A 142947-nucleotide genomic window follows, 5' to 3' on the forward strand; every position below is an offset into this window, starting at 1 on the left:
ATCACCCCATAGCGTTCAAAGCCACACGTCGGCTGAAGCTCTCGAGCGTGCTTCGATAAAAGGAAATCTGTTGCCGTCCGCCCAGTACACTCTGGAGTGTAGAGGCGGTACGTCTTTGTCGACCCCAGACTTATTAACGACTCTCACCAGCACTGTTGCACCTCATTAACTCGCGCTGATACATGACCCCACCGTGCCCATCATGCCCTGCAAGAGGCGCTACCGGGAATCTCCTGTGGAGTCGCCATGCTTTTGCAGCGCTCCGTGACGCATCACTTCAGTCCCCCGGCGGACATCGACCTCGCACTTTCCGAGAGTGGATCGATCCGCGATCGCATATCGGCCCATCGTACACACTTCGGCTCTGGCAGGCATTTCTTCAGTGCTTTAAGGAAGAAGAAGGACCTGGCCGCTTCTTCGCAGAGCCGGGCTCAAGACCGCCCCACCTCAAAGAAGTGGACACCGGTCCCCGTTTTCCTCCACCTCAACCAACTTTATTTCTGCCGCAGTGGTTTTAACCTGTTATATTCAGCAGAAATAAAAACGTAAAAAAATATTTCGGCTATTCGTCCTTTTATTTTTGGGCCTGAGTAACGTAGTTTTATTTTTATCAGCGGAATTTGTTGAGACATATTGTCCGTATGAAAATATTGTACTATTTGGAAGATTACTTTCAAACTAAAGATATAAAAGAGCGGAATAGCCCTTAAAAACTCAAATAATTTACATACTGCGATTTTTACCAATAATAATCACTGAAAATGGGTACTTTCTCCACATAGTCAAGGCCTACAGCGAGCCGCCCCCCCCCCCCTTCGAAAAAAATTCCTGGCTACGGGCCTGGTCTGGGTTAAGCCTAAATCAGCTCTGTGGATGCTTTACTGGAATAGGGAATGGCTTAGACACTGCAATTATTGCATTCAAAAACACTCCGTGGCTAAAACTTCAGCATTCACTCACAGGCTTCAGAAATAAAAATGACGCCACCCAATTTTTTTTTTTGTATCAGCTCCAATAATTATGCTTTTACAACAAACCTTGTGGCTTGGTGTTGTGCAATGGTGCTTCAACGTGTGGAATGGTAGCTACTACACACTCTTGGGTGACTGAGCAGGGGCAGCAGCAGCGTGACTGCAATTCTGAGAATGCTGCAGAGGTAATGTCATCATCATATTTTATTAAGGGGCATTACATAAGGGATGGATATACAGTGTATGGAGAATATTTGCAACATAAGGGGCGGGTATACAAGGTGTAAAAACATTGCCACATTAGGGGTGAATATAGTGGGTATAAGAACAATGTCATCAGGGCTCACTGACAGAGATTACTGGTTACATTTTCAATGAAGGTTGATGGGCAGGACAACATGGTTAGGGACGTGGTTGCAGCCATTCGCTGCACAGGGAAAGAAGGACGCGGGGAAGGTAGCAGTTCTAGCACGGTAACGGGAAACTTCGAGAAACTTCGAGAAACCTAATCCAACTCGAGTATAATAGCCACCAGTAACACCTCTGAAGACTTGCGCGCAAAGCCCTTGATCTCCACCGGGCATTGCCTGACCGGATACGGTCTACAGAAACATGCGCCTCATCGGCGCGTAGGTGGGCCGATCATCTCACTTCCCTTCGAGCTACCGGTCGGACCTGTTGCATACGGCCAGGCGTCTCCAAGCCGTGCTCCGTCGCCTCCAGCATGCGTGTTACGGTAGCGGGGTAGCCACGATATCTCAGCGGTGGGCCTCAGCCGGTGCCTATGTTGCCAAGCTCCCTCACCGCAGCGAACCCTATGAGAGCAGCCGACCACCCCTGGCCCCGCACGCCCCGACCTCCCGGCGCCACAGTGACGGCGAGCGACCGGTGCAGGTGCGTCCAAGGCCAGGAAAGAGCAACGAAAGAAAGGGCAGTGAAAGGGCAATGAAATAATAGGAACAGGCGATGCACGTACCATTACAGATACATTCAGAGACTACATACAGACTATATACATACACTCGATCGCACACACACGCACACCCACACTCACACATACACGCCCACAATAAAAAAGGTGTTAGGTCCTCGCCAAGTGGGGCGAGGAGGAAGAAAGACTTCAACGTTATACGCCAGATGGTGTCAAAATTTCGAAGCTTTTGAAAATGTCCCTCAAAGTTGACCTGGGGCTCGGACTTGAGCTACCGAATAAAGTTTGCTCTCTCTCTCTGTCTCTTAAAGTTGGCCTCTCGGGCAACACACGTGAACTCCTAATATTGATTATTGAATGATAGGTAGCATTTACTGGATTAAATCAAGATGGTATTTTAATTTTTATACGCTTTACCTTCCCAATTCATATTTTTCTCGTCATTGGAAACAGGAATTCGATTTTTTAATTTATTTCACTCTAATAGGGATCGCAATATTCTGTTCCCTGAAAGTACTCGCGGAAACGTGCGTATAGAGGCCGTACGAACGAATTGCACAAAGGTATATTCCTCTGGCCCTGCAGCAATACAATGTAGTACAGAAAGGCTCTTTACAATGCGTTATAACCGAAATAATAGATATCGCTTTTAGAAGCCTTAGTTGCACACGTGCTGTGAACGAGCATTTATATTTTAAAACTTTTAATTCTGCTGATTGCCGTTTAATTGAAATAACTATCGCAATGCATGCTGGATGAACAACGAAAGACAGAATAACCTTCGCACAGGATTCGTCTGCAGCGAATAGTTTTCGCTGTAGTTTTGGTGTTTTGAAATATGTCACAGAAACCTATAGTTCAGTTTTACTGACTAGGCAAGGCCATCTCTCTTCGAAATAAGCTAGGAAAACATCCGCGAGCTCGCGTCTACCCCTGTTGTTCTTTTGTGAGGCAATGTTTCTCCTAGAATAGTTTTTACCTTTTTAGCTTTTCTACATTTGCGTGCACAATCATTTCGACAGAAAGGCTGCATTGAATTTTCATTGTGTTCCGAAAATGTTAGTGCTTTGCTTTTTATCGTTGTCTTTTCACTCGAGAAATAAAATTACATCTAGAAATTGATATCGGCTAACTTACTTCAACCAACTGAGTCGCGGCACGTAAAATAACCCGCCAGCCGCCTGCGGAAATGTAAATCAGTCCTTGATGGATATTCCTTAATAGTGTTATTCTGGCGACATCATGCGGTTCATAGGTTTGGATGGAGAGACTGTAGTACGCATATATATTTTTATAACATTCATAATGTTCTGCTGCTTTATCGAGTGTTAAAAATAACAACTAAAACCTAGCCTTTTCGCAATTTTGAGGATTTGTTCGACTGTGCACACTCTATTTACAGTTAGCTTATTGACTAACTATTCTAAATTTATCGCAACTTGTTTACGTAAATTTAAAGTGGCGACAAACCATCGATTTAGCACTTACCGTATTAAAAACCAACCACGCTTCAAATATGTTACTGCTAATAGGGACATATCAGTATGTTTTTCATGCCTACTGCATTATTCAGCTGCAGATCGATTATATGAAGTGCTTAGACGTCTGCATCTGATATCTGTGTCTACTTCCGAGTTTGCGTCGGCATCGCATAATTAGAAGCTGTGTCATGGTCTCTTTCAGCCGCACTGCACTCGTGTGAACACCTGGGCCCGCTTGCACGAACACACGTTCTTATTGGCAGTGTAGTCTTATTCACGGACTTCAATAAGACCGCGAATAAGATTCGGACTAGTGCGCTTGCTCGAAAGCACTCGGGCCAGGCTACAGAGCGGTCTTATTGAAGCGTATAGGGACAGCAGGTACCTAGATGAGCACGAGAGAGGTTACTAGGGAAAAGCGGGGAATACGCTGCAAAACTGCTTGTTGCCGTCACCGGCGTTGGGCAAGCGTTTATTTTGAACCATGATTGGATTTATTCAAGCAATCTGACCATCAGACAGCGTATTTGAGCCTTGTCACAAATACGTTACAAGGATCTGCCATCCTTGGTAGGCCAACTCACGCGGCCGGGCCTCGGTCGCCCGGCCGCGTAAATGAAAGCACAAACAAAGATCGTCTGCTCGAAGCGTGGGCCCGAGAAACCCACTTGGGCCCACGAGAAACCTTTTTGTGAACGAGACTTCTGCAGTGACAAAAGTCTCCTCTGGGGATGGGCGGGTGTGACGGTCGGACGTCGCCACTGGCTGCCGCGGACAACACGTGCTCACACAAAAACGTGCTCCCACGTGGCGAGACAACGTGCGCGGACAAACACGTGCTGCCACGAGGAAAGACCACGCGCGCGCGGAACATGCACCCCCCCGCGTATTCACAAATATTGACCTGAAGCGCCCGGAAGGCTTGCAGGGTGGCGCGCCCGCACGCGGGGCGATGACCGGCCGGTTCCCAGTATTCCCCAACAAGCTCGTTCTTGCCCCCCCTGTAGCAACCCAAGAAGGGTATAAGAAGGCGAGTGAACGAGGCCCCCGACACTCTCTCCCAACTGGGCACCATCCGGCCAGGCCGAACGAGGAAGCCGCCCGTCCGGAGTCATCCGATCGCGCGCTCCCTCCCCAACGCGGGCCGAGATTGCGACGAGGGGACCTCCGGCTTCTGAATCTCCCGAACTTCGTTGACCAGCCAGCCAACGGCCTCATCTCGGGACTGCGTCCACGGTCCAGCGGAGTACGGACCACCTGCGCTGCCCGGCACGAGAGTTCCGGTACCCACTCAACGGCCCAGCCGAGCACGTGCACACCGCAACGCCGCATGTGAAAGAGTTCCCGGCTCCACGACCCGGCGCAGGCCGCCCACCTGACCCACCTCTACCGAGTCCCAGCCTCTCAACGAGTGAGCGCACCAGCACCAGCACTAATTATTGTTAATTAAATGGTATATTTGAGCCTGCGTTAGCTCATTTCCCCTCAACTCTGCGTGGACCAACCTAGTTGGTAGCGTGACGCCATCTCCCTTTTCGGGAGCGTCACAGGTGGTGGCAGCGGTGGGATTTTTTTTAAGCAGTTTTTTTAACGCTTGTCGCCTGCCAGGCTCTGCCTGACAAGCCCGTTGCGGCTTAGGTAGGCCTGATTATGTACATGACTTCTGTTTGACTAATAAATATTATTATTATTCACTTAACTAAAATCGCAGAGTATATATGGCTTGCACTGACGTCACGGCGAGGATACCATTCCGCCATGCCGGTGCAGTGGTGCAGCCAGCCGTAGCGATCGTGCGTCCACTGCCAGCGCGTCGCAATGGTGATCTGTGCAATTGTTGGATGCTCGAACCGTACATGTTGGACCAAATCAACAAACAAAAACTTTTTTCGCCTTCCGAAGGTAATCGAGCATCAGGGCGACCGCACGAAAGAGCTATGTGTGAAACGACGCAGTCCATGGCTGGCGAGGATAAACCGCGCCGATCTCAACACCAAGAGGACTGGCATACGTGTTTGTGGCGCACACTTTGTAAAAGGTAAGCCATCGGCGTGTGCGCGATAATTATTTATCTGTGAGACTTGGAAGCACTACGGAGAATCTCGTTTTTAAACATGCCCTTGTGTCCGTAGGTAGACCGTCACAGCTGTGAGAGGAGGCGGACCCCGACTGGGCCCCGACGCTGTTACTCGGCTACAGCGGGAACAGGGAGATTCCGAACGCCACGCTCGCGCAAGAAGACGACGGAACCAGGCCCGTGCAGCTGACGCCGAGCGTAGAGCCGAGGCAATGGCAACAACACAGACGACGCATCCGGACACAGCTGCCGTTTCTTCGTCGTCGCCGGCGCCGGCGCCAGCGGAAGACGGAGTCGGGGCAGAGAACAGTGACGAAACAGGTGAGCGTTTTTTCGTCAACACGTAAATGTGGGCTTGTAGGTTCAAACTGTGAAACATGGTTAAGTAGCGCGATAAAAACGGAACGAAATTAGATAACACAGGACTAGCGCTAGTCCTGTGTTCTCTACTTTCGTCATCGTGGTATGAAACCGAGCGTGTCAAAAGGGGAGAGAAAGTTTTTTTTTTATCCGGCGGAGTACGTCAGATGTTGAATCTCCGCATGCTTATTTGCCAGTCCCGTCGCCAGTAACTCCTCTCCGCATCTCAAGTGAATTTTTCGCGCTGCTTGATCATCCATGCAACAACTTAATTTTGTTCCAGGGATGGCAGCCCAGACAGACCTGACAATGAGTGACACTGAAGCCATGGAGATGGAGTGCTTAACCCTAAACGAGCGCCTCTACGCTGCGCGAAATGAAAACAAGCTGCTGGAGCTGACTGAAGATGCCATGAAATGTAGCGACACCAAAGTTGTGTACTACACCGGCATGGCGAATTTTCAGATCCTTTACGCACTGTTCAACGTTGTAGCGGGGTTTGTGTCACATAACGCTAACAACAGCTTGCTGAAGTTTCAGGAGTTCCTGCTTTTCTTGATGAAGTTAAAGCTACATTTGCGCATCACTAACCTTGCTTTTAGGTTTAACGTGTCAGAGGCCACAGTGTCGCACATATTCGACAAATGGCTGCATGCTGCCTACTGCCGCCTTAAGTCTCAGATATTGTGGCCGCCTAGAAGTGTTTTGCAACGCACAATGCCTCAAGCCTTCTACGATTCTTTTGGGGAAAATGTTGCAGTCATCATTGACTGTTTTGAGATACAGATAGAAAGGCCTCCATCATACTTGCCCCGAAGTGAGACATGGTCTCAATACAAAGGCAGCAATACGGCAAAGTATTTGATTGGCATTGCACCTCAAGGCATTGTTAACTTCATCTCTGAAGGCTGGGGAGGGCGTGCTAGCGATAGACACATAACAGAGCACTGCGGTCTTTTGGACAATTTACTTCCGGGTGACGTAGTTCTTGCAGACCGAGGGTTCAATGTGTCTGAAAGTGCGGGCTTCTACTGTGCGAGACTTGACGTGCCAGCGTTCACCAAGGGCAAGAAGCAACTGTCGGCAGCAGACGTGCTAAGCACCAGGAAACTAGCCAATGTCAGGATTCATGTCGAGAGGGTGATCGGGCTGATCAGAAATAAGTATGTAATCCTGAAGGCCACGCTGCCCATCGACTATGTGGTTTGCCGACCTGGAGATAATTTGACTCCACTTGACAAAATTGTTACTGTTTGCTGTGCCCTTTCTAATCTGTGCCCTTCAATAGTAGCATCACTAAAACAGTCTGCTAATTGAGCAAGTGCTTTCCGTTGACGAATGACATTATATCGCCAGCTGTGATTGGAAACATTCTTTTTAAGCGAAAACGCCCGTGTGTACGAGATTTCGGCGCACGTTAAAGATCCCCAGGTGGTCAAAATTAATCCGGAGATCTCCAGTATGATGTGCCTCATCGTCTGCGTAGCGTCGGCTCGTTAAACCTCATAATCAATGGAAACTTTTTTTACTCCAGTTATTTCACCTATAATTTGAATGCAATGGAACATGTTGTACCGACTGTCACGTGAACGGATGGTGGGGACGTCTTTACCAGCTCGGAGCAATGGACACAGGGAAGCCGTTGACGTGTTTGACCTAACACATTTATTGTACACTTAAAAAAAATCCTAACGCAAAGCACTCAATAATTAAACTACACACAAACGATACACACTCACACCTCTAACTAATAATCCCAACATACAATTCAACTCTAAATCCGAAAGTCTCTACAATTAAGTTCTACACCATTCGTCCGAATCAAATAATTCTATCACCCTCTAGGTGATCTCACTAAGCCACAACTCTCTAGTTGTGTCCTATGACTGCGTCCCTATTGGACTGGCCTACCCCGTCGTCGGCGCTGAAGTGTCGCACTCTTTCGTGGCCGCGACTCGGTGGTAGCCGTCCTCGTCTCGCTTCGTCGGTGCTGGCGTTCGATGCGCGCGGTCACTCGTTGGACGGCGTGGGCTCCGCGCGTCCTGACTTCTTTCCCCTGCGGCTACCCCTTGGTGGCCGCCCTCGCTGGAGCTCCTTGGTGCCGGCGTTCGACGCGCGCGGTCATCCCTTCGGCAGCGTGCTTCCTCGGTGGCTACCCCCTGGTAGCCGCTGCCGCTGGAGGTCTCAGGTTGGCTCGGCACGAACGTCGCCTTTCGGGGCCGTCGAGACGAACGTCGACGGAGCGTGGACGCTGGCCGCTGGTGCCCGACCGATGCCGCTGGGGCCACGAAGACGCAGGTTCGTGGTGCACCTAGGATGACGGTGCCGATGCGAAGTCGGCCCGCTCCCGCCCAGGCTCGGATGGCACGGTCGATGGCCTGGCCGTGTCCCCCTGGCTCGTTCATTGAAGCGCACGTGCTCCTACCGCCTCCTGGTTTCTTCGGTTTCTTGCCTCCTCCTTCTCTTTGTGCGCCCCGCTTTTATACCCTCTGGGCTCTCTCGTGGCGCACTCCCATTGGCTTCTTGCTTCTTCCCTGTCATTATATGGTCATCTCGCCACTTGTCCCATGCGTGGCCTTTCCTGGTTGGCCCACCAGTGCGCTGCCACCTTTGCCCATGATTCCTTGGTGCGTCGGCGCTGGCACTTGCTGATTGGCGCGCTCCTGGCGGGCACTTCAAATGGTCGTTCCTTTGTTCTTTTCTTTCCTGTTTTTGGGGGGTTTGATGCGTCCCCCTCTCAGGGGGTGCTCTGACACTTGACACCGACTATGATTTCAAACAGCAGCAAAGTTATGGTTCAAGTCAAAGAAAGGAAGATATATCCCACGTGATTGTGCGTTTGAAAATTAGTTGGACACTAGTTAGTTTTCAGCTGTAGAAACCTCGTCTGTATATTATTATTGCACTACTTTGTTGTAACACTACAACACAAACTGGAATTTCTACAGTGCCACTGTGGTTACGCTCGAATTTTTTAGTTCTGTTTCTGCTGTTTCTTTTGTTCGAAATCTGTAGAGCAGCATTCTCGGCAGAATGCTCATTTGCCAGCCAACGACTCTAAAGTGGCAAGGTGAACATTTACCTTTTTGTTTGGATCTTATGCGCTGCTGTGCTTCAGGCGTACCATATTCTGTATGTCGTGCAATAAATTTACAAGTCTTTGAATTTACAAATTTGTGCAACTGCCCTTGCCACTGCACGTGATGTGACTTCTTGAGATTCATTACTTCGGTGTTGTTTGTAGGTTGGCAGTAATACAATTATTGTACAATGCAGTTTCAACACATTTTTGTATTCTGATGCTACGTGTGTTCAATGTTGTCTGGCGGTCATGTGCAGAGTGTTCGTTTTGAAAGAAACATGGCACTGAGGGCTTAATAAAGAAGTCAGTGTATGAAGGGGTGTCGGCAACAGCTCGTCGCTCGTATTAGCCCACCGCATCCATTCAGTTACACTGAGCGACAATTGTCGCTGTCGCTCCACGTGGTCCTTTATTTTAAGACTGCAAGCTCGTTCTACATTCCCGTCACAAGAAACATTAGCGTGATCTTTTAGCAAATTTCATCAAGATAGTCTGTTGCTTCACACTAACAGGCACAGCTGTGGTGAAATAAACAGTGGAAGCCTGACATTAGTCCTTGTCTTATTTGCACTCGGGACAAAACCATTTCTTCTCTTTTGGTGCCCGTTTCAGTCCGACACAGGAGAAATGAAACCACTTGTAGCTGCACGACTCGTTGTCGCAAGCTACCATCTTGCCTGTGTCCGGTCCACGACAGAAGCAGTACTCTACTGTGTCTGCTGGCTGTTCTTCACTTCTTTCTTGCCTCGTGTAGTATCGGCTGAGCAACTCGGGCAGAATGACGTTCCGGAAAAAACTGTCTTGCGGAAGAAAAAATGTTTTGCAAAACCGATCATTGCGTCTCACTCTCTCGATGTGCAGCACATTTGGTCCCCACAAAGTCGCAAAAGTCAACATGGCACACTGTCATCTGAAGTTTTCCGCCAGTGTAACTCAGACATGAAATGCTGGTGGTGATATCTTGAGCATTTCTTAGCAAAAATGGGCACTTAAATTCCACAGCACCTCTCCCGCAGCAGCTGCACGAGGTGATGGCACCCGGTGTTGCGCCGATGAACGGGTAAGCAGCACTCAGGCGGAGTCCAGACCTGTGGCACTCAAAGTTCTGGTGCTTTGTAGCTTCTTTGGCTTTCTAAGCCTCGAAAGCATCTTGCTCATGTTCTAAGCCCCACATGACGGCAGGAACTCTGAGGGAATTTTTTTAGTGTAGCAAATCGATTTTACCAGTGATAAGCTAGGACTCTGCACACTCGTGTGGCACACACTTTTCATCACTGACGCAGTCACTCTGCCAGCACGGTAAATGAACCAGTCTGGCGAATTACTTTGTTGCCTTGTTGCAGCCTCAACTGTCTTCACTGTGTCGTCCCTGATGGAAAAAGTGGCAAGAAAGTCGTCAGCCTTCTTCAAAAGCGTGTCGAGGTTGTCTTCCAAGTTCTCTTCGAGAGACAGCTTCCTCAAGTGGGCAGGCTGTGTTTTTACAGGCTCCTGAAAGCTTTCGCAATACTCTGGAAGCACAGAAAATACTGCAGGTGTGACACCTGTGCTCTGAAATGCTCTGTACAGGTTGCCAAGCTCCTCTTGGGTTGCTGGTGGGATGTCCATTCGTTTTTTTGATTCGTTCACTGCTGAACTGCTGCTGTTAATGATGTCGTCCAGTTTTCGCTTCTTCCATCTCGACGAAGTGAAGTCGATGTCCTTTAGCCTCTTGAACTCCACCTTCTCCACGTATGCAGGAAGCCAGATGTTCGTTTTTGAGGTGCAGCTTGTAGCGTTTTTCATCTTCACACCTGTTTCAACTGCATACAGGCAGGCTCCAACATGAGAACAGGCCTCACCTGCTCCTGCCATACAGGTGCAATGAGCAGTGAGCACGACCCCGCTTTTCTGGCACAAAATCCACACATGCAGAGGCTGGTCCCGCACCTTTGCGAATGGTTCACCTGCGACAGAAAAAAATACAATGCACAAGTTTTTCTTGCCCACATCTCTGCGCGAGTGCTCGTCACTGTTGATCGTGTCTCAAAACGTAACCGGCAACAGCGAAGACTTGTTCTAGCGCGACCGTTTCTATTTCGAGCATTCCGTGCAAGATTTCCGAACCGACGAAATAGTAAAAAAGATCCCGGCTGCTTACCTCTCCGAGCAGAAGCACTTTGTTGTCTTGTAGCTGTTTAGCCGACAGGGACTTCACCCACCCGCTCGTGAAGTAATTATGTGCTTCGGTAGACTTGAATGCCTTCATCTCTTCTAGTGTGAGGAAGTTGGCAGAAAGCACGAGGTAGTTGAGGATGTCGCCGTAACTTATCTCCGGAAACAAGTCCACATCGCCGGCCGTGTCCATGCCCGGTCGTAACATGAATGGGTCCTCGTTGTCGCACAGCCGCACCTTTTCCGCATACCGCACGCGTGCAGGCCCCGTAAGGTCCGAGCGGTAGGTCGCGTTTAAAGGTTTTTTGCTCGCTACCAGCGGCATGCCGCAGGAAAAACGCGAAAAGCGACTAGCTCAGCAGCAAACGCGTGCGCTCCCCGAACTGCTCACGCCGCAATGCCGGCACCACTGCACCAATATGGCTACCGCCGCGCGAGCGCTCGAGCGTGACGTCACGTGCAAGCTATGTATAGGCGTGGGACTCCACCCCCACACCTGAGGGGGAACGAGGGCACCATGACCCAAGCGAATGTGTTAGGCGCGAGCGTCATGACGTTGGGGGGAATGGTTCCATCATTTACAGGGGATGGTAACGGGATAACCATCCAGGACTTCCTACGTGTTCTCGAACAGGTGGGAGTCTTGGTGGCTGCACAGAGGCGCAGATGACAGGTATTGCACGCTGCAAAATGGTCGGCGTGGCCTACGACTTTGCGTGGCACGAGGAGGCTGTCGACTTTCGACTTTCGACTTTCGCCGAGTTAAAAGCTCTACCAACGAAAAGGTTCGATACAGAGCCAGAGTACGTGAAGCTCCAAAGGTTTTTGTCCGCCGGACAAAAGGAGGGGGACGACGTCCAGTCGTTCGCGACTAGGCTCTACGACTTTGCGTGGCACGAGGAGGCTGTCGACTTTCGACTTTCGACTTTCGCCGAGTTAAAAGCTCTAGCAACGAAAAGGTTCGATACAGAGCCAGAGTACGTGAAGCTCCACAGGGTTTTTGTCCGCCGGACAAAAGGAGGGGGACGACGTCCAGTCGTTCGCGACTAGGCTCCGCGCGTTGGGCAACGCGGCCGTTGGGACGCAACACGGCACCGAGACTGAGGCAAAGCGTGAGCTTCGCAAAGAGCTCCTGAACGAGCAGCTGCGCACTCAGTTCTTGAATGGACTGCGAGACCCGGTCCGCAGGTTCACACTTTCTCGCGACCCCAAGAATATCCAAGAGGCCGTCGACGCGGCTGTTAGCGAGGAAAGAAACGAGCGAACAGTAAATGGCGGTCGCATGCCGGTCAGAAGCGTGCGGGAAGACGAGAGGGAAGCTGACGAGCTCCGCGCACGCCTCGAAAGGGTCGAACGCTTGTTGGAATCTAGCATCGCGCTACAAAATGAACAAATTCAGCAAAAATACAGGCGTCGCGGCAACAGGACGGGGCGGCCTACTTGCTTTGTGTGTGGCGAGCTTGGACACATTGCTAGGAACTGTAGGCAGCGCGCGCACCCTCAAGGTCAACCGCGAGGGGACGACCAAGCAAGTGCGGATAATCCCTAGGGAAATTCCGCTTCTCGATCGAACCAGGGTAACTAGTCGAGCCCCCTTTGGACGCGCGCGCGCTGGAGGGAAGCAAAGGGGGCATTCAAGAGTTCACAGTTAACATTTGCGGGGAGGCTAGCCCGATAATAGAATGTGAAATAGGGGGAGCAGCTATGAAATGCCTGATTGACAAGGGCTCAAAAGTAAGCCTCCTTAAAGAGAGCACTCTAGACAACGTTTTGCCCGACTGGCGAACGAGATTACGGTCGGTAGAGCAGAGAACACGCGTCGTGGGCATCACGGGCGACCATCTGGAAATCGTAACATGCTGTGAAGTGCCTTTGAAATTAGGAGAACGCATTGTTACGGCAACGTTCTTCGTCTACACGGAGAGAGCCAGGCTGCAGGTAGCTGGTCTAATCGGACAGAACATCCTTTCGGAAGAAAAGGTAGATTTGCTCCTAAGCAGAGGCGCCATCAACATAGGGGGCATCCCCCGCACGGGGCACCTTGAGTAATCTTGGTGACGGTGAGTGGCGACACCGCGTACCCCGAGCCCCCGATACTTAAGCTGTCACCTACCGTGGCTAGAAGTTGAAAGGTGAAGGGTCAGAAGCCGTGAATGGTGGCCGTCGGAGCCTTGGTCAAGCTCCGGCCGATGGGCTCCCTGCCTGTCTACCAGGCAGGGAGCTCCGGGACCTCTTTGACTACCAGGGTAAGGTCAAAGGAGAAAGTACCCCCGTCTCCCTGCTTTCCAATGTATCATATGGCATTTTTCAACCCCCCCCCCCAAACGTGATCGGCCCCCGAAAAGGGGACGCACCGAAGCTTCATTCCCACCCTTGCCAACAATTGCATCCCAAAAGCCAGATAACTATCCGCGCTTCTTGATTGTTGGATCTCTTGACAAGTCAAATCCTATCTCCTCCCAGTCAGTGTTCCTTATCACCAAATTCCTTGAAGGCATCCTTGGCAAGTCTTTCCAAGCCAAGAAACTGAGAACCGGCGAAGTTCTGGTCGAGGTGAACACTCACCAGCAAGCCACAAGCCTCCTTACCCAGAATCGCATGGCAGATCTGGACAGCAGAGTCACACCCCACCGTAGCCTCAATAGCTCTCAGGGTGTGATTTCTTAACCAGATCTGATAAATGATACGGAAGCCGATCTGCTCGAAGGTCTGAAAGGCGAGGGCGTGACGGCAATGAGGCGCATCACCATGCGGCGAGATGATAAGCAAATCATGACAAAGCATATAATCTTGACATTTGACCGTTCCACACTCCCCGAATCCATCAAAGCGGGTTTCATTCATTGTTCTGTCCGGCCTTACATCCCGAACCCGCGGCGCTGTTTCAAGTGCCAACGGTTCGGGCATGGCACAACCTCCTGTCGTGGCAAAACAACGTGTGCAAAATGTTCATCTCAAGATCATGATACAGATAACCGCCAGGCTCAACAATTAATGTGCAGCAACTGTCATGGACCTCATGCTGCGTACTCCCGCACGTGTGAAAGGTTTCAGATGGAAAAGAAAATAATCAACCTCAAAATCACTGAAAACATCACCTTCCCAGAGGCGCGGAAGAGGTTCGCTTCCTTCCCTCTGGGCAGGTACGCCGACGCAGCTCGCCGGGGGGCGGAGCGGCGTCTTATTTCTGCGGGGACCCAGTACCGAGAGTCGGACTTGGCCCCCCCCACCCCCCGCCCCTTTCCTGAGTTGCCTCTTGCAGCCCAACCCGCCTCCGCACCGCTCGCTGGGCCAGCAGCGGCTGTTGTGGCATCCCCGTCCGGTGGGAGTGATGCTGCATCCTCCACTTCCGCTCCACCATCCCAAACCACCAGCGAGGGCATGGAGATGGAGACGGGGGCAGTCACAGCGACCCCCTCCCCCGCCTCACTGCCTGTGCCATCTGTCGTGCTCCCCACGCCTTCGGCACTGGCAGCGCAGGCAAAGAACACCCGAAAGGGTACCACGTCAAGGGGGCCCAGTCCGCTGGGCACCCCCTTGCCTTCAGATGACGACATGGACGTCGAGCCCTTCCGGCTTTCATCGCAGAGGAAGGAACGGGCTGCGACGTCCAGGTCAGTAGAGAAAACCCCTTCCAAGAGTCCAAGCCCCGAAAGACCCTACATAAATAATCACTCTCCAGTAGCTATAACACATCATAATGGGAAGAGAAAACATAGTTCAATGGAACAGCAGAGGCCTTCTGAATAATGTTGACGACGTGCATGATATTCTGCATGCCAACCAGACAAGTTTAATGTGTGTCCAGGAAACACATCTGTATTCCAAACACACAAATTTCTTGAATACTTACCTGGTATATCGGAAAGACAGGGATGGCTGCACACACTCTTCTAGCGGTACGGCCATAATCGCCCGCAAATCCTTAGCATGCCACCCTGTCGCCTTGAACACCGTCCTTGAGGCTGTAGCCGTCCGCACAATAATTTTTAATAGGTTGATAACGGTATGCTCCATCTACATCTCTCCTGATCTTGCACTTCTGAGCTCTGACTTTGAGGCGCTGGTCGACCAGCTTCCTGAACCGTACATCTTAGCAGGCGACTTCAATGCACAAAATTCTCTTTGGGGCTCTTCTCGCACGGATGCCCGAGGTCGCCTGATAGAGACGTTTTTAACATCCTCTGGAGCATGCCTTTTCAACAAGAAACAGCCTACATACCATAACATAGGACACAATACATACTCAAATATTGACTTGGCTATTGGTTCGGCAATTCTCTTTCCATGTCTTGAGTGGGGAGTGGGCACTGACATATATGGCAGTGACCACTTCCCCACTTCACTAACATATATAGGTAAAGGCCCAAGCAGTTCATCTTCCCATAATAGGTTCAATGAAGCACGAGCTAACTGGAACACATTTACAGAGACATCGAAACTACACCACACATCCATAGGACACCTACACGTTGAAGAAGCTACCCAACTCCTCACGGCGCACATCCTCGACGCCGCCGAAAAGTCCATTCCCCACGCCTCTGGTGCCCCGCGCAACCAGAGGAGGCCGTGTTGGAATGAGGACTGTAGGCGGGCGCGAGAGGCCCAGAACAAGGCGTGGGGTATCCTTCGTCGGTACCCCACGTCGGGTAACCTTATTTTGTTCAAACGGGCCAAGGCGTTTGGAAAACGTGTGCGCCGTGAGGCAAAACGAGAGAGTTGGCACACCTTCTTGACATCCATTAATACATACACAGACACACACAAAGTCTGGACACATATACGCAAGCTCAAAGGACAACAGACACACAGCCTGCCCCTGGTTAGCACAACAGGGGACACACTGGAAGACCAGGCTAACACACTTGCACAACACTTCGAACACGTGTCTAGTTCAGCACACTACACAAACACTTTCATGAAATACAAAACATCTGCAGAAAAAAAGTCCTTAAACGACAAAGACAAATCAAAAACTTCTTCCAACTATGAATTCACTCTCTATGAGTTGAGGGCTGCCCTGAGCACGTGCAAAGCTTCAGTTCCAGGCGCAGATAAGATTACATACACCATGATACAGCACCTACACCCAGACACTCTTGAAACACTCTTGCACCTATACAATAAAATATGGCTTTCGGGGCACATTCCACGCTCTTGAAGGGAGGCCATAGTAGTGGCTTTCCTAAAGGAAGGGAAGGACCCTTCCTCTCCCGCCAGTTATCGTCCCATTGCCCTGACAAGCTGCCTGTGTAAGCTCTTTGAGAAGATGATAAACAGGAGACTCGTGTACTTAGAGTACAACGGTCTTCTCGAGAGCTGCCAGGCGGGCTTTAGGGCGGGGCGATCCACGAACGATCAACTCGTTGCGTTAGAGTCATATATTAAAGATGCTTTCCTCCATAAGCAGTACTGTATGACAGTATTCTTTGATCTTGAAAAGGCGTACGACACTGCTTGGCGGTATGGTATCCTCATCGATCTGAAGTCCTTTGGCATAACTGGTAACATGATGAACACGCTTGCCAGTTACATGTCCGAAAGAACGTTTTGCGTGCGAGTTGGAACTTCACTCTCTAGGGTTCATGTGCAGGAAAATGGAGTGCCACAAGGTGGAGTGTTAAGTTTCACCCTTTTTATTGTGAAAATGAATTCCCTTAGGAAGGCATTGCCACCGTCGATTTCCTGCTCAATTCATGTAGACGACGTACTATTATCCTTTAAGTCTTGCAACCTGTCTGTCTGCGAGCGCCAAGTCCAGCTTGGTGTTAACAAGCTAGCTGGTTTGTCAGATAGCAACGGTTTTAAATTTAATCCAGTGAAGTGCACTTGTGTCTTGTTTTCCAAGAGGCGTGGCATATGGCCGGATCCAGACATTCATCTCAATTCCTGTCAAAAAAGAACACAAGTTTTTAGGTATAATATTTGACGAAAAGCTCACATTTATCCCACACATAAAACAACTAAAACATAAATGCTTAAAAACAATGAATATCCTGAAGGTTTTGTCGCACATTTCTTTTGGTGCTGACAAACAACTTCTTTTGCGTGTTTTTACCAGCTTGATAGGTTCACGATTGGACTATGGTAGCGTTGTCTATGGGTCAGCCACTAAAACATCCGTCAGAATGCTGGACCCTGTGCTTCATCTAGGGCTCCGCTTGTCGTGTGGTGCCTTTCGGACTAGTCCAGTTGAAAGCCTGTATGTAGAGTGCAACAAATGGAGCCTAGAACGTCAGCGAGCTTACACAGACCTGCTTTATGCTTTTAAAATCTCATCAATCCCTCACCATCCTTTTACATCAGTTTTTTATGATACATCCATATCTCAACTTCTTACTAATCGTTCATCAGTCTCTGCTCTCTTCGCTTTCAGAGTAAGAGAAGAAGCGTCACAACTTGATGTCATGTTCTCAGAGACCATAAATCCCCCGCTACTGTACTTCTAGTACCGTGGCAGCTTCGCCCGATATCATGTGATGTATCTTTTATAAGTGTCGAGAAAAACAGAGTGCCTAGAAGCGCGATCGTGCAACATTTCTTGTCCCTGCAGCACAAATACAAGTGTGCTGAGTTTTACACGGATGCTTCAAAAACTGCCACAACTGTTTCCTGTGCTGCGCATGGTGGCACCTTTAATGTCTGCAGAACGATGAATAGAAATACAAGTATCTTTACGGCAGAGGCCTATGGCATACTTCTTGTAGTTAAACATATTGTTCTAAGTCGAATTCCGAAATCTGTAATTTATACTCATTCTTTAAGTGTTGTGCGTACATTATCCTCACAGAAGTCTAAAAACCATGTGGTCAATGCTCTCATTAGTACTATTATGTCTTTGTATGCGTTAAACCTTGAAGTGACCGTGTGCTGGGTGCCAGGGCAATCCGGAATTCCAGGTAATGAGACCGCAGACCGAATGGTGGCCGCTGCTTCCCTTACAACTACAGATGACATAACAACAATACCCTACACCGACCTCAAATCACACATCAGACAACACCTTCGCACAGCATGGCAAGCACACTGGAATCAACAGACTGACAACAAACTACACATTATAAAGCCACTCTTGGGAGCATACACCACTGACACACACAACAGACACAACGAAGGTACCCTGGCTCGACTACGGATAGGCCACACGCATGCAACACATTCCCACCTGCTCACGGGATCTCCAAGACCCCTGTGTAGCAGGTGTGGAGAGGGCCTATCCGTAATCCACATACTCATGCAATGCAACGCACTTCCCACAACACGACACAAACACTTTCGAGAACTCTACAGACAACATATCCCCCTACATCCATCGCTGTTTCTAGGTGATGATGCCATGGTTTCTGTGAAACGCGTGTTTAAGTATTTGTCAGATGTTAAGTTTTTAAACCCCATCTCCTATCATGCATAATCAAATCTGGCCCTATACACCAGCCATCAGCATTATCTTTATTGATCTTACTATGTCCAGTTTACACGTTTTATACCTACCTTTTGAGGTAATCACTTCTTTTCATTAAATAACTTCTCTGGCGCTCTTTGCCCTCGTCGGCCTTGCGCCAATAAACACCAACCATCATCATCATCATCATCAGCTTACGCAAAAAACATGGGCGAGTTGCCGGCAATTTGTTTTTTTTCTTTATTACCCGTCTTCAACACACACTTACCACACAAAAATAACCACAGTGCATTTGGTACAACACACACCGACATTAACATACCAGCCGTGCCTCCGGCTAGGCTTTGTCATTTAATGATCACTTTAGAGAAATTAGCGGCTCTAGAAAATCCAACCAATCTGGTACTGGCTGCTGTACTCTCAGCCCCTCAACGAACTGCGTGACACTCTCCCGCAGAAACTGCCATGCCGGTCGGGCTTCCACGTCGCCATGGAGCCACGCTATGCGCGCCCTCCATATGCTGTGAAGGCCCAGGAGCATTATTAAATCGTAGGGGACTCCTTCGTTATTCTCTGTGGGTAAATACCGTATACCATGCGGGGTAAGTGGGAAGTCTTTGTGTAAAGTTCGCTCCATAACATCCCAAAAGTGAACCGCCATCCAGCAGTGTATAAAAACATGGTCTATGTTATCCGGTTGTTTACGAATTGTACAGTCAGTGCCCCACGGTGTATCTAACCCCTTTTCTTTTAACCATGTTTGCACAGTAAGTGTCCCCGAATGAAGTTTGAAAAAAAAAAAAGGACTTCACCCCCGGTTTTACAGCCATACGCTTAACTGTTTTCAGTACATCCTGCCCCGGGCCTTCTTTGTACAGTTCTCTATATAGCGGTATCGGGAAAAGACTGTCGCAAACATCTTTATATAATTTTCTACGTGACACTGTACTCAAATATTCCATAGAAAAACGAGTTGACAGAAACCTGAGTGACATGACAACTTCTTTAAAATATCCTGAAATCCTTCCCTGTATGTGCAAACTGGATACGACAAATTTCGGCAGTGCTTGAGACAGCCGCACCTGGCAAACTGTTCGCAAAAAAGGATCGCTTGTATCGCGAAGAAAAAGGAACCTATTCACCAACTGGCGGACAAACAGGTGCGACAACCTAAGACCGCCCTCCTTGACGTGTCGAAAAAGGTTATCTCTACTGCACCTTTCCCATGTAGATGACCAGATAAACACAGCAAATGCACGATGCATTTTCTGTACATTCAAACGCGAGCAGTGCAACACTTGCATGACGTACCACACTTTGGCAATAAAAAATAAATTACAAACAGTCGCTTTAGCAAACATTGAAAGAAAAACCCATTTCCACTTTTCTGCCTTGTCGCGTATGTCCTGCGTTCGGGCACGCCAATACAGTTCGCTGTCCTGGTAGCACTCCAGTGGCGTCCATAGATACTTAACGGGACTGGTTTCCCAGCTTACGTTAGCAAAAAATTCAGGTGTCAAAGACCAGTCCCCATGCCAGAAACCCAAACATTTCCCCCAGTTTACTCCACTACCTGTGATTGACCCAAAACGTTTAACAATGTCCACCGCTTTCCTAACACTATCCTTGGTCGTACAGAAAAGAGCAATGTCGTCTGCGTAGGCCAGAAGTTTTACCTCGGCCGCGCATAGCTTAAACCCGCGAATGTGTTCACTTTCAATTTTAAGCAGAGCGTTTCGATATACAGGCAGAAAAGAAGTGGGCTCAGAGGGCAGCCCTGGCGCACCGACCGTTCCACGCTAATGGGGGCCCCCAGCGTCTTGTTTACAATTAATCTCGTGGTGCACTTCCGGTACGCCAGAGCCACCCCCTCCTTGATGACTGTTCCAACGTTCACATGATCTAAAATCAGCAACAATAATTCATGGGACACACAATCAAACGCTTTCTCCAAATCAAGCTGGAGAACAGCCACGCGAGCTCGGGCAGCGTCACAGCATTCCAGCACACATCTCGCCTTGTGTGTGTTTGAAAAAATAGTGCGTCCTTTTATGCCACACGTCTGGTGTGGCCCTACAACCTGCTTGATGACTGTTTAAATTCTTTGTGCAAGCACCTTCATAAAAATTTTGTAATTTGTGCAGTCGAGAATAGGGCCCCTTCTCGTGCTTTGGGGTCATTCCTTTAATCAGAAGAGAAATCAATTTCTTTTAAATGCAGAGCATTTCTTTAACTCACGATGTCACCCGGCGTTGTCCGCATTGGCGTGCCTCAGCGTCCGCAACACCCGTTCCAGGTGCGCCCTCTCCCCCACTCCTCCTCTCCCGCATCACGCTACCCTCCTCGCTCTCAACAACAGGTCCGCACCCCTCCCCCTACACTATATAAAAAAATAATACCTACCGGCGCCTGGTTTCGATCCCACGACCCTGCGGGCGGAACGAAAGGTACATGGTGCTCTACCCACTGCGCCAAAGCCGACACAGAATGGAAGGCTACGAACACGCCTTATATCCTTAACTCATTCAAACTACTTGAACAAGCTGCTGATACAACGCATTCACTACCTGTGGGCGGAACGCGAGGTACATGGTGCTCTTCCCACTGCGCCACAAAACCGACACAGAATGAAAGGCTACGAACGCGCCTTATATCCTTGACTCATTCAAACTACGTCAAGAAGCTGCTGATACAACGCATTCACTACCACCAACTCCCCAAACACTAATCGTTAACGCAATACACCCACCCCCTATGCGACGCATTTACTCGAGTCCCCCTCGCGGGGAGATGGGCCCTTTTTAACTTGCGGTTATCGTCTTCCTCGAGACAAATTGCAAGCTATTTCTGTTCGAAAGCGCTCGTTCATTTGCGGCTTGTTTGGTTTTCATCGTGGAGATCGGGTATTTGCGATAGCGTTTTTTAAGTTAAATAAGGGAGCTCTGGCTACGCAGCTTGTAGTATTAGCATGATCGGGCTTGGCTGCAAGATTGGTGTGGGACGACCAAGCCTTATCAACGTCAGAATGCTAGCGGCGCATGCCATTCCATTTGTTGCTACCGTGGCTTGCATAGGGAGGAACGAGGTTTTGCGATAGCTTTTCTTGACTCAATTAAGAGGGCTGTGGTTATATCGCTTGTAGTAATAGCATAACTGCCCTCGGATACAAGATGGGTGCGTAAGAAACAAGCGTTACCACGGCCAAAGTCCTCAGCCACGGCTGAAATTTCTCAAACAGGACCAAAGCAAATCACTCGACAATATTCGTTGGCAGCCTCTGTTAGCGTACCAACTTATTGGGACCATAGTCGCCTCCTGGCGTGGTCGAGCGGTTTCACGCTTGTGTGCTGGCGTTTTGTTTTGAAAGTCCATGGTTCGAATCTTGGTAAAACCTCGCTTTTTTTGCAATGAGGGTTTTACCGGCTCTTTTTTTTTCAAGGCAAACAAAGGGGGCCAGAGTGCTTTGCCGTTTAACCTACAAGTGACGTTCGACGGTAACCTCACAGTATCAAGGCAGCCCCGAAATTTGCTTTGCTCACACTTTGAATTCATGAAGTTGAAGTCGGTACATAACATCAAGGTTAAATCAAGTAGCAGGTTTAAGTTGTGCTAGGTGTGTCTTCGTTCATCATCCTATCTTATTTTGTTCAGATTTGACGTTAATCACACAATTATAAAAACGGATCAACACGCTCGCTGATTTTAACAGCAGATGAGCGACCGACGTACGCGTGTGCTTTATACCGATAGGGAGCAAACGTTCTGCGCTTCGGTAAACAATCCAAAAGTCCACCCAAGATCAAAAAACATTTTCGTCTTCAGTGTAATGATCGAGAATGGTCGCTTTCAGGAACATAAACAATGACCACATGTACGTGAAAAAGCGTCCGCCTGCGCGGGAGAGCACCGCGCCCAGCGCTAGCTTAACTAGGAACTGTTACAATGTTAGCACATGTGCAGCGCCCCCACGCGGCGCTGGTAGTTTTATGTTCAGCCGTGCAAGCCTGGCACAGCGGCGAGTGGCCGTTTTGGGAAAATCAAGACAGTTAGTTCTAGGCAAACGGCTCGGCATGTTCGCATGTCTCTCGCGGGCCTGATGGCCTACTGTTCGTGGTAGTCACTTTCTACCGCTCGGCCATCCATACTTCTACACATCTAACAACTGGCGACGAGGATGAACGAAAGTTTAACGTGCGTTCCCGCGCCGCTCTGCCATCCGTTCACAATGCCAAGTTTCGGCAACCTCGAGCCGTTCGAGGGGGGAGGAGACGACTGGCCCACGTGGACCGGCTCCAAGCATTTTTCTTGGCCAATGATGTCGCCCCGGAAAAGCGTATTCATCAGCTGCTGCGGGCAGAAGACGTATGCTTTGCTCCGAAATTTGGTCAAGCCCGCCAAGCCCAGTGACAAGACGCTGTAGGAGATTCTTTTAGTTCTTGGAAGTCATTACTGTCCGAAGCCATCTGCTGTTGTGCAGCGTTTTCGTTTCAACTCGCGCGTTCGCGCAGAAGGGGGATCCGTCAGCAACTTCATCGCAACACTAAAGAGCCTTTTCGGGCACTGAAACTTTGGTGCTGAACTCGAAAACATGCTCCGCGACCGCATCGTGTGTGGCATCAACAGCGCGGACGTCCAAACAAGACTGCTGGAAAAACCGGACCCCACCTTCGACGATGCCGTGCAGACCGCCCTGGCAATGGAAACAGCAAAAAAGGACGCAGGCGAGATAGCCCAAGCTAACACGAGCAGCGCTTTCTCGACTCGCCGTGTCTCCTCAGGCTCGGGGGGCGTCACCTGCTACCGCTGCGGGGACGGACACCTTGCATCGAAATGCAAGCATGTGAAGACTATCTGCAATTACTGCCACAAACGAGGTCACTTTGCGAAGGTGTGCAATACGAGGCGAAAGGACAGCCAAGCCCAAAGCAACAGCCCTTCCAAAGCACGTTAGTTCTCGGCCCGAAGTTCACCGTCGTCGAGCAACCGTCGTCGTGTGAATACTGTCCGCGATGAGGACGCCACCAGAACTCCATCTTCCGAAGTTTTCGACATGTGGCAAGTTGACTACGCCACGCCGCCTCCGCCTTTCACCGTCACTGTTGACGTTTGCGGCAAGCCGCTCCGCATGGAAGTGGACACGGGGGCAAGTGTCTCCGTCATGGCCAAGTGCGTCTTCTACAGCTTTTGCCTTCGGTTCCTGTGCAGCCGTCACAAGTGCTTCTGCGAAGCTATTCCGGAGAACTGAAAAAGGTTCAAGGCAAAGCTTACGTCAGCGTGAAGTTTCATGGCAAGGAGGCCAACCTACCTATTTTTCTGACCGGGGACGGATCGCCCACTCTTCTAGGACGCAACTGGATGCGTGAGCTGGGCATCGGCGTGTCCGACGTTGAAGTGAGCGTACACGCACTTTCCGACATCAGACACCTAGTCCAAGACTATACCGAAGTGTTTGAAGAAGGCCTGGGTACGTTCAAGGGTGCTAAAGCTTCTCTACATGTTCCTTCAGATGCTCCGCCTCGGTTCTTCAAGCCACGCCCACTGCCGTATGCCTTGACAGATGGAGTCACTCAAGAAATCCAAAGATTAAGAAGAGATTCCATTCTTGTTCCAGTCAATGTAGCAAAGTGGGCTGCACCTATTGTTCCTGTGACCAAAAGGGATGGACGCATTATAATCTGTGGAGATTTTGGTGTCTTGATTGATTGATTGATTGTAGGGTTTAACGCACCGACGCAACGCAGGCGATGAGGCGCGCCGTAGTGGAGGGCTCCGGATTAATTTTGACCACCTGGGGATCTTTAACGTGCGCCGAAATCTCGTACAAACGGGCGTTTTTGCTTTTCGCCTCCATCAGAAAAGCGGCCGCCGCGGCCGGGAATCGAACCCGCGACCTCGTGCTCAGCAGCGCAACGCCTTAGCCACTGAGCCACCGCGGCGGGTGAGACTTTGGTGTCACCATAAACCCAGTGGCAACAGTGGAGCAGTACCCCATTCCAAGGATTGAGGACCTGTGGACTGTGCTTGCTGGAGGTGAGAAATTCACAAAATTGGATTTGCGAGATGCGTACCAGCAAGTTGTCCTTGACGAGGCCTCTAGAGAGTACGTCACCATTTCGACGCATATGGGGTTGTTTCAGTACACCTGGTTGCCTTTTGGCGTCTCATCTGCTCCTGCCATATTTCAGCGTGAGATGGAGAATTTGCACAGGGGACTGCCACACGTAGCAGTCTATTTCGACGACATTCTTGTAACTGGCGCAAACGATGCTGAGCACCTTCGCAACCTCCGTGCTGTGCTTAGCAAGCTTCAGGAATCTGGCCTCAAGCTGAAACTTGAAAAATGCCACTTCTTCGTGCCACAAGTTGAGTATCTCGGGCACATCATCAGCAAGGAAGGCCTTTCCCCGAACGTTGACAAGGTAGCAGCCATTCTGCATGCTCCTGTGCCTCAAGATGTCAAGGAACTTCAGAGTTTCTTGGGACTTGTCAACTTCTACAGGCGCTTCTTACCCAATCTTTCGTCATTCCTTCGTCCACTGCACTTGCTTTTTTGTGAAGGGAAGAAGTGGGAGTGGGGACAAGTACAACAAGATGCATTCACTGCCTGCAAGCACTTGGTGACATCAGCTCCAGTTATTGTGCATTTCAACCCTGCCAGGCCTGTTTGCCTCAGCTGCGACGCATCGCCTTATGGTATAGGTGCAGTTCTGGCGCACAAAGATGCTGATGGCCGGGAACATCCCATTTCTTTTGCCTCAAGGAGCTTGTCAAAAGCAGAACAAAACTACAGTCAACTCGACAAGGAGGCACTGGCTTTAGTGTTTGGTGTGGATCGGTTCCACCAGTACTTGTGGGGCATCTCATTCGAAGCACACACTGACCACAAGCCACTTCTTGGACTGCTGGGCGCCAACAAGCCCGTTCCCGTGCAAGCTTCGCCTCGAGTGGTCAGGTGGGCTCTGAAGCTTTCTGCGTACAAGTACGAACTTGTATACAAGCCTGGCAAAGAGCTCGGCCACGCTGATGCTCTTAGTAGACTGCCTCTGCCAACTGACACCATTGCATTACCACGACCTGCTGACATCTTCTTGTTGGAAGAGGCATATCTGCGACTACTTTCACCTGGTGTTGTGGCCCAAGCCACAAGAAATGATCCAGTTCTGGGTCATGTTGTTCTTGCTGTTCTGAAAGGAGAAAGCCTCCCAGTGGGACCAGAGTAGAACCCTTTCAATACCAGAAGCTCAAAACTCAATCTCCACGAGGGTTGCCTACTCTGGGGATCAAGAGTTGTGATTCCAAGATCATTGCAGGCCCAAGTTCTTGGCGTTCTTCATGCCAGCCACCCGGGTATCGAGAAGAGCAAGATGATTGCCAGGAGCCATGTTTGGTGGCCAGGCATTGACAATGACATTGCCAACAGTGTGAAGAGCTGCGCCGCGTGCCAGACTCAACATCGAGCTCCACAGCCGGTTCAGCAGACGCCATGGCCTTTTCCACAGCGACCCTGGTCAAGGCTTCACATTGACTTTGGAGGACCATTCCTCGGTCACACGTTCTTGGCTATTGTGGATGCGTTCTCAAAGTGGATAGAAGTCTTTCCTGTGTCTTCCACATCTGCAGAAGCTACCATTTCTGCCTTGAGAGTTGCATTCGCTCAGCATGGCCTGCCTGATGTCATAGTTTCAGACAACGGTCCTGCCTTCACCAGTGCCCAGTACCTTGAGTTCTTAACTCGAAATGGAATACGCCGCATGCTCGTACCGCCGTATCACCCTTCCTGAAACGGTGCAGCTGAACGAGTTGTACAAACTGTAAAGAATAAACTCAAGAAGTCTGGCTCTGGGAACTTCCAAGCGCAGATCTCCAGGTTCCTGTTCCACTACAGGACCACACCACATGAAGTTACAGGTCGGCCACCGTGGGAGCTTTTGACGGGAAGAATTTTCAAGAATCCGTTGGATGTCCTGAGGCCAAGCCTGCAGGCATCTTTACTTCTAAAACAACTCAAGCAGAAGTTGTATGCCGACAGAGGGTCCCGGCAGGCCCCATCACTGCAGCCAGGTGATGACGTGTATGCGCGAAACTTCCCCAGGGGTACACCTTGGGTGCCTGCCAGTGTTGTGGACGTCACTCCGTCATCAGCCAGTGTCCGTTTTGAAGATGGCACCGCACCTTGGGAAACCGACACAGCGACCACTTACGCCTTGTGTAGACAGACGCACATCTGACTTCTCCTGAAACTGCTATCGCTGCAGCTCCACCACAGCTGGAGCCGCCGCCTCTCCATGCACCAGCTGTTCCGGAAGTGCCTCATCAGGAACAGCCACCTGGAAATAGCTTCTCTGGGAGTAGCTGTGCCACGGGCAGTGACGGGACTGCGCTCAACAGTGGTGTGCACGTGAACAGTGACTCTGTCGTGCCTACGCCTAGCACACCGAAGTTGCGACGTAGCACGAGGACTAGGAAACCAGTGAATAGGTACTCCCCATAGTCTCGTCTTAAAAGGGGAGGAGTGTTACAATGTTAGCACGTGTGCAGCGCCCCCACGCGGCGCTGGTAGTTTTATGTTCAGCCGTGCAAGCCTGGCACAGCGGCGAGTGGCCGTTTTGGGAAAATAAAGACAGTTCGTTCTAGGCAAACGGCTCGGCATGTTCTCATGTCTCTCGCGGGCCTGATGGCCTACTGTTCGTGGTAGTCACTTCCTACCGCTCGGTCATCCATACTTCTGCACATCTAACAGGAACAGGATGGAAGACGAGCGTATGCAGGCTCGCAAGAGAGTGCGGAGAGTGAGAAGCGAAAACAGGTATGCAAAGGCTTCAGCTTCCCAGCGCGTACGTCATGCTCGCGCACGGAGCGAAACCATCGACCGCCGCGAAGCAGCGCGACCACAAGGAAACAAAACAAATTTTGTCTTTTCTTTAATGAGAGTGCTTTCCGGAACGTATAGGTACGAAAAGGTTAAAGTCCTAACTATATGGACGCGAAATCACGCGTTGCGCGAGCGTCGGCGTCGTTCGGCGGCAACGCGCAGACACGGGCACTTTCCATCGCGATTGAAGTGAATCGCGATCGAGTTTTCGAACGCGCTCGACGCACTGCCGCTGCTACACGGCGCCTTTCAATCGCGATCGATAAGTTGCACCGGTTGCATTCGTGTACGCCAGATGGCGCTAACAATGTACTTGCGGCCGGCGTCTGGTAACTACGCGCGGCCATAGGTATACGTAACTATGTAAATGTTACCGCACCCCCGCACGGGGTACCTTGAGTAATCTTGGTGACGGTACTGGCGATACCGCGGACCCCGAGCCCCCCAACATAAGCTGTGACCTACCGTGGTGATGTGTTTTTAAGGTGAAGGGTAGAAACCTCTAACGGTGGCCGTCGGAGCCTTGGTCAAGCTCCGGCCGATGGGCTCCCTGCCTGTCTACCAGGCAGGGAGCTCCGGGACCTCTTTGACTGCCAGGGTAAGGTCAAAGGAGAAAGTACCCCCGTCTCCCTGCTTTCCAATGTATCATATGGCATTTTCCAACCCCCCCCCCCAAACGTGATCGGCCCCCGAAAAGGGGCCGCAGCGAAGTTTCTTTTCCTCCTTTGCAATCGATCTCTCTCCCAAAGCCTGATAATTTCTCGCGGTTTTTGATCATGGAATCTGTTGACAAGACAAAGCCCATCACTTCCCAGTCTGTGTTTCTAATCTCCAAGTTTCTTGAAAGCCTTATCCAAAAGTCGTACAAGGCTAAGAAACTCACAACGGGAGAAGTTTTGATAGAAGTAGAAAACAAACAACAATCCTCTAACTTCCTCAAGCAAACGCGCATGGTAGATGTTGACATCAAGATCACGCCCCATCGCAGCCTCAATAGCTGCCAGGGCGTAATCTCTGATCGGGATCTAATGAATGAGACTGAAGCAGATCTGCTCGAGGGCCTCCGAGATCAGGGCGTGGCAGCAGTGAGGCGAATCACCATACGTCGAAATGATGAAATAATTCCAACCAAGCACAAATCTTGACACTTGACCGCTCTAACCTTCCTGAGTCGGTCAACGCAGGTTTCTTGAGATGTTCAATTCGACCCTACGTGCCGAACCCACGCCGCTGTTTCAAGTGTCAGCGGTTTGGGCACGGCACAACCTCTTGTAGTGGTAAATTGACGTGCGCAAAATGTGCAGCACATGATCATCTAACAGACAATTGTAAATCCGAGAACTTCACCTGTGCGAACTGTCAGGGCCCACACGCTGCCTATTCTAGGAGCTGTGAAAAGTTCAAACAGGAAAAACAGATAATTGCCTTGAAAGTCAACGAAAACATCACCTTCCCAGAGGCGAGGAAGAGGTTTGCCTCTTTCCCTCTGGGGAGGTACGCCGACGCAGCTCCCCGGGGGGCGGAGAGGCGTCTTGTTTCGGCGGGGACCCAGTACCGCGAGTCGGACTTGGTCCCGCCCCCGCCCCCCTGGGTTGCCCCGGGCAGCCCAACCAGCCTCTACACCGCTCGCTCACCCAGCAGCGGTTGTGGTGGCAACAACGTCTGTTGGGGATGCCGCTGCATCCACTGCTTCCTCTCCACCAGCCCAAAGCACACGCAAGGGCACGAAGGAGGTGGAGGCAGTCGCACCGACCCCCTCCCCCGCCTCACTGCCTGTGCCATCTGTGGTGCTCCCCACGCCTTCGGCACTGGCAGCGCAGGCAAAGAACACCCGAAAGGGTACCACGTCAAGGGGGCCCAGTCCGCTGGGCACCCCCTTGCCTTCAGATGACGACATTTACGTCGAGCCCTTCCGGCTTTCATCGCAACGGAAGGAACAGGCTGCGACGTCCAGGTCAGTAGAGAAGGCAAAAAAGCCCCTCCCAAGAGTGCAAGCCCCGAAAGACCCTACATAAACAGTCACACTCCAGTAGCTCTGAACACATAATAATGGGAAGAGAAAACATTGTTCAATGGAACTTCAGAGGCCTTCGGAATAATCTTGATGACGTGCATGAGATTCTGCATGCCAACCAGCCAAGTTTAATGTGTGTCCAGGAAACACATCTGAATTCCAAACACAAATTTCTTGAATAGTTACCTGGTATACAGGAAAGACAGGGATGGCTGCACACACTCTTCTGGCGGTGTGGCCATAATTGCCCGCAAATCCTTAGCATGCCACCCTGTCACCTTGAACACCGTCCTTGAGGCTGTAGCCGTCCGCACAATATTATTTAATAGGTTGATAACGGTATGCTCCATCTACATCTCTCCTGATCTTGCACTTCTGAGCTCTGACTTTGAGGCGCTGGTCGACCAGCTTCCTGAACCATACATCCTAACAGGCGACTTCAATGCACACAATTTTCTTTGGCGCTCTTCTCGCACGGATTCCCGAGGTCGCTTGATAGAGAAGTTTTTAACATCCTCTGGAGCATGCCTTTTCAACAAGAAACAGCCTACATACCATAACATAGGACACAATACATACTCAAATCTTGACTTGGCTATTGGTTCGGCAATTCTCTTTCCATGTCTTGAGTGGGGTGTGGGCACGGACACATATGGTAGTGACCATTTCCCCACTTCATTAACGTATATAGGTACAGGCCCATGCAGTCCATCTTCCCACAACAGGTTCAACGAAGCAAGAGCTAACTGGAATACATTTACAGAGACATCCAAACTACACCACACATCCATAGGACACCTACACGTTGAAGAAGCTACCCAACTGCTCACGGCGCACACCCTCGACGCCGCCGAAAAGTCCATTCCCCACGCCTCTGGTACCCCGCGCAACCAGAGGAGGCCGTGGTGGAATGAAGACTGTAGGCGGGCGCGACAGGCCCAGAACAAGGCGTGGGGTATCCTCCGTCGGTACCCCAAGTCGGGTAACCTTATTTTGTTCAAACGGGCCAAGGCGTTTGGAAAACGTGTGCGCCGTGAGGCAAAACGAGAGAGTTGGCACATGGCACACCTTCTTGACATCCATTAATTCATACACAGACACACACAAAGTCTGGACACGTATACGCAAGCTCAAAGGACAACAGACACACAGCCTGCCCCTGGTTAGCACTACAGGGGACACACTGGAAGACCAGGCTAACACACTTGCACAACACTTCGAACACGTGTCTAGTTCAGCACACTGCACAAACACTTTCATGAAACACAAAACATCTGCAGAAAAAAAAGCCTTACACGACAAAGACAAATCAAAAACTTCTTCCAACTCTGAATTCACTCGGTATGAGTTGAGGGCTGCCCTGAGCACGTGCAAACCTTCAGCTCCAGGCGCAGATAAGATTACTTACACCATGATACAGCACCTACACCCAGACACTCTTGAAACACTCTTACACCTATACAATAAAATATGGCTTTCGGGGCACATTCCACGCTCTTGGAGGGAGGCCATAGTAGTGGCTTTCCGTGAGGCAAAACGAGAGAGTTGGCACACCTTCTTGACATCCATAAACTCTTACACAGACACACACAAAGTGTGGACACGAATACGAAAACTAAAAGGACAACAGACACACAGCCTGCCCCTGGTTAGTACAACAGCGGACACACTGGAAGATCAGGCTAACACACTTGCACAACACTTCGAACGAACACGTGTCCAGTTCAGCACACTACACCAACACTTTCATGAAACACAAAACATCTGTAGAAAAGAAGACCCTGCGTGATAACAAGTCGCACACTTCTTACAATTTTCCGTTTTCAATTCATGAGCTGAAGGTTGCTCTGAGCACAAGTAAGCCTTCAACTCCACGTGCAGACAAAATCACATACACCATGATACAACACCTACACCCAGGCACTCTTGAAACACTCCTACATCTATACAACAACATATGGCTTTCGAGGCACATTCCTGGCTCTTGGAGGGAGGCCATAGTGGTGGCTTTCCTGAAGGAAAGAAATGACCCTTCCTCTCCCGCTAGCTATCGGCCCATCGCCCTCACAATTCTGTGCAAGCTCCTCGAGAAGATGATAAACAGGAGACTCGTGCACTTTCTTGAGTACAATGGTCTTCTCGAGAGCTGCCAGGCAGGCTTTAGGGCGGGGCGGTCCACCAACGACCAACTCGTCGCGCTCGAGTCCTATATAAAGGATGTTTTCCTCCACAAACAATATTGTATGACGGTATTCTTTGATCTGGAAAAAGCGTACGATACCGCGTGGCGGTATGGCATCCTAAGCGACCTCAAGTCCTTCGGCATAACAGGTAGCATGATGAACACACTTGCCAGCTACTTGTCTCAAAGAACCTTTCGTGTGCAAGTTGGAACTGCACTCTCTAGGGTTCATGTGCAGGAAAACGGAGTGCCGCAAGGTGGTGTTTTAAGTTGCACCCTTTTTATTGTGAAAATGAATTCTCTTCGGAAGGCGCTACCACCATCGATTTCATGTTCAATTTATGTAGACGACGTTCAACTCTCTTTCAAATCGTGTAACTTGTCTATCTGCGAGCGGCAAGTCCAGCTTGGTGTGAACAAGCTTGCGGGCTGGGCAGATAGCAACGGTTTTAAATTTAATCCAGGAAAGTGCACTCGTGTTCTGTTTTCTAAGAGGCGTGGAATTCGGCCGGATCCAGACATTCGACTCCACGGTGCCTCTATTCCTCTCAAAAAGGAACAGAAGTTTTTAGGTATAATCTTTGACGAAAAGCTCACATTCATCCCACACATAAAACAACTAAAACATAAATGCTTAAAAACAATGAATATCCTGAAGGTTCTGTCGCACATCTCTGTTGGTGCTGACAAACAACTTCTTTTACGTGTTTTTACCAGCCTAATAGGTTCACGACTGGACTATGGTAGCGTTGTCTATGGGTCAGCCACTAAAACATCCCTCAGAATGCTGGACCCTGTGCTTCATCTAGGGCTCCGCTTGGCGTGTGGCGCCTTCCGAACTAGTCCGGTCGAAAGCCTGTATGTAGAGTGCAACAAATGGAACCTACAACGTCAGGGAGCATACACAGGCCTCCTTTATGCCTTTAAAATTGCATCCATTCCACACCATCCTTTTAAATCAGTTTTTCATGATACCTTCATGACTAAACTCCTTTTAAATCAACCATCGTTATCTGCGCCCTTCTCTTACAGAGTTAGAGACGAAGCGTCAGAGCTTTCTGTCTCCTTTTTAGATACCATCCAAAGTTCTGTAACAGATTTCATAGCACCATGGCATCTCCGCCCTGTGTCATCTGACACATCATTCACACATGTAGATAAAAACCGAGCTCCCACATGTGCAATTCTGCAGCACTTTTTGTATTTGCAGCAGAAGTACCAGTGTTCTGAATTTTATACGGACGCCTCTAAAACTTCCACCTCGGTGTCCTGCGTGGCGCATGGGCCCGGCCTTACTGTCACTAGAACTCTTAACAGTAATACAAGTATCTTTACGGCAGAGGCTTATGGTGTACTTCTGGTTGTTAATCATATCCTTCAAAGCCACATCCCACAATCCATTATATATACAGATTCTCTCAGTGTTGTGCGGGCGTTGTCGTCAACAAAGTCTTCAAAAAATCACGTTATAAATTTAATAGTCAAGGGTATTATGTCTGTGTATGTCCACAAATTTGAACTAGTCCTTTGCTGGGTCCCTGGCCACTGTGGTATAGCCGGGAACGAAGCAGCGGACCGAATGGCTGCTGCGGCTACACTCTCGAATACAGTAGACATAACCTCATTACCCTACACAGACGTGAAACCACACATCAGACAACAACTTCGCAAAACATGGCAAACACACTGGAGTAAACAAACAGACAACAAGTTACACTTAATAAAACCTCACTTGGGACCACACACCACCGACACACGCAATAGATACTATGAAGTCGCCTTGGCCAGATTACGGATAGGGCACACTCATGCAACGCACTCGCACCTTCTCACTGGATCTCCAAGACCTCTGTGCAGCAGGTGCGGAGAGGCCCTATCTGGTGCACATACTAATCACATGCAAGGCACTTCACACAACACGACACAAACACTTCAGAGAACTCTACAGACAACATATCCCACTACATCCATCGCTGTTTCTAGGTGACGAAGCCATTGTTTCTGTGAAACGTGTGTTTGAGTATTTGTCAGACGTTAAGTTTTTAAACCTCATTTCCTATCACGCATAATAAAATCTGGCCCTATACACCAGCCATCACCATTATCTTTCACTGATTTTACTATGTTCGGTTGACACGTTTACCTACCTTTTTGTGGTAACCACTTCACTTCATTAAATAAACTTTCTTCTGGCGCTCTTTGCCCTTAGTCGGCCTTGCGCCATAAAAACCCAACCATCATCATCAAATGTTACCGCACGCTCATTTGGGTCAAGTTATTTGACACTATTTGTGGCGTTAGTTGAAGTTGTCACCTTCTGTGCCATTACTGAGTGGGGACGAGAATATCGCCGCTTTCGTTCGATCGCGCTTGGAAGCGTCGATCGCGCTTGAGAAACCAGGATTGAGTTCGAGCGGGATCGAGCGCGATCGCGATTGAATCTGCCGTGTCACAGGGGCATCAGACCGGCGAAGTCGCGCTATAGTGTACTAGTATAGTCATGCGCTAGCCGCCGCATCGGTGCGCTGCTGGAAACGTTTGTATTAAACATGCCATTAGTTGAAGTCATTTATGAGCAGTTATTGTCGATTGTTGAACTGCACTTAACAAGACCCTAGCCTTATAAAAAATATTGGCAGCGTCTGGAACCCCGCGCGGGCACGAGATTGAGCCCCCTCGAAACGGCTCCTGCCCCGCGTGACGTCATAAATACGTCATAGTGACGTCATATTAACAGCAATTGTTAATATATCGCGTAGTAGAATACAAAAAGCACACTTTTTTACATTTTAATAAAAAATTAGAAAGCCACTCATTTTCTAGAAGTTTTATAAAAGAATTTTTTGTTCGTTCTTGCGGAAGCCGCTGGTGCTTCCACTGCTGGCGGTATGGCGTATCGGAAAGCCCTGAATTTCTTGGGCCGACAACGTAGATGAAGCAGAGTTGACAGAGTTGCCCTGCACTATCAGAAAGTGCGAGAACGTTGCCGTATGCGGGTACCAAGCCAGCCTTTCCACGCGGTAGCGATATCCGCTCTCGAGTAATGCTGACCTGTGACCGCCTGCTGTAGGCCGATGGTACCTGCGTTAGACGACATCGCGCAGCCGAGTGGCCCCGTTCGAACAACCCACGCCCCACGCAAGAAAAGACACCGTCCAAACGTGATTATGTGAGCCTGCTGTGGCATGTGCTATCAACAGTTTGCACCACGGCAAGTTCAGAATGCTTAAATGAGTGGCCTGAAATCGCGGTGTGTTTTCAAAATGACAGCAGCGCGGAACGTACAGTGCTCAGGACGTAGGACCGGGGACCTCGAGTAGTCCGAGCGACGCCCGGGCACAAAGCCTCGGGGTCTAAGCCCGAAGTCTTAGGACTGAATAGCCTAGACTGATAGACAGGGGGACGAGGCCGAGCCCTGCGTGGCCGGACCGAGTCTCTTGCATGCCGGATGTGATCAATAAAGTCTTTTCTCTCTCTCTCAGGACGTAGGCTAGACGCGGCCACTGATCTTTTACTGGTCGCATGTGCGCATTACAAGTGCAAACCACGGATAGCTGGAAAAGGTAATCATTGGTGTCCCCACACATGTACCGCGTACAACCCAGCACAGTAGTTTCCCTTTAAGGAGATTAGCAAAGAAGACCCGAAAATCAGCAGTTTGTCGCGCTTTTTGTATATATTTTCGAGTGGACTGAGTTGTGGCTTAGAATTGTTTACCCGAAATACGTTTTGTGCGCGGAAAAGTCTGGTGAGCATGCGCTTCTTGTCTCATAAATGCTTGGTATTCAGCGCTTGAAAAGATTTTTCAGGAGAAATTATTGCAGCTGTAGTGGTGAGCCATTTCACTGCAGTAAACTGTGGCAGAAATACATCTGCGATACAAAGGATGTGAGAGAGAGAGAACAAACTTTATTAGTCTCTGGGATTAGGAAGGGCGGATGGCGGAGGACCATAAGGCCTCCGCGACGTCCAGTACCCGCGACGTCATCAATAGTTGATCGGAGATGTCTGGGCTCCCCAGGGCCTGTTCCCAGAGGGTGGGGGAGGGGAGAGTGGGATATGGGGAGGCTGGGCACTCACAAAGGGAGTGGTATTGGGTGTCCAGAGCCCCACATGCTGAGCAATTAGGGGATGTGAAAATGTGGGGGTGTGTGTGGACCAGTTGGTTGCGATGGGGGAAGGTGTGTGTTTGCAGAATGCGCCACATGTGAGCTGCAGCGGGGGTGAGGGAGGGGTGGGGTGGTGGCAGAGTTCGGCGGAGGAGGCGGTGGTGCAGGGTAATGTCCCTGTAAGTTAAAAGTGATTCAGAAGCCACTGGCCTAGGGGCCCCGTGGGTAGCCGTAAAAGAAGCGGGAGACCGGAGAGTCAAAGCTCGAGCATGGTCATGTACTGCCTCATTAGCGCCTATGCCAGTGTGGGCCGGAGTCCATACCAGCGCCACGGGGTCGGAGGGGGGATTGGTGAGTAGTATTTTGAGAGCAGGGGGTGGGGGAGATGCGTCCCTTAATGTAGTTTCGAATTGCCTGCTGGGAGTCAGAGATTACATGAAGAGGGGTGGGGCTCTGGGTGAGAGCAAGGGCTATTGCTGCCTCCTCCGCCGAGGTGGGGGATGCGGTGCGTATCGTGGCAGAGCTTACTGGAGAGTGGCTGATGTCGAAAGAGTGAGAACATTGGCAGTCTCGTATCCCGTGGCCCAGGTTGTGGCTGGGTACTTTCCGTCATGCATTCAGCTCCTCACATTGGCACACACATGATGCTACGACAAATTAGGACCTGGGTCCTCCGAAAGGTACACTAGCTAGACACTTCATGCCATAGCTGCTGCATTGTCATAAGCTCCACGTCTCTCTGTATATCCGGCGGTATATGCTATGTTGGCCAGATTTTACCGAGTCCCCTCATGCAAAGGCACTCAATTCAGGACACCCAGCCGATAGGGTCAGAGAAGAAGCTGTACAGACGGTAACAGGAAGGGTATACACTTGGCCGACCATCGTGTCTAATACACATACATGCACTCCAGCATATGAAAACCCATGGATTTTATGCAGGCTCAATTGTCAACGTCAAAGAGAATCTTAAGATGTGCCTGGAACGTGAAAGCCTCAGTGGATTGTTTGTGTCCATGGGTATAAGCAGCGAGCACACTGCAAATGTAATTGATAGGCAAAGGTCAAGGCTGTAATGGTGCTAGTTTAACCAAAAGAAATGGTGAAAAACATCCAAATTTCAAACTGCATTGATGTAATATGGGCACGAGTGACGTTATATGGACGTGCACTGTAAATGCAGTTATCTGTGTGTTAACTGTACATTAGCACTCAAGTGATACGATCAAACTGAATGGAGGCCCCACTGCAATTGCCCAGTTATGCTTTTTTGCGGTGGGTTGGGAAGGAAGTAAACTTTATTTTCCTGAGCACCCTTAGTCCAGGGCGCCGTCTTGGGAAGCCGTGGCCATGGCTTCCTCCGCTCTGGACGTCAGCAGGACCTGTGTCGCAGCACTGGGGTCAGCCAGACTTGCCTCCCACGATGCTAGACTTCGATTCGGGATGGGGGTCAACTTTGGATGTCGATCACAGGCCCATATTGTGTGGAATATGTTTGGGTAACCTCCGCAGAACGAGCAAGTAGGGGTGCCGGGTAAATTTTGAAAGCGATGTGTGAGATGTTCAGTGGGTAATGTGTTCGTCTGAATCTGTCGGAGGAGGACAGACTGCCGCCTTGTGAGTGTACGATGGGGGGAGGTATGTACCTTGCGCTGTGCGCGAAAAGACTCGAGGTATTCGCGCGGGCTGAAAGACGGCTGTGCATCACTTAAGGACGGCTGTGTACCGCTTAAGGTTGACGAGAGCTGGTCAGGTGCCCGGTAAATAGGTGGGTTAGGTCGGTGGCTGTCAATTGCACAAACAAGATCCTGTGATGTCTGGAAAGTGTGTATGGAACTTCCACTGCTGTACACATTTTCTGTACTATCTTATTTGTTTGAAGTTTACAATAAAATTGATGTCATTTGTTTTTCGGGCAAAGAAGTCTTTTTATTGAACAAACCTTGCATTTTTTCGTCGTAGCCTCTGTAACAGCCTGCCTACTCTGCCCCTAAACAGTGGTCGCTAAACAAATGCCCACTTGCCAGCCAGCTTCAGGGGCTTGTAACGATTTACTAGGATTTCTCATGGCCAACATAAATTCCAAGGAATCCAAGGTGGTACAATCCAGGGCAGTGCAAGTCTCACAAGAAGTTTGACAGCAGGAATGGACACTGTAACACAACTAACAGGCTTCATAGGTGGAAACTAGAAGCCCACCCACACAATGCCATGCAATAAGCCAATGCAGTGATTCTGTAGTATTAAGAGCGTAGGTTTTCATTGATTTTTATGCGAGGCATTCAACGTGTGGATTGACTACTGAGGTCTAGCTGGCCAGTTTGGGCACAAAATACTCACTTTTGTGATTTCAGACAGCTCTCAAAGGCCTGTCTAGATGTCTTTGTTTTTTTCGCAAAAAACAAGTGCAATGCGAGGCATTCAACGCGTGGATTGACTAGTGAGGTCTAGCTGGCCAGTTTGGGCACAAAATACTCACTTTTGTGATTTCAGACAGCTCTCAAAGGCCTATCTAGATGTCTTTGTTTTTTTCGGAAACAAAAAGTGCAAGCTCACAGTTGGGGATCTTGAAAACATTGTTTAGCTTCTCCAGCAATTGTGCGAGCCTGAGGTAACCCTGCCTATAGGTGGTCCCAGGCCCGTAGCCAGGAATTTTTTTTAGGGGGGGGGGGGGGCAACTCGCTGTAGGCCTTGACTATTTGGAGAAAGTACCCATTTTCAGTGATTATTTTTGGTAAAAATCGCAGTATGCATATTATTTGAGTTTTTAAGGGCTATTCCGCTCTTTTATATCTTTAGTTTGAAAGTAATCTTCCAAATAGTACAATATTTTCATACGGACAATATGTCTAAACAAATTCCGCTGATAAAAACAAAACTACGTTACTCAGGCCCAAAAATAAAAGGACGAATAGCCGAAATATTTTTTTTACGTTTTTATTTCTGCTGAATATAACAGGTTAAAACCACTGCGGCAGAAATAAAGTGGGTTGAGGTGGAGGAAAACGGGGACCGGTGTCCACTTCTTTGAGGTGGGGCGGTCTTGAGCCCGGCTCTGCTAAGAAGCGGCCAGGTCCTTCTTCTTCCTTAAGGCACTGAAGAAATGCATGCCAGAGCCGAAGTGTGTACGATGGGCCGATATGCGATCGCGGATCGATCCACTCTCGGAAAGTGCGAGGTCGATGTCCGCCGGGGGACTGAAGTGATGCGTCACGGAGCGCTGCAAAAGCATGACGACTCCACAGGAGATTCCCGGTAGCGCCTCTTGCAGGGCATGATGGGCACGGTGGGGTAATGTATCAGCGCGAGTTAATGAGGTGCAACAGTGCTGCTGAGAGTCGTTAATAAGTCTGGGGTCGACAAAGACGTACCGCCTCTACACTCCGGAGTGTACTGGGCGGGCGGCGACAGATTTCCTTTTATCGAAGCACGCTCGAGAGCTTCAGCCGACGTGTGGCTTTGAACGCTATGGGGTGATCCTCCGCACTGGTGCCTTAAGATCGGGAGCCTAAAACACAAGTCTCCGTGCCTTCATCGTAAACGTTGCAATTACATTGCTCACGTCCACGGACTCCCTGTAGAGCGAAATCAAAGCCAACCCATCCAACCGTTCCTCAACAGAGCTCGAGGGCGACGCTCATGTCGACGAAATTGCCTTGCAGGTACTGGGACAAACGAAGCGTAAGACTCAAAAACCTTTCGCTCACTGCGAGGGAGACGAGAAAGTTGAAGCTGCACAGACGAGTGTGAAGTGCGGAAGCAGTCGCATTTCTCCCTGTTTCACTTTCCATAAGGACTTCCAGCGACTCGACAATGTCAGGCAGCGCTTCACTGAAGAGAATCACGGCTTCGTGCCGCTCAACCCACCTAGTCTCGCAGTACTTATGAAGGCGTGAAAATGTGCGCGAAGAAGACTCGAGGTGCTTCTTGAGAACATCGGTTCTTTTCGAGGAGCTTCTGAAATATGTGCAAACTTCCCCAATCGTTGCGACAGCGTTTCGGATGTCGCTTACCTTAGATGCATCGTTCAAACAAAGGTTTAGCGAATGCGAAGAGCAGTGCGTGTACACTGCTAAAGGATACACTTCGCGAATCAGGGCCGGCACTCCACGAAATGAGCCACTCATGACGGCGGCTCCATCATAGCCTTGACCTCTCATGCTATGAAGGTCTAAGCCGAGACGAACAACCTCTGTTTTCAATGTTTCCGCCAGATCTGATCCACTGAGATCTGAAACTGGTACGAAAGCGAGAAAATCTTCTTTGATCTGCATAGTTTCAAGCTCCACATACCGTACGCACAAGGAGAACTGTTCAGTTTGTCTCCCATCAGTTGTGCCATCGGCGAGAACGGAGAAAAATCCAGACTTGTTCACAGCTTGAACGATTCCATCTTGAATTTGCTTGCCGATTATCGCAATCAGCTCATTTTGAATCGTCGGGCTTGTGTAGAGGGCATTTCCACCAGTCGTTTTTATGTGCTCAGCAAGAACCTCATCGCCCCCCCTCGCCCTGTAGCGTAGCGGTGCTCTAAAGTTCCCATCGTTTTTTGCGGGTTCTTCTAGGGCAAGTCTGCCAGAATCTCTGTCTCCCCTAAGCGCGATTTCTTGTCGGCCACAAAAAAAGTACCGTTTCAATGACTGTATGCAGCATTGCCTTGTTTTTTTCTGATTCGATCTTTGCTTGCTTGTTCAGCTGCAGACGAATGTTGTCCATTTTTCCGTGAGCCACTTCCAAAAATGAGTGTGCAGCGATCGTTGCGTCTCTGTGGTACTCCGTTTTTGCGTGGTTTTCGAATACTTCAAGGGCATTTTTCCACTTCGTGAAGGGTGAAGTCACGAGGCTCCGTGCAGTTTCATGGGAACCTTTTCCTGTTCCGGATTTCTTGGAAAATAGGACGCAGACCTTGCAGAAGGCGCCTTTTTGGACGTCTGAGTAAGCGAGCCACTGGAAACGTTGCAACCAGTTCAACTGGAATTTTCGTCTTTTCCCGTCCTTTGACACGGAAAACTCGAAATCATGTTTATAACAAGGTGTCCACGTGCTCGTGTAGACACGTTCTTTTGTGTCTTCGGGAAGGGTCGAGCAGCCTACGTATATTCCAATATCATTTTCTTTAGGCGGTTCATTCAGCTTCACAGGAAGTCTTTCTAAAGACGACGATCCAGCGACTTTCTCGTCGTGGACTACCGCAGCTGTCGGATTGGCACCCGTCTCGTCCTCTTCGTGCGACCGCCCAGGCACTGCATGCTAAAAAACTATTACCGTTCGTAAGTAACAAGTAAGCTGCTCAAGTCCTCCTCAAATTATACGTCTAAAACCTAAACTTTCTGTTAATTCCGGAAGTATACTCGGCATAAGAAATGCCGATGCATTGTATACGCGTTCTATTACGTTCTCGCACTTAAGGGAAATTGCACAAATCTAGAAAGCTTACCTTCGGAAGCTTGTTGAAGTAGTTGGTCAGTGTTGAACCTTGCCGCTTCTTTTTTGTGCTGATAATGACGAACGCAGAGAACACCACACACAAGAGGGCAAACACGCGATATATTCCGGCCCAAACACGGGCTGAACGGTGGTGCGTCTTGGCCTCCACTGCAAAGGACCTCGCCACTGAATTTGAGCCGGTGGCGCCCTGTGTCGCACCGTGTCGCATATTTCGCTTGGCGGGGGCGCGGAGGGAGGGAGGGAGAGAGAGAGAGAGAGTTAAGCTCAGGGATCAGGGGAAGGGGGAGGGGCGGCCAGATTGCCAGGGCCTGGGTGGTCAATGTTGCGAACCGGGGTAGCATGGACGAAGTGGACCGCGGTTGGTGTCTTGCCGAAGCACTCATGAGGACCAAGTTGAGGGAGAAAGAAAACTTTATGTAAAAGCATTTACATTCTTGACCAGCGTGAACAGGCAGTGCCGTAGTTCCATCCACTTTCCCCCGCTGTTATCAAGAACGCACCCATCACACAAATCTATGGCGCTCATACTCTCGCCCACACTCTCCCACAGACAGGGAACGTTTCCCTCTCGCACACGTGAAGGTTGGGTTGACTCCGGTGAGGCAATCTGCCTATGGTCGAAGCCCCTCGGACCACCGATGTTGAAGCGTCGAGAGGACATCTGGGATCCCTTCTGGTATTCTGGCGTTGGGGGCTCGTTCAACAACGGCCTTTCCAGAGTCATCAGCCACACCGCAAAGTGCAGGAGAACGATGCGCGGCACGTCCCCAAAGAGCAGACAGGAACCTCAAGCCTGCCGCCAAAAGTGAGGCGCCTTTGTCACCACCTCTTCGGAACGTTTCCGGTCATTAAGGCGGCATTCGGGGGATCTTGGGTTGAGGAGAGTGCCGCCGAAAGCGGAATATGTCCAGCAGCAGCGGCACGGGTCGTCGACGCGTCATTGTGTAGACGACGGGATGTTCCTCGTCGATGAGGGGAGTGAGGGGAGGGGGCACTCGGTCGACGGCAGGCTTGGGTGGTCGACCCCAGGACGGCGAAGACGGCTTTCGCGACATCACGATGCCTCCGGTCATCATACCTCCGGGTCGTGCAGCGCCTGTTGCCAGATGGGTGGGAGGAAAGGGGTATGCTGCGCCCTCGCACAGAGAGTGAAGTGCTCGTCGAGGGCGCCGCAGACAGGGCATGTTTGGGGGTGAAATTGGTGGTGTGGGTGGTCCGGGCGGAAGAGCCGCAGTGGCGGCAAAGTCGGTAGCGCAGCCGCCCTACTGTGTTTATCGGGCGCCGACTGTCGCGTGCGGGTTCCTGTGCTCTTTTCTGATGCTCCGGGTTGTTTACGCGGCGTAGGACACGGGAACGGAAATATATGCTCATTTTTGCACACGCTCATCTGCTGTAGACAAATTTCTTGCCGCAGCGGGGTGCCAAAAGCCCTGCTGCTGAAAAACACCCCCCTCTCCTCATAAAAATTTCGGGGGGGGGGGGGGGGGGGGGGGGCCGGGCCCCTAGGGCCCTCCCTCTGGCTACGGGCCTGGGTGGTCCTCATGTTTGCTAGCTCCCTCAGCAAGCACATGAATGCAGTGACTGAGAAAGATGGTGGCCAAAGGGAGAAGAGAGGCTGGTTCCTGAACAAACAGCCCTTGGTCATCAAAACAGCAGAAAAGAGCACTGACGACTCAGAGTCCACGGCTGGGGTGTATTTTTTCTATTTTTTCGTTGTATTTTTCCGTCGTTTCTTGTATTTTTTCGTCGTAGCCTCTATAACAGCCTGCCTACTGTGCCACTAAACAGTGGTCGCTAAACAAACGCCCGCTTGCCAGCCAGCTTCAGGGGCTTGTAACGATTTACTAGGATTTCTCATGGCCAACATAAATTCCAAGGAATCCACGGTGGTACACTCTAGGGCAGTGCAAGTCTCACAAGAAGTTTGACAGCAGGACTGGACACTGTAACACAACCAAAAGGCTTCATAGGTGGAAACCAGAAGCCCACCCACACAATGCCCTAAGCCAATGCAGTGAGTCTGTAGTATTAAGAGCGTAAGTTTTCATTGATTTTTATGCGAGGCATTCAACGTGTGGATATGAGGTCTAGCTGGCCAGTTTTGGCACAAAATACTCACTTTTGTGATTTAAAGGAGTACTGACACCAAATTTTGACGCCTAAAAATGATATAATTGGCTTCATTAGTTTCTACAGGTGCCTCGCAAAAATTTCTGCACCGATCCGAGGCCGGAATCACATCAAAATCGATTTTGATTGTCCCTGGCCGCGAGCTTTCACAAATCGGCAGCACTAGCGAAATTGCTTTCGGCGTGACGAAACATCGGCCGGCGTGTCTGTCCGGTTCAGGGTGACGTCATATAGTCGTTTTCGGAACCGGAAACGATATCCTGCGCTGCTGTTGTCGGTGGTATTCGTTTGGGCAGGCGACGTATGGGTGTAGCTGTGTGAGCAATGCTTGTAAACTTTGCGCACTTTGCGTGTTCGACGTCTTTGCTCTTCAGTTCGTGGCCGGCGCATGGTATTCCCTTGCACTGGTGCCGAAAACTGCGCGGTGCCGGCACCGCGCGGTGCGCGATGTCGACGCGCAGCGCGGCGACGCGGTGGTGCGCGGTGCCGAGCTCGCCCAAGTTGTGCTATGGCGAGCTCGCGGAATGCGAAGTACTGCTTGTGGAAGCCTGTCCGAGAAAAATCGACGACGACGCCAAGATGCATTCTTTTCCAAGCGACGACATGCAGCGCTTAACGTGGACTGAGTTCGTGCGCGGCGGCGGCCGCAAGAACTGTCGCCCAAGCCAGCGGGCTCGGCGTTGCTCTGGTCAGCTTGGGTGTTGGAAACTTCAGGCTTAGTATCGTGACGAATATTTGATCGCCGGTATCTGTACAACTGCGAATGACCATCCCTTACACAACTTTTCACCACACTATCATCCCCTTTTTCGCATACTGAGCTTTATTTTGGCGATAATTGCCGTTTCAGCGATCGGTGACCAAGACATCTGCCGTGGCCTGTTTTGATTCTAGCGCGCAGGTGGCGCCATCTTTAAGCCGCTCGCCGCACCGCGGTGCCGGCAGTGCTGGGTCGGAGCGCCGAACCTCCGCTGCAGCCTGCCGGTCAGCGTAGGCTTACCATCGCGGCAAATATCTGAACGCCGCTTTTAAATTCAGCGCTGATAACAACCCCTAGCACAATTTTTCACTGCACTAACATCTACTTTCTCGCATGTGGAACTTCTTTTAAATGCGGAGCATTTCTTAGGCTCGCCTGGTCCTGCGTCGTTGATGGCGGCGCCGTCCACACGCTCACTGCGCATGCGCAACTCTCCTTACACCCACAGCTCCGCGATACTACACTATAAAAAAAGAAATAGCGGCGCCCGGTTTCGATCCCCCGATTCTCTGGCCGCAACGGGAGGTACGCGGTGCTCTTCCCACTACGCTACAAATCCGGGACAGGAGCAAGTGCTACGAACGCGCCTTATGTCCTTGACTCACTCAAACTACGTCAAGAAGCTACTGATACAACGAAGGCACGCGAAGCTGAACGTCAACGGAAACGATGAACTGAAAACTTTAGAGGGGGATGCTGAATTTCCCGTGGGAAAGCTGTGGCGGGAAGCGCCACGCGCCTTGCAGCTCAACCAGCCCCGTCCGCAGCGCCTCTGATGCTGATTGTGGCAGGATGCCCCTAGGGATTGGCCAACCAAAGAATCCATCACGAGATAGGTTCGCGTTCAACCACCGTCATCATCTTCCCGTAGGGGAAGCGCCGAAGAAGAAGAACGAGAAGACAAAGCGCGGGGGTTAGCAGGGCACAATTTATCTTTGTAGCTGAGCCAGCTGTGTTTCTGGCGGCCCAGTGGCCCAGGTCCTATCGACCGCAAGTTACTCTAGCACAAAGCTTGGTGTCTCCATTAGGCGTTGCGCTCAATAACATACTTCCATCTCTTGATAGGGGTCATACGATAACGGTCAACTTCCGGAACATCTTTCCCCAAAATGCTAAAATGCTACCTGCCAGACTGCTCAATGGTATCCTAGAAGATCATTTGGCCTCAATTCAGCAAGGTACTATCATTTATACAGATGCTTCTCAACGAGATGAAAAATCCGGAATAGGTATAGTTTCCCCTTCCTTAAATTGGTACTTTTCGGTTCGTCTGGTGGATTTTACCCTAATATTCTATGCGGAATTCTTGGCAATTGTGTTGGCACTACGAAAGCTTGACATATCGGTATCGTTTCCACTCATAATCACAGATTCTCTATCCGTAGGCTTAGCCCTTTCTTCTCCGAAAGACTCACCTCTTCTACGGACGTTTCGGTCACTTCTGCCACCTCATATTACTGAAGTTGACCTTCTTTGGGTCCCTGGGCATGCGGGAATCACCTTTAATGAAACCGCAGATTCTCTGGCAAGGGTAGCACTCTCCGGGCCTGTTGTCGATGTCATTGAGACTACGCCTCTATTAGCCGCCGCAAGGTTCCGTAGATTGTTGAAACTGCAAAGGCAGCACGAATCAGTCCTATTGTCGTTGCGAGATTTTTGTCATCTAAAATTCTCCTGGAAACCGAATTGGTGCCCCTCACGCGACCTGGAGGTGATAGTAACGAGCCTTCGATGTCGTGTGCCCCAGTTGAACAGATACCTCCGCAGGTCTCGTCTGGCGCAGTCTGCCATGTGCAGTTACTGTAATGAAGAAGAGTCTGTCGACCATTTCCTTTTGTCCTGTCGACGATTTTCAAGCCTCAGACGTCAGCTCCTTGATGTGCCGCTTCATCGCCTGGGGTTGGCATTATCAGTGCCGGTTCTTTTATCATTTGGGGCTTCAGAAACTGGATATGGCCGCCGGGATGTTTGTTCTGCTCTTCTGCGCTTCATAGAAAATTCCAAAAAATTCCCCGCATTTCCCCGAGGGGAAGAATGTGAAAGTGCGAATGCACGAGTTGAATTTGCGCGGTTCGGTAATGTTCGCGAAAGAGAGATCACACACACACACACAACTACAAAGAAAGAAAGATGCATTTATTCACAGACACCTATTTGTGTTGTCGTTGTACTTGATTGCTAGAGCGGATCTCAGCTTTGAAATTTCGTGTCAGTACTCCTTTAAGCGGGGTGCATTAGCCCTTCTCACGCCCGATTCCTGGCCAATCCCCCACGTGGGTATGTGCCATGTCAGCGGCCAGGCAGCGCGCGCCATCTCCCCCCGTTGCCAAGGAAGACGAGGAGATTCCTGGCCAATCCCCCACGTGGGTATGTGATGCGGACATCGCCGGTGGACGCAGGTTCAGGGTCGCTTAAGAAGTGCATTGCACTTAAAAGATTCACAACCTAATTCGTATCTTATTCTGGAACCTCACCAGAGCCCTCCAAACGTTTCCATTGCCGTTTTTTTATTATTATCATTATTATTCTCCTCCTCCTCCTCCTCCTCCTCCTCTCCTTCTTCTTCTTTATCTTCTTCTTCTTCTTCTTCTTTCTTTCTTTCTTTCTTTATTTACTTTGTTTCAATAATGACTAATTTCCAATCTCGATTCCTCAAAAACAAGAAGAAAAAGCTTCCAAAATTTTCTAACTTTCCTCGAATCATCCACCTAGGCAGCAATTTCATTCGAATTAGCAACTGATGTTTGGCCGATCCCCTGATTGGGTATGCGCCATTTTGTGAAGGAACAACAACAACAACAAAGCTGCGAAGAGGAGGGCGTGTACATTGCTCTCAGCCGGTGCACCAATGTCAACAACCTCCCCGCACGGGGCACCTTGAGCAATCTTGGTGACGGTACTGGCGATACCGCGGACCCCGAGCCCCCAAATATAAGCTGGATCCAACCGTGGCGATGTGTTTATAGGTGGCCGTCGGAGCCCAGGTCAAGCTCCGGCGGATGGGCTCCCTGTCTGTTCACCAGGCAGGGAGCTCCGGGACCTCTTTGACTACCAGGGTAAGGTCAAAGAAGAAAGTACCCATGTCTCCCTGCTTTTATACTATGCTATATGGCATTTTCAAACCCCCCCCCCCCCCCAAACGTGATCGGTCCCTGAAAAGGGGCCACACCGAAGTTTCATTCCCACCCCTTCCAACAACTGTCTTTTCAACAACCGTGAATAACTATGCTCGTTTCCTTGTGATAGAGTCAGCTGACTCAGCAAGACCTGTCGCTTCCCTGTCAGTATTCCTGGTTTTGAAATTTCTGCAAAACACAATAGGTGGAAAGTATCAAGCTAAAAAGCTGAGGACGGGAGAAATCCTTGTAGAACTCCATGCCGAACAACAAGCCCGCACTCTTCTTGAACAAACCCGCATCCATGATCTGGACATCAGGGTCACACCCCACCGGGTTCTCAACAGCTCCCAGGGTGTGATTTCTGAGGCAGATCTTCTTACGGAAACAGATGCCGACTTGCTTGAAGGTTTAAAGGATCAGGGCGTCACAGCTGTGCGCCGCATCACGATGCGCGGATGATAACATAATCCCCACGAAACATATTATCCTGACCTTTAACCGCTCCTCACTTCCTGAACATATCAACGCAGGCTTCATTCGATGCTCCATTCGTCCTTACATTCCGAGCCCGCGCCACTGCTTCAAGTGCCAGCGGTTCGGGCACAGTACAACCTCTTGCCGCGGCAAAACAACGTGTGCGAATAGCGCCGCGCAGGACCACCCCACCGACAACTGTAATTCTGACATCCTCACTTGTGCAAACTGCAGGGGCCCACATGCGGCCTACTCCAGGAAATGCGAAAAGTTCCAAATCGAAAAGAAAATAATCAGTCTCAAGGTAACAGAAAACATCACTTTCCCAGAGGCGCGGAAGAGGTTCGCCTCTTTCCCTCTGGGGAGGTACGCCGACGCAGCTCGCCGGGGGGGCGCAGCGGCGTCTGGTTTCCACAGGGACACAGTTCAGCGAGTCTGACCTGGTCCCTCCCCCCCCCCCCCCCCCTGGGTTGCCTCTGGCAGCCCAACCCGCCACCATGCCGCTTGCTGAGGCAGCAGCGGTTGTGGTGGCAACGTCTTCTGTCGGGACCGGTGCCGCTCCCGCCCCTGTCTCCCTATCCTCCAGTGCGTTGGAGGGTACCGAGGTGATGGACACCACGGGCCCCGCACCGGCCCCCACAACCACCGCACCGCCCGTGCCGCCTCTGGCGCCCTGGACGCCCTCGGCGGTGGCGGCTCAAACGAAGGGCTCCCAAGGGGGGGCCAAGTCCGGGGGGCCCGGTCCGTCGGGCACCCCTCGGACATCCGACGACAAGATGGATGTCGGGCCGTTCCTGCCTGCAACGCAGCGCAAGGAGCGGCCACCGACTTCCAAGCCTACAGACAGGCCCAAAAAGCCCAATCCCAGAGTAACAGCCCCGAAAGACGACACATGAACACACTCACACACACTCCAGTCATTCTTAAATGTAAATAATGGGAACAGACAACATCATTCAATGGAACTGTAGAGGCCTTATAAACAATCTAGATGATGTGTACGAGACACTTCATTCACATTAGCCAAGTCTCATGTGTCTTCAGGAAACACACCTAAAAAGTAAACATACTAACTTCTTGAATAGCTACTTGGTTTTTCGAAAAGACAGGCACACTTGCACTTATTCTTCAGGTGGTGTGGCAATAGTAGCCCGAAAATCCTTAGCGTGTCACACCATCCACCTAAACACCATGCTTGAAGCTGTCGCGATTCGAACAATTATTTATGATAGGTTAATAACGGTATGCTCCTTCTACATCCCTCCGGATTACCAACTATAGAACACTGATTTTGAGGCCCTGATAGATCAACTACCTGAACCGTACTTACTCTTAGGCGACCTCAATGCACATAATTCAATCTGGGGCTGTTCCCGCACAGATGCCCGAGGTCGCCTAATTGAAAAATTTCTAACATCATCGGGTGCATGCCTTTTAACAAAAACCAAGCTACATATTATAACATAGGACAAAACAGTTATTCACATCTTGACTTGGCTCTTGGCTCTGCAGTTCTTTTCCCATTTCTTGAGTGGCATGTGGACACAAACCTATATAGTAGTGACCACTTCCCCACCAAATTGACATACATAGGCACAGGCACAAACACTTCCCCCTCTCATAAAAGGTTCAATGAGGGAAGAGCAAACTGGAGTACATTCACAGAAACATCTAAACTGCACTACACATCCATAAAAAACCTACACGTAGAAGAGGCGACCCAACTGCTCACGGCGCACATCCTCGACGCCGCCGCGAAGTCCATTCCCCAGGCCTCCGGTGCCCCACGCAACCCAAGGAGGCCCTGGTGGAACGACGACTGCAGGCGAGCGCGAGTGGCCCAGAACAAGGCGTGGGGTGTCCTTCGCCGGTACCCCACGTCAGCTATCTTAATTTCCTTTAAAAGAGCAAAGGCCTTGGGAAAGCGCGTGCGCCGTGAGGCAAAACGGTATAGTTGGCGCTCCTTAATAACATCCGTAAATTCACACACAGACACACGCAAGGTATGGACACGAATACGTAAACTTAAAGGACAACATACACATAGCCTGCCCTTGGTCAGCACGACTGGGGACACACTAGAAGATCAGGCTAACACACTTGCACAACACTTTCAACACGTGTCAAGCTCTGCACACTACACAAACACTTTCCTGAAACATAAAGCCTGTTGTGAAAAGAAGTCCCTACGTGACAACAACAAATCACAGACTTCTTACAACTCCCTGTTTTCACTACATGAGCTGAGGGCTGCTCTAAGCACGTGTAAACCCTCAGCTCCAGGCCCAGACAACATTACATATACAATGATACAGCACTTACACACAGACACTCTTGTAACACTACTTCACCTTTATAACAAGATATTTCTTTCGGGGCACATTCCAAAGTCTTGGAGGGAGGCCATAGTTGTAGCATTCTTGAAAGAAGGGAAGGGCCCTTCCTCTCCTGCTAGCTATCGACCCATTGCCCTGACCAGCTGCCTGTGCAAGCTTCTCGAGAAGATGACAAATCGCAGGCTCGTGTACTTCCTTGAGTACAACGGTCTTCTCGAGAGCTGCCAGGCAGGCTTCAGGGCCGGGCGATCCACGAATGATCAACTCGTAGCTCTTGAAACATATATAAAGGATGCCTTTGTGCATAAACAATTTTGTCTACGGTGTTTTTCGACATAGAGAAAGCCTATGACACCGCTTGGCGGTACGGTATCCTCAGTGACCTAAAGTCAATCGGTGTTGCGGGCAACATGTTGAACATCCTTTGTAGTTATATGTCGGAGAGAACCTTTCGCGTCAGAGTTGGTTGTGCACTGTCAAATGTTCACGTGCAAGAAAATGGCGTGCCGCAAGGTGGAGTGTTGAGCTGCACCCTCTTCATAGTAAAAATGAACTCTCTTGGAAAGGCACTGCTACCTACAATCTCTTATTCTATGTATGTAGATGACGTGCAGATATCCTTTAAATCGTGTAACCTGTCCATCTGCGAACGTCAAGTCCAGCTCGGCGTCAAGAAACTTGCCGGCTGGGCTGACAAGAATGGCTTTAATCTTAATCCCGCGAAGAGCTCTTGTGTTCTGTTCTCCAGGAGGCGTGGTGTCCACCCGGACCCAGACATCACTCTTGCGAATGTTCCAATTCCTGTGAACAAGGAGCACAAGTTTTTAGGTATTTTATTCGACGAAAATCTTACATTCATCCCACATATCAGACAGCTCAAATACAAATGCCTAAAAACAATGAATATTCTTAAGGTCCTCTCACATCAATCTTATGGGGCCGACAAACAACTCCTGCTGCGCCTGTACACAGCGTTGGTGGGGTCTCGGCTCGACTACGGCAGTGTCGTGTATGGGTCGGCTACAAAAACAGCACTGAAAATGCTCGACCCAGTGCTGCATCTTGGCCTTCGCCTCTCATGTGGCGCATTCCGCACTAGCCCTGTTGAAAGTCTTTATGTCGAGTGCGACTAATGGTGCCTAGGGCATCAGCGGGAGTATATTGACCTGTTGTATGCATCCAAGATCGTGTCTCTGACCAACCATCTTTTTAATCCCATCATGAACGATACATCAAATTTACAACTCTTTTTAAACAGGCCATCTATTCCCTTACCGTTCTCTCTCAGAGTTAGGGAGGAGGCTTCTGCACTCAATGTCCCCCTTTCAGACACGCACAAGACACCCATTCATAATTTCATCGCACCATGGCATCTTCGTCCTGTAACATGCGACCTGTCATTCACTCTTGTAGAAAAAAATAGGGTACCCAGGAATGCAATTCTGCAGCACTTCCTGTTCCTGCAGGACAAGTACAGGTGCGCAGAATTCTATAGCGACGCGTCCAAAACTGGTTCTACTGTCTCTTGTGCAGCGCACGGACCAAATTTTAGAGTTATCAAAACAATGAATTTTCACAGCAGTATTTACACGGCAGAAGTGTATGGCATTTTACTCGTGTCAAATCACATCCTCGAACATAAGATTCCAAAGTCCATCGTCTACACAGATTCTCTAAGCGTTGTGCAGGCATTGTCATCAGGAAGGTCGTCAAAAAACTATGTAATCAATGTTCTTTTAAAGGTCCTAATGACTGCATACGCTTCAGATTTAGAAATAACCATATGCTAGGTACCAGGACACTGTGGGATCCCTGGCAATGAGACCGCTGATCAAATGGCTGGTGCTGCTGCTCTCATGACCACAGTTGACATAACAACAGTACCTTACACCGACCTAAAGACACACATCAGACGACAGCTCGTAACACATGGCAACTACACTGGAGTCAACAAACAGACACCAAACTACACGTAATAAAACCACAACTGGGACGCTACATAACTGACTCACACAACAGATACACTGAAGTCGCCCTGGCTAGGCTGCGGATAGGCCACACACATGCGACGCACTCCCACTTGCTCACTGGAAGTTCGGGACCCACGTGTAGCAGGTGTGGAAAGGGCCTATCCGTAGTCCACATACTAATCACATGCAGAGCACTTGACACAACACGACACAAACATTTCCCTGAATTATACAGACAACACATTCCTTTGCACCCATCGTATTTTTTAGCCGACGAACCAATGTTTTCTAGTCAGCGTGTTTTTAAGTTTTTAGCTGAGGTGAACTTTCTGCAGCTCTTGTCATATCACGTGTAATCATCCTGGCCCTATACACCAGCCATCTCCATTGTCTTTTGTTTTGCATCACTTTTACTTTTAGTCATATGTTCTAGTATTTACGGTCTCATCACAATTCAGTAACTTCTTTTTGGCGCTCTTTGCCCATAGTCGGCCTTGCGCCAATAAAACCCAACTATCATCATCATCATCAATGTCAACAACCTTTGCCTTACCAAAGCTGACGGAGACTACCGATTCTACCACAGAGACAACATCGACAAGAACATGATGGACGAGTTTCGGCGCCTCGAGAACCACCGCCTACTCACCGGAACACAACAGCACTTGCGTGCCTTTGCCACCGGTGTGGACCCGGACGCGGAATTCCCTCTGGCGCTAGTAAAAACCAGATCACTCAACATAACGGCAACACAATAGAACCACACGGAACCACCACAATGCTTCGCATCCTCATCAGGGTTCCCCACGGGAAGATGGTGTAATTTTTTCGTGATCAGATTGATTATAAGAGTGGCGACAAGCTGTTGCTATCACGGTCTGCGCCGGTTCCAGCCGCAGTGATATTAAAAAACGGAAGATGGCGAAGACATCGCCGGCCTAATCGCCTGGCCAGATAAAGTTGCTCCGTGTGTCGGGTGGCAGCGACTCATCCGAGTCTGACGATTCAGACGACATGTCGACTGCGCGGGCGAGTGCGGACAATGTGCAATCGTAGCAGACGATGCGGCGAACGTCCCTGACGTCACAGGTGAGACCGTGACGTCAGACTGGCCCGCTTGCAGGCTGGCCTTCGAACGGCCATTTTCCCGCGCGGCGACCGAATTTGAAACTGGCTGCAATAAACGTGCTATAATTAATTCTGTGTTGGCGGCTGACGGCTTTCGGTTCGATTTTCGTAATTACTTGGCCAATAGGTATTCTTTACAGCATAAAAACTGAAAGCGAGAAATTTAGTGTCAGTACTCCTTTAAGACAGCTCTCAAAGGCCTATCTAGATGTCTGTTTTTTTAGCAAAAAAAGTGCAAGCTCACAGTTGGGGATCTTGAAAACATTCTTTGGCTTCTCCAGCAATTGTATGAGCCTGAGATGGTCCTCATATTTGCTAGCTCCCTTAGCAAGCACATGAATGCAGTGACTGAGAAAGATGGTGGCCAAAGGGAGAAGAGAGGGTGGTTCCTGAACAAACAGCCCTTGATCATCAAAACAGCAGAAAAGAGCACTGACGACTCAGAGTCCTCGGCTGGGGTGTCAAAATACCTTCTGGCCTACGTTAACAGTGCATTAACAAACTTTTCTTTAAAAAATCTTGTGATTACACACACTCCCTCCATGGAAGGGGTTTGTTTCCGGCAAGGTGGTTGAGTTGAAATTTGTGATTAGTAACAACATCAACTCGCCATTCGTCCCTTTCATTTAGCATGCTTCCGAGCTTCACTTTAAAAACGCCGGGAACCCTGGGGCCGAATTCTCTAAAACGACGGGGCGTCACTTTGAAACGACGGGGTAGCGCCATGCAAATGCATGTGTTCTGGGGTTGGGGCCGTCGCGTTGTGGTTACCTGCAGGTAGAGTGAGCCGCAGAAAAGCGCTGTGGCAAGGGCGCGAAGCGACAAGTGAAACGACGGGGGGGCAGTGGGTGTCGCTTCGCGCCCTTGCCACAGCGCTTTTCTGCGGCTCGCTCTACCTGCAGGTAGCCCGAAAGCGACGGCCCCAACCCCAGAACACATGCATTTGCATGGCGCTACCCCGTCGTTTCAAAGCGACGCCCGTTTTTTAGAGAATTCGGCCCCTGGTAGGCCAAACGAGTTGTGCCGCGCCTCCGCCAGATGGCGCCATGGGTCCCGCGACCGAGAGAAGACGCAGTGAAACATCCCCCTCGCGAGGGGCACGATCAAATGCAGAGCATTTCCGGGGGCGCACGACGTTAAGTAGTTTGCGTTACGTTAATGTTGTTGCACTTGTGGCAACTGCTGACGAGAGAGCACTCGTCAGCAGTAATTTGAATGAGTCAACGATATAAGGCGCGTTCTTAGCGTCCCATTCTGTGTCGGCTTTGTGGCGCAGTGGGTAGAGCACCATGTACATTGCGTTCCGCCCGCAGGGTCGAGGGATCGAAACCGGGCGCCGGATAGTATTTTTTTATATAGTAGGGAAAGGTGCGGTGCGGACTACGGTCGTCAACGCGGGTGACATCGTGAGTTACTGAAATGCTCTGCATTTAAAAAATTTACACCATCTTCCCGCGAGGGGAACCATGGGGTAGATGCGACGCATCGGGGGTTTCCGTTGCGTTTCCGTTATGTTAGCGTGTCCATTGTTGTGTGTCCATATTTTACGCAGCATGTTCACCCCCGATGCGTCGCATCTACCCCATGGTTCCCCTCGCGGGAAGATGGTGTAAATTTTTCACGGTTGCGCCGACCATCGCGATACAAGGCCTGTTAGTCTCCATTCAAATCATCGGTGGTCATCGGAGGATGTCATCGGCGGAGAGGCGGCGGAACGACTGAGCGGAGCGGCGCAGTTACCGCGTTTATATGCAGCGGAATGAGAGAGAGCAGCGCATAGCAGCGCATAGCAGCGCATGCGCATGTGTTAACCGAGCGCAAGCTGCGCGCTAACCCGCACCCACGCACACTGGCACGGCGACGGAGCGAGCGCCGGCGAACGCTAACACGCAGATGGCGCTGCGGTGGGAGCGGCGCTAGCGCGCAGCTGGCGCGGCGAGGAGAATGGGGGAGGGATGCGGAATACGCCGGACGACGCCGGAGGGACAAGGCAAGTGAAAGAGATGCGTCGCATCTAAAACCGTCACCCCCGGAAGTCTGTTCAGGCCTGCGCCCAGCAATCTGACGTCAGTTCCGCCCGGCCGACTCTCGGGGAAGCCGCAGCGGCAGCGAGCGCAGCGCGGGCGGCGCGGGTCAGTTCGGCGGCGCGGTGTTGACGGTGTTTCACGTTTGTTGCATTCCGTTGTTGTTTCGCGACAATTTCGTTTCCGTACGTGATGCTGGAGTGATGCGACAAGGCCGAATAAGTGTTGTGTACCGGGATGCACCGGCAACTACAAAACAAGAAAGAAAATACAAGTGTTTTCCTTCCCGAAAGACGCCGAGGCTCTCAAACAATGGCTACGCGCCATTCCTAGGAAGGACTTCGTGCCGACTTCGTGCACTAAGGTAAGGATTTGTGATGCTCCTGTTCTCAGCTTGTCGTTGCTTGTTCGGGTAGAAATCACCTATGATGAGAAATACTTGAGCGTGTGGCCGCCGGGCCTCGCGAAGCGCTGACGCCAGCAGTCGACGAAAATCGCCCAGAAAGGCACGTTCGCAGCAAGGATGGTCAGCTGCGCTTTGTTCACAAACAGTGCCGCGGAGTCGTCCATTCTTGCAAGCTCTCTGTGGCAGCGCTTCGTGGAGCGCGGTGACGCCACGCTCCCGTGTTTCCTTTCATGTTGCTTGTACCGCTTAGCGCAGCGCTTTTATTTGGATGCTTCCGAAACGTATGTAAACTTTGTTTTAGCTACACGGACTGTAAAAACGGTCATGCAAACGGGAGCGCATTTTTTTCTTTTGAGAAGTGGTGTCTCAGACGTTCATGAGACGTTTGTGCAGGTGTGCGCGGATCATTTCGACGCTTTATTTATCGAGAAGACGACATCGTACACGGATCCAAGGACAGGGAGAGTTATTGAAGTTGCACTCCCAGTACCACGGTTGCGTCCTGGATCTGTCCCAACGGTATTTCCCGGCTGTCCGTCCTACCTATCAGTACGAGACCAGAGCACGAGAGAAACCCCTGACGCCAAGAGGAGCCGACAAGAAGCCTCCCAACTCGCCCGTGCCGTGGAAGAGTCGCTGGCGTCATATGAAGCGGAGCAAGAACGAGACCGGTTTTCGTCCCTCGAAGAACTAAGGGCTCGCCTGCAAGGGTTGTCAGTGTCTCCGAAGTGGACTGTGATTCATAAAGAAAAGTGCTCGATGTTTTTGAACATTATCGACTATCGTGAACGTTGGTTGAATGCGTCGGTGACAGTGTTTGCAAACCTTAAAGTCTTTGCCTGCTATCAAAGCTCACCAATCAAGAACCTTGGTAGTGCTGTTGTACCGGACTCAGTTCAAAAAGTAAGTTTCTTGTTGGAAATTTTGAACAACCTGTGCATGCTGTCTGAGGAGCGCTGCACTTGTCACCACCTGGTGCAAGCAATACATTCCCTTCTGGACAAACTGGAAGGCAGCATTGATGAAGGCAAGAAAGAGACGGTGAACTTTATGAAGGAGCAGCTACTACTGCTTTCTGCAGAGCGCATTCAGTATAGCGCACAGGTGATGGTGTTTGCATGCATCTTGCGTACAATATCACCGCATGCCTACAAGTTTCTGAGAAGCACAGGTACGCTAACTTTGCCCCATCCAAGCACTATAAGAAATGTGTGCTCGTCTATTCAAATGTGCCCACAAGTTGATTCTTCTGACGCCACTTTCCTTCAGTATAAGTCTCAGAGATTCAAACATCTGCAGCCACATGAACACACTGTGACGCTGATGCTTGACGAGATTCATATGAAGCCTTGCTTAGATTGCAAATGTGGGAACATATGTGGTGCAGCAGTTAACTCCAACGAAACGGCCACATCGGTGCACGTATTTATGATACAAAGTTTGCTGAGCGCATTCAAAGAGGTGGCGCACATTCTTCCGGTAAAACCCTTACAGGGTGAAGATCTTAATGACATGCTGAAGAAGGTGATCTTGGGCTTAGAAGAAATTGGATACAGGGTCATAGCCGTTGTCTGTGACAATAACTCGCTGAACAGAAAGGCAATGAAGATGTTTCTGCCAGAACCAAAGCTTAGCCCTGTTTACCCGCACCCGGCAGACCCAGATCGGCCGTTATTTTACGTGGTGGATGCTGTACATCTATTTAAATGCATAAGAAATAACTGGCTGAACCAAAAAAATGCTGGAACTTGCTTTTTCTACCCACGCCTCGAGCTTTCGAACAATGACGTTCATCCCGAATGCAAGATGACTGCCTCATTTAAGCATTTGAGAGATTTGCATAAAGAGGAGTCACCCCTGCTTCTAAAGTCTGGGTATGGCTTGACGTTAAAAGCTCTAAATCCAAGCAGCTTTGAACGACAGGACGTCAAACTCGTACTGCAGGTTTTTAATCCGCACGTAGCCGAAGCCCTGGCCGCTCGCAAGGGTCATACCGATTTTCAACATGCGACAGCAACCGCTGAGTTCATCAAAATAATTCTTCGTTGGTGGAGCATTGTCAATGTAAAGACACCTAGTAAGGGCTTCCATCACCGTAATGTTTACGAAGAGCCCATGTCAAACCACACAGATGACCCAAAGGCAAGCTTTCTAAGTGCTTTTATCACATGGCTCGATGTGTGGGAATTTTATAGGCACGACACCGGAGTACTTACCCAGGAGCAGGGTGTCGAACCGGAATTTTTTCGGGTTCGGTTCGGGTTCGGGTTCAAGCCTTTCGGGTTCGGTTCGGGTTCGGTTCCGGAGCACCATTCCGTTCCGGTTCGAACCGGTTCGAACCGGTTCGAACGGGTTCGAACGGGTTCAGAGAAAAAAAGGCAGGCGTGTTTTTTCCTGTTATTTTTTTGTGTTCGGTTTTCGTTTCCTTGCCAGGTTTCCTTGTCAAAAACGAAGCCATAATGTAGGTTTTTTTGTGCAAATGTTATGTTTTGGCCAAAAATAAGCAACCCTGCAACACTTCTTTCAACTTTGTTCGAAACCTTGAATGCTTGCAGAAAATAGTCAACCAACATATCCAGTACTTAGATCAGGGAGTCGGAAAGTCCCTCAGACAAAAAGTGCTGCTCTGTCCCCATCAGATAACTTACAAACTTGCTTGAAATATTTTTCTCTCTTCCCCCGTCTTGGCGTTCTTCTACCGCTGGAATGACGTCATTACAGCGATGTAGCGGCTATTTGCCGGCTTTCCTTAAGTTGCGACATTAAAATGAAACCACAAAAGCGAAGCAGAAACGGAAGGCGTATCTGCTGGGACGAGCAAATCACGCACTGCTGCTCTGTGCTGGCAATAGCTATAACTTTCGCAGTGCTTCCAGATGCGAAGATAAGAATGAGAGCGTTGATCTAAAGTTTTGAAGAGTTCCTTTAACTGTAAAATGTAGTGCAATATGTTTTCTATAGTAGGTCCACGATTACAACAATAACTGAAGCGAAATGAAAAATTCCCTCGGTCACATAAGACTGCGTATTTGTATGAATTTGAAAGCCCTGCTTTTTATGGCCGCAAGTTTATTTTTATTGATTTAGTTTCTTTCATTTTTATCATTTAATTTAATGTATTCTTGGATCATAACACTGCAGTTTTATACCCCGCAGTTGTTTTGTTGAGGAAGAAAATCACGGACGATTACGACACTCGTTAATGCGAAATTTGAGTGCAGCGCGAATTGTAGTCTTCTCGGCGACGGCGCATAGATGCTGTGTCTCAGGAAGTGATCGCGTCATCAGCTAATGCACGACGGCGCGCGGTATACTGTGTCGTTATCTCATAAGGTGTCGCCACTGTGAAGCACGTGTCGCACGGTCACGGAATTACAGGCTCCCTCTTACACTTTCGTCATACTTGCAACCTCCGTTTTCCTGCTAGCTCTATCTTCGGTGGCGTCTTCGTTCTCTCGGTTACAACGAGTCCGACGCTGAGAGAATACGCGAAACCACAGGAGCGGGTGCTTAAGGGCTGCGCTCTAACGCATGGTTTTACGTAGCCGCTGTGCAGCCATGTGATCCACTACCTTCGCCGACAAGTGACGGGCCGCACATCGTCTCCAAATAATGCATTCTCGCCAGTCTTCTGGAAGGAAAACAGGTAGCCTCCTGACCAGTGGGCAGCACACGGGTTCCTCCGACGCCTCCCCCTCGGTGCATCTCCACCAGAATCTTCTGGTAATGGTCAGCCTCCCTGCAGACTGCCTATTGCCCCGTCCTACTAAGCAGACGACCCGTCCCTCCACAATCGTTTTAATGCGTACCATTCTTTGGCCACAGCAAGGACCGTATAACTACCTTCATTTCCACAAAAATGCAGATTTCGCGGAAGTTCCACCTGTAATCGCTATAATAGCGTAAATGGAGGTAACTGGTTGCACGAAATTTCTGAAAAACTAAAAAATAAAAAAAGTAATTACCGAAACTGGCAAACCGTGTGACACCCTGCATTTCCACAATAATGAGGATTTCGGGAAATTTCCAGCTGTAATCGCTATAATAGGGTAAATGGAGATAATTAGTCGAACAAAATTTATAAATATAAAAAATAAGCAAAATGTAAAATTATTACGGAAACTGGCGCACCGTGCAACACCCTGTATTTCCACAATAAGGCAGATTTCGCGAGTTACAAATGTAATCGTTATAATAGCGCAAATGGAAATAATTGGTCGAACGAAATTTTGAAAAACTATAAAATAAGAAAAATATTAAGCAATTAAGGAAAATGTCAAACCGTATAACTGCCTGCATTTCCAAAATAATGGAGATTTCGCGAATATTCCATTTGTAATTATAGCAGCGTCAATTGAGATAATTGGTCGGACATGGTTTATTGGTCGGACAGGTCAACCTCCGACTGTCAAGCGTGGCTGGTGGCGTTTAAAGCGATTTCCTTCTGCTCATCTTTCATATGCTAACGTACCAGTTAGAAAGAAAGAACGGCTTTAATGACTCATTGGACGGCGTGTACAGGACGGCATTGGATAGGGAACCACCGGAGATAGGAACTTGCTAAATGGAACTTCAGCGACAGGTGAGAGCGGTTGGGCTCAACGAAAGATAATAGCTGAGTGAAGTCACAAGCGGCAGTAATTATCCCTCGTAAAGAGAGGGAAAATTAACTTTAAATAAATCGAGGAAAAGTTTCAGAGAGTCGTCCTCATTCAAGGGGTCGAGTCGACAGTCGTTTTCATCAAGAGAAACTGATCTTCCAGGCCGGAGCTGGCCAAGGCTCCCTCCCAAATCTCTATGGAAACGTGTAGGTTGGGTGGATCTAGGGTGGACTTATCGCAGCCGCCTACTGTGTGTATGAGGTTCCCAGGCTCCCCAAAGAAGCGACGAAATGGAGAGAATTGTGTCCGGTCAAAGGGGTGACAACTGGTGATGTGTGGGAAGGTGTTAATCCGCAGGGCACGGAATAATCTTTCCTGGTTATTCACTAGCGATTTGTGCGGGAAGGAATACGTTCTACGGGAGAGCCTATAGTGCTAATTTCCTGGTATGTATACAGGATGCATGCGCTTGGGCTCGGCTTCATCAGCGCTGGCTAAGCGGGTCAAATGTCCAGCCACGAGGTTGGTGATCTTGTCGGCCAGCGATGCCAGTATGAGCTGGTGCCCATACAATCCTGGCGGGTCTCGTTGGTGGTCTCTGCTTGTTCATTCGAAGTGTTGCAACATGCAATAGACTGTTGGAAAAGTTTCGCCACGCCTGATAAAAGTCTGTTATGAGACTTTTGGCGGCCCTTTGGCTAAGCGCACGTGCTATCGGCACTTCCTCAGCTTGGAAGGGGCTGTGTTCGGGGGTTGAGATGCTACACCTGTGAAAGGTTGCAGAACGGTAGCACGAAGAAAGAGAAGGTATCGGAGAATGCTATCGGGTGTCTTTCGCGTCAAACCAGTTGATCGTTCCTCTTTTTTTTCAGTTTAGTTGCTTCCTAGTATTACCTCACATACATGCATATTTTGAGAACCTTTTGGTGAATATAAGACATGCATTAGGCAATTAGTTTTTAACTTCAGTGTGAGATGTAAATATTACGCGAGAAATAACATAACAGCGTAATACGTGCATAAAAAAAGGCCCTTTATAGCATTCAGGTGGTTGACACATAACTTTACGGCTATTTTGTGCGTAACTAAATTTCCTGAATGGCCGAGAAAGAGAACGCTGCAAAATTTACAAATGCCAAGGACCCCAAATCTATCATGTTTGGTCCGACCCTCTAATCTGCCTTAACTGGCCCGCAAATTCCTCTAATCCATATTAATCAACACCGCAGTCCCACTAATTTACATTTGTTCATTCACTCATCTCACTAAACCACCCCAGTCTACCCGCTAATCCGCGTTAATCGACTTAAATCCATGCATCGAAATGCTATCGCATTTACTTTAAAAGTGAAAATGAGAAGGCCACAATTTTTTTTTCAATTCTCATGTTCTCCTAGTGCAGTAACCAAAGGACACAACGGCACTGTACTAGAAAAAGTGATGGTGACGTAGACAACTGTGAATGTTTGTGTATCAGTGCTGTCTTTATATAAGTGCCCACTCAAGCTAAAATAAATGGAAGATATGGATTTATTGTTGATGGTGTCCCTGAAGGCCTTCACAAGCGGGCACAGATTCATTCGAATTAACAAAATGAAAACTTTACGCGATTTTAAACACAGTGCAGATAGAAACCATGAAGAATACCCCATATTATATGTTGCCACGGAATATGCGTTCTAACTTAAGTTATTGTAAACGTAAAAAGATAATGGGGGGAGATGGGCAATACCTAAAGCAAACTAATAGTGTATACGGATTTTACATTAAATTTAGGGTAATAATAAGATGATAACCTTATGGGCCTTGGGAACTGCAGACTATGCAAAATATTTCGTGGTGCCGTCTGGCGAATGGTAAAAATATCTTCGGATGCAAGGTAGGGTACCGGAATGTAAAACTAGAAATCACAGTTTTGAGGCCCCGGAACCGGTTCGGAACGGTTCCTTCGATTCGTTCCGGTTCGGGTTCAGTTCCAAAATGGCGGAAGAAATACGGTTCCGGTTCAGTTCCGGTTCCGGGCAAAACTTCGGGTTCGGTTCCGGTTTTCGGTTCGGTTCCGGTTCCGGTTCGACACCCTGCCCAGGAGACATTGAGTGCCCTGAGGCTCTCTGCTCAATCCCTGTTACAAAAAGCGATGTTTGAGACGATAAGACGACGAGAAGGAAGAAGGGATAAGCGACTGCCTCACGAGGGGCGAGACTCGTGCTATCTTCTTCCTCGACCGAATCGCCCGCTCGAAGGTCTTAATAAACCGGTGCTAGTTTACCGCGTCTGCCTCCTGGTTTTCAACATTTTGGTGCCGTGACCAGGATGCAAGGTTCACACAGTTGAAGACCCCTAACGATGAGGCAAGACTATTGAAAAGGGCACCCCGGACCTCGAGCGGCGCATCGAATCAACAGAGCGACATCAACGTACCGGGCCTCACCATAGACCGTTTGAAACGGAAACGTGGGACGCACCGCGCATCAACGACAAAGATCATTAACGAGATGAAATCACTGCTGGATGGTAACCCACTACCTATCGGTGAGCTGAATGAACACCTCAACATGCTCAAACAGAAGAAGACTGTATTAGCCGACCTGGACAAAGACATAGAGCAGCATGTACCAGATGAGGAGCTAGACGAGGAATTTGCCACAGCAGAACATTACCAGGACTCAATCGATCGCATGATCTATCGCTCGGAGAGAAAACTTGCGGCCACGTGCCCTTCGGTGATTAGTACAGGTCAGGAGGTCGCTCCATCCCGCGAAAGAGTCCAGGTTCGACTGCCGAAGCTCGACATACAGCCTTTCGATGGAGAATTTATTCGCTGGCCAGAATTTTGGGACCAATTCGAATCTACAATACATAAAAATCCATCGCTAGACAATGTGGACAAATTTAAGTACCTGCGCAGCTACCTAAAGGGAAAAGCGGAAGGCATGATAAGCGGCTTATCAAAAACCAATGAGAGCTACCTTACAGCCATAGAATTGCTGTAGCAGCGTTATGGAGATAAAACACTTATAATAAACGAGCACATGAGCAAATTGATGAACCTGCCTTGAGTGACCTCCTGCGACGACCTGAACGGCCTTCAGACGCTCCATGAACAGATACATACCCACGTGAGATCATTGAAGAATCTCGGTGTGGATGTCGCGGCCTACGGGGTAATGTTGAAGACTTCGCTACTGCAGACGTTGCCCCGTGAGCTCGTACTGAAATTCAATCAACTGACTTTAAAAGAGACGTCAACGCGAGCAACGGGAGGTGAACGGCCTGATGAAGTATCAGCGCTACTGGATCTGTTGCACCTTCAAGTACGGAGTCGTGAGACCACCTTGGTCATGACTGGATCACCAATAGACCCGCCAATTAAGACACAGCCAGTCCGTAGGCAAGTCAAGGACCATTTTCCAGGTTCTGCTTCTATGCTTACTGTACGGTTTTCCCGCAACGGCTGTGTTTTCTGTGATTCTAACGACCACATCACAGAGGACTGTGCAGCTCAACTAACGTTAGAGGAAAAGAAAGCGAAGTTGCAACAACAAGGAGGCTGTTTTCGATGCGCGAGGCCCCTTCACCGTGCCAACGAATGCAAGAATGCGAGGAGACTCTCATGTCGCAATTGCCAGGGGCGCCACATCACTCCCTTGTGCGACCCAAACTGGAGACGCCGACCACCGGAAAGACCGACGACGGTGTCGAGTTCGGCGACTGAGTCCGTGACTCTTCAGAGAACTGTTCTTCTCCAAACGGCACGGGTGTGGACCAAGGGAACAGCTACCAAACATCTGGTGAGACTGCTGCTGGACGGGGGTAGTCAGCGTAGCTTCATAACAGAAACGCTGTCTAAGAAATTGCGGCCAAAGGAACTCGCCGAGGAGCAGATGACGATTTCTGGCTTTGGGAACTCATCGTTTCATCGCAAGCGGTACAAAAGAGTACAGCTTACCCTATACAGTCAGTACGACAACCACGGGTTTGAGATAGATGCCATCGAAGTTCCCGAGATATGTAATGACTTGTCTCGGTTGACAGAACAATCAATTCTACAGGAACTTGATGCCAACGCAATGCCCTTCGCCGACTTGTCCTGCTTTAAAACTCAGACAGAACCAGGCATCAGCCTGCTTATCGGAGCGGACTTTTATTGGAAACTGGTGACAGGGGACATTCAACGCCTCAACGGAAATCTCACTGCGGTGAAAACAGTCTTCGGGTGGACGGTACATGGAGATGCTACAGTTACTTCGCCGATCATCGGTTCACAAGAGGTTATCAGTTTTCACGTGGCAAGTGAAGAGTGTATATCCGAGCAGATGAAGGCGTTTTGGGAACTTCAGCACCTCGGACTAAGTGATAAGGCAGAGCTTTCCGAAGACGACCACGACGTCTTAAAGGCCTTCGCTGAAACAACTTTTAAGCGCAGTGGGCGCTACCATGTCGAATTGCCCTGGCGCCCGAATCGTCATGAGCTCAGAGATAACAGAGATGTGGCGTGTCGAAGGCTTGAGACTTTACAGCGCAAGCTAAGACGAGAACCAGAGTTTCAAAACGAATACGACATGACCATTCGAAGTTACTTTCACAATGACTTTGCTGAGAAAGTTACCTCGGACACCATCCAAGGACCTGTTTAATATATGCCCCACCGTGCTGTGGTAAAACGAGAGAGAGCGAGAGAGAGAGACAACCAAGGTGCGCATTGTCTTTGATGCGTCTTCTCACGCTCCTGGATGTCCGTCTCTAAACGGCGTTTTGTGGGTGGGACCTAACTTGAATCCGAATATTCTTCACTTACTCCTTAAATTCCGCAGCTATCGAACGGGAATTTCTGCAGATATAGAGAAAGCTTTTCTACAGGTTTCCTTGGTGAAGAGAGATCGCGATGCATTCCGCTTCCTCTGGTATGAAGAAAACTCGTCAAACATAGAGCAGTACAGAATGACCAGAGTTCCCTTCGGTGCGTCGAGTAGTCCCTTTCTTCTCGCAGCAACATTACGACACCATTTCCGCCAGGTGGAAAATCAGTACCCGAAGATCGCTCCTCGTTTGAAAGATCACTTTTACGTTGATGACCTCGTAATCGGAGCCAGCAATTACGAGGAGGCAAGGGCACTTGTGAACGATTGCTTCCACATTTTGCAAGACGCGGGAATGCGCCTGACGAAATGGACTACCAACAGCAGACGTTTGCGAGATAGTTACAGCGAGAGTGATCCCCTCAAGTTCGACGCAGGTGAAGAAAAGAAGATCCTTGGTCTGGTCTGCAGAACACCAGGGCGGACACTCTAAAACCACCCCTACAGCACATGCTCAACCAACAGGAAGAACCTAAAAGAACCAAAAGAGAAATCCTAAGCTTCGCCTCCCAGATATATGACCCTTTTGGTCTTCTAGCCCCTTTCGTACTCCCAACTAAGCTACTAATACAGAAGTTATGGATGCAGAAGTACTCCTGGGACGAGCCTCTACTTGAGTGCTTGCTTAAAGATTGGATAGTGTGGACGGAGGGACTAAAAGATATTGCAAAGTTTTCGTTCCCAAGATACTTCGGTTGTTCCCCGGATGACAGGCGTGTCAACACAGCGATTCATGCATTCAGCGATGCAAGTCCGGTAGCTTACGGAGCAGTGCTGTATTTGAAAACTCAAGAAGGAACGAGGCCACCAACTATCCAGGTGCTCCTCGCCAAGTCGAGAGTGGCACCATTGCGGAAGTTGACCTTGCCGCGCTTAGAACTGATGGGAGCCCTTGTAGCAGCTAGACTTGCAAAGTCACTTAAACAGGCTTTGGACATAGAAGGCATAGACACCGTCATGTGGACTGACTCTACGATTGCGCTCCATTGGATAAAAAACTCAACGAAGAAATGGAAACCCTTTGTCGCAAATAGAGTCGCCGAAATACAGTCGCTGACAGACGTCAACGCCTGGAAACATTGTCCTGGGGAGCAAAATCCAGCGGATTTACTCTCCAGGGGAATCACTGCACAACAATTTTTAGAAAGCTCACTTTGGTGGAATGGACCGCACTTTCTTGCGTCAGCGGCACCCGACATCAACGACATCCCGGATTTCGACCACTACGAAGATATCGACAGCACAGGCGAAGAAAGTACGTTGCCTTCAACCAACCTAATTCTCCTGTGTGCGGTTACAGATATCAAATCATACAGCTCATACAACCGTCTCCTACGAGTAACCGCTTGGCTGAAGAGGTTCATTGATAACTGCAAGAATCCTATGAGTAAACGTGCTGGAAACCTCCAAACGAGTGAGACACAAGCAGCTGAATTGTATTGTATCCGGCAGACTCAACAAGACGCGTTTGGATCAACTGTCACTGTATTGACTTCGTCGCTAAAACGCTTCGACCCCTATTTCGACAAGGAAGGAATACTGAGGGTAGGGGGGCGACTTCAGTTCAGTAATCTAAGAGAAAGCTCTAAGCACCCAGTCTTGCTACCTGCTACAGGCCCATTCACAAGACTCTTGGTAATCAAGGAACACCGCAGGCTTTTACACGCGGGTGTCAGCCTTGTGCTTGCCGAACTGCGAGAAGTTTTTTGGATCACCAGGGCCAGGCAAGTAGTGAAGAAGGTCATTCACGAATGTACAGTCTGCCGACGATACTCTGCCAAGCCTTATTGCGAGCCACTTGCGCCCCTGCCAGCCAACAGAACTGTGCCATCTCCCCCTTTTGAGGTAACGGGCATAGACTTTGCCGGACCTCTACTGCACAAGCGGAAGGGAATGATGGAGAAGTCCTATATACTGGTTTTTACCTGCGCAGTCGTCCGAGCTGTTCATCTTGAACTTGTGAGTAACTTATCAGCGCAACAGTTCCTCCTCGCGTTCCGGCGATTTGTTGCTCGGCGAGGCCTCTGCAGGATCATATATTCCGACAATGGGAAGACTTTCAAAAGTGCTTCTAAAGACATTAGGCGGCTATGGGCTCTCATGAAAGGAGATGAAATTCAGGGATATTTTTCGGAAAACTGCATCCACTGGAAATTTATTGTTGAACAAGCCCCCTGGTGGGGAGGGTTTTGGGAACGATTAATTCGGACAATCAAGACAACCCCAAAGAAAACAATCGGAAAGAACAGCCTGAATTTCGAGGAACTTGCAACCATTCTAACTCAAGTAGAAGCAATAGTGAATTCAAGGCCCATCACGTACGTCTATTCAGAACCCTACGAACCTAATCCGCTGACTCCAGGCCACTTCCTCATTGGGCAGAGTCTAACAATGTTGCCCAAAGAAAGTTCGTGCCCCAATTCAGCCCCTGAAACTTCTGCCGAGAAACTTCGTGGGAGATGGAAACACCGAGAGCAACTACTCGAAAGACTCTGGACCAGATGGCGACGCGAATACCTGCATGAACTACGCTCCGCGCACATGAGTCCAAGGACAGTTACGTATTCTATACATCTCGGAGACGTTGTCCTTATTGGAGAGAGGAACGCGCCCCGCCAAATGTGGAAGTTGGGTCGAGTGACTCAGCTTTTCCAAGGTAGAGACGGAAAGGTTCGTTCCTGTGAAGTGCGTACATCGGCCGGGACCACTTTGCGTCGACCAATTCAACTCCTTTATCGTCTGGAGGCTTCAGATCCATACACTCCAAGCATTGAATATTGAAGAAGCTAAACCAACCTGATTTATTTTATTTGGCCGGCCCGGAGCCTGTTACAAAAAGCGATGTTTGAGACGATAAGAAGACGACGAGAAGGAAGAAGGGACAAGTGACTACCTCACGAGGGGCGAGACTCGTGCTATCTTCTTCCTCAACCGAATCGCCCGCTCGAAGGTCTTAATAAACCGGTGCTAGTTTTACCGCGTCTGCCTCCTGGTTTTCAACAATCCCTTTTGGCATTAGTAAAGTACTGCGTTAGTAAGCTTCACTTTAAGTACATCCTGCTAGGGAAAGTCCAGACGGATCCCCTCGAGAGTCGTTTTGAACAGTACAGGCAGATGGCTGGTGGGCAGTATCACATATCTGTTCGACAGCTTTGCGAAACCGAGGGAAGGATTCGCCTTCAAAATGCCCTTCCAAGGGTGAGCAATGATGATCTCAGAGGCATCGAAGAGATGGACAGTGTCAGGGATGCGGGCACCTCTTTTAGTGTTCATGTTAGCGATGCTGACCTTCATAAGCTCAGAGCACAAATGCCGGTAATTGGCTATGTTGGTGGGTATTGTGCACACGCTGCAATGAAAGTTCTCAAGTGTGAAAGCTGCCAGAGGCAGTTGGTCGTTACCGGAAATACGGCCGAAACAGGAGAGGGCACCCATTCTTTAATCGCACAACTGGATCGTGGTGGCCTCAAATTTCCATCTGCTCTTGTAATTGCAGTAGTTATGTACACGGAGGTTGTAGTTAGAAAGCACATGAAGAAAAGTACCTCCACCAAGTTTCTCCATGGGCCGAACCAAAGGAATGTCGTTCGGCAACTTACACTGGACTCTCTGCCAAGGCGTGAGGACGTAGATACGTGTGAAAACGGGCACACCTACGAGCTCCTCATCACATTGGTTGCAAACTGTGCACCAGATATAATGCTAAACAACTTGTGCAAGCAAAGGAACGATCTTCTACGCATTGAAAAAGATCAGAAGGTTAAAAATAGAAAAGCCCGAATTTTTCTTGGAAAGTAATTTTCCAAGCGTCTTTCTCTCCACATTTATTCTTGTGAAATTGAGCTGAGGGTATCTGATTGCACAGTCACGATTTGACTTCCTTGGCGTAATTCTGCCTAATGTAAAATGAGCCTTGTTTCCGGTTTTGTATGTTTCAACAGCAGTACATAGTTTTTTTAATCTCTGTTTACAAGTTGTTGGCTTTTAAAAGTGCTGTACTCTTTTTTTTTTACTCGAACAGCCTCGGTGCCTACTGTAGCAGTTGGACGGTCCGTTTTGGCACCTGAACAGTGTACACTTTCCTTGTGCACTCTTTGTACAGACATGTTGTTGTGCACTGTGATTTATGTTTTCTTGGATTTTTGTTTGTAATTTTTTTCCCTAGGACATGCACCTACCTGTAGCAGTGCAACAATTATTTTTTTTCTGTCATTTATCATGTCGTGGTCCACAATTTAGTCACCACTGTTCTTATGTATTGTACTTTTTTGGCAAGTGTTTGAACCTGCAGTGTGATATCTTGTGTTGCTATGATACTATGATAAACGAATGATATGTTTTCCTCTAACCTACAATTGAAATGAGTGTGCTTTTTATGTTCCAAAGCTCGGGCATGTTTTTAGCGTTACAATTTGTTTTGTTATGTTTTCTGAGTTTTATGTGGCAAGATATTGTGTTCTGTACTTTTGGCATATTTTCAGCATTAAGTGCAACATCTTGTGTTGGCTGTCGTCTATCTGGACCGAGAACAATGCGCACTGTGATATTTATACAGACGGCGTCTGGCTGCGATAAATAAATATGCATTATTCCATTCACGATATTCATTATTTCTTGATACCTTGATAAATCCCCGCCGCTGTGGCTCAGTGGCTAAGGCGTTGCGCTGCTGAGCAGGAGGTCGCGGTTTCGATACCCGGCTGCAGCGGCCGCTTTTCTGATGGAGACGAAAAGCAAAAAATGCCCGTGTGTACGAGGTTTCAGTGCCCGATAAAGATCCCCCGGTAGTCAAAATTAATCCTGAGCCCTCCCCTACGGCGCGCCTCATCGCCTACGTTGCGTCGGCGCGTTAAACCCTACAATCAATCGACACCTTGATAAATAGTGCGGACATGGTGTCGAGGAACCTCGCCTGAGTCAGTAAGCGTGAAGGGCGCTCGCGGCTGGCGCAGCCACCCTGCGAAGGGCGGCCGGCGCGATGTGACGTCGTCGACGTCACGTCACGTGACGCGCAGGCCTGAAAAGATTCCGGGGGTGACGCTAAAACCCTGCTTTTTCTAATTCACGTATAAATGGATTGATTATGCAATATTCTCTTATTTACCTCTGTTCGAATAAAACTGGTTATACCTTAAACGCTGCTGTGTCCATGCAGGCGTAACATTCTTCAATGGTGTTGTGTGGGGTACATTAAGCTCAGTATTAATAAACTTAAAACCAGGGCAAGTGAATATTTATTTATTTATTTATTTCACAATACTGCAGGCCAATGTGCTGGCCCAAGCAGGAGTGGATACATCAAAACATAATTGTAGAAAACAACAGACAACAATACAAAAGAAACAAAAGTTTAAGAAAGAAGGTGACGCTCAAGGTCACCAAGAAACCTATTAGAATGAAAGATGTCACACGGCAAACAATTCCAGTCATCGACAGTTCTAGGGAAAAAACTATATTTAAATGCATTTGTTCGGGCAAAAATTGGGGTTAGAGCATGTTCATGACCATGACGAGTACGTCGTACTGATAGCGGTTTAACACAGTCAGGGAGATCAATTTTAACAATACCACACAAACAATTGTAAAGAAAGGAAAGACGACTATAAATTTTTATATAAGATATAAATAAAAAGATATAAATTTTTGTATGCATTCTAACTGTCTACCAATACTTTGGGGGTAACTCAACTAGGCTCAACCTTTTTGCCCATGCCTTTATTATTGTTGTGCTCTACAAACACATTCCCAGCTGGAACATGCCTGATGAATTTGGGGCCCAAACCATTCTTTTGCTACTTCACACAATTGCAGCTGTATGAAACATTGCTTTTGTTTTGTTTTAGCCAGTAATTTCCAACAGGCCACTTAACTAGTCAAAACCATATTAAAACATTAATTGCTATTTATAACTTACATTTTACATAAAACATTTTGTTGTAATCTCACTTGGAGTTTTTGTTACACAGCCAGCCTGGTTCATATTTATCTAAGTATGAAGGACATTTTCACAACAAATGCCTTACTGCAATACATTCACATGCCTGTCTTACAGCTACTAAGCAGTGACAGAAGCCACACGTTTTGGCTTTCCAGCAGAGCTTTGGTGTCAACAAAAAAGGAATCTTTCTTGGCTTCTCTGCAGAGCTTTGCGCTCAAGCAAAAAGATCAATTGGTGGTTTGGCTTTCCTGCAGGACTGTGGTGTAGTGCTAGAAGGCATCACTTGCTTATTTGGCATTTTTTCTCTGTATTGTGCCAAGAAACCCTTGTGATTTTTTTTTTTTTGCAAAAGGACCTTCACACCACAGACTGTGCAGAGAAAGTAGAGCTACTCACTGACTTTTTTCACAGCCACAAACACCATGTTTGCTTTCTGACTGAAGGTGTGATGGTGGGAGAGTTGGTTTATATTTTAGGGGAAAATACAGCGACAATAACAGTACTCAAGTACAACGAAAGGTGCTGTGATTAACAGTGTCCATGTGTTCACAGCTTTTTTGTCCAGTTTCTTTCCCGTGTTTTTTCATAAAGACTTGCTACAGTGCCTGATCAAGCCTGTTTTTGTATAACATAAATGTCAACAGCGAAGCACTAATCAATGCTCACATGCTGCCCATTGACACGAAAGCAGAAGTACGTTCATTGGAGTCATTTTATTGTTGAAGCCTTCCAGGATACATACAGCTTTCAGCTGTATTGCAATATTCACAAACACCAACAAAGACATTCACGTCCACATAGGTATCCTTGGCTCCAGTTCCTACACAAGGTATTAAAGGCCAACTGCACTCAAATTTTCGACAACGTAAAAATAATGTCACCTAACAGTTCATATAAAAAGGGTGCGAAATGCAAAATACTGCGCTTCAAACATCAACGCGCGCGACGCAAACGGCTCGCGACATTCGCGTTTTCGGAACCGAAACTGAATAGAAAAGGCGGCCATAGCGGCGGCCGGACGTGACGTACGTGAGGGAACGGAAGCGACCGCGCCAGAGCCGGCGGCTGCTCAGAACCGCCTTCAAATGCGCGTGGTAGCGCCGCGTTTCGCTTTTTTATTTGCACAGAAGAACTTCCACTAACGTTTGCCCATGATAATGGAGTTGGGCGCAATTCCGGCATCCCGTTGCTATCAATCGAGATGAAGTAGACCGCCCGACAGTAATTTCTTCCATCATAATAACTGCCGGAATAGCAATTTTTGGCATTGCAAGTAGAAAAGGGACCCTGATTTACAAAGCTATTTGCTCGTATACGATATCGAAAAGCAGCTTTTATTATAGCCGACCCCTCGGCTATCACGTCGCCATCTCTGAACGGAACAAATCGCACGCGGGCGAAGATAAATCACTATTTCTACTATACATTACATGCGAACAGCTTCGTGAATATCGGCCCAGCATTTTTTCCCCCGTGTGCACATCGAGAATCGAATTATAAAAAGTTTTTCCGCTGCCTTTCCTGTAAAAACATCCCCCTCGCGAGGGGCACGATCAAATGCAGAGCATTTCTGCGGGGGGGCGCGCCTGCAAGTCGTATGGATTACGTATTGGTTGTTGTTGTTGTAATTGTTGTCTTCCAGCGTAGACATTGTCGATGAAGTCGATGGTGAAACGTGCCGTGAACCCCCTGCCGCGGCTATGACGCAACGTGGAGCGGCTATGACGCAACGTGGCGCGGCTATGACGCAACACAATCCAACACAATCCACTTTAATCCAATCCAATCCAAATCCAAGCCAATCCAAGCCAATCCAATCGAATCCAATCCAATTCCCCTCGCGAGAGAGTGTTATAGCGCCGAAATCGCCACCACGCGAAAGCGTGATGCTGACGTCACGATCACGCCACAGATGTTAGCGACCGCAGCGCGCGCGAACGACATATGTTTTAAGCGCGAACCGACCGCGGCGAGAGAGCGCGATGCGAGCGCCCCACCTGTTCTTGCGCGCGAACCTAACGCGGCGAGAGAGGGTGTTGTGCACGTCCCCACCTGTTGTGCGCCCGAACCGAACGCGGCGAGAGAGGGCGTTGCGAGCGGAGAGAAGGCGAGGAGGACGCGGGGGAGAGGGCGCACCTCTGGCCGACGGTTGAATGAGTCAAGGATATAAGGCACGTTCGTAACCTTCCGTTCTGTGTCGGCTTTGTGGCTCAGTTGGTAGAGTACCGTGCACCTTGCGTTCCGCCCGCAGAGTCGTAGGATCGAAACCTGGCGCCGGCAAGTATTTATATAGTGTAGGGGGAGCGATGCGGACGCGGACTACGGACGCCAACGCGGGTGACATCGTGAGTTACTGAAATGCTCTGCATTTAAAAGGGATCTGAACCTATAAGCCCGCCACCAGAGCTAAATGACGCACTAAAACACGAAAACACTTCCTATCTACCGCTGTTTTCTACTTTAACCAGAGACAGGTACTGTTGAAAACGTTTTACTTTCAAATAAACTAAATCTAACGCTCAAAGTAAATACTTCACTTGGGAATCGAACAAAAATATAATCTATTGTTTAGGAGAGAGGCAGCTTAGGTTTCGCACTTCCCAAATACGACGGCCAATATTTGTGCGCGTGTATTTGTTACTACGAGAAAGGCTGATTTTGGTTCACTTAGCTAGGGAGACAAAAGTCGCACAAATGTTTATAGCCGCGTGTACAAGAACTCTATTTGGGTCGTAAAACTTTTGGGAATGTCTAAAGAATAGAGGTGGCGTTGGGCCAGCCCAAATGAGGCCAATATTGGACGCGGAAGTGCAAGTGGTCAATAATTTATAATATATCTTTTTTTTTTCTGTGGTAAATGCAATAGGAATGACAAATGTAAGGCAAGTGCTCCTTTCGCGCTATTTTTTTCTTTGAGTAAAAATATTATTTTCAAGTAAAAAGAGCTTTGCTAACTCCAACACATTCGCAAGCGCCTGAATAGGTTTAGGCTTCTAATCATTTTTTTTTTTTTGCATTGAGAAAAATGGGGGATATTACTGCCTATGCGGTTAGTTTAAACATTTGATGGCGACTCCGGTACAGCGCGCTGGTGTAGCAGAGAAACCCCGGGTGAACGCATCCCTGCGCCCGGCGGAGCGCCCTGCAAGTCGCCGGAGAAGCGCGAGCTTCACGGGACAGGTTCCCCAACCTCCGTCACAGGCCGCTCGGAACTTGTTACGGCAACTCTCCGCCAGGTGCAAACGTCGTCTGCTCGGAGGTACTTTGAACGGCGGTACCTAGCGCTCTCTGTGATTACGAAGCTAATGATTTCGCCATGGTGATTTTAAAAGCATAGACTACTTATTTGTTCAAAAAAAAAATTTGAGTGCAGTTGGCCTTTAAGTACTCCCAGGAGAGGGTAATGTAAGCTGTACAAGAACCATTCCCTCATAGATGTGCTTCATAAACGGTTTTTTAAAAAATAGTTTCAGTGCCCTTTTTTTTCAAGCTAATGACCACCACCCGAGAATGTGCTTTCTAGAAGCTGGGCTCTGCTGGGTCTGCATCGTTGCAAACAAATATGGGACACTGCATATTCACTTAAGCAATTAGCCGAAACAGTTTTTTACACAGCACAGAGTTAAAAAGCAATAAAACATGAAATACCTCTTTGCAATTAGAAACTTTTACTGTTCACCCCCACTCCTCCAAACACAGAGCAGACAATTACCAGCTGTGAAGACAAGTATTAACGTCGAGTTGAATTCCACACGGTGTTTTAGATGGGTACATTGATGTCACAGTCAATCAAAATTCGTGAATCCACTGTAAGCCTTCAAGAGAAGCTCTCACCTTTACTGGCCATCCAACTGAGTGGGCATGAAAGCATTGTTGTTGGTTATGTTGACTTCCAAGCCAAACACAAGAGTAAACAAAAAACTAGCGTACCAAAATGCATAATCATGACAGATGCAGGATGAAGTTTTGTTGACTAAGCGGGTTGAAGAAGGCAGAAGGTAGAGGGGAAAAAGTTAGGGAAATAAAATTCATGCGGTAATTGTGAACGAAGTTATGAGACGCTGCCAGACGATCAGCTGGGGAGAAGGGGGGGCTATCCTATCTATCCCTTGCTACCTATTTACTATAATTGAGCAGATAACAAGCTTTCATTAAACTTGCTAGCTGGCAGTTCCACGTACCCTATGTAGAAAATTCCAAGGTAGACAAAACGTTGTTTCCTGTGCATTCAATAATGGCTGCCTACAGATTGCTTAGAATTCGCAGCTCATTTGAGGTCTTGCCTATCATGAAAGCACAATAGTATTATTCGAAGCAACAAATTCAAAAAACATAGATGAACAACAAGTGTCACTTGTTTACCTTGAGCACACCAAACTTGAAAGCACTATTTAAAACAAGTGTCAAGCTTGGCACCAACAAGCAACAAATTCGAAAAACATAGATGAACAACAAGTGTCATTTGTTTACCATGAGCACACCAAACTTGAAAGCACTATTTAACACAAGTGTCAAGCTTGGCACAAACGGCGATCTTATCGGCTTGACTTCTCCCGAACTTGCACATTTGGAGCTTGAGCCTCCTTGCCCAGGAAGCCAGCCAGTGAGCGGCTGGTTTCAGCGATAGCTTGAGTACCTATGCTGCCCATGGATGGGCAGCTGCTGGGCTCTCATTCACCAGGCCACCCACGAAAGTGGAGCTGCGCTCCCTGCATGCGGCATGCACGGATCGTTTCCGCGTGGTAGTAAGGTTTCTGCCACTTCCCCGCGAGAAAAATTGCAGAACAGGCTACATGCGAGGACGGATTGCGTTCGATGGTCCCCGCACGGGGCACCTTGAGTAATCTTGGTGACGGTGAGTGGCGACACCGCGTACCCCGAGCCCCCCATACTTAAGCTGTCACCTACCGTGGCTAGAAGTTGAAAGGTGAAGAGTCAGAAGCCGTGAACGGTGGCCGTCGGAGCCTTGGTCAAGCTCCGGCCGATGGGCTCCCTGCCTGTCTACCAGGCAGGGAGCTCCGGGACCTATTTGACTACCAGGGTAAGGTCAAAGGAGAAAGTACCCCCGTCTCCCTGCTTTCCAATGTATCATATGGCATTTTCCAAACTCCCCCCAGACGTGATCGGCCCCCGAAAAGGGGCCGCACCGAAGTTTCCTTTCCACCACTTCCTGACTTGAGTCCTCCGAAACCGAACAACTACCCCGCTTCATCGTGATGGAATCTGTAGACCAATCAAAACCTCTTGCTTCACAGTCGGTATTTTTCATTTCAAAGTTTCTTGACGGTATTGTTGGAGGGTCGTATAAGGCAAAAAACATCGAACCGGTGAAATTCTTGTCGAGGTCAGTAGCCAGGAACAGGCCAAAAAACTTCTTGCTCAAACCAGCATCGCCGATCTGCCAATCCGAGTCACGCCCCACCACAGCCTAAACAGCTCCCAGGGCGTGATTTCCGAATATGACCTAATCAATGAATCTGAAGCTGACCTGCTGGAGGGCCTTCGTAGTCAGGGCGTAACAGCGGTCAAGCGCATAACCATCCGCAGAGACGATAAGCAAATACCGACAAAGCACTTCATCCTAACCTTCGACAAGGCGACCCTTCCAGAATTCATCAACGCAGGTTACATCCGTTGTTCATTCCGGCCTTACATCCCGAACCCACGGCGCTGCTTCAAGTGCCAACGGTTCGGGCACGGCACAAACACCTGTCGCGGCCGACTTACCTGCGCAAAATGCGCCCAGCACGATCACCCGACCGAAAACTACAACGTGCAACAACTACTTTGTGTAAACTGCCAGGGTCCACATGCGGCCTACTCCAGAAAATGCGAAAAGTTTCAATTAGAAAAGAAAATCATTAACATCAAGGTCACTGAAAACATCACTTTCCCAGAGGCGCGGAAGAGGTTCGCCTCATTCCCTCTGGGGAGGTACGCCAACGCAGCTCGCCGGGGGGCGGAGCGGCGTCTGGTTTCGGCGGGGACCCAGTACCACGAGTCGGACTTGGTCCCGCCCCCGCGCCCCCCCCTGGGTTGCCTCTGGCAGCCCAACCCGCCTTCGCACCGCTCGCTGAGTCGGCAGCGCCTGTGGTGGCAACCACGTCTGGTGGGGAAGCTGCTGCACCCACTGTTTCCTCTTCTCCACCGGCCCGAAGCACACGCGAGGGCCCAGACGAGATGGAGACGGAGGCAGTCGCAGCGACCCCCTCCCCCGCCTCACTGCCTGTGCCATCTGTGGTGCTGCCCACGCTTTCGGCACTGGCACCGCAGGCAAAGAACACCCGAGAGGGTACCACGTCAAGGGGGCCCAGTCCGCTGGGCACCCCCTTGCCTTCAGATGACGACATGGACGTCGAGCCCTTCCGGCTTTCATCGCAACGGAAGGAACGGGCTGCGACGTCCAGGTCAGTAGAGAAGGCCAGAAAACCCCTTCCAAGAGTGCAAGCCCCGAAAGACCCTACATAAATAGTCACACTCCAGTAGCTCTGAACACATAATAATGGGAAGAGAAAATATTGTTCAATGGAACTGCAGAGGCCTTCTGAATAATCTTGACGACGTGTATGAGATTCTGCATGCCAATCAGCCAAGTTTAATGGAAACACAGGAAACACATCTGAATTACAAACACACAAATTTCTTGAATAGTTACCTGGTATACAGGAAAGTCAGGGATGGCTGCACACACTCTTCTGGCGGTGTGGCCATAATCGCCCGCAAATCCTTAGCATGCCACCCTGTGACCTTGAACACCGTCCTTGAGGCTGTAGCCGTTCGCACAATAATATTTAATAGGTTGATAACGATATGCTCCATATACATTCCTCCTGATGTTGCACTTACCAGCTCCGACTTCGAGGCGCTGGTTGACCAGCTGCCCGAACCATACATCCTTACAGGCGACCTTAATGCTCACAACTCTCTTTGGGGCTCTTCCAGAACGGATGCCTGAGGTCGCCTGATAGAGAAATTCCTTACATCTTCTGGAGCATGCCTTTTCAACAATAAACAGCCTACATACCGTAACATAGGTCACAACACATACTCACATCTTGACCTGGCTATTGGTTCTGCAATTCTCTTTCCATGTCTTGAGTGGGGTGTGGGCACGGACCCATATGGTAGTGACCATTTCCCCACTTCAGTAACGTATATAGGTACAGGCCCATGCAGTCCATCTTCCCACAACAGGTTCAACGAAGCAAGAGCTAACTGGAATACATTTACAGACATCCAAACTACACCACACATCCATAGGACACCTACACGTTGAAGAAGCTACCCAACTGCTCACGGCGCACACCCTCGACGCCGCCGAAAAGTCCATTCCCCACGCCTCTGGTGCCCCGTGCAACCAGAGGAGGCCGTGGTGGAATGAGGACTGTAGGCGGGCGCGAGAGGCCCAGAACAAGGCGTGGGGTATCCTTCGTCGGTACTCCACGTCGGGTAACCTTATTTTGTTCAAACGGGCCAAGGCGTTTGGAAAACGCGTGCGCCGTGAGGCAAAACGAGAGAGTTGGCACACCTTCTTGACATCCATTAATTCATACACAGACACACACAAAGTCTGGACACGTATACGCAAGCTCCAAGGACAACAGACACACAGCCTGCCCCTGGTTAGCACAACAGGGGACACACTGGAAGACCAGGCTAACACACTTGCACAACACTTCGAACACGTGTTATAGTTCAGCACACTGCACAAACACTTTCATGAAACACAAAACATCTGCAGAAAAAAAGCCCTTACACGACAAAGACAAATCAAAAACTTCTTACAACTCTGAATTCACTCGGTATGAGTTGAGGGCTGCCCTGAGCACGTGCAAACCTTCAGCTCCAGGCGCAGATAAGATTACATACACCATGATACAGCACCTACACCCAGACACTCTTGAAACACTCTTACACCTATACAATAAAATATGGCTTTCGGGGCACATTCCACGCTCTTGGAGGGAGGCCATAGTAGTGGCTTTCCTAAAGGAAGGGAAGGACCCTTTCTCTCCCGCCAGTTATCGTTCCATTGCCCTGACAAGCTGCCTGTGTAAGCTCTTCGAAAAGATGATCAACAGGAGACTCGTGTACTTCTTAGAGTACAACGGTCTTCTCGAGAGCTGCCAGGCGGGCTTTAGGGCGGGGCGATCTACGAACGATCAACTCGTTGCGTTAGAGTCATATATTAAAGATGCTTTCCTCCATAAGCAGTACTGTATGACAGTATTCTTTGATATTGAAAAGGCGTACGACACTGCTTGGCGGTAGGGCATCCTCAGCGATTTGAAGTCCTTTGGCATGTCGGGTAACATGATGAATACGCTTGTTAGTTGCCTGTCTGAAAGAACGTTTCGCGTGCGAGTTGGAGCTGCACTCTGTAGGGCTCATGTGCAGGAAAACGGCGTGCCACAAGGTGGTGTTTTGAGTTGCACTTTGTTTATATTAAAAATGAATTCTCTTCAGAAGGCACTGCCACCATCGATCTCCTGTTCAATCTATTGAGACGATGTTCAAATCTCCTTCAAATCGTCTAACTTGTCTATCTGCGAGCGCCAAGTGCAGCTTGGTGTGAACAAGCTAGCCGGCTGGGCAGATAGCAACGGTTTTAAATTTAATCCAGGAAAGTGCACTTGTGTTCTGTTTTCTAAGAGGCGTGGCATTCGGCCGGATCCAGACATTCGACTCCACGGTGCCTCTATTCCTGTCAAAAAGGAACACAAGTTTTTAAGTATAATCTTTGACGAAAAGCTCACATTCATCCCACACATAAAACAACTAGGACATAAATGCTTAAAAACAATCTGTCGCACATCTCTTTTGGTGCTGACAAACAACTTCTTTTACGTGTTTTTACCAGCCTAATAGGTTCACGACTGGACTATGGTAGCGTTCTCTATGGGTCAGCCACTAAAACATCCCTCAGATTGCTGGACCCTGTGCTTCATCTAGGGCTCCGCTTGTCGTGTGGTGCCTTCCGAACTAGTCCAGTTGAAAGCCTGTATGTAGAGTGCAACAAATGGAACCTACAACGTCAGCGAGCATACACAGACCTCCTTTATGCTTTCAAAATTTCATCCATGCCTCACCATCCTTTTAAATCAGTTTTTCATGATACCTTCATGACTGAACTCCTTTTAAATCGACCATCGTTCTCTGCGCCCTTGTCTTACAGAGTTAGAGAGGAAGCGTCAGAGCTTGCTGTCTCCTTTTTAGATACCATCCAAAGTTCTGTAACAGATTTTATAGCACCATGGCATCTCCGCCCTGTGTCATGCGACACATCTTTCGCACATGTAGATAAAAACCGAGCTCCCACATGTGCAATTCAGCAGCACTTCTTGTATTTGCAGGAGAAGTATCATTATTCTGAATTTTATACGGATGCCTCTAAGACTTCCACCTCTGTGTCCTGCGCGGCGCATGGGCCCGGCCTTAATGTCACCAGAACTCTGAATAATCATACTAGTATCTTTACGGCAGAGGCTTATGGTGTACTTCTTGTTGTTAATCATATACTCCAAAGCCACACCCCACAATCCATTATCTATACAGATTCCCTCAGTGTTGTGCGGGCATTGTCATCAACAAAGTCTTCAAAAAATCACGTTGTAAATCTTATCATCAAAGGTATTATGTCGGTGTATGTCCACAAATTTGAACTCGTCCTTTGCTGGGTCCCTGGCCACTGTGGTATAGCCGGGAACGAAGCCGCGGATCGAATGGCCGCTGCTGCTACACTCTCGAATGCAGTAGACATAACCACATTACCCTACACCGACGTGAAGCCACACATCAAACAACTTCGCAAAACATGGCAAACACATTAGAGTGAACAAACAGACAACAAGTTACACGTAATAAAACCACACTTGGGACCGTACACCTCCCATACACGCAACAGATACATAGAAGTCGCCTTGGCTAGATTACGGATAGGGCACACGCACGCAACGCACTCGCACCTGCTCACTGGATCTCCAAGACCTCTGTGCAGCAGGTGCGGAGAGGCCCTATGCGTGATCCACATCCTCATACAATGTAAGGCACTCGACATTACACGACGAAAACACTTCCCACAACTACACACACGACATATTCCACCACACCCGTCATACTTCTTAGGAGACGATGCCATGTTTTCTGTTCAGCGCACCTTTGAGTTCCTATCAGAAGTTCACTTTTTACAACTCCTCTCATACATATTGAAAAAATGCGCTAACAGGACGGGACTGAGGGAAGGAAACACAAAACAGCGCAGACTAGCAAACTGAGTTTATTGACCACAGCATATATACTACCACTCAGTTTGCTAGTCTGCGCTGTTTTGTGTTTCCTTCCCTCAGTCCCGTCCTGTTAGCGCATTTTTTCAATATGTCAAGAAACCAACTAGCCCCCCAGATAGCTTTGATCCTCTCATACCACCCATAGTTTTACCCCTGGTCCTATACACCAGCCACATTATTTATTCTTAAACCACTCTTGTTCTTCACCCTGGCCCTTTACACCAGCCGTACTCATAGTTTTTTTAACTGATTTTATTTCGTGTTTTCTCCTCATCAAATAACTTTGTGTTTGGCGCTCTTTGCCCGTGTCGGCCTTGCGCCAATAAAATCAAACCATCATCATCAGCGTTCGATGGTGCCCTACGCTACCTGACGATACTTGATTCGTGCGCACACTGACGCCGCTGACACTGCGTCGCTCGCGTTATCACGTCATCAAAGTCAGCTACCTCGTTAGCCACGGCGCGAAGCGCTGGAAAACTGATGCGCACGTTATACGCCAGAATCAAAATACAAGGCTTGGAGTGCAAGTAGCGATCGGAACAAGTAGACAACGAATGCAGGAGCATAAAGCTGATGGCACGCGAACTGCATGACAATATGAAGCTAGTAACATATTTAACGGCAACAAAAGGAGCACGGGAAAAAGCGGGGCGAAGCAGCTTGTCAAAATAGGATGCGTTAGGCTTACCAAGACTAGCAGCAGCAAGTTCACGAAAAATACCCAATAAATAATTGAAAACAATCCTCCCAAGAAAAAAGCGCCGCGAGGCAGCAGCTGTGCAAGGCGATAAGGACGTAACGTTGCGCAGGCTTGCGGTTGGAGCCACGTCCGGAATCCCACATGGCGCACACACGCCGTAAAACAACGTCCTCGATTGTGCAAAAAAAAAATTCGTGACATCACAGGAAGTCACGTGACTAGTTTAGTTTAAAGTCACTTCTGCGGGAGGAGCCACCGCGCGGGGCACGAGACTTACCCAAAAATATTTTCGGGCAAATGTTGACATCCTGCGAAATGTGTTTCAGGTCATTACCGTCAAATCTGAACAAAATAAGATAGGATGATAAACGAAGACGCACTTAGCACAAATTTACTTGATACTTGATCTAACCTTGATGTTATGTATCGACTGCAGCTTCAGGAATTCAAAGTGTGAGCGAAGCAAACTTCGGGGCTGCCTTGATACTGAGGTTACCGTCGAACGTCACTTGTAGGTAACGGCAAGGCACTCTGGCCCCCTTGGTTTGCCTTGAAAAAAAAAAAGAGCCGGTGAAACCCTCATTGCAAAAAAACGAGGTTTTGCCAAGATTTGATCCATGGTCTTTTAAAACAAAACGCCAGCACACAAGCGTGAAACCACTCGACCACGCCAGGAGGCGACTCTGGTCCCAATAGGTTGGTACCCTAACAGAGGCTGCCAACGAATATTGTCGAGTGACTTGCTTTGGTCGTGTTTGAGAAATTTGAGCCGTGGTAACGCTTGTTTCTTACGCACCCATCTTGGATCCGAGGGAAGTTATGCTATTACTACGAGCGATGTAACCACAGCCCGCTGATATGAGTCACGAAAAGCTATCGTAAAACCTTGGTCTCCCCTACGCAAGCCACGGTAGCAACGAATGGAATGGTATGCGCCGCTAGCATTCTGGCGTTGATAAGGCTTGGTCGTCACACACCAATCTTGCAGCCTAGCCCCATCATCCTAATACTACAAGCGACGTAGCCAGAGCTCCCTTATTTAACTCAAAAAACGCTATCGCGAATACCCGATCTCCCCGATGAAAACCAAACAAGCCACAAATGAATGAGCGCTTTCGAACAGAAATAGCTTACAATTTTCTCAAGGCAGCCGATAACCGCAAGTTAAAAAGATTACGCCCACCTCCCCTCGCGGGAACCCTGGTGTGATGCGACGCTGAGGGGGGTTCAAGCGCAAGCGGAGAGCAACCGTCGACTGAAAGGCCGCCGTAGAGCGGCACACCGGTTATATGCGCAGTGCGCCCGAAGGAGAAGAGACCGCGGAGAGAGAGAGTACTGCACATGCGCAGCACCGCGCGCAGCGCCGCCCACCGACGGAGTGAGAGCGCGCTGGGCCGCACACCCGCAGATGTTGAGAGAGAGTGTTCGCTCTCACCTGGGCACGCGCCATCGCCAGTGCGTCTGCCGCGGCTATGACGCAACACAATCCAACACGATCCACTTTAATCCAATCCAATCCAAAGCCAAGCCAAGCCAAGCCAATCGAACCCAATCCAATGCCCCTCGCGAGAGGGTGTTCGCTATCGGAGAGGAGAGGGGGAGAGTGGAGGATAGACGCAGCCTTGCGGACAAAAACGGACGCACGCAGGAAGGACAGGGCCGCCGACAAGAGATGCTCTCAGGGTCGCATCTGAAAAATTTATTCTCTTCTACTGAAAGGAATGACCCCAAAGCACGAGAAGGACGTGAAACCCGACCGCTGCTGCCCGCTTTCCGCCGCTTTCTCGCGCTGCGTCGACGCCGATATCTGGCGAGCGTAGACATCGGCGTTGCTCGCGCGTCAGCTCGCCTGTATCATCTGTGGGACGCTTATCGCAGCATACAGCGTAGGTGGCGTAAGCAGAAGTAAAATAAGCGCCTTAAAGTTAGGTTAGCCTCTCTCGCTACAAAGTTAGAAACTTATACCTCTGAACTTGCTCGTGCTCAATGGGGCCAGGTATGTGAACAGATGAAAGGTAATCTCAGCATGAGGCGTACTTGGGCCCTCCTTAAACACATGTTTGATCCCAGTCACTCGAGAATAGCTACTAATAATTGGCTCATGAAAATTATTCAACAATTTCCTGGGGAAGATACACAACTCCTAGACCGTCTTCGTACTCTCTACATAGCTGAAATGGATACTATAGAGCTGCCGTCATATACGGGTGATAATAATCCGGACTTGGACAGAGAAATCTCTGAAACGGAGGTCAGAGCGGCACCATGAAGATTAGCCCTGGATCAGCACCTGACCAAGATGGTGTAACCAATTAACTCCTTCGAAATTTAGACGACAACTCCATCTGCATCCCCACACAGTACTACAATCTCTATTGGGCCACAGGCACTTTGCCTCCTTCTTGGAAGCACGCTAAAATAACTCTAATACCTAAACCGGGAAAACCATTGAAATTGGAGTATCTCCGCAGAATATCCCTCAGTTCATGCGTAGGGAAAGTTCTTGAGCACATCATACATGCCCGCTTAGTTCAACATCTTTACAAAACCAATGCACTTCCCCACACCATGCTAGGCTTCAGGCAGGGTCTTTCGACACAGGATCTCCTTTTGCAACTTCAACATGAGATCATTATCCCGGCCTCCAAAGTAGATACAGCTGCTGTTCTAGCACTAGATCTCACCAAAGCCTTCGACAGAGTTTCACACCGAGCTATACTTCAAAATCTGGCAACGACAGACCCCGGGCAACGGGTTTACACTTATATCAAAGAATTCGTTACTAATCGTACGGCCGTCATTCATGTCGCTGACTTAGTATCGGACACCATTCACATGCCCTCCTTTGGTACCCCTCAAGGTGCAGTCCTTTCTCCTCTCCTTTTTAATCTGGCTTTCCTTAACTTCCTAAGGGTTTAGCTAGAATTCCACATCTTAGACATAGTCTCTATGCTGATGACAATACTCTGTGGTGCGCCGGAGGTAGTGATGCACAAATTGAGGAGGCGCTTCAGTCAGGCACAGACATCGTCGTAGCAGAAGCGGCACTGGCCGGTCTTGAATGCACCCCAACTAAGTCGGAGCTCTTGACCCTCCCTGCCCCCCGCTGGTCACGCTACACTCCAGACATAACTATCCTGACTGAACGGCAGTCGTACCTCCGCATTCAAGGCAAGGAGCATGGCCCATATCCTCTGGGTACTCGAGGAACACCACAGGGAGCGGTCCTCTCTCCTCTTTTGTTCAATCTCGCCATCCGATTTTTCAGGGGATCATTCGAGGCCGCAGCGGTGCGCGTATTCATCTACGACCGATGCTGCATGCTGCAGGCTGGCCTCAATGCTGCCAAGGGAAACCTGGGTTGCCCACAGCGTGATATCGTCGGCGTACAGAGCGCGCCGTACGCCGGGGATATCCTTCAACAGTGTGATGAATGTACCTGAAAGCATTATACCCACAGTTCGTTTGGGAAAGATGGGTAAGAATGATTTCGCGGGTAACGTTATCAAAAGCCCCGTTAAGATCTAAGGCGAGGACTACCTTATCGTTACTTGGATGCTCGATCGGCTCAATGACGTCACGATGGAGTTGGCCTCACCCGTCACGATGCGACGGGTGAGGCCCTTCGCCCCAAACCAAAAGATACGACTCAAATCGCACTTTCCTTGCGAACTGGGCCAATCCCGGAACGCGAAGAAATCCGCATCTTGGGACTCTTCATACACAAGAGCAGGAAAGTCGACACAACCCTGCGCAAGTTACGTATGGTCGGGGATCAAGTGGGCCGCATGGTCCGTCGCGTCTCAAACAAGCGGGAGGGTCTCAGAAGCCGCGATGCTTTGCGCCTCGCCAACGAGGGCGAAATTTTGAGTGCAGTTGGCCTTTAACTGTATACCTATACTGTCCGTTTTATGCTGAAACACGGTAGTCTGTAGCATTTATGTACGCGAGGCCATGCCATTAGGCATGTTTTCTTGGTGCACTACGGGCAACAAAATGCTGACTCGTTTCGAGCACTGACCCAAGCCTGAAGGTCATGTGCAACTTCCCCGTACAACTTCCCAGTGCTCCCTGTTTTCTGGTGGACCAAGAAGCTTCCCAACATGATTTTCATTTCCCGAGTCGCCAATGAAAACTAAAAAAATTCTATGCGTCCTATGCATTCCGGCCCAATGATGTTTCATCGTATAGCTTTAAAACTAGCAATGTGTACTCGGCTGAACAATGGAAGTGCACGCGTCCACTAAAAAGTATGTTCTTTCACTAATGTTTGAAACTAGACTGGTAGGATCTCATTATAATTCTTCCCTCAGATCTCACGACAAAATTCAAAACGCAGTAAGATTTTGCTCAACTAGCACAGAAAATGCCTAACCACATAAGTATGATCAGACAACTCCGTCGTTGCGTTATTATTTTTCTTGCTAAATTTAAAGTTACTTTGCAGTGACCTGCTGTATACCTTATCAAAGAGTGGTACCTGCACTTAAAGGAGATAACCGCCTCAGACAAGTTACTGGATAGTACACGCCCTCAGGCAGACTAAGGATATTTATGCACGACGCATTGAAAACTTGACAGAGAATAATGCAACCATTTCAGAACAACAAGGCGGAGCTAATTACAGCAGACTCTACGTTTGGACTGTACCAAAATGTTAACCAGATTGACGTTGTTACAAAGCACGAGCTTCTCATGTACGCCCGGAGGCCTGACAGATGCTATGAGATGGACTGCGTTACAGACACGAAACAGAAGCAGCAATTTCAACTGGCATGGCTTGACAAATACTGATGGCTGAATTATTCTCCTTTGCGTGAGGGCTTATCCTACCGCGTTTGTGCAATTTTCACCGTTAACAGCGCAGTTCTGGTGCGTGGTGTCTGTGTGTTTAGGGTTCGTAGTTGCTGAAATTATTGCTAGTGGTATAACGCTTCTTGTATGCATAATTCATAGCCTGTTGTTTTTTGAAGATGAGACCTGCGCTACACATAACATAAGTGCATAGATTCGATGCAGACTGCACAAAATGAGCTCCACTGGCCTTACACTGGAAGGCTTGCTGCTGTACGGGCGTAGAATGCTTATAAGCAAAATGTTTTATTCTGCATTTTAGACAACAGCAACTAAATAAGAAAAAGTCTCATTCTTATGGCCTGCGTCATTTTATGGCGGATGTCACACTCATCATGCCACACACGTTGGAATAAAGCAAGTAATCACATGAAACTATGGTTATTTAATGCAGTGCCTGCAAAAGGGGCCCGTGCGTGCAATGTACGTCCCGTATCACTTGCGCAGACTTGCACAATGTGGTCCCGCAGATATTTTCCAAGTTTACCACTTCATATGGCAATAAATACGTACCATCATAATCAACACCAATAACAGGAGAGAGACCCTAAAAGGGGCCATATGAAGACAAAATACAACCTTATTGAATTTGAAAGAACTAGCCTTCGGGACTGGAAGCCAAGCCAAGCCAAGGGTGTGACACGTCGTCATTCTTCGCTCCTTCAGTTTTGGTGATTTTACGTGTATCAACCTTAGAACTGCTGCCCAGCTTGCTGTGATCTACTCCAGAGACCCTTGGCTCCTCACCGACCGTTCAGTGAAGACGCCCGAGGCGCTGATGCGGCCCTCAGGCCAGCGTTGTATCATCGTCGCAGAGTAGGCCTAGCGTCCGCCGTGTTGCACACGGGCAGGCGTACCCAAGCCGAGCTCCGTCGCCTCCGTCACGCGTGTGGTGGCGTGGTGAAGCGAGCGGCCAGCCAATGTTGCTGCCTCGAAGAAGACAGAAGCCGAAGGCAACCCTAACTTGTTTTCTTCATGGCGAGAGATGGGCCGAATCTAGACAAGAGCAATGCCCCGACGGGCGAGGTTACAGTACAGGACTCGAGCAGAGTGACAGCATTGATTCACCGCTCAAACAGGACTGAACTACAGCGCTTGGGGTGTCTTATTAACACCCAAAGCGCTAACGGTCGAAACAACCGTTCCCTCTAGATTGTGCACACGACACGAACGGTAGAGACATACACACCACTCTTTTCAGAGTTCGTGAGCGGCTGGTAGTAGCGGCGCACGCTAAGTCCGAAAGAGGGGAGAGAGGTCTCCGCAATGGCTTCCGCGTCCTTCAGAGAGGTCTCTGCGTGTTGCGTCGGCCACCAACGAAGTTTGAATAACGCCGGTAACGAGGCGCCAGCGATTCGACTTTTCCAGACTCGTGGCGTCGTGTTTGGATCCGTCGGCTGCAAGCGTGAGTCACCGACAAGGAGGCCTGCTCGAAACGCGCACGTAGTGGAGGCTTCGCCACACATCCGAGGGGTGCGGCACAAAGCACTGCGGCGGGCTGATTCGTAACAGCATCTCCGCCAGGGGTCCGAGATCCCGATGGATAAGGGTTTTCAACCGTTGTCGGGAGGGATGCTCTCGGAGAGAAGTGCTTGCCAGATGCTCGACTCCAGGCCCAGGCTGTACGATACCGTGCTGGAGCTTCACCGGGCCGGTCACTGGACGAATAGTGGCCATCCAAGAACGTCCCTAGCTTGGTCAGGCAAGCAACAGAACAGCACAAGAAGACACAACCGCATCGCCGGCAAGTGCGAAGACAAATCCACACTGAAGCTCTACCAGGCTTTTAGTTGCGAATAAAATACGCGAATAACTAACTACACTAGTTATATTTTAGCCCTGCAGTACTTTAGACAAGCATACAAACTTGAAAGGTGATATTACGCGTGATTGGAAATGTCCCACACAAAAAGAAATGTAATTGTAAAGGGCGAAACCTGCTCCATGAAAAACATTAGGCCCATCGCCCCGCGAGGGGGACTCGAGTAAATGCGTCGCATAGGGGGTGGGTGTATTGCGTTAACGTTTAGTGTTTGGGGAGTTGGTGGTAGTGAATGCGTTGTATCAGCAGCTTCTTGACGTAGTTTGAATGAGTCAAGGATATAAGGCGCGTTCGTAGCCTCCCATTCTGTGTCGGCTTTGTGGCGCAGTGGGTAGAGCACCATGTACATTGCGTTCCGCCCGCAGGGTCGAGGGATCGAAACCAGGCGCCGGATAGTATTTTTTATATAGTTTGAATGAGTCAAGGATATAAGGCGCGTTCGTAGCCTCCCATTCTGTGTCGGCTTTGTGGCGCAGTGGGTAGAGCACCATGTACATTGCGTTCTGCCCGCAGGGTCTAGGGATCGAAACCAGGCGCCGGATAGTATTTTTTTTATATAGTGTAGGGGGGAGGGGTGCGGACTACGACTACGGACGTCAACGCAGGTGACATCGTGAGTTACTGAAATGCTCTGCATTTAACACAATGAAATTGAGAAAGTCAGGCGTCTACAAGCCACTTCTCACGCTGATAGCTGCGATTTGAGCTCTCGTCATTGCCCTGAGCTTTCCCCTTTTTGAATCGCACCTTAGGTGCGCCCGTTCTCTGAAAGCAGCAGCGACCGATCGAGAGGACATCGGCCTTCTTCCGAGACGTATCTCGAGCGCGCGGAGAAAACTGCTCTAATGTCCACCGCTCGAGCAAGGCGTGCGCTTTCGGTCTCGGCCGCTTCGCGAGGTCCGCTGAGACCCGGCGCAAAGCGTGCGTGCGGCACTGCCACTCGGCAGGCACGCATAGTAGCTCTTGCCACACTTTTTTGCGACACTGTCGGTGAGCCAACATCAGAGGGTGTTTTCGTTCTCGTTTCCGGCTGTCAAGGCCAATCTAGGAACGGGCGGCCTGGTCTCAGAAGACGGCTCGACCCTAGGAAACACCGGAATCGCAACTAGCTCAGCTGGACGTTGCTCGACATCGAGTATCTGAGTTGGAGGTGTAACGCTAACGGCTTGGTCAGTTGTGGTGCCGTCGCTACGGTTAGCTGCACCGTGAAAACCGTTCAGTGTCTCGACTGCCGGCTCTGCCACAGCGTTGCTTGGTTCTGAACTCGCGTTCGGAGAGGCACCATTCGTTTCAACGAACTCGCGTTGCCTCCTTTCGCTAACGTCACGGCTTAAGCGTTCCCGCGGAACGTCGTTAGCTTGCGAACTGCGCGCGTTCGGCCTCGGGTCGGCAACCGTTTTCAAGGCCTCCCGTGAACCTGAGCACTCCGAACACGACGCTGACACATCTCCGCTCACCATAGGGGCAGTAGGGGCCTTACACACAGTTAAGGTCCCTGACTTACGCTGCCCTCTGTCGTGAGCCTCCGGAAATGCACTATCCTCGCTATCTTTCCAAGTCTCGCCGTTGCTCCCAGATGTGATGACATTATCCTTACTTGAGTCCTTCGCAGCGAGCTCAGCGGATTCATGGGCAGTTTCTCGAAATTGTACCCCTTGTCGCGTAACAGCTGATCCGAACTGTTCGAGAATAGGTACCTGTATTCCGGAATAAGTTGTGGGGATACTGCCACCTGCGTGACAAGTTCACCAAACGGACCTCCGATGCTGACTTTAGTAATCGGCAGGCACACGTTTCGTGCTGCTACGGCCTTCTTCACCCAAACACTGTCCCGTCAGCAGATCCGGTTTAACGTACAAAGGGTTGATCATGTCCACCGTCGCCGCGGAGTCGCGAAGAACTCAGTGCTGTTTACCGTTGACGACGCGCTCACGCATGTACGGCTTCATAAACTATACCTGCTGTCCTCACTCTGGTAGCACGTGAAAGACGAGTTCGCCCTTGCAACTTGCAGCGAAATGCCCCGTCTCGCCGCAGTTGTAACACCCAGCCTGTTTGCGCGCTTCAAAAGCTTTTATTCGGCACTGCTCCTCGAAGTCTGCGCTTTTTTCGTTTTCCTGGTCGGTTTCACTACCCGAGAAAACGACTTTGATAGCTTCACCGTCTTCCTGCGGAGCTCTGCCTTTCGGCCCTGACTTATCAGGACTCGGCCTGAACTCTTTTTGACCATCTTTCGGCCCCTGCGCACCTCGACGTGCGACGAACTCGTCGGCTAGCTGAGCTGCATTATTCATAGCATTTACCCCTGGCCTGTCTTCCACCCAAAGTCTCAGGTTTTCTGGTAGATGGTGGTAAAGCTGCTCGAGACCGAAGCGCTCAACTACCATGTCGTGCTCTCCGAAAGCCTTTGCCTCTTTTAGCCACTCTTCCATGTTAGTCCTCAGCTTATAGGCGAACTCCGAGTACGGCTCGCCCTTAGCTTTCTCGGCTTCACAGAATTTCTGGCGAAACGCCTCTGCCAACAACCTGTACTTACGAAGGAGGCTCGACTTGACTTTCTCGTTACCCTCCGCCTCCTCCTTTGGCACGCGAGCCATCACGTCGGATGCCTCACCTGGCAAAAGCGTAAGCAGCTTTTGCGGCCATGTATCTCGGCTAAACTGGGCCCTCTCGCACGTACGCTCGAAATTGACCAAAAAAAGACCAATGTCTTCTCCTACCTTGTAGGGTCGCATTAGGTCACTCATTCGGAACGTAGGTCACTCAGTCGCCGCAGACAGCGCGCTGCTGCCACTTTGACGCCTAGGTCGAGTCGCCTCGATCTCGAGACGCTTCATCTCCAGCTCGTGCTGTCGCTTTTCTCGAACGAGCTCATGCTCTCGTTCCTCTCGCTGGCGCTCAGCCTCTGCAGCCTGACGTTTAGCGGTCTCCCTATCATTAATCAGCTCAATGCACTCATACAGCTCGTCATTGTCAACCCCAACAGCGAGTATAGCCTGTATCAGCTCTGGCTTTCTCAGCGCGTCCGAAACATCCAAGCGCAACTCTTTTGCAAGCTCCAACAGCGTTTTTTTTAACGTCTTCAAATTCGTGGCCAGTCTAGAGTACTGCTTTCCAACTGCTTCAAAATTGTTTTGCACGAATAACCCACGCGACAAAAACACACGCCCTACCAGCTATCCTCAGAAGCCTGGTAAAACTCAGTGAAGAAAACTCCCGCACTCACCAATGACCGACGTGAATGCTGTGAAGTCCGAAGCCGCCTTGACGTCCATGGTGTTGGATCTCCCACCGCTGGCTACAGGTGTTACGAAGGTGCCGTCCGACCGCTGCCAACCGTTGTTGCGACGTTGTCATCCAACCGCTGACAACCAGTTGTTGCATACGGGCAGGCGTACCCGAGCCGATCTCCGTTGCCTCCGACATGCGTGTGGTAGCGTGGTGAAGTGAGCGGCCAGCCAATGTTGCTGCCTCGAAAAAGACCAGAAGCCGAAAGAAAACATAACTTGTTTACTTCATGGCGAGAGATGGGCCGAATCCAGACAAGAGCAATGCACCGACGGGCGAGGTTACAGTACAGGACTCGAACAGAGTGACAGCATTGATTCACTGCTCCAACAGTAATGAACTACAGCGCTTGGGGGAGGGGGGTATTGACACCAAAAGCGCTAACGGTTAAACAAGCGTTCTCTCTAGATTGTGCACACGACACGAACGGTACAGACACACACAACGCTCTTTCCAGAGTTCGTGAGCGGCCGGTAGTAGCGGCGCACGCCGAGTCCGAGAGAGGGGAGAGAGGTCTCCGCAACGGCTTCCGCGTCCTTCGGAGAGGTCTCTGCGTGTTGCGTCGGCCGCCAACGAAGTTTGAATCACGCCGGTCACGAGGTGCCAGCGATCCGACTTTTCCAGACATGTAGCGTCGTGTTTTGATCCGTCGGCTGCAAGCGTGAGTCACCGACAGGGAGGCCTACTCGAAAGGCGCACGTAGTGGAGGCTTGGCCACACAGCCGTGGAGTGCGGCACAAAGCATGCACTGCCGCGGGCTGATTCGTAACAGCCGGCACAGCCGGCCCTAGTGCTAGGCGCGCCGTGGTTGCTGTGATAACACCAGCGCTACGCTCGATCTGCATGGACGCGACGCTGCAACGCGACAACATGTAGACTGAAACTACTGCCGTTCGACATCTTGCTGCGCCAGATCCGATGGAGGAACAACCAACTACCGTAACGGGTAATAGTGGTCCGAATGGCTCTAAGAGGTGAGCACGGGAACAACCGTCGGCAGTGCCTGCTACGTCGACTCAGGACGCATTTGTGCGTAAACGTGACCGTGTATCTGCAGTGCCTGTGGTGGCGCCAGGGGTATCGCCGCTATACAAAGTGGCGATGAAACCACGGAAGTGGTTCAACATGACGACTCTGCCCAACAGGGTCCTTCAAGCGACCCTGGACTCCTGCCTCCAAACCAATGACAAGTTTTCGTCATTCACCGTCCCACCAACACCATCTCCGTGTGGGTACGTTCGCTAGCGGATGACGACCATCTTTGCGGCCTGAAACAGATCTCCCTGCCTGCCCGTACTGCAGTGGGGGTTCAAGCGTACCTGATTTCTGGCTCCGACCTTCGCAGGTATGTAGTCTTCGGCGTCGGCCCGGACGAGTCACCGGAAACCCGGAAAATATAACTACCCCGACAAATAGTCAGTGCGGACCCTAATCACGCGAAAGAAATCCGGCGCAGAATAGGCATGGGCTGGAATGCACTCGGCAACACCCCCAAACAATGAAAGGTAAGCCAGCTCTATCCCTAAAAAGAAGAATATACAACCAATGCGCGCTGCCGGTGATGAAGTGGAAACTTGGCTCCTTACTACACAAATGGAAAGCAAACTCAGGTCGGTTCAACGGGCCATGTAACGAAGGATGATAGGGGTAACAACCCTCAGGGACAGAAAACTCGCTCCCTGGATCAGGGAACAAACTCAAGTAGAAGATATCATAGCTGAACTAAGGAAAAAGAAATTAACTTGGGCTGGCCATGTAGTGAGACGAACTGACAGCTGGTCGGCCACCCCGGGATGCAGAATGGACACCGAGAGACGGGACTACAAGAAGGGGAAGGCCAATACCTCGACGGAGAGATGAAATGAGGAAATTTGAGGGTAAAGTATGGACTCGAGCAGCGCAGGGCAGGAACAGCGGGTGGAAGTCCAAGGGAGAGTCCTTAGTCCCGCAGTGGACCTCAACAGGCTGTTGTTGATGATGATGATTAATTTCGCCGTTTGTTCTGACCGCTTTTTCGCTTGGTGGACGCCCAACACTGTAATGTTTGAAATAAATTTGAAATAAACTTGAAACTTGAATTCAATAGGTAAAGGACATACTGCATGAAATATTATCTTTAGAGAACTACCTAATCCTACACCAGCACACATCGCTCCAGGTCTTACTTAAGGTGATCGCGTTTTATTTTTTTAGTTCTTTGTTTTATAGTTTTGAGTGCTTGCGGTAATTTATGCGGACAGGTTGCAACTTTTCTCGACGCGTTTTTTACGGGACATATTAGTTACCTCCAAAGTGAACAAATATATAAGTAAAAGGTCGGATACACAGCAAGAACAATAACGAACGAGGTTTACTAACGTAGCGGCAACGGGACTTGCCATCATCAGAGTAAAGTTACATGATTTTGCTGTCGCAAACATTTCGAAAACATTTCTTATATAGGCCTCGTGCGCTCGTTTGGAGGCGCCACTGAATTGGAACCGGTGGCGCCCCCTCCGGCGCCGCGCCGCATTTTTTGCTTGTCCGCCGTTCCGTGCAACGCAGCTCCGCAAGGCTTTCTCTATGGCTCGGCCGCGTCCGCGCGAGGCCAGCATGACGGCGCCAAGCGGATCGTGCGTGCTGTATTGCGGTTTTAGTAAAATACAGAGCCCTGAGAAGTATTTCAAGGGAAGTTGCTTCAGGCGCGGCATCAAGCTTTACGCGAGCAACCACGTGTACGGCGTAAAAGAAGAAATCCTCAGCGAGACGGCGCCGTCTGAAATCGTGGCCAGGTGCATTCCGCAGATGAAGAGCACTTGCGACTACGACGTGCGGCTGGAGGTGAGTGAATTGTATTTGAGATACCCTTATGTGCTTATTTCACGTACATGGTGATTTGTTTTGTTTATGTAGTTGTCGCCGAACCCAAGGCGCATTGTGCGAGGCCGCTGTTCGTGCAAGGCTGGCTGCCGCGGTTGGTTAAACACGCGGCGGCGGTGGCCGTTTTCATAAACAGCCACGAGGAGAAATCGTGCACGGAGTTGCCGCGTGCTTGGGGGAAACCCTCTGCGCGACCGACCCTGGACACGAAGAAACAGATAAAGTAACTCTTTGCAAGTAACCACGAGGAGCGCTTTCTTGAATTGTTCAGATTATTCAAAATTGAAGCATGCGTGCTTTTTTGTATTGCATCATACAACTTGATAATTATTTATACAGGTCGCCCCTTGCCTGCCCCAGTACTCAAACCCCTGTGCCCGAAAACGGTACATGCCCAATTCTCGGGCGTGAGGTGTGCGTTCGCGGACATGATCGCGTGCGAGGACAGCCACGACGAAAATGCAGATCCAACCGGTGCTTCCACAGAAGCTGTAGACGAAAGTCTCAATCTCGGCATCGAGGTTGTCAGATCGCTGCTCGGGGAAGCGCGAGAAACGTACGCAACCATGCAGGTGGCGAGCGTGGTACCCCTGACAATAAACAGGTGCAACCTGCTCGCTATGCTGGAGCAGAGAGAGGAAACGTATTACAAAACGTTTGTGAAAAAAAGCGTGGAGCAGATAGCGGAGATCGCGCTTTTAACCCTGGGCCAGGCTGCTGTAGACAGGTTTGTTATATCTGCAGCCTTTATGTGCTTCACAGCGTGTTGTGCATTTTATACAAAATGGCACATTTTGTCGCAGATGGCACCAAGAGCGGAAGCACCGCATCACAAGCACGATGGCCCACCGCATCAAAACGAGGAGGACAGAGTTTGAAGCACTTGCAGCTGCACTCGCTTCACCGCGCCCATTCTGGGCGCAAGCCACGGAAAGGAATAAAAACTGGTTTTCGGGAGCTTGTCAGCAGTGTTGGCGTAGCTGTTATGGCATCCGTAGACGCAACAGTACACTGATTTGCGTGTTTTCGCCCGCACAGGCGCCATCCCGCAACACTTCGTTACCGGCGGCGCCTGACTTCGCTAAGACCCGGACAAGCAAAAAATGCCGCGGAGGCTGCCAGGTGGCGCTGCGTGTACGGCCGAAGTAGCAGCGCACTAGCCCTATAGGTTTGCAGAAAACTGTGAGAAGGAGCGGAAAATGTTTCGGAAATGGAGAGTGTGCATACAGTCGGGCTACGCCTATGTTTCAACAAAAAAAAAGGGGGGGGGGAGCGAGAGAGACAAAAAGGGGTCGTGTTAACAAAACAGCGTTCAAGGTTGCACCATGACGGGTCAATGTATGCCGCGCGGGCTGCAAGTTCAGACAATGCGGGAAACTGGACAACCGCGGTTTCAAAAGAAAGGGAAGAGTATACAGTAAGGTATTCAGTGGCTGGGGAGACTGGTTGGGGCCGAAGCGAAGATGGGTGTGCCCCCCGCGGATGAAGAGAATAGATAGGGGGCACAAAAGAGCATTTCACAGAAGCTAGCAACTGAACAGGAAATAGGTAGGGTCACAAAAGGTTAAACATGAATAGATCACAAAGAGTTAAACATTCTTAAGTGGTGGTGGGAACGAGGCCTCCTTCCCCAGGACAAATGGCATTGTTGAGCCGCTTTAGGCTAATAAAGCTGCTGTATTAGGAGAGTTTCTGCGAATTCTGATGGGAAACTCGAGGTTAGGAATAATGAACACAGTTATAAACATTATGAAGCCGCCAATTTTAATCGAGGGATAAGCACGTTAGTTTTCCGTAACTTTTATTAATTCCAAGTGCGGCTGACCCAAACTTATAAATGAGATAAGATTCCCGAACCTCGCGGTCGTGGTGCGTTTTGAAGGCGGATTCTAAAATCGTTGCTTTAAGATGTTCAAATGCATGCCCGGGACTGTTCACATGTCTTGACAGGGGCAAATAAGGGCAGCTTTTTGCATGAGAGCGGTGATTATTGAACCGTATTCGGAAGGGAGTTTCAGTTTGGCCGATATATTGTTGCCTACAAACAGTGCACTCTAAAAGATATACGACATTAGCGGAGTCACAGTTAAAGTTACCTTTTATATTTACGTAGTAGTCTGAAGCCGTGCTGGTGGCGCGCTGTGTATTGGTCATGTGTGGGCATACTTTACATCGGCGTTTATTGCAGGGCATGCAGCCAGTAGTTGCCGGTCGGTTGATACGAGAGTTAGTAAGAAAGTCACCTAAATTCTTATTACGCCGGTAGACAACGCGTGGTGGTTCGGGGAATATGATTTTTAAGCGGTCACTTTGCATTAGGATATTGTGATGTTTTTTTAGCACGGTTGACACTCTTGGAGCGGAGGATGAGTGGGTTAAAACTAAGTTAGTTTGCGGGTTCCCGTTCGGGGCTTTTTTCTTACAGATTTCGTTACGGTCTAATTGGTTGGCTCGCACAATAGCGTCGTCGATAACTTTTTCCGGGTATTTTTTATTCAGGAGGGTGGTCTTGAGATCTCGACAGTTTGAGTCAAAGTCAGCTTGGTTTGAGCAAATTCTCCTAAATCGGTGGGCTTGGCTGTAAGGTATTGCTGTCTTGCAGTGTCTGACATGGCTACTTCGGAAGTGCAAATACTGCCGCGTGTCTGTCGGTTTGCTATACAGTTTAGTTTGAAGCCGACCTTGGAAGGTAGTAACGGGGACGTCCAGAAAGTTTACACTGTGTTCGGAATAGGAATGAGCAAGGGAAATACTAGGATGGGCTAGGTTAAATGCCTCAATGAAGGTGAGGAGTTCCGCCTCACCGTGTTGCAAGATCATGAATATGTCATCAATATACCTTTTATAGTACATTGGCTTTAAATTTTGGGTGTCAAGAAAGTTTGATTCGAGGTGAGCCATAAATATATTAGCGTAGTTAGGTCCGATTCGAGTTTCCATTGACGTTCCGCTGACTTGCACGTAATGAACTCCGTCGAACTCAAAATTGTTAAGTTCAAGAATAAGCCTAAGGAATGTTTGGAGAGCAGAAGAATCGATAGGTTTGTCGCACGATGACTGCTCATACGCAAGGGATACAGCGGCGATGCCATCTTCATGGGGGATGTTACCGTATAAACCGGATTATAGGTCGACCCGGTATATAGGTCGACCCCCTACCTTGAGGTGGGAAAAGTTGACAAAAAAAAAAAATAATTCGGCACAGAAGCGCACTCACAATGTCTATATTTATTTTCGACGCCCGTCCGTCACTGCCACTCACTATGCCTGCCGAAGTCACTCGTCCGAGCTCTCAGAGTCGTCCGAGGATGACTGCTTCGCACTGTCATATTCCATGCCATCAGGCGCGTTGCTGATGGAGCACTTCCTGAACGCTCGTGTAATCATGTCGTCGGGCAGCGACTGCCCAGAGAAGGACACCCAGCTTGACACGGTCGCAACCGGCCCGTGTAGGTCTTTTTGTTGTCGCCGGCTATCCACTCATTGTACAGTTCGCGGAGCCGGTCCGCGCATGGCCTCCGGAGCGATCGTGAGCGAAGTTACCGGACGAAGTTCCCGGACGAAGTCCGCCACTTTGTTCTCCAACTCGGGGTGCACCGCTTGACGTCCACGGAACGACCGGTTTCGGGGGTTGCACGCGCACAGCTTAGCTTTCTGGCTCCGCCAGTACCGCACACTTTTCTCCGAAACGCCTAACTGGCGTTGCGCCGCCGTATTCCCATTCTGCTCGGTGACTCAATCGCCGTCAGCTTAAACGCCGCGGTGAACTGGCGTCGACTGCCGCCACTCAACTCGGAACAGAGACGTACAGAAATGTACGCACGCACGCACAATAGACGAGTAGAAGACGAAAAACTAGAGAAAAGCGAAATCAAATAAAGGCCTGATGGAGGAAAGGCCAGTGGAGGAAAGTCGCTGTCATTTGGCAAGATAGCCGGGGCTGCAACTGGGTCGGCGGTGCATGCGAATCCTCTGGGCTGGCGCGACTTCGCATGCACCGCCGACCCAGTTGCAGCCCCGGCTATCTTGCCAAATGACAGCGACTTTCCTCCACTGCCTCCAATTCTATCCAGTGTAAGGACCCCGGAGCAGTGTCGTGCCAGCAGCCCACCGCCACCGCCGCCCAGATCCACCGCAACCACGGCGCCCCGGGCGAGCGCCAGCGCCCCAACCCCGAAGTCCACGGACGAGCGTCGCGCCAGCGACATGCCAACCCCTACTGGCAAACCTGCAGCGGCCACAACGCCCCGAGGGAACGCTCGCGGTGACACTACGAAACTCCCTGACCAGCGCCGCACCAACAGCATGCCACGCCCAAGCTCCGCATCCTCAGCGACCGCCGAGCCCACGAGAACCAACAGCAGTGCGTCCGCCGGACCTTCCGGGGTCCAAAATCCAGCCCCCCTGTGCCACATGCCCTTACAACCTTCGAAAGAATCAGCATAGCAGCAACTGACTACAACACAAAAAAACAGGTAACGCGGCCTCCTTCCCCGTTTCAAGACAGTTTTTAAAGCTAAGAAAAATCACCGAAAAGCGCATACGTTCCGAATTGCACGTTTCCGCTCTTGCACAGTACTTGACTGCCGCGGTCTCTCCCAGGGGTCTTAGGATTAGAATAAAACCTGCTACTACCGAACTCTCCCCGTCCAACATGAATAAGTGGAAACAGGTACTCGATAAAGCGTCTTTACAATTAACTGAAATAATCCTCAATCACTACGAAACTACGGCCCATTCTCTCCGAAAGAAAGAGGAACTACTTAGTCAGGAACTAAGCAAAAGAGAGTTGACCCTTTTAAGCAACTACGAATCTAAGACGGCTTCCGCCATATCCCGAACAAAAGACCGAAAGTTTAACCGAGATAAGATTTCTAACACTGGCCACATGCGTAAGAACCTAACAAGCTCCGGCACTAGTAACTGCCCCCACTCTGACAATACGACCGATAATGTCACTACGACTGTAATAAATGCTTCGACTACTCCACCCCAAACAGTTCAGTTAAACCCCTGTACTAATAATTTTCCCTCGCCTGCCGTCACAAAAGAAAACCTTACCGGGAATGTAATGAACCTTTCAAGTATAACCCTCTCCCCAGCTCAGATGAACGTCTTGTCAAAGGGCCTAAACTTTTGCCCGGCTACTGGTGGTTTTGATGAATTTCAACTTTTTAGGGACTTATAACTTCGCCAGAAACATGAGGCTACGAGAATACTTCTACGATCACCCCGCGACGGAAGAAGCCCGCAGAACCCTACCTAGCTATAAGCACTGGACCCCTCCCACACAGCGTGATAGTTGCCTCGACATGTACATCAAAGCTGTCCAACGCGATGTGCGAAAAGCATACCAAACACAAATTTCTTTCCACCACAACATGACTACCAACGAAAAGAAAGCCCTAGAGGAACTCGCAAGCTGTCCCGACATAATTATTAAACCTGCCGACAACGGAGGCGCAATCGTAATCCTTGACAAAACCGACTATGTTAACGAGGCCAATAAGCAACTATCAGTATCGACGTTCTATAAAGCACTACCCAATGATTCCACTTAAGATTATAAGCAAATTGTCAAAGATAAACTTGCTGAGCTTTTTAAAAATAAAACAATAAATGAAACCACGGCTCGTTCCCTGATCCCCTTAAGCCCAGTAGCCGGTAAATTTTATCTTCTCCCAAAGATTCACAAGGTGAACAACCCAGGGCGCCCCATTGTTTCTGGCATTGGCACTGTTACCGAAAACCTCTCGCGCTATGTAAATTATCTCATTTGCGACATTCCGCCCAGCTTTCCCTTCTTCATTAAGGATACCAATGACTTTCTCTCAGACATCTCAAAAATTGAAATTCCTGATAACTGCCTTCTAGTCACCCTTGATGTTGCGTCACTGTATACTAACATCCCCCATGAAGATGGCATCGCCGCTGTATCCCTTGCGTATGAGCAGTCATCGTGCGACAAACCTATCGATTCTTCTGCTCTCCAAACATTCTTTAGGCTTATTCTTGAACTTAACAATTTTGAGTTCGACGGAGTTCATTACGTGCAAGTCAGCGGAACGTCAATGGGAACTCGAATCGGACCTAACTACGCTAATATCTTTATGGCTCACCTCGAATCAAACTTTCTTGACACCCAAAATTTAAAGCCAATGTACTATAAAAGGTATATTGATGACATATTCATGATCTGGCAACACGGTGAGGCGGAACTCCTCACCTTCATTGAGGCATTTAACCTAGCCCATCCTAGTATTTCCCTTGCTCATTCCTATTCGGAACACAGTGTAAACTTTCTGGACGTCACCGTTACTACCTTCCAAGGTCGGCTTCAAACTAAACTGTATAGAAAACCGACAGACACGCGGCAGTATTTGCACTTCCGAAGTAGCCATGTCAGACACTGCAAGACAGCAATACCTTACAGCCAAGCCCACCGATTTAGGAGAATTTGCTCAAACCAAGCCGACTTTGACTCAAACTGTCAAGAACTAGACCGCCCTCCTGAATAAAAAATACCCGGAAAACGTTATCGACGACGCTATTGTGCGAGCCAACCAATTGGACCGTAACGAAATCTGTAAGAAAAAAGCCCCGAACGGGAACCCGCAAACTAACTTAGTTTTAACCCACTCATCCTCCGCTCCAAGAGTGTCAACCGTGCTAAAAAAACATCACAATATCCTAATGCAAAGTGACCGCTTAAAAAGCATATTCCCCGAACCACCACGCGTTGTCTACCGGCGTAATAAGAATTTAGGTGACTTTCTTACTAACTCTCGTATCAACCGACCGGCAACTACTGGCTGCATGCCCTGCAATAAACGCCGATGTAAAGTATGCCCACACATGACCACTACACAGCACGCCACCAGCACGGCTTCAGACTACTACGTAAATATAAAAGGTAACTTTAACTGTGACTCCGCTAATGTCGTATATCTTTTAGAGTGCACTGTTTGTAGGCAACAATATATCGGCCAAACTGAAACTCCCTTCCGAATACGGTTCAATAATCACCGCTCTCATGCAAAAAGCTGCCCTTATTTGCCCCTGTCAAGACATGTGAACAGTCCCGGGCATGCATTTGAACATCTTAAAGCAACGATTTTAGAATCCGCCTTCAAAACGCACCACGACCGCGAGGTTCGGGAATCTTATCTCATTTATAAGTTTGGGTCAGCCGCACTTGGAATTAATAAAAGTTACGGAAAACTAACGTGCTTATCCCTCGATTAAAATTGGCGGCTTCATAATGTTTATAACTGTGTTCATTATTCCTAACCTCGAGTTTCCCATCAGAATTCGCAGAAACTCTCCTAATACAGCAGCTTTATTAGCCTAAAGCGGCTCAACAATGCCATTTGTCCTGGGGAAGGAGGCCTCGTTCCCACCACCACTTAAGAATGTTTAACTCTTTGTGATCTATTCATGTTTAACCTTTTGTGACCCTACCTATTTCCTGTTCAGTTGCTAGCTTCTGTGAAATGCTCTTTTGTGCCCCCTATCTATTCTCTTCATCCGCGGGGGGCACACCCATCTTCGCTTCGGCCCCAACCAGTCTCCCCAGCCACTGAATACCTTACTGTATACTCTTCCCTTTCTTTTGAAACCGCGGTTGTCCAGTTTCCCGCATTGTCTGAATTTGCAGCCCGCGCGGCATACGTTGACCCGTCATGGTGCAACCTTGAACGCTGTTTTGTTAACACGACCCCTTTTTGTCTCTCTCGCTCCCCCCCCCCCCTTTTTTTTTGTTGTTGTAACATAGGCGTAGCCCGACTGTATGCACACTCTCCATTTCCGAAACATTTTCCGCTCCTTCTCACAGTTTTCTGCAAACCTATATAAGAAATGTGTTCGAAATGTTTGCGACAGCAAAATCATGTAACTTTACTCTGATGAAGGCAAGTCCCGTTGCCGCTACGTAAGTAAACCTTGTTTGTTATTGTTCTTGCTGTGTATCTGACTCTTTACTTGTACTATTTCTGCGCGCTTTGTGAGTTTATCTTCTTCTAGATTTATATATATATATATATATATATATATATATATATATATATATATATATAGCGAATCAGAATAGGAAATGAGGGACTCGTAGAAACAACACAGAAATAAGGATTGGCAGTCAAGAAGACCTCGGAAAGCAAAGGGGAGGTTGTGGTAGGCCATTGAAACAGATCAAGAATTTGGAAAGAAAGAAAGAAAGCGAAGAAAAAATGCCCGCCAGGTGGGATCCGAACCCACGACCTCCAGAATACCGGTCTGGTGCGATCAGACCGGTATTCTGGAGGTCGTGGGTTCGGATCCCACCTGGCGGGCATTTTTTCTTCGCTTTCTTTCTTTCTTTCCAAATTCTTGATCTGTTTCAATGGCCTACCACAACCTCCCCTTTGCTTTCCGAGGTCTTCTTGACTGCCAATCCTTATTTCTGTATATATATATATATATATATATATATATATATATATATATAGGGAGTAGTAGAACTTTGAAGATGGTAGAGAACACAAGAGAAGAGGTAAAAGCACGATTGTGGCCTACGTTTCAGCAAAGATAACTTGCTTTCCTCAGGAAAGCAAGTTCTCTTTGCTGAAACGTAGGCCACAATCGTGCTTTTACCTTGTTCGAAGTTTTTCTTCTCTTATATATATATATATATATATCGGTATTCTGGACCAGACCGGTATTCTGGAGGTCGTGGGTTCAGATCCCACCCCTCGGGCATTTTTTCACCACTTTCTTTTCGACTCAAAAAATTCTTCATCTCTTTCTATGACCCACCACAACCTCCCCTTTCCTTTCCGAGGTTTTCTTGACTGCCAAACCTTATTTTCTGTCATATTTCACGGATCCCCTCATTTCCCATTTTCTGAATCGCTACATGCTTAGCGAGGGCCTCTGTTCTGGCAGTTTTGGTGCCAAAGGGAGCTTAAGAGGGTTCAACGCTGGTCGACCACTCTCGACATATCGTAGACACTCGAGTGACGGCCCGGGGGTTAAAAAGAAGGTCCCCTTCACCCCGAGTAGTCCGAGTGGCGCTGGCTACCACCCCCAAGTGCAGGAAAACAAAAATTACTTAACATAAATACCCGAGAAAGTCCTGGGGAAACAGCCCCGCCGGTAGCGTAGTGGTTATCGCACCAGACCGGTATTCTGGAGGTCGTGGGTTCGGATCCTTCCCGGGGGGCATTTTTTCACCACTTTCTTTTCGACTCAAAAAATTCTTCATCTCTTTCTATGACCCACCACAACCTCCCCTTTCCTTTCCGAGGTTTTCTTGACTGCCAACCCTTATTTTCTGTCTTATTTCACGGAGCGCCTCATTTCCCATTTTCTGATTCGCTATATATATATATATATATATATATATATATATATATATATATATATATATATATATATATATAGCTTTGGTGTTATTTTATTAGGTTTTTTTATACGAGAGATAGAGAGAGAGAGATCTTTAATGTGAACTGGTGAAGTGAGCCAATCTGCGGCATATGGCTTGCTACAGCAGATAGGGATGGCTACAGTCGTGAGGGGTAGGAGATTGCGGGTACAGCAGCGAGAGTACAAACGGAAAGAAACGTTGAAAACGGGTTACAAAGAAATTCTGCTAGCTAAGTTCGGACATAAACAAAATTTGAAAAGGAAATCGTTAAGGTAAACGCTGAATCAAAATACAAAGAAAACGGTGCAAAAGAAGGGCGGGAATAACATCAACCCAAGAAAAATAAAAATATAAACGAAAATGCGCGAACGAGTACACATCTTGAGACACTTCTGCTGTTTACGATCTAAAGAAATTTTCCCAGTTCTGAATCCTGTAGTAGGCGAAGAAAGATTTAGTCCGCAGTGATCTTCATCACTATTTGCCTAGGGGCCAAGAAAATGAAAGAGTTCCAGCTTGCCTCCACGAGACACGAGACAGGCAGCTGGCTGCAGTATTTCGCTCGGCAGCGAATCTAGGGCAGATGCACAGCAATTTGTTTGTAGTATCACGCATGGTGCCACTCAGGCACAGCGGTGAATTGTCACAACATATTTTGAAGTAAAAATTTCGGGTAACGCTACGTTCAAGCGCAGACGGTGCAGTATGTCTTCAAACCACTTGTTGAGTCCGCGTGGAAAGCAGAATTCACAGCGGGGGTGAATATCCACCCCCCCCCCAACCCCTACAAATCCCGTTGCTATCCACGTGTTGGTACTACCTGTTCGTATCCACTTCAGCAGGTAGTAAGGCTTGCATCAATGTATACACACACTTAAATTATATGATTAGTTTTTGTCAAACACTACTTTTCAGCGGGGTCTATAGTTATATGGAGGCTAGAATCATAAATTATTGCAACCTTAAAATTTTGGGTTATGTTTGATAATAAGTGTTCTCAAGAAATTACAACCTGAATCATTTCCTAGAGATGCGGGTTTCTCGTTTTAATTATCTCGCCATCCCGACCCTCCGAAAATGGATGACCAGCAAAGCTTTTTAGCACCCAGAATAACGGTTACACAGAATTTAGGTGAAAAGTACAAGGAAATTTTATATCTCCTCAGCCTTGACGGCGGTCGTCCGTCAAGACACAGGCGCACTCTTTAATTTTGGCTCTACTGATCGTAAAACCCGGGTCTAATATAGATAACTAATTCGCTCCATATGCATATTCAACTGGCGATGTGGATAAGATTTAGGTCCAAATCATGTTTTGAACGTCGTTCAATTGCGGTGACCGCGTTCTAATAACACACACACTGCAGAATTCATTCTGTGAAGCCGCGCGCTCGGACGCCTTGTCAGGCGTACACCACGACGCTAGCGGCGGTAGCATTTGCTTTTGCTGTTGGCTCTTTCATTCTCACTTTTTAGGGGAGAGTTTCCGCTCCGACACAAGCGGCGATACGCGTTTGCTTTGGCGATAAACTTGGTCTTCGTAAACTGCCTTTCCCAAATCGCGTTTGTCCGCGCACGCGCGGACGCCATAAAATCCCGGATCCTAGCCATACGAGTTTTTCTTGAAGCTGTTCGAAATATACACTTTAGAACACTGGAATTGTACAAACACAACGCACCCAGCCCAGTTCAAGGCAATGTCGGCCGCACCGAATGCGTCAGCAGGCCGAAAAAACTGCACGAAAACGTTGTTCCGACTGAACTCGGCGATCAATCAACGACAAATAAACTCGCTCGGAGACATTTTTGAACGGTCGCTATAGGCGCTTCAAATCAACTTGACAAGACATTGGGTACATGTCTCCGAGACGCATCCTTTTGAAAGCCAAGAAACAAGGCTTGGAGCGCTAGACAATAGATGTTATCATTTGCTTTGAAACATAGAACAATACGTGCACGTGCTTTTTTTAGGGGTAGCTCGTTATACGCCCCGCGCTCTGTCGACGACGCACTGAAGTGTCTACTGTATATAAGGCTGGCGTGGCGTGTCCCAACCGAGGTCCCGAGTTGTGGTGCACTGTTAGGACCACCACGATGGCTCGCTTCTTTTGTGTTTGCGTGCTCGCTGTCTCCGTTGCGTACGCGGCCGCGATGGGGCAGGAAAAGCTCACTGAAGGATTCATGGGAGGTAAGCCGACTATCAAAAACGTCTTAGCGTCTAGTTCATGTCGATTACGGAAATTTTCCTCTCCGTTCACGCTTGTAATTAATGGTGACAAAGCGAATTCAAGTTATAAACTGTATTTCCAGCACTCAATCTTCTTCAAAAAGTGACTCACTTAAAGGCCAAAGCTAATAGATTGTTATGATATTAAGATTCGGTGGTCGACCGACGAGACTGGCACCTTAGGTCAATAAAACCAAAACCACAACGCGAAAGTGAAACGTAGAGGCTTGTATTAGGTCGAGCTGAAAAACGGGATGAGTGAAAAGTGATGGTACGTCGCAAGAAACAAAAGAACAAAAGAGATATGCATGAGAAAGCAAGCCCTATACTGTCCCAGTTCAGCGACGATCGGGAAGAAGTAGGAAAAGCATGAGAAGAAAAGAAAAACAGAACGGGCGCACATGTGTAGTCCGTTGTAGCTGGTGACCGGTAGTCCGGTATGCCTCGGTCACGCGGGACGTCACTGGTCCCCACATTGACCGGAATGGGAGGTAGCTCGGAACGTGGGCACGAATACCACGCCAGGCGCAGCGGCGGATACGGGCGGCTGGCGCTTACGGCGCGATCTCCGGTGATCAGGCGGTAACTGGCGACTACCTGTGGTTGTGCGGGCGCCATCGAAAGGTGCATCCGCTGTTCGTTACAAGCGCACCCCGAGTTTCCGCGACTGATGCTGGTGGTGATAGTTCCGAAAGAATGGCCCATGCCCACACAGGGGGATTAGTCATGAAAGAGGCGCTCATGATTTTGGAAAATATATATATGAAAAAAATATATATAAAATAATATTGTAACGGCGAACTCACACGTTGAGGGTTGTAACAGGTGAAAAGAGTACATTTATTCTAAAAGACGAAATTGTGCCCGACAGCAAGCCAGTCAAAATCGGCTTCAACTTCTTCGTCTTTCCCCTCGGCCCGGAACCTTCTTCTTCTTTAGTGTCTTATCAAAATCCCCGCTAATGGGATTCCGCTGAGAGTGGAATCAACCTTACAGCCGTGGTAATATGCAGAAAACTAAAGTAATGCTTAATAACCTCGGGAGAGCACAGCGGGTTGAGATAGATGGCGAGGCAGTGGAAGTGATAAGTGAATACAGTCAAACCCGTTTATAGCGAACTGCAATATGCACTGAGATTAGTTCGATATATCCAATAGTTCGATATAGCCGAACACGCCCCCCCCCCTCACCAACTCCGCCATCCGCGTATGCAGAAACGAACACAGTACAGTAGCCATTACCATACCAAAATAATCCATTTATTGCAAGTAATAAAGCTACTTTCCGCCTTAACTGCAAACGTTGCAAAAAAAAGCGGTGATTTTTGTTTTCACTTTCGTTTTGGCGGCTTCAGCTAGCATAGCATTCTCTACACGAAACGTTTGCACCAGTTCGAGTCCGCGTCCTCAAAAATCTAAGAAGCATTGGCGGAGCACATCGACTGCCGAAAGCGCTTCATTATAAGCGTCGGTCGGATTTCACTCGCGAAATCATCGGGAACGCTGGCGAGCTCTTCCCACAGTTCACCGATGCTGCTGTCTTGGTCCGGACACGCTGACTGGGAGGGTTCCGTCACGACTTCCGCGCGTCGGAAACAGTTACGGAGAGTATTGGGTGTCACGTCGCTCCGTGCGAGGCGCAATGTCTCAGTCGCGGCTCTTGCTCCGTGGTCGCGGTCAATCACCATTTTAATCGCCGCTCCGAGATCATGCATTTCGGCGGCCATTCTAGGTGCCGAGAGTTCGATATATCGGATGTGAACTTCGTTATAAGGAATATATTTCCCATGTATTTCCGTAACTGAATTATTTTTGTTCGATATATAGCATAATTCGCTCTATCCGGGTTCGTTATAGCCGGGTTTGACTGTATATATACTTCGGCCAAGTAATGACCCGACATCCCAACCATGAGGCAGAGATAATTAGAAGGATCAGAATGGGGTGGAGTGCATTCGGCAGGCATTCTCAGATAATGAATGGCAGCCTACCATTTGACCTGAAGAAGAAAGTGTATGACAGCTGCATCTTATCGGTACTTACCTAAGGGGCAGGAATTTTCAGGCTCACTAAAAGAGTTCAACATAAATTGAGGACGACACAGCGAGCGACGGAACGGAAGATGGTAGGTGTAACATTAAGGGACAGGAAGAGAGCGGAGTGGGTCAGGGAACAAACCCGTGTTAAGGACATATTAGTAGAAATTAAGAAGAAGAAATGGACGTGGGCAGGGCATGTAATGCGAAGGCAAGATAACCGCTGGTCATTAAGGGCAACAGAGTGGATCCCTAGAGAAGGCAAGCGTTGCAGGGGGCGGCAGAAAGTTAGATGGGCAGATGAGCTCAAGAGGTTTGCGGGGATAAATTGGTCACAGTTGGCACAGGACCGGAATAATTGGAGATCCATGGGAGAGGCCTTTGCCCTGCAGTGGGCGTAGATATGATGATGTTGATGATAATGTAAAATTCATTTCAAGTAGGCGTTTTAGTAATAAAAATCATTTGATCGTTTTCTTAAACGCCTATATATATATATATATATATATATATATATATATATATATATATATATATATATATATATATATATATATATATATATATATATATATATATATAGCGAATCAGAAAATGGGAAAGGAGGGGCTCCGTCAAATAAGACAGAAAATAAGGGTTGGCAGTCAAGAAAACCTCGGAAAGCAAAGGGGAGGTTGTGGTGGGTCATAGAAAGAGATGAAGAATTTTTTTGAGTCGAAAAGAAAGTGGTGAAAAAATGCCCGCCGGGTGGGATCCGAACCCACGACCTCCAGAATACCGGTCTGGTGCGATAACCACTACGCTACCAGCGGGGCTGTTTCCCCAGCACTTTCTCGGGTATTTATGTTAAGTATTTTTGTTTCCTGCACTTGGGGGTGGTAGCCAGCGCCACTCGGACTACTCGGGGTGAAGGGGACCTTCTTTTTAACCCCCGGGCCGTGACTCGAGTGTCTACGACATGTCGAGAGTGGTCGACCAGCGTTGAACCCTCTTAAGCTCCCTTTGGCACCAAGACTGCCAGAACAGAGGCCCTCGCTAAGCATGTAGCGAATCAGAAAATGGGAAAGGAGGGGCTCCGTCAAATAAGACAGAAAATAAGGGTTGGCAGTCAAGAAAACCTCGGAAAGCAAAGGGGAGGTTGTGGTGGGTCATAGAAAGAGATGAAGAATTTTTTTGAGTCGAAAAGAAAGTGGTGAAAAAATTCTGGTATTCTGGAGGTCGTGGGTTCGGATCCCACCCGGCGGGCATTTTTTCACCACTTTCTTTTCGACTCAAAAAAATTCTTCATCTCTTTCTATGACCCACCACAACCTCCCCTTTGCTTTCCGAGGTTTTCTTGACTGCCAACCCTTATTTTCTGTCTTATTTGACGGAGCCCCTCCTTTCCCATTTTCTGATTCGCTACATGCTTAGCGAGGGCCTCTGTTCTGGCAGTCTTGGTGCCAAAGGGAGCTTAAGAGGGTTCAACGCTGGTCGACCACTCTCGACATGTCGTAGACACTCGAGTCACGGCCCGGGGGTTAAAAAGAAGGTCCCCTTCACCCCGAGTAGTCCGAGTGGCGCTGGCTACCACCCCCAAGTGCAGGAAACAAAAATACTTAACATAAATACCCGAGAAAGTGCTGGGGAAACAGCCCCGCTGGTAGCGTAGTGGTTATCGCACCAGACCGGTATTCTGGAGGTCGTGGGTTCGGATCCCACCCGGCGGGCATTTTTTCACCACTTTCTTTTCGACTCAAAAAAATTCTTCATCTCTTTCTATGACCCACCACAACCTCCCCTTTGCTTTCCGAGGTTTTCTTGACTGCCAACCCTTATTTTCTGTCTTATTTGACGGAGCCCCTCCTTTCCCATTTTCTGATTCGCTACATGCTTAGCGAGGGCCTCTGTTCTGGCAGTCTTGGTGCCAAAGGGAGCTTAAGAGGGTTCAACGCTGGTCGACCACTCTCGACATGTCGTAGACACTCGAGTCACGGCCCGGGGGTTAAAAAGAAGGTCCCCTTCACCCCGAGTAGTCCGAGTGGCGCTGGCTACCACCCCCAAGTGCAGGAAACAAAAATACTTAACATAAATACCCGAGAAAGTGCTGGGGAAACAGCCCCGCTGGTAGCGTAGTGGTTATCGCACCAGACCGGTATTCTGGAGGTCGTGGGTTCGGATCCCACCCGGCGGGCATTTTTTCACCACTTTCTTTTCGACTCAAAAAAATTCTTCATCTCTTTCTATGACCCACCACAACCTCCCCTTTGCTTTCCGAGGTTTTCTTGACTGCCAACCCTTATTTTCTGTCTTATTTGACGGAGCCCCTCCTTTCCCATTTTCTGATTCGCTACATGCTTAGCGAGGGCCTCTGTTCTGGCAGTCTTGGTGCCAAAGGGAGCTTAAGAGGGTTCAACGCTGGTCGACCACTCTCGACATGTCGTAGACACTCGAGTCACGGCCCGGGGGTTAAAAAGAAGGTCCCCTTCACCCCGAGTAGTCCGAGTGGCGCTGGCTACCACCCCCAAGTGCAGGAAACAAAAATACTTAACATAAATACCCGAGAAAGTGCTGGGGAAACAGCCCCGCTGGTAGCGTAGTGGTTATCGCACCAGACCGGTATTCTGGAGGTCGTGGGTTCGGATCCCACCCGGCGGGCATTTTTTCACCACTTTCTTTTCGACTCAAAAAAATTCTTCATCTCTTTCTATGACCCACCACAACCTCCCCTTTGCTTTCCGAGGTTTTCTTGACTGCCAACCCTTATTTTCTGTCTTATTTGACGGAGCCCCTCCTTTCCCATTTTCTGATTCGCTACATGCTTAGCGAGGGCCTCTGTTCTGGCAGTCTTGGTGCCAAAGGGAGCTTAAGAGGGTTCAACGCTGGTCGACCACTCTCGACATGTCGTAGACACTCGAGTCACGGCCCGGGGGTTAAAAAGAAGGTCCCCTTCACCCCGAGTAGTCCGAGTGGCGCTGGCTACCACCCCCAAGTGCAGGAAACAAAAATACTTAACATAAATACCCGAGAAAGGGCTGGGGAAACAGCCCCGCTGGTAGCGTAGTGGTTATCGCACCAGACCGGTATTCTGGAGGTCGTGGGTTCGGATCCCACCCGGCGGGCATTTTTTCACCACTTTCTTTTCGACTCAAAAAAATTCTTCATCTCTTTCTATGACCCACCACAACCTCCCCTTTGCTTTCCGAGGTTTTCTTGACTGCCAACCCTTATTTTCTGTCTTATTTGACGGAGCCCCTCCTTTCCCATTTTCTGATTCGCTACATGCTTAGCGAGGGCCTCTGTTCTGGCAGTCTTGGTGCCAAAGGGAGCTTAAGAGGGTTCAACGCTGGTCGACCACTCTCGACATGTCGTAGACACTCGAGTCACGGCCCGGGGGTTAAAAAGAAGGTCCCCTTCACCCCGAGTAGTCCGAGTGGCGCTGGCTACCACCCCCAAGTGCAGGAAACAAAAATACTTAACATAAATACCCGAGAAAGTGCTGGGGAAACAGCCCCGCTGGTAGCGTAGTGGTTATCGCACCAGACCGGTATTCTGGAGGTCGTGGGTTCGGATCCCACCCGGCGGGCATTTTTTCACCACTTTCTTTTCGACTCAAAAAAATTCTTCATCTCTTTCTATGACCCACCACAACCTCCCCTTTGCTTTCCGAGGTTTTCTTGACTGCCAACCCTTATTTTCTGTCTTATTTGACGGAGCCCCTCCTTTCCCATTTTCTGATTCGCTACATGCTTAGCGAGGGCCTCTGTTCTGGCAGTCTTGGTGCCAAAGGGAGCTTAAGAGGGTTCAACGCTGGTCGACCACTCTCGACATGTCGTAGACACTCGAGTCACGGCCCGGGGGTTAAAAAGAAGGTCCCCTTCACCCCGAGTAGTCCGAGTGGCGCTGGCTACCACCCCCAAGTGCAGGAAACAAAAATACTTAACATAAATACCCGAGAAAGGGCTGGGGAAACAGCCCCGCTGGTAGCGTAGTGGTTATCGCACCAGACCGGTATTCTGGAGGTCGTGGGTTCGGATCCCACCCGGCGGGCATTTTTTCACCACTTTCTTTTCGACTCAAAAAAATTCTTCATCTCTTTCTATGACCCACCACAACCTCCCCTTTGCTTTCCGAGGTTTTCTTGACTGCCAACCCTTATTTTCTGTCTTATTTGACGGAGCCCCTCCTTTCCCATTTTCTGATTCGCTACATGCTTAGCGAGGGCCTCTGTTCTGGCAGTCTTGGTGCCAAAGGGAGCTTAAGAGGGTTCAACGCTGGTCGACCACTCTCGACATGTCGTAGACACTCGAGTCACGGCCCGGGGGTTAAAAAGAAGGTCCCCTTCACCCCGAGTAGTCCGAGTGGCGCTGGCTACCACCCCCAAGTGCAGGAAACAAAAATACTTAACATAAATACCCGAGAAAGTGCTGGGGAAACAGCCCCGCTGGTAGCGTAGTGGTTATCGCACCAGACCGGTATTCTGGAGGTCGTGGGTTCGGATCCCACCCGGCGGGCATTTTTTCACCACTTTCTTTTCGACTCAAAAAAATTCTTCATCTCTTTCTATGACCCACCACAACCTCCCCTTTGCTTTCCGAGGTTTTCTTGACTGCCAACCCTTATTTTCTATATATATATATATATATATATATATATATGTGGAACACAGGATAAATGGCTGTTGACCGGTTCTAGAGGTGTTTCGTTGGCAGCCGTAGTTCAAAAGTTGTCTTGGAAACGTATGTTCTACGGTCCGCTTATGGACCTGCAAGCCCTTGCTCTTCGAGGGCTGAACGACTGATGTCTGTCACAGGTCTAGCACCGACCGTGTCCACTTACCGGAACTTCAAAGGTCATGCGTGGTGTTGCGACCGTGTGGGCCGACCCGAACCGAGCTCTGTCGCCTCCGGCATACGTGTGGTAGCGTAGTGTCACGAGCGGCCAGCCGCTGTGCAGCCGTGAAGAAGTCCAGAAGCCGTAGGCTAACGTAACTGTTTACTTCATAGCGAGAGGGGAGCCGAAGCCAAAGAACAATGCCCCGATGAACGAGGTAACAGTACAGGACTCGAGCAGAGTGATAGCATGAATTCACTGCTCAAACAGGAATGGGTTATACCGCTTGCGGGGCCTCTATTTATACCCAAAAGCGCAACGGTCAAAACAGCGTTCCCTCTACATTTGCACACGCTACGAACGTCACAGACACACACAACGCTCTTTCCAGAGTTCGTGAGCTGTCGGTAGCATCGGCGCACTTTGAGTCCGAGAGAGGGGAGAGAGGAGGACTCCGCTGCGATCGCGGGGCCTCTGTGTCCTTGGGGCAGGTCTGGGCCTGTTGCGTCGGCACGCCATCGAATGTTGATCGCCCCGATAGCGAAGCGTCTGACCCGGGCTTGTCGAGGCACGAAAACATGAATCACTGACAAGGAGAGGGGGGGGGGGTGCCAGAAAGGCGCACGCAGTGGCTTCGCCGCACAGCCAAGGAGTGATGCGGGAAAGTACGGTGGCGGGCCGATTCGTAACAGCTTCTCCGCCGGGGGTCCGAGATCCCGTTAGATAAGGGTCTTCAACCGTTGTCCGGAGGGATGCTTTCGAAGTGAAGTGCTCGGCAGACGCTCGACTCCAGGCCTGGGCTGTACGACACTGAGCTGGAGCTTCACAGGGCCGATCACTGGACGAGTAGTGGCTCCCCAAGAACGTCTCTGGCTTGGTCAGGCAAGCAACAGAACAACACAGGAAGACACAACCGCATCGCCGGCAAGTGCGATGACAAATCCACGCTGAAGATCTACCAGGCTTTTAGTTGGGATAAAATACGCTAATAACTAACTACACTAGTTAAATTTTAGCCCAGCAGTACTTTAGACAAGCATACAAACTTGAAAGGTGATATTCCGCGTGATTGGAAATGTCCCACACAAAAAGAAATGTAATTGTAAAGGGCGAAACCTGCTCCAGGAAAAACAATGAAATTGAGAAAGTCAGGCGTCTACAAGCCACTTCTCGCGCTGAGAGCTGCGATTTGAGCTCTCGTCATTGCCCTGAGCTTTCCCCTTTTTGTACCGTACTTTAGGTGCCCCCGCTCTCTGAAAGTGACTGCGACCGGTCGAGAGGACATCGGCCTTCTTCCGAGACGTGTCTCGAGCGCGCGGAGAAAACTGCCCTACTTTCCAACGCTCGAGCAAGGCGTGCGCTTTCGTTCTCGGCCGCTGCGTGGTCCGCTGAGACCCGGCGCAAAGCGAGCGTGCGGCGCTGCCACTCGGCAAGCGCGCATGAGAGCTCTTGCCGCATTTGTTTGCGACACTGTCGGCAAGCGAACACCGCTGGGTGTTTTCGCTTTCCTTTCCGGCTGTCAAGGCCAATTTAGGCACGGGCGGCCCGGTCTCAGAAGACGGCTCAAACCCAGGAGACACCGGAATGGCTACGTGCTCCGCTGGCCGTTGCCTGACATCGAGTATCTGAGTTTCAGGTGGAACGCTAGCGACTCGCTCCGTTGCGGCGCCGTCACTACGCTTTGCTGCACCGTGAACATCGTTCAGTGTCTCGACTGCCGGCTCTGCCCCAGCGTCTGAAGTGGTAGCGCTTCAGTTTCTCCGAGCAGAGGCATGGCATCAAGCATTTACAGTTAAACCTGGATAGAACGAAGTTGAGAGAAATTCGCAAATTTTCGTTACATCCAGGTTTTCGCTACATGCAGGTTTCGAGATAAAACTCGCATGAAAGAAGAAGAAATGAAACGAAAATGCTAGACACCAGTGATGGTGAACTCACCACTCAAACGTTTATTTCACAGTGAAAACTGCGTGATTTGCGCCGCTGCTTTCCCAGACGTTTAGGCACTACACGGCACTCCAAAGAAGCAAGGCCAATTAACCCCGTATTCACAAACATAACTTAGGTATCACTTTTGATACTTTTCGGTGCCTTAATTTTAAATCGTATCGAGGACCGAACTGATGCTCAAAGTGCGCCTTTTCGCGAACTTGATGCTCTTTTCCGCACTCAAAATTGTTCGGAGGGTGGCAGCCATAGGATACTGTACCGGACGGCGCGTTCCTGTGTCTCGCCGGCGGAGACGGCATTTAAAATTGCGAGTTTGTCTCGAAAAGACAGAAGTTTTCGTTCTATGGCAGCAGAAATCACCCATGAACCGACAGCACAGATAACAGTTGAGACGCGTGACTACATGCCGACAGGCAGGCCTAGCACTTAACCGACACCGCACTCACCCTGTAAGTGCACGGTAGTTTGCGGTGCGGACGAAGTTCGCTAAATTAGTGCATTTTGCAGCCAATTTTTCAGAAAAAGTGCAAAATACAATGGCTTATCAGCGTACAAAATTCGTTACATCAAGGTTAACCATCGCGGCACCTTCGTTACATAGAGGTCGCAAACACACGCGTTTTAATAGGGTCGGCAATGGGTAATTGAATAACTTCGTTAGATCTAGTAATTCGATACATGGAGGTTTGTTACATCCAGGTTTACCTGTATATTCATTTTCTTATTCATTTAAATTAGTAATTTTTGCTTGGGTGCCAGAGAATGCCAGGTTGCGCTTGACAATCTCTGCAACGTATGGCGAGGTTCGATTATTTTTCTGCGTACTGTAGAGGTCGCTCATCTCGGCATTTTTATGGCGTAATTTTGATTGATTGTGGGGTTTAACGCGCCGACGCAACGCAGGCGATGAGGCGCGCCGTAGTGGAGGGCTCCGGATTAATTTTGACCGCCTGGGGATCTTTATCGTGCGCCGAAATCTCGTACACACGGGCGTTTTTGCTTTTCGCCTCCATCAGAAAAGCGGCCGCCGCGGCCGGGAATCGAACCCGCGACCTTGTGCTCAGCAGCGCAACGCCTTAGCCACTGAGCCACCGCTATGGCGTTATTTTACCCGCAAGATGAACGGGTTGAGTACACCACGACATATGCGCAAATCACGGAGTTTATGCGTGCATTACGGCATGAGCAATAAATGGTGCAGGTCAGCAAACATTTCCGCCGTTGATCCGATGACAGGAAGTGACAGAATAACAGAGAACGACAGAGCACGAGAGGAGATCTGGGAGCCATCAAGTTAAGTCTGAGATGGCATTAGCTGCGGTGGCGCTGCGTTCGAGCCGTTGCCCAGAAAGCGGGCTCGCCCTCGCCGTCCGCCTGACCAACGCCCGTCGCAAGGCATAGAAAAAGAGCTCCCATGCTAATGCCGCTGCTAAAGCGTGCGAACCTGTCCGCTGAGACTGTTAGGACGCAAAAAGTGGTTGGATCGGTGTGCGAGAGACGTGCGAGGAACGCCGTGTTGCGGACTTCCAAACTAGGAGCGAAGCGTGCGCGTTGAGTTGATCCTTAATTTTGCGAGGGAGAAGGACGATATTATCACGCATTCGCAACGATTTCCGGATGGATATTTTATTCATTTTATTCTTTGCAGATGACTCTTAAGGAGGCTATAAAGTCTCAGTACAGAGCAAGAAAAACGTGAACCTTGCACGATGACCGATTTACTTATGCCGTAGGGCAATATCTCGCAATAATAAAAAAACGATTTGCTTCAGGTTAAGTGAAAAGAGAAATGTTCTGGACGATGCCTATTTTTGGTTGTTTGCGACGCGGATCATGAGTACATAATACCGCCTTAAGATCTTCGCGGTAATACTCTTATCGAAGAAAGTCGCAGCGACGGTTAGATGAAAGGGGCATATATGTATACAAAACGTCTTCGTTCAAGAAGGCTATTCGGCAGTTTCTTTCAACCACTACGGTTCAGCTCAATTACGTAGAACATTCGCAAAATTATACCGCAATGTGTTCGCAGTGGTACTTCCTGCCAGCAGGTGGGCTTTTCCACAATGCACTGCAACGGGACAATAAATTGGAAACTCGCAGAACGCCATTGTTCGAGGAGCTTTACGTGTGCTTGTTGTGTCTTGCAGGCGACGGCTCATCCGGCAGATTCAGCAGTGGCGGTCCAGGAGGCGGCAGTCTCGGCGGTGGCAGTGGCCTTGGCGGCGGCTATGGCGGCGGCCTCGGAAACAACCTCGGCTACGGCGGCGACTATGGCGGCGGCCTCGGAAACAACCTCGGTGGCGGCTACGGCAGCGGCCTCGGCAGCGGCCTCGGCGGAGGCGCCGGTGATTTTTCAGGGAGCGAAGGTTTTGGTGGAGGACGAGGTCGAGGTCTTGGCGCCGGTGGCATCGGAGGAAGCGGCCCTCTCGGCGGTAGCAGCCTCTCTGGACGCGGACCCAGAGGTGGCAGCAGTCTCTTCGGAAGCGGCCGTGGCTTTGGCGGCTCCAGATTAGGCGGTGGTCTAGGCGGGGGTCTAGGCGGTGGCAGTTTAAGAGGGAGTGGACCCGGAAGCGATTTCGGTGTGGGTAGCACCGGCGGCATTGGTGGCTTCGGTGGACCAGGAGAAAGTAGTGGTTATGGTGCAACTGGAGCTCCTGGAAGTGGTGGACGCGGTAGATATGGATCTGGCAGAACACTGGGCTTCGGTGGGGGATCGTCACCCAGTTCACTACTTGGCGGAATGGATGGAGGTAGCTCTGGCTTAGGCGGTGGCTCTGACAGCGTACTTGGGGGAGCAGGATTCGGTGGAAGCGTCGGTTCAAGAGGGGAACCGGGCCTTGGTAGTAGTGGGTTATATGGCAGTCGTGGTAGCCGTGGTAGAAGGGGACGCGCTGGTTTCGGACAGGGTTCCAGCAGCGTGGGTGGAGGTTTCGGAGGAAGCCGTGGCATAGTTGGCCCCGGAGGCAGTTATGGCTCTGGTCCCGGCTTTGGAGGAGGTATTGGAGGAGGTCTTGGTAGTGGCCCCGAAGGCTTGGGGGGAAGCTACGGCGGTGGTTTCGGCGGTAGCCAGCAACAACTAGGTGGTCAGCAGACCGTCGCATTGTAGAAAATGCGAACAGTATCGGAAACAAAACTGTATTTCTTGTGAATAAATTTATGTTTATTCAAAAGTAAAAACAAGATTTCTTTTCCTTTTCTGGCATAGTCATTTTGACCATCCCACAGAGGCGTGAGCAGATATCTATCTATATATCTGTGTAGATAGATAGACAGACAGATAGATAGATAGATAGATAGATAGATAGATAGATAGATAGATAGATAGATAGATAGATAGATAGATAGATAGATAGATAGATAGATAGATAGATAGATAGATAGATAGATAGATAGATAGATAGATAGATAGATAGACAGACAGATAGATAGACAGACAGACAGACAGACAGATAGATAGATAGATAGATAGATAGATAGATAGATAGATAGATAGATAGATAGATAGATAGATAGATAGATAGATAGATAGATAGATAGATAGATAGATAGATAGATAGATAGATAGATAGATAGATAGATAGATAGATAGATGGATAGATAGATAGATGGATGGATGGATGGATGGATGGATGGATGGATGGATGGATGGATGGATGGATGGATGGATGGATGGATGGATGGATGGATGGATGGATGGATGGATGGATGGATGGATGGATGGATGGATGGATGGATGGATAAACTTTTCTTACATGTTGGATGGTGGGTATGAATCGGCTGCCTTATTCTAAGCAGCCGTTGAGAGTTCTGATTTCGTGGGCTGCCAGTTCCCTTTGTTCTTGGAGACTTGCCGCAGAAGGCAGCAACTCTTGATAAGTCATTGAGGACAGAGTGAGACAGGGGTGTCTGGCGTGCTTTTAAATAAGTGGAGCCGAATGAGTGCTGTGGGGATCTTTGGACGCCCATGCTTGTCGACGGATCTCCTCTGTTTAGCGCCAACTGCCCAAGGTCGGAAAATGATCGTTCCCCGAAAGATGGCGCCGGAGGTACCATGGGATGCGGGGATCGTTAAAGGGACACTAATGACAAAACCGAAGTTGGTCTAAATAGAGTGGCATCCACGCAAAACGAATATCCCAGTCTCTGGATCAGTACATTGAAAATAATCACGTAAATATTCATATAATGAAGCTATCAGCGGCCTAGCTGAGATAACGTCGACGGCGACCAAGCGGATGTGCCAAGAATCACGTGGCGAACGAGAGAACGAGAACCGCGCACACAAACTTTAAAAGAAGCACATAAAATCTTTCTTTGCCCATTTACTTTCATAAGTCATAGGCAATTATAAGTGTACAGGTATAATTGAAGCCATGCTGACATTCGCAAGCTGCCAAACCGCGGCGCCGGTGTCGGTTGAGATGGTTATTGCACTTTCGACGAAGTCACATGTCTGTTATCTCCTTGTTTACATCTTGGCGCCAAGTAGTGCCTCACAGTTCCACTCCTCTGTGGACAGTCATTTGCGTCTGAAAGAACAAGCTTTTTGCTCCCTCGCGTAGCGCTGTCTGCCCGAACGAAGTTTCGCACCCAGACCGGCGGCGGCCGAAGCTGTTTGTGTTGTGGTTGCGTTCGCCTCGCGATGAAATTCGACAGCGTGCTCCTGCTGGGTGGAACTGTGCCGATAAAAGCAGTCGCACAATATAGAAGTCAGCCACTTTCACATATATGCAACCTGATACTAAATTCTGGTAATTTTCCTGAATTTTTTTTAAATTGCCAAAGTTTCTGTAATTTTCAAAAGTGGGGATCCAAATGATATGAGCAATTACAGACCGATTTCAGTTCTACCGATTTTTTTTTTCAAAAGTAATAGAACACGTTATCAATGCTCTAATCTTAAGCTGCTGTAGAACTAACCATATCATCGCCGAACAACAGCTAGTATGGCTTCCCAAAACAAAAATCAACGGAAATATCAATACTAAATAAAAGATAATATTATTGATAACTTCGAATGAAAATTGTCTACTATTGGAGTGTTTCTCGATCTTTAAGGGCTTTGATTCTATCAAACACATTTTGTTTCAAAAACTTGAGAAATACGGAATCAGGGGAACCTGTCTCAGTCTAATAAAGAGTTACATAATCGCCTTCAATACACCGAAATTGGTCACGCCAGGTCCAGCTGTGGACAAATTAAGTACGGTGTTCCACAAGGATCTATTCTCGGCCCGCTATTATATTCATTATAAATAAATGACATTGTTAACTTGCCTTTAACCCCGGATATAATATGCAGAAGATACAAACGCCTTTTTTTCTGGCAGAGATCTGAATCTGCTAGAAAAACAAACAAATTTATGGCTTGAAAATTTGTCGATTTGGCTTTGTACAAATAAACAGAATTTAAACACAAGAAAAACAAAATATACTATTTTTTGAGCTCGCAACAAACGAATAGGGCAACAGGTTTTCCTCAATTTCTGAGGCAAATGTATCGAACAAGTTAGTTCACACAAATTCCTTGACATTGTGTTCGATGAAAATTTAAGTTGGTCTCCTCATATTGACAAACTTCGAATCGGTATATCCCGGTCTATTGGTATTATTTATAAGATAAAATATTTACTGCCAGCTTAGTTAAAAAAAGCAACTGTACTACAGTCTAGTCCTTTCGCGCCCGAACTACTGTCTTCTAGCGCTTCTAGTGTGGGGCTCAACAGGAAAAAACAGACATAGAAAACCTACACCGGCTCAAAAAAAATTCTTACGCATAATTGAAAACGCACCCTATATCAGTCACCATTCTCCATTATTTAGGAAAGATCAGGTATTGACAATTATGAACATTCAAATAAAAAACTCTCTAACTATTTATCACCAAATAAGGACTGACCCTAATGACTTTTACAGAAAATACACGCCAAGAAGACATGAATGCGAGTTTAGCCAGACAATATTGCCGCGAACCATACATTGGGTTTGTTTATTTGTGTTTTGCTTTTACCGCCCGGCTGCGCCGGTCTGTGTTATCTCTGCGCCAAGGGAAGCGCGTGTTCCATTCTTTCTTTCTGTGCCGCATGTGTTATCTGTTGTGATAGGGAGAGCATTCCGATCTAACGTGAACAGCCCAGAATAATCTTCTTGGATCTACTATGTTCTCGATGCGAATCGACGTTTCGAGAACCACGCGCGCCGAAAGATAAAAAGCCTGCAGTGCGGACGCCGGGGCATTCGATTCGACGACACTCGCCTGTGCAAGTCACTTTGTTGACCGCTGCTTCGCCGCCTCTGTATTCTTTTTAGTTGTTAGGGGAGCACAAGTTCGCTCCAATAAACGTGTTTCTCATTCAAGACAACTGCATCGTCCTTGTCTTCGTGACAATATACACAAAACCGAAAACTCGCACAAACTACGGTCACCAGAAATTGAGCTACCAAATTTCCGACTTTTTAAACAGTCACCCCGCAATTCTAACCACGACACAAGACGCTAAATCCGAACAAGCATTCAAAAAGAAATCAGACATGTACTTTACAGAACTACAGTAAAAAACGTGTATTGTAACTGTTTGTTTCTTTCTGAACACTTAGAGGTAATTTTTTTCGCTCTAATAAATCTTGTATTGTAATTATTGTTTCTTTATAGAAATTGAGAGCTTTTCTTTTTCTTACTGTGAAATCTCGAATTCTACTGGTTGTTTCCTGAAATCTGAGAGCTGATGTGTTTTTTTTTCTTGTGAAGTTTTTATTGTAAATATTGTTTTTTCTGAAAACTGAAAGCTAACTTTTTATGCGTATAATTGCGTGCATTCTTCTGTTATTTTGTGTAGTCACAAAGGACCTGCCATTTCCCGCTGAGTCGTGCCATAACGGGAGGGGAGGGGGGGGAGGGGGACGTCCGCTTTTTTTGTAGCCTTCCTCACCGTTCCCCTCGACAACTGTATAGTCATTCTTGTACATCTTATCGCAATAAAATTTCAACTTTCAAATTTCAACTTACTATGTTGTAATAATAACGATCGACGATTCGACCCCTCACCGGGTAGTTATAGTGTGCGCGAGTTTTTTTTTTTTTTTTTAACCTTCTCGGCTTGTGCCGGAGCTCGTTCGCCCCTTTAAATCGCGAGAACCGAGTGCTATTTTTACGACGACCAGGAGGCAGTCGATTGCCTGTTAACTTCGCGCTTCAGCCTCAAAGCGCCTGCCGTAACGATGTGCTTGTTCGAAACAATTTCTCGGTTATCTTGAAGTTGAACAAAATGTCTACGTCAAACTGGGTCGTTTGATTCAGGCGTTGTGCGCTGCTATGCTTCCACTACAGTGCGTACTTAATTAAAATTATATTTGTATCATGTTATACAGGTTTTTCATTCCATACTGGCGCCAAGGCGTTTGTCAATAGTGGTTTGTCAAAATCTCTGGCACACTTCTGGCAGATGGGCTAATAGGCAACTCGCTTCGCAAAACATTCAACAGATGGCGCAATGAGCGTTACCATATCGCGACGGAAAAAGAGGGGACGCCATTGGGGGACGCTCTTACCGGCCATCAACAAATCGAGGCCGTGACGTCACAGCCAAAAGTCACGTGATAAAGACATTTTCGTCACTTCCTAGGCCGTGGGGGTTTTTTTGTTGTGTTTATTTTTTTAACGAAGGCATAGTATCAAGAAGCTATAGCACTTCGGTAAGGTGTTTTTTATCACCATTGCGCAAGTGCGCCCTTCTGCAGCGGTGGGTTCGCTTTGGCGTTTGTTTGATGACCGAGTTTCTGTCAACGTAGCCGTCACTTCTTTTAGTTTCACCCAAGGCTTCAGCCAAAGCATGTGGAGGCGATTGCCAAAGGCATCGCGTGTGTGAGCGCTACGGTCGCTTCGCCGTTTTTTTTTTTTATTGTTATTGCGTCATTTTGCCCTGGGAATTTGTTCTGCGCCCGAGTTTGTTTCTTTCAACGTAGATGATACCGGCGTGATATGTTGAAGTGTATCGTCGAAGTGTCCCTCGGCGTCGTGTTGTCTGCTTCTTTGAGCCAGCTCACGAATGAAGCCGTCACCTTGAGCCCTCGCCGGTGAAACGGCGACAACACGACGACACCGATCTTTTCCCTAAGGAATCGAGAAGTGTGACACCGCTAGTTGTGCGCCCCCATATCCTACAAGTATACAAGTCACGTTGCCGTCAGCAACAACATGCAGCAAAAGAGTTCACCAAGCGAGGATATGCCGTGCTGTGATGCAGCGAATTCAGTGATGTGGAAATGAGTGTGTGCATTGGGGTGCCAAGCTGGACGTACTACATTCGGCTTGTCTCATTTGCGCATTTACCTGTCGCCGTCGGCGACAGGTAAATGCGCAAATGAGACGTGGTCGAATTCACTGTGTTCTGGTATATCTCCGAATTCCACGGTGACAGAGAGAGAGAGAGAAAACCTTTAATGAAAGCTGAAGCTGAAGAGGTCAGTCCCACCAACGGACAATTTGTTTTATGGTAAAGGCGAGATTAGCCAAGCCATTGCACTTAGCTTGCTATCACCCTTGATGTCTGCGCTCTTGGTGGCTGAGTGCGATGCTTGCACGGGCAGCAATTTTTGCAGGCAGCTGTATGATGCGGGCTTCCAAATACAAGTGCCTCACATACATACTATTTTACATTGCTTAACTGGTGAAAAGAGCAAACTTTAAATCGTAAACCAGTGGCAAGCTGAAAGCTTGTAAAGTTGGATAACTGCACCTCGCAGGCAGCCAGCGGTGATCAGCCTTTCTTATATGCACCTTCTGCAGCTGTAACTGCCCTACCTGGCCTAATTGCACCTAATGACGGTACAGGACGAGAATATTAACAGATAAGCCATTTGCAGTGTCATGATATTTTATTGTTTCTCTGTTTCCTTAGTGCAGGAACACACCCAACTCAGCATCATCACAAACTTTATAAATGAGAGCAAAGCAAAGTTCATCCAGCTGTGAGAGGTCATAGCGCTGTACTCTTATTTTTATGGAGAGCCTTCCCTGACCAAAACACCTTTTCCCACGGCGTTCTACACCCATGACTACTATTTATGAGACACACTTCGAGTTGCCCATAGAAGCAGCCATTCCACTGAGAGAAGGACGAGTCATTTATGCGAGCCTTCCCCATCGAGATGTCAATAGTCACCTGCACTCATGCTATTGTCACTCCAATTGCCTTTGAACTCTCAACTGTGCATTGTGCTCTCAAAACTGCAAATGCTCAACGCAGGAACACACATGTACACTAGCTCAATCAGCGCAGTAAAGCACTGGGACAGGAAGATGCTTTGAGTCTCCCAGCATATTCATGGTCACTATTCAATATTTCCATCCGGTGATTGCAAAGACACAGCCTGAATGTTTCTAACCACTTTGCCGACCACATTTTCCCCTTGCCATACCAGACTCTTTGCCAAATTACTGCCTTCAGGTCCTTCTGCTTTCTGAAGACTCAAAAATCTCTGCCCTCAAAGTTGCCGATGCATCTGCTCCTTTCTTTGCACTGTTTCCGAGAGGAAGTTTTCTCCAAAGGCGTCTAGTTGGAGTTGCCCTCGCCTTTTTTTCAATCTGGACACATGTAATACCCTGTCCACTGAAATCCACATACATGAGTCACTAAGTCGTAAATTTTCATAATGTCTTTGCACATTGATAGCAGGCATAGGTTCTAAAGAGTGGACTCTGGTGGTATGTTTTGGGGCAACACGTATGTAAAATGGACTCGGCAAGCCTAAAAAGGCATTTTTAGGGCAACAAAAAGCCAATGTATGCACGAATCTAAAAATAAGCCCTTATAGGTACAATCAACAGTTGATTAAATTTCAATCCCTGCAGTTTGTGCTTATTTGTTGAATAAACTTTACAGGGACTCCAGGAAAAAAATGGGCATTTTGCCTAAAGTTTTGATCTCTAGTTATATTTTGTATATCAGGGCATGAGCTGTGTCACAAATATTATCATGTGCCTGTGCATGACTGTTTTGTGTGCTGGCATTTGCTTTTTTTACTGATGTGCACATGTGCACATGGTTTTTGTATTGTACTTTAGCAGTAATACTTTGTTGCACTTGTTCCTGTCATCCTCCTCTGTCTCTTGTCAAAATTTTGCCTGTATATATGCGAATGTATCTTACCAATAAATCCTAGTTGGAAATAGCACTTGTTCATGTCATCCTTCTTTGACTCTCATCCAAATTTTGCACTTTACACGTGTGAAGTTGCCCAAAAGTGCACATCGGTCAGTTACATGAGAGATCCAGAACACCACGCACTAAAAGTCTGCATGGCTTCACCTAATAATTAGGCTGTAAGCTTCAAGTGATACCAACTAGCCATCCAGAGTTAATCTATGGAGAAAAAGTGAGTAGTATAATGCACAAAAAAAATTGGAAAAGATACGAGGCTGTTTGGGCACAACTTTTTATTGCAATCGAATGTTCTGAAGAAAAAAAAAAGAGTCAGTGTTGGGTGCAACAGGGCGTCGGAACACATTGGCTTTAATGTTTGTTTCAGTGAAGTTTTTTCTGAGCCGACATCACAAGCACAGAGTTAGGTAACAGCACTGTATCTATATCAAAACTATCATGCATAGAGGTGTGGCTTCTATACTCAATAAAGTGCAAAGGCTTTATTAGAAGAGAAACAAAAACTGCATGCAGTGCCCTTAAAGCAAGTAAATATCTTCATTCAGTGACTTTTGCTTCACCTAATGGGAATGCACTGTCCATAATTGGTGAAGGTGGTTCAAAAACAATTCAGCTATTATCAACACACCCACTGAAAGGAAAGTGCTGGTGATCCCTTTTACATTCCTGTGTTTGAGGTGTTTGCAGCATATTGTGGCAAATTTTAATTTTTGTTCCCAGTGCAAATTACCAAAGGCACAAATTGCGGCTCGTTGAATGTCATGTGGTGCTTTTGAATGGACTGCGTATAGGCCTCCTGCGCTGCCCAGGGGGCGCTGCGCAAGCGGCTTCCGGGCAGTACTTCCGGGTAGTACAAAGCTGCGCGGGTCCCATAGGAACCCGTGTTGACAGAAGCAAAATGAGCTCGACGCTCCCGATTACTTTGCGACGTGGTCACCAGCTCATCCCCAACGCGTCCAATCTATTTCAGCGATCAACTTGGCATTAGGGGAAAAAGCTTTGCAGCGCTAAAGACGTTTACAGCGCCGACGAAAGTGGCGGGACCGTGACGGCGTCTGCTACTCGCAGGTTCACCGATCGATGGTCGTACGAAGTGAAATTTTAAGTAAAATTTCTAGTTTAAACTAATACACTAGGTGACAAAGACTTCTCAAAAACAGCCGATCAAAAAAGAAGAGTGACACAATCGGCGATGATCGCGCTTTAAAAAGCCAGCGAGTCCGACGGACCGCAGGCTCGCCTGCTGCGGTGCGCCGCTCTGCGTACCTGCACACTATGCGTGCACTTTCATTAAACAGTGCTCGTTTGCGTCGCCGTTACGAATACATGGTGCAGCGTTAGCTTGCCGTTTTCTTGCGTGTCTCATCTGCCCCAATTTTCGGTGACTGGCAATAAAAACTGGCTGCTTCGAAATAATAATAAATTTCTTAGCCACATTTACATTCAGGCAAAAAGTATTGTGCAGCCATTTCATGTAATAAGAGTTGGTATGGAAAATCATTCTCAATAGGTTTTTCACGAAAGTTGATTTCAAGAATTGAAATTGCGCCAGTAGGACAAGAAATAACACAAAATGAAGAAACAACGCAACAAAGGTCCTGGGTTTTGCCATGTATATTTTTTTGCTCTTTTTCTATCATGTGTAGAAGGAACACAGCCGTATGCTAATTATATTGCACCTTTGGTTTTACAGGTCACCCAGAAAGGACAACACCAACTGAAGCTGAGGATATGGTGTAATAAAAATTTACTTTATATTGTAAAACAATGGCAGTGTTGATGTCTTCTTGAAAGTGTAAGAAACAACAGCCTTTCTTGGACCTTCTGCATGGAGACATATTTTTGGATAACCTGAAAACAATGTGAAATAGTTAACTCGTTTCTTCTTGTCTTCTTTTTCTTTTAGGGTGGAGGGTGCTACTTTTTTTTTTCAGGTTGTTTTGAGTTGACTGTTTTTCACGATTGATTCAGTTATTTAAGCATTCTGGAGTAGACATATATATTTCAACTGAGCAGATGTCGCCTGACGTTTACCATGCTAAGCGTCACACGTGCACCCTGCATGCTCACCATAAGCACAGACGAGTTGCAGCGTATGAATGAAGATAGCACACAATTCTTTTATCAGCATGTAACCACCTAAGAGTCACATACTGGAGCAAAATCATGGGCATCTTATGTGCATAGAAATAATAGCAGTTGCCCTGCCAGTTGGAAAACATACAATTCAATAAACAATGCAGATGCTAATCAATATATATTTCCTTCTGCTTAGAAATGGCCTCTTTCTGTATTTTATAGTTTATAAATAACATAATGCTTGGCTGCAGCAGCTCCGATAAACTAGAAAGTGTCAACAATGAAGAGATGGGCATTGCTTCCACATAATTTACAGAGATAATTTTTTTTACCATTCGTGATGTGCAATTTCCTAGGCGAGTCTTTGAATCTTGGTAAGAAACTGTTACAATGCAAAAAGTAAAATGTGGTGGACAAATGGCACTGCTAGCATGTGACATGTACATACGTGAAAGAAAAAAGTTCTTTACACATCCCTGTTTCCTTTTCCTGTGTCTGGGTGTTGAAAGCGCCTTTATTTACCAAAAGAAGGCCGAGTGGGAGGAGGGGTGTGAAGCGTTTAAAGGTCACACTGCAAAAGAATGTGTCCTAAGCGTTTCTTAAACACTATGGATGAGCTGCTTTACATCAGAAGCGTTTCGTACTATGATGATGATGATTTCTATTGGTTTCCCCTTTGTATCGGGGTGATGACATGTCATCTGACCAAAAAGGACTAATATACCTATGTTTTACACTTTTGGTTCAATACTAGCGCTGCTTAGGGCAGGCACAAAAAGCTTATTAGGCACAAAATACTTTTTTTTCCTGTTACAGGTGGTAACTGTCCTAGGCAATATTCCCCTCTCTGCTTTTCGTCCACCAGCATTCTAATCTTCTTTTCGTCCCCTCGACAGCCTTGAAGTTAACTTCCTCTGTGATACCCTTAAATCCTAGGGCTTCTGAAAGCCCAATATTCCCTTCATGTAGATTTGGATGGATACCCTCACATTCTAACACGATGTGCCGCATAGTTTCTGTTTCTTTTCCGCAGACCACGCATACCCCATCATTTTGTGAATACTTCCCCACAAAACTCTTAGTTCGCAGGCAACCTGCTCTAGCCTCAAAAAGCAAAGCACTGCCCTGGGAATTATCGTAGAAATTTTCCTTTCTGATGTTCACCTTCTCAGCCCTGTACCTCTCTAACGACGTTTTAGCTGCCATTTTTTCCCTCCATTTATTCGTTTCAATCTGCCTTGCCTCTTTTTTTGGTTACCTTGGCTGTTTTGGATTCCCCACTGTTCTTTCCGTATTTCATCGTTAGCCTTCTAGTCTTTCTTAACCACTGCGTGTCCACGCTTTTCAAGTATAGGTACCTAAATACCTTAGCTGCCCACCTTCGTTGATCCATTGCCCTCAACCTCATCTCAAAGCATATTTTACTCTGAGCTTCTCTAACTTCAAACGACGCCCAGCCCATATCCCCCTGAACTGCTTCGTTAGTTGTTTTTCCATGCGCGCCTAAGGCCAAACGTCCTACCGTTCTCTGGTTTACTTCAAGGCCTGATAGAACGTCTGATTTTAAGCAGAGTACAGCATTCGCAAACGTGAGACCCGGAACCATTACTCCTTTCCACATTCCTCTTACTACTTCATATTTGTTATACCCCCACAGAGCTCTATGCTTCATTATAGCTGCGTTTCGCTTTCCCTTAACCTTAAGTTGCTCCTCGTGAGTACTTAAGTAGTTATCCCCTTCGTTTATCCACACTCCCAAATATTTATATTCCTTCACTTTAGGTAATTCGCCTTGCTGGATAGACACTACGTCGGTGGTAGCGTCATTGAAAACCATTATTCCTGATTTTTCTGCACTGAAATTTAATCCGAGGTCAGTGGCTTCCTGGCCGCAAATATTTATTAGCCGCTGCATATCGGTTTGGTTATCAGCTAAAAGAACAATGTCGTCTGCGTATAACATTCCCGGAATATGCTGTTGTACCACTTCGCCTTGCAGCATATGGGTTAGGCTAAACCCTACTTGACTTTCTTCCAGCTTCTTTTCTAACCCTGCCATGTAAAGCATGAACAGTATTGGGCTCAAAGGGCATCCCTGTTTCAGTCCCCGATGGATGTTGACCTGCTGGGCGCATTTCTGTCCTTCCCAAGTAAGGTGCACTCTATTGTCTTTATAGATTGCTATAAGGAACTGTACTAACTCGTCATCTAATCCCTGGAGTTTCAGCATTCTCCACAGCCGTTCTCTGTTTACGTTGTCATATGCCCCTTTAATGTCCAAGAACGTAATCCATAGTGGTCTCTTCTGTGCTTTCGCAATTTCAATGCATTGCGTTATCACGAACAGATTGTCATCCAGTCGCCTGTCTTGTCTAAATCCATTCTGCAGTTCCCCAAGTATTTCATTTTCTTCCATCCATGCTTGAATTTCTGATTTTATCGCCTGCATTACGAATCTATACACCACTGACGTTACTGTGAGTGGTCTGTATGAATCAATACTGGCTTTGTCTCCTCTGCCTTTATATATTAAATTCATCCTACTTTCCAACCAGTCCTCTGGTATTTGTTTGGTTTCTATCACCTTATCTATTGCCCTCATAAACGATTCCTTACTTTTAGGTCCAAGTAGGTTTATCAGTTGCATTGGTATTCCGTCCGGGCCCACTGCTGTCTGGGGGGAAACCTTTTGCTCTGCTTTTTTCCAATCAAGGTTGCTCAAACTTATTTCCCTTTCCGCGGTCTTTTGTGGCGCTGATGTTATCGGTGCAGGTTTCCCTACCACTATTGTCCTAAACTTCTCACTAATCACTCGATGAATATGCGCCAACGCGTGCTCTCCTTCTAAATGTTCCCCCTCCTCATCAATCAGGAATTTTTGATGGTTATCGTTTTTTGAGCTTAGTGATTTTACATGGTTCCAAAACTTCTTGGATGCGCTTTTGTCCTTCTTCCGTATTTCTGCCATCCATTGTTCGCTTTTCTGCTTGATCTTTGCTTGCACCATTTTCTGCACTTCTAGTTTTTTCCCACGGTAGACCTCCCACTTTTCCTTCACTACCTCCGGTTCCATACCAGTTCTTTTTGCTTCTCTATGTTCTCTCGACGCCTTTCTTCGCTGGTCAATAGCCTCTTTTATTTCCTTATTCCACCAGCTTCTCGGCTTTCTCTTCCCTTTCCATCGGTTTCGTTCCTTTGCTTCATTCATCTTACCCTTTATCAACGCAATCATTTCGTCGTAATCCCATTTTTTGCCTGGGTATTTATTGATTTCATCTTCCAATCTATCAGCGATGATCTTTAACTGCTCATTATTCAAATTATTTCCTACTATTGTACCTATTTCTGCATTTGTCCGGGTTGCGCCTCCAAAGTGCAAGCTAAACCGCTTGTGGTCGCTTCCTAAGCTGTCTGTTCCATTTTCATCTATCCTCATTTCCCGCAGCCTTCCGTATACTGTCTCGGATACTAAACTGTAGTCTATGCTGGACTGTCTGTTACCGCTTTCCCACGTTATTTGTCCGTCACACTTGCTTTCCGTGTTTACTATTACAAGCCGGTTTTCCTGGCATAGATCTATCACTAGAGAACCGTTGTGGTCTGTGTATCCATCCAAACCTTCTATATGGGCATTCATATCTCCAACTATGATTATTTCGCCCGAATCTTTGAACTCGTTTATATCTCTTCTCAAACAGTTTACCATTTCCTCATTTTCCTCCCTAGCACTACTTCCGGTCCACAGATACACCACTCCTAACCATGTATTTTTCCCCTCTATGGTGCCTCTAACCCATAGATGCTCTTTACACCTTTCATGCACTCTCTGCCAGTCGGTCCCTTGTTTAATGAGCATGCCAACACCTCCCCCTTTCTTCATTCCTGTGGTCCTGTTGCAACCTTCCCAGACATAATTGTCTATGATAGGTGGGGCTTCTAGGTCCCGGAGGTGAGTCTCGGCTAAAGCGTACACGTCTATTCCTTCCCGTTCAAGTTGCTTTTGAATTTCCACCCACTTATCTGGCTTTCTGCCTCCCTGCATATTTATGTAGCTGATTAAATATTTATTGCATTTGTTTTTCCCTTTCCGCTTACGGGGTCTGTGTTTGTCTTTTACAGAATTGTTTGCTCCATTGTTTCCACCCAAATGGCTTCTGTCAACGCTCTCAGTTACGTCCGTAGGTTCTCCGTTTAGCTCTAGGCCTGGCTGCCTCCCAGCGTTGAGTGTGCATGTGTCTCTTGCTTCCCCTTTGTCTCCTAGTTTGCCTTCCTTAGCTGCGCGGGGCCCCCTAAAAAAGCTACCGCTCTCCCACCTAAGCGCAACCCCACCTTGTTTCCTAGCCTGGGGCTGAAGTGAATCCCGTCCCACTGAAAAGCTTGCCTATGTCCGATGCTGCCCACTACCCTGTTCACGTCTATCACTTCAAGCCCAAGTTCCCTGCCGCACCTCACGATCTCGATCGCTGTTAGCAGCGAGTACTACCCGTTCGGTGTGCACGCCCTGCTTCATCACCTCCGGCACGGTGCAGACTGCAATGCGCACATTTGGGGCCGTCGCCCGCAGGTCCTTTACCCCCTTCGCTATCTCCTGGCCAAGTTTTCCCTCCTCTCCCTTTAGAACATCGTTAAGCCCCGCGGCAATCACCACAAGGTTTCTAGCTTTACTAGACAAGGCCAGCTGCCCCTTCGCTGCAGTCATCACCGTCTGCATCGTTTGACCTGGGAAGCACCCCACCTTCACACGCTTATCCCCCTGTACCCTTTCCACTATGGCAGCGCTGCTCCTCTTCATGTTAGAGTCACCCGCAATGATTACCACGCTATCATCTGCCACGTGCCGCTCTTTACTGCTACCCGGGTTATCGACTGGTTTTTTTTTTATTTATTTTCAATACTGTGAGCCCTTCCGGGCTGTTACAGGGTGGGAATACAATGTTACGGGGTGGGAATACAATGCAAGGTTCACACAAACAGTGCATTCAAATTTTGCACAAAAGCGTCAACCGTATTGTTGATAGGAAATACACATGGGTTTAAGTTGTTCCACTCAACAATTGTTTTGACAATGAAGGAGTGTTTAAAGACATCCACTCTAGGCACGTAAGGCATAATGGCATAAGCATGACTAGTTCGCGGCGAAACTCTTCCAGGAGGCTTTAGGTACAAACTGGGGCTCAAGTTTAGCTTATTGTTATAAAGTTGATATAAAAATTTAAGGCGTGCAATTTTCCTACGCACAGCCAATGTGGTAAGACCAGCCCTCCCAATCATAGTGGTTACCGAGTGTGTTTTATCGTAGTCAGAAAAAATAAACCTGACCGCCATTCGCTGAATTCGTTCTAATCTATCTATTATGTATTGCTGATGTGGGTCCCAAATTATACTAGCGTACTCTAGATTTGGACGAACAAAAGTGGTGTATGCTTTAAGTTTAAGTTTAAGTTTTGCTGTCCTATTTCGCAGCACGTGGGAGTAGCTGTTGCCTATTGCTGCTTCCACCCCCGGTGTCCCCTCGGCGCATGCCTCCGCTTCGCTGCATGGGCCGAGGTGGTCGTCATTTGTTGGCGAAATGACGCTCCTTTCTAGCTTCCTCTCAGCTGCTTCTAACTTTCCCTCAACGGCCCTCCGTACATCGCGTTCGTTACTTAGCGCTGCCTCCAGTTCTGCAACCCGCTTAGCTAACCCCGAGTTATCCGCTTCTACGCGTTCTAGCCGCGACACCACTATACGCATAACCGACACGTACCTGCCCCTTCGTCTTCCTCGCCGCCATCCCGCTGAAACTCCTCTGCGTCTACGTGCCGCGGACAGCTACCACACTGTACCAGCTTAATTAGCCCCGGTGACTTTCTTGCACAGCTTAACCGCCGTGCGGAAAAGCCAACTTTAACAGCTCAAGGCAAGGTGTACAAACACATATGAGCACAGGTGCACGTTTTCCCATTTGTACTCAGGAGTTCCTGTAGAACATGCTTTAGTTAACTGCTGCGTAGTCAATTAAAACTGGTGTTTTGTGCGCTGCCGAAACCACAACGCGCTAATTAAGAGGCACGGAGCAGCGTTGTAGACATCTCACTCGGGGATCTTTAGTGTTGATCGAAACATCGGTCGCCTTCATCGTAAATTCAACGCAGCCTTGGCTGCCGGGAATCGAACCCGAGACATTGTACCCCCTGCAGCCATGTCAGCTTGGTCGTGGCTCATATTGAGTGGAAAAACTGGGGTTGTTAGGGCCCCGTGGCCGACCGTTCCCGTTTCTCGGCGGAGAGATTTCTGCGAAGCGTCGGAGCGAGGAGGGGTGTGAAGCGGTTAAAGGTCACACTGCAAAAGAATGTGTCCTAAGCGTTTCTTAAACACTATGAATGAGCTGCTTTACATCAGAAGCGTTTCGTACTATAACAATTAGCCCCGGTGACTTTCTTGCACAGCTTAACCGCCATGCGGAAAAGCCAACTTTAACAGCTCGAGACAAGGTGTACAAACACATATGAGCACAGGTGCACGTTCTCCCATTTGTACTCAGGAGTTAGAACATGCTTTAGTTAACTGCTGCGTAGTCAATTAAAACTGCTGTTTTGTGCGCTGCCGAAACCACAACGCGCTAATTAAGAGGCACGGAGCAGCGTTGTAGACATACTCGGGGATCTTTAGTGTTGATCGAAACATCGGTCGCCTTCATCGTAAATTCAACGCAGCCTTGGCTGCCGGGAACCGAACCCGAGACATTGTACCCCCTGGAGCCATGTCAGCTTGGTCGTGGCTCATACTGAGTGGAAAAACTGGGATTGTTAGGGCCCCGTGGCCGACCGTTCCCGTTTCTCGGCGGAGAGATTTCTGCGAAGCGTCGGAGCGAGCTGTCAGCCATGAGAGACCATGCGAGATCTGACCAATCTGGCGCCTGATAAATCTTATTAAGGCGAATAAAGCCGCCGTGGGATATTATTTAGAGAGTTGGCAATACCCAGGAAGGAACAGCTTCGGGCGACACATACTTGCTTACACAAAACTCAAAAATAAAATAAACAAAAAATGACGCGGCCGGCCCGATCTAACATACGGTATGTTGATTAACCGTATGTTGTGCACCGGCTGCCCGCGTAATTTCTGTTCCTGCCTCGATTAAAAGCTCAAACGCGTCGTAAACGGCCCTGTGGGCAGCCATAATCTATTTCACGCCCATGACTACAGCGCAAACTTTGCCGTGACCGAGGTATGTTGCCGTTCGTACGGAGGTCGCGTCAGCCCGTCACCAAGCAAGCTCGGGAGCGTTTCTGACAGCGCCTCATAGATGGCGCAATATGGGTAGTGCGTTCCCCCTATGCGGCGGCGGATCGGCAGCGGCAGCGGAGGTGACGGCGCGGAAGACGAAAACGCTAAGTTTTTGATTTTTTTTCGTTCCTTTGTTTGTGATAATGTTGCAGAAGTAGGACGCGACTTTAGTAATAGAGGTTAGCAGGTAAAAGAGCAGTTAGCGTGAGTTAACAGGAATATAAATGTAACGAGTAGTAAAGCCACGTGGTAGCAGTTAGTGCTTTTTTTCTTGTTGTGTTTTGGCGCAGCGAGAGGGATGTTTTGAGGATTAGGAGCAACGTGGGTGACAGCACAGGGGCGACGCGACAGGCTTTTTGGTGTTCGAGTGGAAAAAAAAAAAAACAATTCTAAGCGGGCTTTGTTTGAGTGACGGGGCGACTTAGGCCTAGGGGTTGGCCGAACGATGGCCCCGAGGACGAGAAAGGGCACTGGGGACGAGGACCAGGTGCAGTGCCAAGAGTGCCTGCGCTGGTGCTACTTGGGAGAGACCGAGTTTGAGCGTGTGGCCGACGCTAAGAAGGCGCCCTTCGAATGTAGGCCTTGCGAGCGGGCAAGACAGGGCTTCGAACGCCTCGAGAAGCAGCTGAATGCGAGGGTGAAGGAGCTGGAGGGGTACCTCAGGGAAGAAAGGGAAGCGCGGGGGGCTCTCGAGGCGCGAGTGACCGAGCTTGACAAGGCGGGGCAGGCGAAGACCGCCCAGTTGGTGCGCACGATGGCCGAGCTGGGCGAAGCGCGAGAAAGGCAGGCCCAGTTGGAAAAGCGGGTGGAAGAGCTCGTCACTCCGGCGGTAGGAGATGACGTGAGTGCGCGGCATGAGCACGATGAGCGGCACGCCGGCAAGAAAGCAGAGCCACAGGGAGCGACTGATGCTGCTCGCAAGAGCGGTGTCCGTCAACGCCGAGCGGACTCGGGTCGCAAAGAAAGCACCGAGGCTTCGCCGGAAAGTGGTGGATCGCCAGCCAGGTCGTTTGCTGCCGTGGTCAACCACAGTAGCCCCCGAACACCTGCAAAAGGGCCGGTTAAAGGCGAGAGGAGGCGCCAAGTCATAGTTGTCGGCGACTCCAACATGGCCAGGGTCGGAGAGGTGATTAAGGGGAGGGTGGGAGACGACGAACGCGTGAAGGTGAGTAAGCTTCCCGGAAAAAGAGTCGGGGAAGTAATACAACAGGCAAAGTGGCAACTGTGGGATAGAATGGAGGACCGCAGCTTGGTAGTGATAATGGGGGGTGTGAACGATGTGTTGCAGGGACGCGGGGGAGGGTTCGCAAAGCAGATTGCGAAGGGGGTCACCGAGCTGAGGGCGGTCTCGGAGGATGTGCAGATTGCGGTTTGCACGGTGCCGGAGGTGCAGAAACAAGGGGTCCACGTAGAAAGGGCGGTGGTTGCGGCAAACAGGGAGCTTTGGACCCTGGGTAAAACGATGAAGTTTGAGGTGGTCAACCTGAACCGGGACCTGGTCCGTGCGGGCCGCAACGGGGCGTTTGTGTTCGACGGCATACACTTCAGTGGCCGTCTAGCTGAGCCTGTAGGGCACCGACTGGCAGCCCGCGCAGTGGCTTTTTTAGGGGGGCCCCGAACGTTCAAGAAGAAGGCGGACTGAGTGGAGGCGGTAGCGAAGGACAGGAGGGAGGGGGCACTGATGCATGGCGGCGGAAACGTAAAGCAAAGAAAAGGAAAATAAACCGTGGAACTAAAATTAGTTATATAAACATGCAAGGCGGCCGCAAGCGGGAAAAATGGATTGAGATACAAACCCAACTCGAGAAAGAAGAAATTGACGTGTACGCCCTGACTGAAACCCACCTGAGAGATATGGAGGAGCCACCAGTGATGGATGACTACGTATGGGTGGGGTGCAACAGGGCAGCGGGAGAGAGGAAAGGTGGTGGCGTGGGCATGTTGATTAGGCGAGGAGGGAATTGGCAAAGGGAGAATCAGTGCTGTAAGGAGCACTTATGGGTTTGTGGAACGGTGGGTGGAAAAAAGACACGGTTGGGAGTGGCCTATCTGTGGACAGGGAATGACGCCAGAGAACAAAATAAAGAGTTGGTGGACTGCCTCAGGAAGGACATAAAGAAATTTAAAGAATCCGGCGAGGTGATATTAGTAGGCGACTTAAATGCCCACATTGAGGATCTAGATGGATATACGGACTATAACGGCTCGATGGTTCTAGATATGTGTGAAGAACAGCAACTAGTAATAGTTAACCGGGAGCATAAATGCGACGGGCAGATAACGTGGCAAAGCGGCAATAGACAGTCTTGCATAGACTACGGCCTGGTCTCGGAGCACACGTACGAGCGGTTAAACCAAATGACGATAGATGAAGAAGGAGAAAACAGCCTGGGCAGCGACCACAGGCGTATAATCCTGAAATTTGACAGTGGAGGGGCTAGGCAGGAAACACCAGAGGTTGGGCTCCCGAAATTGAGCGAAAAGCAGGTAGCAGACATTGTCAATAGCATCGAAAGAGAATTAGAGGCCGAGCCCACGAAGGTGTGGGAATATGACGAGGTTGTGAGTTGTATACAGAAGGAAATATATAACGTAAGGAAACAAAACCGCTGGAGGGGTAAAAGGAAACCACAAAGCTGGTGGGACAAGGAAATTAAACTGGCTATTGAAGAGCGACAACGGGCTTCTAGATTGCACAGAAAGGCAAAACAAATGGGATATCAGGATGAAGAGGTGCAGTTACGGTGGAGCCGGTACCGAGAAAAGAAATTTGAGGTGCAAAAACTAGTACAAGCAAAGATTAAAACTGCGAGTGAGAAATGGGTATCAGGTATACGTAAGAAGGATAAGAGCGCCCCCCAAAAATTCTGGAATCATTTAAAAGCATTGGGAACAACGACTAAAGAGGTGCAGACTCAGATACAGGACGGGGACGGTAACGTTCTTCTGTGGGACAGCGCTTTAAAATACCTACATGGAGTCATAGCAAATACTTTCGGCCAAACACGCGAGATATCGGCTACCCGGACACATGTGGCCAATAGAAGAGCGACAGATAAAGAATTTAATATCGAATTTTTGGACTGGAAAAAGGCAGAACACAGTGTTCCCAAAAGTACGGCGACAGGACCGGATGGTATCCCAATAGAGATTATCAACCATTTGGGACCAGCGGGAAAGACGCACTTGTATAGAGCCATCGAGCGCGCTATAAAATCCGAGAGGATTCCCACGCAATGGCGCGAAAGCAGAATGAGTTTGATTTATAAAGGCAAGGGAGAGAAGGACAAGGCGAGCTCTTACAGGCCGATTACAGTCACGTCAGTGCTCTATAGATTAGCTATACAAGCCATCAAAGTCGAGTTGTTGAAGTGGGTAGAAAGTAACGGTATTTTAGGGGAACTGCAAAATGGATTTAGGCCGGGTCGACGCTTAGAAGACAATATTTTCATAATAACCCAGACCATCGAAATTTCGGCAGCACAGGGCAGACCAACATGGCTACTGTTTCTGGACATAAAGGGAGCCTATGACAACGTAGATAGGGGATTGCTGTGGCATATACTGGAAGAAGAGGGGATTGGGTCAGATTTTGTGGGGCTGCTAAGGGCAATATATGAGGATAACAAGGCGCATATTACATGGGAAGGGCGTACAGGCACAGAGCCAGTATACATTAGAAGAGGTTTAAAGCAGGGGTGCCCCCTTTCGCCATTGCTGTTCACACTGTACATTAGAGGAATGGAAAGACGATTAGAGGAGAGTGGATTAGGCTTTGACTTGTCGTACCGAAGCAATGGAGAGTTGGTGGAGCAACGGATTCCGGGATTGATGTACGCGGACGATATAGTGTTGCTGGCAGATAATGCGGAAGACCTTCAAAAACTGGCCGACATTTGTGGTGATGAGGCAACGTACCTAGACCTACATTTTAACCCACAGAAATCTGCAGTCATGGTGTTCAACGAGGAAGATCATACAGCACCAATAAGAATTCAACAGGAGGACATACCATTAGTAAATAAGTACAAATACTTGGGGATCTGGCTTAATGACGGAAAAAGCTACCTGAATGCCCATGAAGAACACCTCAAACTGAAAGGGAGACGAAATGCAGCAGTAATGAAACATAGAGCACTTTGGGGTTACAATAAGTACGAGGTAGTGCGAGGCATCTGGAAAGGGGTAATGGTGCCGGCGCTCACGTTCTCTAATGCCGTATTATGCCTAAAGTCCGATATCCTGTCGGGACTGGAGGTTAACCAAAAGGCAGTCGGCAGATTAGCACTGGGAGCTCACAGTAAGACTACAAATGAGGCGGTACAAGGCGATATGGGTTGGGCTTCATTTGAGGCGAGGGAAGCGCAAAGTAAGATACGTTTTGAGGAGCGGCTTAGACATTTAGATGAGAAGAACTGGGCAGCCAGAGTGCACAGGTACGTGTACCTTAAAAGTGTGGACACCCAATGGCGGAAGAGGACGCGAAAGCTGGCGACTAAATATACCTTGACCGCGGCAAATAAACAAGGGGGGGCAGTTAAAAAGCAAGTGAAGGAAACAGAGACGCTCATGTGGAAAGAGAGGATGGAAAAGAAGGGATCGCTGGGAATCTACAAAGCAAGCAAAAAAGAGATCCGGAAAGAGAACTTTTATGACAACAATAAAGGTAGTGCGTTGCTCTTTGAGGCGCGGGCTGGCTGCTTGAGAACTCGAACTTACATGAGCAAATATTCGTCCCAGGATGAGACATGTGTTGTATGTGGCAGGGATAAAGAAACAATCGACCACATAGTAATAGGATGCCAAAAGATTCAGCCGGATAGAATTGGGGGAAAAGTCCTACTTCCTGAGGCACTGGGCTTCGCAATAGATGGAAACATTAACTGGTCAGCAGTGGGTATTACTAAGCAGCGGCTAGAGTATTGGTGGAAAAAAAGCAGGGAAGTCGATAAAATAACATCGCAGCCAGGGGTAGCGGCAGGGCAGAAGTAAAAAGAAATCCGAGTTGAGGGACTAAATTTCAATTCAAACTACTAAGATAGGCTAGATGGCGCACGCCATCACCCCGATTCAAAGAGGAGGCCTTTAATCATCATCATCATCATCATCCTATAGCAATTTCCGGTGGGACTCATCGTCCAATCTAAAAACGTTGACAACGTTGCGTTGACTACAGCCAGGCCTCTCAAGCTTGGACGTTCCCTGTCTTCCCTATTCGCCGCGAGCTCGACATGTAGGTGGCGACACCGTCGCGCTGCTAGTGTGGATGCTCCGCAGAGCGGCCCGTAGGAATGCACACTGTGGGCGCGCTTCGTAATTTTTTCTCGCAGTATGAGCGCACGAAAGGTGCAAACAAGAGTGGTATGCTGTAGTTCGGTTCCTCAACGTTCAATGTATAGCATGGAAGCGGCAGTCAGTTTTTATTACTACGCCAAAAAAAGCGACGGCTCATCGGGAATCTCAGAATGGCCGTAATTGTGACAATGAACTTGTACGCTGTGGCTCGTAGCAAGCTCAATCTTTCCCGACTATGGCTTTGAGCCCTCAATAACAGCATAAATAGAAACAAATCAGGAAGCCTCGATCTTTGAAATTCAGTTTACAACGGCAATCTCAATCGCTTTCACTGGTAGCATGACGCATTCTTGCATTTGTGGGATGCCCTGAAAGGGTAACACTACTTAACTGCCCCGAAATTCTTTCTAAGAGCTTACGATATTTTTTGTGTGTTCAAAAGGCAACATAAAATTACTGAATTTTGATCAGCGCAGAGATATAAATGTAACCGCTCTAACGAGTCTTTTAAATGAAATTTTAGCGACTCTGAAGGAAGGTTTGATGAATAACGGTTTCGGATCACTTATTTACGGCTTTCGTCGCAAGTGAACTTGCGAATTGAATTGTCAACGCACGCAGTACAATCAACATCTCATGTTTAGCTAGGTTTTAGCAAAGTGATAAGCAGGTTTACTGTGTGCAAACCCTTCTGGGACCTCACAGTGAGCACAAATTTTCTGTTACGGCTGCTCTGTTGACCAATTGCGTTCCTTTTAAAATCTAACAGGTGCCTGCAACACTGAGATATGTTTGCATTCTTGCGTATAAGGTCGCTTACGAACCCTAAAGATGGCAATAAATGAAGTTGCGCTGTTGCAGATGTAGTAAAACATTTCCTTTTTATTTCTCGTTGCGAATCAGCGCAACGGGTTCCCGGTAACTACTTTGTTTTGTAAACTGAATATCGCCTTTGTCTTTTATTTCTTGAGGATTGGTTAAAAAATGAAATTCTGTGCATTTCCTTTTTTTTTTCTCGTGAAGAGGGGGGAGGTCCTGCCAACGGTGCAAGAGCAGAGAGAACAGAACGCACGTAACGCGAAAAGCCAAACTATGGTTATCAGTATTACTTACAATCGAAACTACACTAGGCGTTGTGTTCTGTAGCGGTGAAAAAGCAGTACTTTAACACGTATTTTCAAAATTAATTAACCCCCCTTTGATCCGAGATTGTCCAGAAATTGTGGCTCGCCTTTTTCAAAAATGTATTGAAAGCAAGCATTGTGGGAAAAAATTAAAAAAAATCAGCGAGTGAAGGCACACACGCCCCTCACACATGTGGGCAACAACGGGCATTATATTACGCGTTTTCTCCTCTTTCTTTAAACTTAGGTCCACCTTAAGAGGTTAAGACGTGACCATATTAGGCATTTGGTTATGCTGAGTGAGACACGTTTCTGGACAAGGTGATTCATGTCGGATTTGAAATATATGAAAATGACACACGAAATGCCACATGACAGACGCAAACTCACAACTGCTTAATTTTACCGAAAAATCCCCCCTAAATACTCTTGCGCATCCATAGAAACGTATTTTAAATAATACGTAAAATTAGCAACTCAACACAGCTGAATAAATGTTTATTCCTCCTCCTGAGTATAAACAACGACTGTCCAAAAATGGTATTTATTTTAGAAATATACGGGAAGGACACGATCACACAGGCGCTTGCTGGTGTAAAATACGTGTCCGGTAATGTATGGGCGATAGCTCAGGGGTCGTGTGCAGTGTAAATGTTTTTGTTTGTTTCTTCTTTCTATAAGGACACAGCGCAGTTTTACAAGGGTGTGGAATTTGCACGCGTACGCAGGTCTTGCCGCTTCTTACCCGTTTCGCGTACTAAACTTTTATGCTTTAAATAATCACCACGCCACCTCCAAAAAGCACCCTTCGACGTTCCCGAAACGGCAGACGACTGCACTCAACAATAGGAAAAGTGCAATGTGTGGAAGCAATGTTCACACTCAAGCGGTGACCACGGCGAAGATGTTTCGTGGAATTAAACCAGCGCATTAACCCACAACGGCCGCTGATTATTGCGTTTCAAGAGGAAATGCGCAAGCAGAGGTAACTATGTCATTGCTTACTGCCAAACGAGCACACATATTGGTTGTTTTGTCGTGTGCAGCACGCGTCTTGCGCCGCACGCAACGTGAAAAAGCAGACGACGCGAGAGCGCCATCCACACTAGGAGCGGTTCGTCCCGCCGCCGCCAGGGGCCGACTCTGTTCGCGCTCGGGGCGAATAGGCGGCGTAAAAATCGACGCCCTACGTGACCAACCTAAAGCGCTGTTTTCGACCATCAAGCCCACCAGACGGCGCATGCAAAATGTTACTTTTGGTATAGAATACAAAACATTCATTCCGTGACTCAAAGAGCCCACACAGTTCGCTTACAATGTGTTATTTAAAAATACTATTAACAAGTTCCGCATCAAACATCCGTTGAGCAAAAATGTACGCAACTTTTTACGAACAGCCGACTGGTGCACCACCTCGTTTCTGAATTCGCAACCACAAAGCCGCCAATTCAAATTGAAACCGCTGCAACGGCCGACCGTTTCAATGTGCGCGGAGCACCGGTTTCGTGACTGTTATTGCTGTTATGTGCTTTTGCGTCCATCAGTTGTTGAGAGGACTGGCAAAACACGGGAATTGAGTGCTTGTGGAATGACAAATGTGGGAAATTCCGCATCGGAAGGCAGCTGTCGAGGCCAGAATATTCGATTCTTCCAACAGAAGGTGAGTGTTATGCACTCCGCTAGAAAGACGGTGCAAAGGAAACCGTTGTCGCCGTCAATACTTCATTTGTGCCCTTCGTTCGAAATCTTAGCGCAAGTGAACGAGTTGTTATGAAAAAAAAAAAAATGTTGTCACGAAAGCGACGTACAATTGCAGCGATCGAAATGAAATGATGTCCTGGCCTCTGTAAACTTGCGGATGTCAATAAACGATTTGTTCTCACTTGCTGCTCACTGTGGTCTGTGCCAGTCGAGGCCATCTGGTCACCTGGCGTAACATCACTTCACTAGCGCGGC

General features: G+C 48.7%; 3 protein-coding genes and 1 pseudogene across 5 annotated transcripts; all 4 read left to right on the forward strand.

Annotated features, from left to right (window-relative positions):
- Window positions 1-5201: 5201 nt before the first annotated feature.
- On the forward strand, window positions 5202-9559 carry LOC144137775 (uncharacterized; annotated as a pseudogene). The gene is made up of 3 exons (XR_013315734.1): window positions 5202-5421; window positions 5516-5781; window positions 6104-9559. The product of XR_013315734.1 is annotated as an uncharacterized LOC144137775 (transcript).
- A 13946-nt stretch (window positions 9560-23505) lies between these two features.
- Window positions 23506-69479, forward strand: LOC144137746 (uncharacterized). Its single transcript, XM_077669684.1, is given in 9 exon segments — window positions 23506-23598; window positions 23661-23846; window positions 24641-24874; window positions 26711-26853; window positions 55235-55385; window positions 55821-56621; window positions 56623-56741; window positions 63443-63455; window positions 69322-69479. Coding segments are annotated over 9 exon segments (1881 nt in total). The 3' UTR covers window positions 69463-69479.
- Window positions 69480-94222: 24743 nt separating this feature from the next.
- Window positions 94223-95558, forward strand: LOC144139014 (uncharacterized). Of its 2 annotated transcripts, none has more exons than XR_013316013.1 (2): window positions 94223-94598; window positions 94671-94868. XR_013316013.1 is itself a non-coding variant. In XM_077671512.1 (2 exons), the coding sequence occupies exons 1-2, from the start codon at window positions 94341-94343 to the stop codon at window positions 95513-95515; spliced, it is 333 nt and encodes a 110-aa protein (XP_077527638.1). In that variant the 5' UTR covers window positions 94235-94340; the 3' UTR covers window positions 95516-95558. The 2 variants fall into 2 exon arrangements, 1 of the variants encoding a protein (XP_077527638.1); XM_077671512.1 differs by lacking the exon at window positions 94671-94868 and adding an exon at window positions 95441-95558 and having other exon boundaries at window positions 94235-94598.
- Window positions 95559-106072: 10514 nt separating this feature from the next.
- LOC144139015 (uncharacterized) lies at window positions 106073-118244 on the forward strand. The gene is made up of 2 exons (XM_077671514.1): window positions 106073-106225; window positions 117212-118244. The coding sequence occupies exons 1-2, from the start codon at window positions 106132-106134 to the stop codon at window positions 118168-118170; spliced, it is 1053 nt and encodes a 350-aa protein (XP_077527640.1). The 5' UTR covers window positions 106073-106131; the 3' UTR covers window positions 118171-118244.
- The last annotated feature ends 24703 nt before the right edge of the window (window positions 118245-142947 follow it).

This window comes from Haemaphysalis longicornis, unplaced genomic scaffold (genome assembly GCF_048455015.1).
Source record: "Haemaphysalis longicornis isolate Haplotype H1 unplaced genomic scaffold, Haemaphysalis longicornis Haplotype H1 scaffold_5, whole genome shotgun sequence".
Taxonomy (NCBI): Eukaryota; Metazoa; Arthropoda; class Arachnida; order Ixodida; family Ixodidae; genus Haemaphysalis; species Haemaphysalis longicornis.

What these genes read in the sequence shown, in the direction of transcription:
- LOC144139014 (XM_077671512.1), top strand. Translation starts at nt 94,341, where the DNA reads ATGGCTCGGCCGCGTCCGCGCGAGGCCAGCATGACGGCGCCAAGCGGA. An exon ending in ACTACGACGTGCGGCTGGAG is followed by an intron (nt 94,599 to 95,440) that starts GTGAGTGAATTG and finishes ATTTTGTCGCAG; the next exon opens with ATGGCACCAAGAGCGGAAGC.
- LOC144139015 (XM_077671514.1), top strand. Translation starts at nt 106,132, where the DNA reads ATGGCTCGCTTCTTTTGTGTTTGCGTGCTCGCTGTCTCCGTTGCGTAC. An exon ending in CACTGAAGGATTCATGGGAG is followed by an intron (nt 106,226 to 117,211) that starts GTAAGCCGACTA and finishes TGTGTCTTGCAG; the next exon opens with GCGACGGCTCATCCGGCAGA.